Source organism: Salarias fasciatus, chromosome 15, assembly GCF_902148845.1.
Source record: "Salarias fasciatus chromosome 15, fSalaFa1.1, whole genome shotgun sequence".
Lineage (NCBI taxonomy): Eukaryota > Metazoa > Chordata > Actinopteri > Blenniiformes > Blenniidae > Salarias > Salarias fasciatus.
The window spans coordinates 18065539-18209007 of NC_043759.1; the positions used below are offsets into that span (position 1 = coordinate 18065539).

At 44.3% G+C, this 143469-nt stretch overlaps 4 protein-coding genes across 11 annotated transcripts in view; 2 read left to right on the forward strand and 2 right to left on the reverse strand.

Moving 5' to 3' along the window:
* Positions 1-16082: 16082 nt before the first annotated feature.
* On the reverse strand, positions 16083-37117 carry elp3 (elongator acetyltransferase complex subunit 3). Its single transcript, XM_030110746.1, has 15 exons — positions 36975-37117; positions 36016-36115; positions 34742-34880; positions 34207-34277; positions 33701-33764; positions 33519-33587; positions 32910-33064; positions 27026-27187; positions 26814-26940; positions 19118-19311; positions 18797-18887; positions 17469-17534; positions 17167-17394; positions 16980-17061; positions 16083-16624 (listed from the first exon to the last, which is right to left on the reverse strand). The coding sequence occupies exons 1-15, from the start codon at positions 36994-36996 to the stop codon at positions 16533-16535; spliced, it is 1662 nt and encodes a 553-aa protein (XP_029966606.1). The 5' UTR covers positions 36997-37117; the 3' UTR covers positions 16083-16532.
* A 1156-nt stretch (positions 37118-38273) lies between these two features.
* LOC115401460 (kinesin-like protein KIF13B) lies at positions 38274-71642 on the forward strand. Of its 4 annotated transcripts, XM_030109656.1 has the most exons (42): positions 38290-38390; positions 38501-38583; positions 40366-40453; positions 42542-42635; positions 48152-48164; positions 48244-48304; positions 48761-48853; positions 49696-49876; positions 49978-50065; positions 50218-50352; positions 50657-50769; positions 50990-51101; positions 51811-52023; positions 52113-52223; positions 53589-53723; positions 53807-53937; positions 54010-54096; positions 54185-54360; positions 55580-55763; positions 55836-55998; positions 56096-56242; positions 56541-56690; positions 57488-57613; positions 57740-57910; positions 57988-58145; positions 59065-59197; positions 59272-59403; positions 59489-59518; positions 59619-59718; positions 59925-60051; positions 60316-60371; positions 60459-60577; positions 60666-60842; positions 60947-61039; positions 61709-61861; positions 62485-62562; positions 62761-62817; positions 63115-63208; positions 63460-63578; positions 66794-66859; positions 67755-69249; positions 69327-71642. In XM_030109656.1, the coding sequence occupies exons 3-42, from the start codon at positions 40384-40386 to the stop codon at positions 69575-69577; spliced, it is 6192 nt and encodes a 2063-aa protein (XP_029965516.1). In that variant the 5' UTR covers positions 38290-38390; positions 38501-38583; positions 40366-40383; the 3' UTR covers positions 69578-71642. The 4 variants fall into 4 exon arrangements, with proteins under 4 accessions (XP_029965513.1, XP_029965514.1, XP_029965515.1 ...); XM_030109653.1 differs by having other exon boundaries at positions 38274-38583; positions 40364-40453; positions 63496-63578; XM_030109654.1 differs by lacking the exon at positions 62761-62817 and having other exon boundaries at positions 38274-38583; positions 40364-40453.
* A 1317-nt stretch (positions 71643-72959) lies between these two features.
* On the reverse strand, positions 72960-89905 carry hmbox1b (homeobox containing 1 b). Of its 3 annotated transcripts, none has more exons than XM_030109658.1 (10): positions 89730-89905; positions 87394-88068; positions 82098-82183; positions 80320-80430; positions 77812-77965; positions 77619-77701; positions 77406-77501; positions 76670-76764; positions 75904-75987; positions 72960-75825 (listed from the first exon to the last, which is right to left on the reverse strand). In XM_030109658.1, the coding sequence occupies exons 2-10, from the start codon at positions 88065-88067 to the stop codon at positions 75682-75684; spliced, it is 1527 nt and encodes a 508-aa protein (XP_029965518.1). In that variant the 5' UTR covers position 88068; positions 89730-89905; the 3' UTR covers positions 72960-75681. The 3 variants fall into 3 exon arrangements, with proteins under 3 accessions (XP_029965518.1, XP_029965519.1, XP_029965517.1); XM_030109659.1 differs by having other exon boundaries at positions 76670-76761; positions 87394-88071; XM_030109657.1 differs by having other exon boundaries at positions 87394-88071.
* An 8426-nt stretch (positions 89906-98331) lies between these two features.
* disp1 (dispatched homolog 1 (Drosophila)) overlaps positions 98332-143469 on the forward strand; it is a 63303-nt gene continuing 18165 nt past the window's right edge. Inside the window, exons 1-4 of one of the 3 annotated variants that reach the window (XM_030110054.1) lie at positions 98332-98465; positions 100394-100460; positions 117772-117842; positions 141393-142025. In XM_030110054.1, the coding sequence (XP_029965914.1) occupies positions 141421-142025 (605 nt within the window). In that variant the 5' untranslated portion in view covers positions 98332-98465; positions 100394-100460; positions 117772-117842; positions 141393-141420. Of the gene's footprint in view, positions 98466-100393; positions 100461-117771; positions 117843-119740; positions 119792-137781; positions 137931-141392; positions 142026-143469 lie in introns of those variants that run through there. The other 2 variants (XM_030110056.1, XM_030110055.1) reach the window with 2 other exon arrangements.

The following is a 143469-nucleotide window of genomic DNA, read 5'->3' on the forward strand; positions in this document are numbered from 1 at the left end:
TGTCTGCCACAGTCTGTAAAACCCGTCCACTGGAAATCATCACCATCTTCATCACTTTAGCAGAAATTAATGAGTAGTTTTCAAAAGTGATTTACAGAAGTCGATTTGTTAGCATTTGAAGACGTTTCATTAGAAATGTAAAATGTCAAAGGCATGTCAAAGGGCTGGGGTGTTGCCCTCTAGGAGCCAGGAACATGGAGACCAACTGTTGATCATTTCTGCAAATTTTTCACAAAAGGAGCAAAAGTTTGATGCACCAATGATTCCAGAAAAAGTTACAGTCAGTGTTGGGATGATTCATTCCTCAGAGAACATGATCGTATCAAATCCAGCAGATTCCTCAATATTTACCAGGAATTTCATTATTTCAGGTGTGACAAGAAAAAGCTATTTAACCTGATGGAACATGATCGTCTGGGTAAATGTATGAGACTTGTTCCTTCGATAAAATGAATATCTGTCTGAAATGTTTATGAAAAAAACTGTTTATAGAGTTCAATAATACAGAAATCAGAACCAATGTGGTACAAGAGGAAAAAGGTCTGATGGATCGTCTCCTGGGACCAACTTTGTGGAGAGATATCTCATAGTTTTTGTGATATTTCAGCAAATGAATAGATGTTATGAAGTGAAAGTGCCTTAAAATTAAAGGACCAAGAGGACTGAACACCTACAGAACACCTTTGAGGGGCAGGAATGCCTCAAACAACACTGTTCCACGATATTCCTTCAAATAAACAAGCATTTATCCTAAACTGTTGTTGAGGAAAAGCCTAAGTCAGTAGGACTCATACTTGAGAGAACATGATGTTTGTGTAAATTGATAAGAAATCGGGTATTCTCAAGATATTTCATGACAAATTGAGGACAAATTACACATATGAGGTTCATTAAAGTTTTAGAGATTTGTATTCAGAGGAATATGATCAGGTCTTGAGGGGAATCAATTCTTTAACTGTTGAGCTTTGTAACAACCGACTGGTCTTGAATTGTAAATGAAAGGCTGCGATAAAGGCCAAGTTTTTAAAGTAAGGCGGAAAACGGCTATCAGCACCCTAATTAACGTCTGTGGTAGGAACAAAAGGACGATTATATACCTACTTTTCAATTCTGGAGTGCAACACTTCCAGTTGCTCCCCCCCCCATCAGCAGCTGTTCGCTGCCGCCGCCGCTCCCTGTGGAAGTGTGAATGTCGGCCCCGGACCTGCGCGAGGTCTGATAGTGATGGATGAATTGGGAGCGTCGACGGAGCCCCTCGGTGAGGCTGAGATAAGGCGCCCAGAAGAACAAGCGGCCGTGGAGAAGGCCTGTCTGTCATTGATATCGCCGCCGTCCACCGCCTGTCCGGCGTACATAAACGCCTCCCCTGGTGGCCGAGAGGCAGCGATTACCTCGATGACGGAGAAGGTCACGCTTAACTCGGCGCCGCATCTCATTAAAACCATGTACGCTCAGCTTTGATGTTGATGCTGGTTTGTTTTGCCCAGAACATGAAGCCAATCGGTTATATGTAGGTACATTTCAACCGCTGGTTCCCTGTTAGAACACAGACATAAAGACATCATGGGTGAGTTCATCAGGTTTTCAAGAGGTCTTTAGGAACATTTATAGAATTTTGTTTTTCCCCTGATCTTCAAATCAAACCCAGTATCAAGAGGATCCATTATTTCCTAGAATAACGGCTGCAGATGAATATATACACACATCCTGTCTGCGTTGGAACAGAGCCAAGCCGGTTCCAGTTGTGAATAATTTCTGCCTTCAACAGTCAAGGACAAACAAGGATTAGAGACATAAATAACCCGCCTGGGAATTACATAGTTCCTTCAAAATAAAAAGAGCCATGACACAACATTAAAGCCAGAAATGGCTTTGATGTGAAGTCGAAGGAAAATTTCTTTCATTCTGATAAGAAACAGTATTGATCTTTATCAGTGGAAACAGGAAGGCAGGAAATAAGGAAAAACTTTTCCTCTGGTTGTTTTATCAGACCTGTTGTAAAAATTGGGGGTTAAAAAAATTTATGAGCGATATAAAGACAAAGCCATTGTTTGGATTATCTGTCCCAAAAGACTCCTGTATATAAAACCTTCCTGAGATGATAAGACATCATCGTTTGGTAACTCTCTCTCCCCACGCCTTAAAACGGATACATCTGCATATAAAGCACCTCACGTTTTGATGGATTGGCTGTGACACCCACTTATACTTTCACTTCATGCATTAATGCCTAGATTTAGCAGGTTTTTGTTGCAGCCTCGGGTGCAAAAACAGCGTCTGGCGGGGGGAGGCGGAGGGGGGAGACAAAAAAAGAGGAGTTTGTCCAATGCGAGCAGAACTGACCGCTTGCTTCACATTCTCGTCCCTTCTCGGTCTCACCCGGAGTGTTTTACCGTCCTCTTCTGATCCATGAAAGCCAACCATGTGTAACTGGGGTGGGGGGAGTTGGGGGGTGGGGGGTGGGGGGGGATCGGTCTCTGTGGTGGTTTATGGTGGCGCGCAGTTGTCACCTGTCAAGACAAAAGTGATTGTTATTAACGGCGGGGTTGCAGAATGAATTTTATTTCCCTCCCCAAAAAGCAGCCTTTAATTTTGCTCGGGGAGAAGAATTACGCCCCGGCCCGGGAAATCTGCAGCGTCAAACCGAACAGATCACTCAGGGGAACTTGTGTTCTGGAGTGTAAGATTTCACACAAGTGTGTTTGCTCAGGTAGACCTCACACACGCTTGTTTCGTAACAAAACCGGTGTTTTCAGATGCAACACTTGTTACAGTGCAGGCTACAGTCAGTCACATTCTGCAGTTGCGATGTTTCTGCTCTGATTGTATTCCCAGTGGTTTACACACACACTCACCTCGTCGCAAGAACGTCCTTGTTGTGCTGAGATTGCCTGCTCCCCCATGTGAGGGTTTTCTCTGGGAGATCCAGTTCTCTTCCAGTCTCAATAATTGTATTCAAGGTGAATTGGTGACACTGACTTGGCTGCAGCTGGGAATGTGTAGTCAAAGATACACAACGACACACGGCATCAAATCTTAAGTCCCAAGCAATTGCTCTGATTTTTTAAAAAATATATATCATTTTAACTTCCTCTTGTGTTATTTCCTGAAAGATTGCTGGTAGAAAGCTCCCTCTGCTTTCATCACCTGATGGGAAACAAAATACAAAATGATGAGTGATGTTTACTGATGTTTACTCTGTGTCTGTGTCTGTGTGTGTGTGTGTGTGTCTGTGTGTGAGGAAGCTCAGGATAGACCTCAGGAATAAATGCAAAGGTTCTGACCTCAATCAAGGAAATAATTACTGTTGCCCCTCCTGTTGGTGGATTCTTTAATTAGCAAGCAAAGCCCCCACCAACACCATTAGGCTGAAAAGAGAGGTGATTAAACTATGATTCCCGTTGGAGTGATTAACATATTTTTTGGTTGTTGGTGGAGCTTTATTGAATTTATCGGCGAATTCTGTCCTAATTTCTCTGTGGTTCCCATCCCAAAAAAAAATGTTGTTCATAAATTCTTCAACCAGAAGGGACTGTGTTTTGTGCATCCAGGAATCTGTCAAAGGAAGTGAGATATGATAATAGAATAAAAGGCATTTGCTTCAAGATAAAAACAAGTGAAGTGTGACTGACTCCATCTTCCCCCAGTAATGAAGAGTTCTCATGATTGGCATCGCTGATAAAAACTATGGATCACTCATACACACACACACAAACACACACGTCAGAGCTGCTCTTTCTTTCCCAGTATGCTACAGTGCAGTAGTGCAGTGATTCACCATGTTTCCTATTATATTCCTTGCGAAGAACAAACACACACACACACACACACACACACACACACACACACACACACACACACACACACACACACACACACGCACACAGGTATCCGTCATCACTTTGGTTACTGTTCCTACACCAAAAAGGCAGATGATACTAATGCAGCACCCACTCGTTGTGCGTGTTGTGTCTTTGTGTAAGTTTTATGCAGAATAAATGGAACTACATCAGAAAAGTAAAGTTTGATGCTTTTTCCACATTTCATTATTTTTTTAGAAGGGAGGGCAGATTAAATGACAGTCTTTAGCCTGTTTTTAAAGAAAATGTTTGCCAGAAGTAAAAAATAAGGTGGTTTGCTTGTGAAAAAAAAGAGTATCAAAACCATCATGTGACCACATGTGAATTCATATGATCAGATAATAAACCCTTTACATTGATCGTCCAGGCTGCTCCTGGGTGCGATAAACTAGGCAGCAAATGAACCTTTTGTCCTCAAAGTTGATTTTGAAGTTGAACAATCTGAGCAGATGTGAATCATAACGAAGCTTAAAGTTCAATCAGGAAAGTCTGGACATCTCGCGACGGCAGTCTTCCAGAGGTTTCATTGTCATTGCTCATCAATGCAGCGATCTTTCTGCCCATGTCCTTTAAGTTTCAACCTAACCTTTCACGATGCTCATTTTACACCCTCGACCTAATCGCTCCATTCATAGTTCCACTTCATGAATAAATCCAACGATTATTCTCAAACTTTCACCTCCACGCCACAGGAAAACGGTTCAACACCGTGAGCTCCAGATCTTGGGTTATTGAGAATGACAGGGTAGATCATGGGTAGGCAAACTGCACAAACAGTACAGCTGATCGCCACATGTCAGTGTTTGATTTAGATCAAGTGGCACTGAGCTTGTTATAAAACTCACAGTTCTAATTCAGTGTCACTGCAGCACTTGTTTGCTTTTGTCAACAGCAACGAATCAGAGACACGACACACACCATAGCAACGTTAAACACGAGAAAGTACTATATGCTCCAGACTACAGCCGAGGGTAAGTCATATTTATCCGAATGTCTTACAATCAAAAAGTTTCATGAAGAGGAAAATAACCACTTACTGTCTAAGACACATTGAGTTTTCAGTCCTTGTTTTGCCCATGGCAAATTAAATAAAACTAGAACAGAGAACCAAAACATTTGCTGCTTTGTTTACAATAAGAAATGTGCTTATTATGTATTGATCATAAGTCTTTGAGAGGAAGGAAAATAACACTTTTTTCTGCAACTTCTTCCTATTTTCACAAAACAAATAAAAATACTGATTTCGCATATTGAGTCAAAAAGACTCTGAAGGCAAAGATAAGGGGATATTAGACTTTTGAGAAGCTTCAAACAGATCTTACTAAAGAAGCAAACAGTTAAAGGAAGTGACTTTCTGAGAGTTAAAGTAATGGGCTCGGTGCTCTGGGCCGTCCTGCAGAGCGACGGGTTCGAACCGTCGCAGGCGGCGATAACCTGACGTTTCCTCCTCCCGCTGATGAGTTGCAGAGGTCGAGTGTGCGGTCAGGCAGACTGATGATGCATCGCGCTGAATCCAGTTTGACTCAATTAACTGGCACATATTAAAAATGTCACATACTATACATCATATATTCATCAGCCGTGAGAGCTACAATAATCATGGTTCTAAATGGCAAGGAGACGAATGATGATTTATGTAACGTACGTATCGATTTAAATTATGGTACATCCGATTCTCATAAATTAAAATGACAGTATGTGATTCAGCCTTCTACTCTCCAAAAGTATTTTTCTTTGTCTCAACGTCTTCACAACAATCCCTCCATTTTTGTGTCGTAGCAGTTTTACTTTCTCACCCATTCGGAGCTTCTGTTCAGAATAAAACAGTTTTTCAGGTAATTTTCCTTTATGTTTAATGTTTTCCTGAAGTGGACAGCCACACTGACTGCAGCATCCCCTGATTAACTCGGGAAGTCTTTTTTCCTCTCTTGATGATGGAAGTCTGTCCAGGCAGAGATGCAGCTCTGCAGTCCCATGATGCTGAGTGGGTGATAACTTCTACCATCTGATATGTTGTTCTCCACTGGAAACAATATGTGTTTATAAGACGTACTGTGCTGTGTTATATTTCACATTTGTATATTTAAATGTCTCCTGTTATACAGATGATGACGTAGTAAATGGAAACGTTCATAACATTTAAGTAAGCGGTGTTAAAGTCTGTGCTTTTCATTCAGTAATTTTTCTTAGAGTCATTTTTTTACTCTGGCCTTTTGACCACCAGCTGTGAAACTGATCATATTTTTCATCAGTCCATCACACTGTGGGAGGGAGGTAACTGGAGCACCTGAGCCTCATCAGGGATTAAAATGACCTCCCTCCTCTTGCTCATGGTAAGAACACGAGAAGGTGAGCATGCTGGAGAAGTTTTGGTGGATGGATTGAAAAGGCTGAAGCACAGAAAATGAGCTGTAAGAGGCAGCAGCAGCAGAGGTGTGACGCTGACTCCATGTCTCTGTGTCCAGAGAAAATAGGACAAGAAGGTTCACGGTTAAGCCTTGTACATATTAATATTTCATTTTTATCTTGTCTTATTTGATATTTATCTTCTTTCTATTTATTCGGTGTGGATGACTGCCAAAAGGAATTTCCCTCTGGGAATAATACAGTATTTAAAATGTCAAAATTTGCCTGATAAATGCTGAAAATGAAGGATGAAACTAATAAAATCAGCTAAAAAAAAAAAAAAAAAACAACAAAAAACTGGAAATATATTGTGTACTGTTACTTAAACGTCTTAAAAAATGAAATGTTTGTATTGTGTTTCCATACAAATGCGTATATTTGAAACTTTGGAAGCTTGAGTGGTTCTGCAGGTCCAGGTATATTTGATTTGGTATAAATGTCACATAAATAGATTCTGAGCAATTCTTTACATCATAATAATTGTTGTTGTTGTTGATGTTGTTGTTGTTGTTATTGTTAAACCAGCTATACTTTCCTTTCACTGTCCTAGTTACTTACATTCTTCAAGTAGTCTGGTCGGAAGAACGGTTCCGGTCCGGGGGGCAATATTTTCTGACGGAATTAAACGATTGACAGCAGAGATTTATTCATAATGTTTGACTATTTCAGGACAATGACCAATATTGCTGATTTTTAACAGAAATTAATTGCAATAATCGATCAGCAATGTTTTATTTACATTTCATTAAACGCTCCCACAAACGGAATTGTCCGTCACAAAATATTGTCCCCAGGAAACAAAGTCTTTTCTTCACTTTCGCTGTGGCTTTTTGTTGTATTGTGAATTTTGATGTTGTGTTGTGTGGTTGGCCCTTATGGGTTGCTAGAGTGACCCATGTTTGCGTAGAATACCACAAACAATGTTATTGATATTATGTGTAAATCGGAAGTTTTTGTTTATGAATAAGGAAACACCATCAACATCCCTGATGCGGTTGTTTCAGCCCCTTTTCAGGGGTGTAACACCCATGAGAAACAGAACATGTCCAAAACTCTTTCTAGAATGAGAAAAGTTCTCTAGTTTTTCTCTCTAGTGTCCTTTTTTTTTTTTTTTTTTTGTCTTGTCAGAGCCCATGTGGCTGCTGGACGATGACAAATGTCTTAATGTGTGGGAGCGCGGGGCCAGCAGAGCCCGGCTCCACTGTCACACTGTAATGAAATGCCTGTAATACAGACGTCTGATTTTATTCCCAAAGACTGAGGCCTGAGCTCCAGGATATGAACTATTATCCCCCGGTTATTCTCTGTTACTGATACTTCATTTGGCTGAATGAAAGTGGTCAGTGGTGCAGGGAGAGACAGAGAGGTGAAAAAAATAGAGGAATGGAATTTAGACGCCTCCACCAAAATCCTCTTTGTGGGTGAGAAAATGTGAGAGGCAGCTCGAGGATAAAACACTCCATTATTTCACTTCATCCTCTCTCAAGATGCAGTTATTTGACGGGGCAGCTGTGTGTGTGTGTTTGTGTGTGTGTGTTTGTGTGTGTGTGTAGGTGTGTGTGTGTAGATGATGTGATGAAAATCGAACCAGTCAAATATTTGTTGCATTTCCAGAACTTCCAGGAGTTTTTTTTTTTTCAACTGCATTTCTCCACCAAATTTTTCAAGATGAATCATGTCATGGAGATGTCAAATGATGACAAACGACCAATTCAAGCTACTGCAACCCAAAGTTCGATCTTTTAAGATTAGTTTTTTTTGGCTCTTGATCAGAACAACGAAGAACTTTTTTTAATCTACTTTTTGTGCTTAAAGAAGTAAATTGAGCTCAACTTTCTGAGGGCCGATCAGATAGAAACCAGTTGATTGTACATCATAAGTAAGATTAAAATGAGTTTTATTTGTCTAAAACCGTAAAGTTTGGTTGAGAAATTGTGTTGAACTTTTCTGAAATCAGAATTAGCATTTTCTTGGATTTTCAATATTAGAATTAACTGTTGATTCCCAAAGTGATGTTCCTGTACCACCAGTAGCAGGCAAGCTTCTGAATTATACATATAAAAATGTGAATATTTAAAATAAAGTTTTTTCTCTGAGTCCTCTGTTCTTGCTGATGATCTGCTCACATATTTTCTACACCATCATCTGTATATGTGCAGACATTTCTTCCATACAGACACTGAATGGTTCTGTTTGAAGAAGAAAGACATTTTCAGGAGAATTCATGTTTACGTTGTACTGCATCTGATTGCTCTAAGACAAAAACATCTGTCATTCTTCTACGATCATGTAATTAGTCATGTTTTCAATTTCAAATCAAACAAAATTAATTTCATCATGAAAGATGATCAGATTTGAATCGTAACATCTGTACATTACTGCAGCTGAGCAGCTCATTATTTCATATATTCATCCATTTCTGATAAAATAATTGAAAAACTTTCTTTCGTGGTCAACCCTCCTCAGAGATTTTGGTTCCTCGTGGAGCCCCCCTCACCATATCACACCTTTGCCCCCCAGTTGCTTCAGTACCTATGTGAGTAATGGCCGCTGGAGCTGGCTGACGCCGCTGGGTCAGGGCCTGTGGGTGAATACAGACTTGCAGCTGTGCTTCCCCATGAAGCTGAGGCGAAGGCCCCCCTGCTGTCATCTCCTCCCGGCCCGGCCATTTGCACGCCATTCTCAGAAGTGATGGCTTCAGACCCGAACGCCCGGCCCCTCGCAGAGAAGCAGGAGGCCGGAGCGTATATCCAGATCCAGGGGGAGACGGAGTATTTCCGGCTTCCAAACGCTCGACACAGAAAGTCAATTTGAGGCTGAAATAAGATGCAGAGCATCGAAGCTGCTGGTTGGTCAAATAGACCTTTTCCTTTGGGTTTGGTGACACATTACTGTAGCAGAGCTGATGTTTCGCGTCTGGAGGCCTGGATTACACCACAATACAAGTGAAAACAGAACACTCCTGCTTCAGTTTGCATTTCTTCACATTGCAGTAGTTTTTTTATTTTAATTTTTTTTTTTTTTTTTTTTGAGTCATGTGCTTATTAATAACTATGTTCTGTATCAGTTTTGCTCAAAGATATAAAGCAGCAAGTTTGCGCAACACTGAAATCTGGTGAGAAATGTCTTGAAATGATGAATCTTACAAGAAGCTCATTGCATTAAAAATGTCTCCCAGCAGTCTAAACCTACAGTATCTTCTTTAGAAAGTGCTCCAGGTTGGCTTGGACCAGCCCTAATGGGCAGTTTCGTCAAATTGAAACTTGTTAAGCCGTTAGTGTCCCTAAATGAACCTGAAGCTGGTTCCACGTGATGAAGGAAACTTGCCAGTTTTGCCCAACAACAAGAAGTGAAACCGAACCACGGTGATCTGCTCCACCAACTGAGCCACCCTGAGGTCATATATCACTTTTAATTGTAAATGTAAAAGTGGGGTTGTTCTTGAGAAGTCCAGTCAAACTGGACCTGAGCTATGTGCGATATGTGAAGTCTTGCACCGTGACTAATGATCACTAATATACCGGCGCCTCGTGGACAGGAAATTAAAGCCAGACATTAGTGCTGTTGCTGATCGTATCCTCGCTGCATCCACAGCGTTTATTATTGACCATCAGTCTTAGTCACACGCTTCGTACCCGGCTGTCTTTTCTCTGACATGTCTAAAAGAACTGGTCGGGTCATGAGACACCTTTCTTTCCTTATGTAATCTCAATGAATTAGGTAAAATATTAATAGAAACAGTGCACGTATGTGAAAACTTCAGATTTAACTGATTATAAAAAGTTATCGCATTTCAATCAAGTTACTGAAGGAATCTTAACCTCGAGCATGTGTGAGTATGCAAAGAGTATTTTGGAGAGGCAAAGCTCAAATGAAATATGATTATATAAGAAGGGAACATGCTTCCATCTTCTGTACCACTCATGTCCTGTTCAAGGTCGCAGGGCGCTGGAGCCATTTAGGAACATTTGAAACATTATTCTGTTGAAATGAAAGAACGTTGTCTTGATCAGAGCTGAATGAATATTTATCCAGAAAATATCCACTATCCACTAGCTGATGTTTTTTGGCAGTTTGAATCCTTCACTTTCTTTTCACGTTGAACTTCTTTTTCTCTCCTTATCTTGCTGCACTGAGGCAAAGTAGCACCGGAGGGATATTAGAAGGTACACACTTGATTCTGCCAGCTCCACTACGCCAGAGGCGCTTATCCTCCATTACTCCAAAATTGAAATGGCATTAGGGCGGGATCAATTTACAGAAAGCTGCGGACAGCATGAAGGATTACAGCCAGCGCACCGAGTTTCAACCTGTTCTTTAAACGCTTCTGATGGGGCCGCGACTTCCAGAGCTTCAGGACAAGTTTGGCACCTTTGGAAAGAAAAACATCAACATGATGAATTTCTCAAATATCACCGGCTTGAGTCGACATGGTGAAACGTCTGAGAAGCGGAAAGTCGATGGGCGACGGGAGCGAGGTAAAGTCTGCACGAAATATCTGCATTCAGTCCATTTAAGACAGAGAAATAGTTATTCTCCTTTAATTAGGTTTCAATACTGAAGAGCTCTGCTACAATTTGACATCCTGATCATTGTAAGAAACTCTTGAAACCATCTTTTGTTGATGGGGCTACATGACGCAGTGGTTAGCACTGTTCCTTCATAGTGAGAAAGTCCTTGGTCTGAGACGCTGCTCAACCTCCCTGTAAGGGTCATGTTGCTCCAGTTTTCTTCCCACAGTCCAAAATCAAGCATTTGAGCTTATTTGGTGCCTCTGCAAGTCCATTGAGATGTGAATGTGAAGCGACACCCTGTCCCCGTAACCTGGATGAACCTCGTCTTGAACCACTGGTCAATGCAAGTCGACAGAGCCGTAGACAGAAATTGCAAGATTGTTTTTAAATATCAAAGAAATTAATTTCCAGCTGGTTGCACCGTAAAAAACCCAATTACCAAAACATTGACTCAATTAGAAGATTGCTAAGGCAAGTTGAAATAGACCATTGGCTCAAGTGTCGTTATTGGGAAAGCCAGTTAATAAATGTTTGTACAATTATTCATAAAAAATATTGAGTCAGGTGATAAATTGTTGTTGGGTGAACGCCAACAATGGCTGATATTGACTCAACTAACATACAGTAATTGAGTGAATGGATTGGACAAGTTTTGCATTTGTTGACTGAACAAATGTGGGCGGCGTCATTTGCGGTAATGAACTTCGAGCAAAGGAATACGGCAAAGCCACAAAGTTTGTCGACACGGCCTCACGGAGGGACGAGGAGTGACAGGTAAGCAATACTGTGCGTTTGCTTATTAACATTGTCAATCTCTGAAACCAGAGTCAAAAGAAATTTGTTTTTCTGTGGAATCTGTTCTTGGGGGACTGTAACATTTTTTGCTTGCTAGCTAGCCAGTTAGCTTGGGTAGCCGGGCAGCTAACTTACATATTACCCCTCTAATTCATAAGGTCAATGTTTAGCCAGCTAACAGCATTAGCCGTCTAACAGCGCCCGAGGCCCCACGAGCAGCACGTCCGCACGTTAGCCAAACCCGCGGGGCAGGGTTTAGCTAAAGCTAGCTCCGGTCCCGCGAGCGGCACGTCCGCCCGTAAGCCCGCTAGCTGACGCTTGCTCCGGTCCCGCGAGCGGCACGTCCGCCTGCTAGCTGACGCCTAGCTCCTGTCCCGCGAGCGGCACGTCCGCCCGTTAGCTGGCTAGCTGACACTCGCCCCGGCGTGGGCATAGCAGCGCCTCTGTGCGACAGCTGTTGGCGGACGAACGCCGTCAGCTCGTTGGCCAGCTCGCTCTAGCATAGATTTATAATATGGTTTTGCCTGGTAAACAGCCTAGCAAGCTAACCATCAGTCGGGAAGCAAACGTCTCGGCGGGAAAGCTAGCTTTGAAGGCTTTAATAAGGTCAGCTTTTCTAGCATTTGTATTTATATCAATACTTGCTCTGGAAGTAGCTGTAATCCTGTCATTCTCAAACCACTGGGTTCCCTTAACTCTGACAAAGTACAAATTGAACTAAATGGACCCCAGTCCCATTAAAGTTGTTTGAATATATAACGGTATAATGGACGATGTTTTAGCCAATGAATGGCGTGATGCGAGCGTCAACTATTGGTCCTCTGACATGTCAATCACGCTGAAGAAATGCTTGCGTCACGCCGTCAAGCGTGCTCGTCGGAGCAGCAGAGCAGGTAGGACGGTCTGGCGCATGCGCGTTTTTCAATAAGCGAGTAACAGACGTTTGGCTTCGACTTTATCGAGAAAATCCTCCATTATACCTTTAAGGAAAACACTTTTTCCTAACTTGTAAGGGTCATTTCACAGTCTCCTAAAGCAGTGGCTCCCAAACCTTTTTGCCTGTGACCCAAAGGGGAATTATGACATTTGCCAGGACCCAAACTAGTGAAAACAACAGATCTACAAGCCCACTACACATCATGAAATAAACTGGCTGTGCCGTTCTTTGGCTTCCATCTTAACTTTTTATTTTGGCATCTCTCTACTCAGGGCAGTTTCTTCTGTTTGACACAGTTTCTTCTCATTGACTTGCACTACCCTGTAAATATCTGTCGCATATCTATAGTTATGTATCTTCTCCCTCAGACGAAAGGAGGTCGTTGCTGAAGATGTGCATGTCTCCACAATCAGCCAGAGATGGCCAGCCCTATTCTTGTTGGATCAGGTAAGTTTGTGTATGTTTTACTTTGTTCCTTCCACATAAAATGTCACACAACTGAGACAACCATATGCACTGGAGAGGGGTGGAACTAACTGTAGGTGGGAAGAGAAATCAGATGTAATGATTTTGTCAAGAGGAAGTTAGACTAATATTTCTAGAAACACAGAATAAACACAAAAACAACACCAGGGCCATGTTTCTTATACCCTAACAATAAATAAAGGGTCTGATGCCTCAAAGGTGGAATGGCCCTTTAAGCCTGGTATTGAAGATGGTCACTCTGATCTGTCCTGAGCAAGTGACGTGATGCTACATCTGTGGTTTTTGCTATGATCTGTCTACAGGTTGTGCATTCACAAGTTGTCTCTTCATTATCTAATTGTTTTGCAGGTACATGCAGAATTCAGAAGAGTAACAGGAAAAGAATTGATGGAAACGTTCTTCCCCTCCTTGGATGAGCACACCAGAGCACACCGCACCGTAGCTCACCACCCCACTCAAGTGACACTAAGGAGTCTGTTGGAGTACCGAGACGAGCAGGTAAGATGGAAAATAACGGACAAATGTGTCTTCATCACTTAAACCCTACTGGGTGTCCGGAGTCCCTCACGATTGAAAATAGTGTTTTCTGTTATTGTGGGTAAAGCTTCTGCTGAGAATAGCTGATCGACAAGCTCACAATGTCACATCGTGAGCTTGTCAGTCTGCTATTTTCAGTAGAAGCTGTTTTCAGTACACTGTACATACAGTAGATGTATGTATGCAGTTACAATGAATCAGCCTGTAGATTCTGGATGTGAAATGAGCTGCCTGCCCACTCCATTCCCACACTATGTCTGAAAGAGTCGACATTGTAAAAAAATGTACAGTGACAGCATTACATTGTTGTTTTTTGTTTTAATTTAGAACTGTTTACTTTGTTTTCATGTTTAAGCACTTTGAGTTTACACGTCTTGTATGAAATATGCTGTATAATGTACATGTATGAACAATATGCATGTGACTTGACTTGTCCTGTGTATCCAGACCACAGAGATCGTTAAACATCGGAGGGTGGTGACTGTCAAAGGGCTGCAGTATTACCTGGGGGAGAAAACCGAGCTTTTCTATAGCCAGATGGTGTGTACGAAGCCTCAAGCCCCATGCCAATGGGTATCCTGGAGATTGTGGGGCCTCCGGGAGGCCTGGAAGCTGCGCCATTGCTACCTCCTTACGAGCCTTGAACCCCAGACTTTCCTTTACAGCTTATACTGTCAGCTATTGGATTTGCTCTGTTTTGCACTCTTTTCAAATGTTGTGTAATTTTTTGAATTTGAATTTAAATGTTTTGTTTTGTACACAGAAAAATAAACATTTAAAGTAAATTTGTCTTTATTAGTCTTTATTTAATTAGGCTATATTTTATGTTGAGTATATATCATTTAAATATTAATTCATGCAGTCATTATTATGTTATTCATTCAATTTTTACTTTATAGTTGTAATGACTAATAAGTCCTAGTTGAGTGAGCACATGATGTGGAATATGACATGGTGTCAACTAATTTGTTTCAATTGGCTCAATTAATAAGCCAACAGTCTTTCGTTCTGTCAACGATTATTAAGCAATTGGCTGAATTAATAGCCAACGAAGAGTTTTTCGTTCAGTCAATGTTTTTAAATAGTAATTGTGTCAACTCAAAACATTTCGTGAAACGCTTCACCCTATGAATAATCAATTCAACCAATTTTTTTTTTAATACAGTGTGTAAAGAATCCTTCAATGAAACAAAATCCATCTAAGAAGCCGGAGTGCGTTCTCAATTTGCTGTGACTAACTTCTGAAGACAGGAGCAGCAACTTTCAGCTCATCCTGCTACACTTCTGCTCATGTTGCAGTAAAGATTAAAGCGAACTCCCCTACAGAAGCAGATCAGCGAAGACTCGGGAGGAGGAGAGGGAGGAGGGAAGGCGGGGGGAGTCCTTTCAGATTTCACAGCTGATAGTAGGAGTGAGCAGGCGTGGAGAGAAAACCCGAACGTGGCCCATTCATTCATTCCTCACTGCGTCAGGACTGCAACACCGACATACAGCACATCGCAGTCACGACACCAGTGGGAGTGAGGAGACGGGGGGGGGGGGGGGGGGGGGGGGGTAGCAGATTCCAGGAAATTAAGCAGAGGCCGTTCAGCTTCAGTCACCTTCGGTATGAGACTGCAGGTCAGCAAGGGAGTCCTTGATGACAAACCCTTTTCTTCTTCCAGTAACAGAATCACAGCTCGGCTTCCAGTCACTGCAGGACGGACGCGTCATTAGAAAAGACGGGGAGTGTGTCTCAGGGGTGTCCCCGTGAGGGACGGGACCCCCCCGACACGAGCTGACGTTGCTTCGGACGCATTTCTAAACATCGGAGGCCAAGACAGTAACTCAAAAATACTTTAATATTTTAGCAAAAAATCCTCAACATCCATCAGAATACATGAAAACAAAAGGATGCGTGAAAGAGAGACAAGAAACAGGATTAACTGGAGGAGCTTTAAAAAGCAATTTATGTAACACTAATATTCAATTTCCTGCCCTATAAATCAAAAACTGTGCAATTATCCGACAGCTGCCCGGCGAGGAAGCTTCCTGCTGTTCATTCATCCGCTGCCAGCCGTTAACCAACACTCCGCTCCTAATGGCTTCTCTCTTTAACCGCAGCATAAACATGATTAGCTCGAACCGTGATGCTAAGCCGGCCTTTCATCGCACACCAACACTCGACGCCTGTTAGCGTCCGACAGACGCTCTGGTTTCCACGCTTCACGCCGAGGTTCCACTTCAAAATGAGGAAAACTTTATTAATGAAGCATCAGAGCTTTAAGAACGACGTGGAGGTTGACAGTTCTGGGTGTGAAGATGATCGACATTACAGCTACATAAAAATGAAGTTGGAACTCTTATCAATCAGGAACCTTCCACAAAAAACTAATTTAACATCACTTTATAGATTTCACTTTATTTGTGCAGCAATGGAAAAGATTTGTTTATCACTAACAAGTAGCTATGAATGCACCCGGAATCAAATCTAACTTGTATTTCTGACCTTCATTAAATGTAGACACAGTGATGAGTGGTCAAAGGCAGAAACCCAGTTTGAGCCAATCAGAATTCAGTATTATTTATCAGGATGAGCAAAGTAAAAATCTTTCTGCAAGTAAAACATTTCATTTAAAATGTGAAAAAAAAAAATCCATGTTTTAGTAAAAAACATTAAAAAGACCTTGGTTTCTTTTTTCCTGCAACATTTCAGACATGTTATCACCGACTTTTAGTAAATATTCTTGAACAAAAGTGGATGTTTGTGATTAAAACTTTCGCATGAAAGAGCTTTGATCTGCAGTTCGTCTAATCTGAGTAAAACCGGACACAGCAGATTAAAAAACAAAAAACAAAAAGAAAAAAAAAACAGAAGAACCAAACTGATCACAAACAAACAAAAAAACTGTTTGACTGCAGACAGGCTCAGGTGACATGTCCCAGGAGGATTGTTTTGATAAATATTTTGTGCGTGACCGTGATGCTGGATTTAATGTCCACAGATAACAAAAAGTTTCAGTTCATGTCAGCACCGTACAGGTTCTTCACCATGTACGGCCCCTCCAGCTCGTAGCCCATCTTCCTGTAGTAGTTCCTGGTTCCTACACCTGCACAGGACATAGACGCAGGATGGGACACTTGAGCACACATGCCAGTCAGAAAGCAAAACAGAAGAAAGAACTGTCACATTTATTTGTTTGAAACTCCGCATAACAGCTTCGAATCTCTTTGGACACAGAGAGGCAACGGGTTCATGATAAAGTGCTCAACGAAGATCTAGAAAATCTGACCTTGGGCCAGACATAGGAAATGATGGACCATAATTACAGTCATCAAGTGTGAATACATTTAATTTGAATCACACAGTTTTCATACACTAGTTGTACTTGTGTATTTATTCATTTATATCTGAATACGACTGTTTGCTGATGACGCTCGGTTGTACTGGTTGGGTTTTCTCACCTGAGATAACAGCCAGTTTTCCAGAGCCGTGCTCGTCTCTGGCGATTCTCTCCGCCTCCTCCATCAGCATCATGCCGAATCCCTGAGACCACACACACACACACACACACACACACACACATTTACTCTCCCACATTGTTCCAGTTCTACTCTCAGCATTGAAGTCAGACTGAGAGGCTAACGCCACCTGGTGCTGGAACTTGCTGGGGTCCCGGCTGCTGACGGGCACCACGCTGCCGTACACGTGCAGCTCGCGCACGATGGACACGCCCCCTTTCAGCTCCGGGCGGAAGGACTGCGGAGAGCAGCGGCGCAGCCGCAGGAGGCCAATCAGGATGTCCTGCTCCGGATCCTCGTAAGACAGGAAGGTCTCCCAGCCGCCGTTGGCCACGTAGTCCCTCCTGATCAGCTCCACCTGAACAGACGAGCGACGGTCAACACCGATCAGCCGCTAACGAGGCCGCAGACACTGTGAGAGACGAAGATTACCTGGTACGGCCGAACTTTGTGGTGGATCTCCTGGATGCCGACTTCTCGAGTTCTCACGTCGCGACACTGCACAGACATTCAATCCAAATCAGGCAAAACCAGGTCACATCTCGAAATGTTGGGAGGGTTTTAGGTCTTTCTTCTGTAATTCACCAAGTCTGAAATAATCAGGGCTGCCAAACAATTTAAATCTTCAAGTTCACTGCAGGATTTTTCACACAATAAAATTAATTCTTTATATTTACTGATCATATTGACGTACACCGTGTGTGTTACTATCGCGATAACGATACATTTGTGAAATCTGGCTGATTGCTGATGATCCACATGAAGCACACGAGCGTATTATTGCATCATTTCATCATAGTGAGTCATGGCAAGAATTAAACTTGTGAAGGCGACGGTAAACTGTGAGTAGAAGTTGCCGATCTCGCCGAGTTGGTCACCACGGTTGTCCTGCTGTGGAGTGAGACTTATCTCACCGAGTGTGCTGCAGCATAAAATCACATCCAAGCATGTTGGGAAATGACTTGACGGTTTCCTAACGATTGAAACGGCAGTGTGTCCGGCTGGCCTGCAGATACACCGGCCGCCTCTCTATAAGCCGGAACCGTCCAAGCAGAGTTTTCTGGAAGCTATTAAGGAGCACTTGCTGTTACCACGGTAACCAAAAAGTCTGAAAATATTAAGGATAACAACTTTATGGGCTTTCAGTTTCAAGGATGCACAATTACTTCTTAACAAGTAAAGAAGTGGAAATGGGCAGTCGAGAGTTTTCATGAAGATGTGTTTACGGTGAACTGCATCACAGGGAAACTTTCAGGGAGAAAATCAGCGACCGTCAAGAGTCTGAACTTTGTATGACGGTAAGACATGGCGACTGTGGAAAACTCATTCATGTAAAACAATGTCAGGATATTTGGATGAATACTTTTGGTATTTTATAATTCAAAATCGGTCTTGTGTGTTTCAGTTTTTTCTGGTAGGAAACAATGGCCACGGGTGTTTTTCCGATTAATCTTCACCGATGCTGAGCTGCGTCGAGCCTTCAGCTGCATCTTCACTCACCCTCCATGTAATTCTACGCTCCGACAGTCCTCAACTACACCTGAGAGGTTTTCTAATCAGTCATTGTACCTTCTCGCAGCCATATAGGCAAATTATTCTTAGAGTCAGCGTTTGTCTGTTGGCAGCCGTCGCCGCCACCTGAGTTCTGCGGTTACCTTTCTTCTGGATCGCATCCCAGCTGGAAAAAGCCCATTAGCTCTCCAACTCTAAATAAGCTGACCGAGTCTTTTGGGCCGACACGAAAGGCCTCCGGGTCTCACCTCAGTGCCCATGTCCTTCATCCTGGCCAGGGCCAGCTCCCTCAGGTTCCCATGCTCCACTCCAGAGCTCACCAGGGGCATGGGGATGTCCCTGACGGGTGGTGGGAGACAGAATTACCTCAGACCATCATGGTTTTACCCCCTTTATGGAAAATGTTTTTGATTCAGGTGTGTAAAATCAAGCAGACAACATTTGGAACAACAGTATGCTTCTAAATGTGTTTCAATATGATCGATCTCCCATGTCCCGATACTTTTATATTAAAAAGTTTAATGACTGGATCACTGAATGAATGAATACGTCGACTGATGACTCCTCACCTCTGTACCCGGTACACTCGGGTCCACGGCGGCACCAGCGCCAGAATCCGGGCCACCAGATCCACCAGAGCGCTGGGGGAGTAGCTCTTGTAGCGACCCGTCTTCCACAGCTCGTACAGCCCCGTTCCTCGGATCACCAGCGTCGGGTACAGCTTCAAACCGTCGGGCCTGAACGCCGGGTTCTCAAAGAACTCCTGCAACCGGCAGAGAGATTCACGTCACGCGTTAAAGAGCTCATGGGGAATGTAAATGTCGAGGCTGAATGATGGCGAAGCATTTCACAAAGTCACAGCCACCATTGCGGTTTGTGTCCGATTCGTCTTGTGAAATTGAATTTCTGACAGAAAGTGAGGCGACATGGCGTTATCTCCTTTACCCCTAGTTGTTATACAATAACCCTTGTGAAAATAGGAAATGTGGATCTACACAAATACCAGCAGAGATCATTTCATCTGTATTACTTTTCTCCAGGGAGCAAATAAAAACATGTTTATTTGCAAAAGCATTAACTCCTTTACATAAAACACATATAACCATTGATCTTGTGCAAAGCAGAGGACCAGACAACGGAGTTCAGTTACTCAGCGGAAGGAAACAAATGATGCTGTCTGGCTTTGTGCAATGAGGGGAATCCGTGTGATTTCCAGTCATTCTCCTCCCCTCCGCACCGACTGCTGCGATCAGCACCGTGAAGATGTGAAATCCAGGAGCGTCGCGCAAATAGGCCACATTATCGCTATCTCATCATCTTTCCCTCTCGTCACAGCTCATAATCACACGAGGACATGTCTCGCATCGCCCTGCGGGGGGGGGGGGGGGGGGGGATCTGACACCAAGACTTTGATACGGAAAGAAAACGGAAGTGCAGAGGTGGTTTTTGGGGATTCGACACCTGCGACCATTTTGGATCACTGCTCTGTTGGCTGGTGAAGGGGAACCCTGTTAAGTATTGCCTCCTCTGGGAACAGCAGCGTCTGTACGCATGAGATAAGTGCAAGAGGTGATCTCAGGCCGGGGAGAAGTTGGAAATCGAATTTCATTATCAGGACAACAACGACGGACATGTGGGGGATGTTAAGTTCTCCCGCCGCCGCCGCCGCCCCCGATGGGTCTCGACCTGCTCTGCGGTCCAGGCAGACGGCGGGGACTCACTGCGATCACGACAAAGCGGAAAAGACACAGATAATCACTAACAAGGCAGCGCGTTTGATTATAAGGGATTAATGCAAAGAAAAAAGAAAATGCTTCCTTGAGCTGGCAAACATCACTGAGGAGCTCCGAGCTCAGGCCTGAAAGGGAATCCTTATTAGCCATTTTCATGGCTGGTGCTTCCTATTTAACAGCCCGCTCCTGAAATCACGGCAACTTTTTGCATCATTCTTCCAACAAATTGGATATTGTGCTCCTGGTTCATATCCATTATCTTTCCCTGTGTAATCCGTTTAAGGGTCACAGAGACGCTGCGACGAACAAATACTGAGACATGATCCAACATCTGACTTGGTATGAAGAGAATAAATGCCCACCAAGGATTTAATCCTAGGAAATATTTTTTAATCCACTTTTAAGAACAGATTAGTCTTGTTTTTAGATGTTTCGTCTGTTTTTCATTTTGTCATTTCATTCTGTTTTTATCATCCATCTACTCACGCATGTGCAGCAGAACTATTCGCTGCGGCGCACGTGCAGAACAGTCTCAACCTGCACTGATCTCCGCTCCATCTCCATTCCCGATTAGACTCCCTTTATTTTTCACTTACACTTCTTTTAAAACAGACTATTCCTGGATATTTCCTGCAGAAGAGTTATAGCTATAAATCTGACAAACTCTAGAAAAAAAAAAAGGACTCCTGGAGTGAAAATATTTAAGAAGCCGCATCTTCTCTCAACCCATTCCCCCACTTTCAAGAAATGTGTCATGGAAGATTAGATATGATGACGAGGAGCAAAGGGGAGCCTCTCAGTAGCTGAATAATCTAAGTGTCAGTGTGAGAAGAGAGGAGGGGAGCGAGGCGGAGGAGGAGGAGGAGGAGGAGGAGACGGCGTGACTGAAAGAGGACAGGGCGGGGAGATGAATGAAGTGCCGGGAGGAAAAGTTATGACTGGTCGGAGGAGTGAGAGATAAAGGAGAGCAGAGAAACGCAGCAGGAAGAGGAGGTGAGATGGAGAGATAGAGGGAGAAAATATTGGGACAGCACGCTGGTAGAAAAAGAGACAAGGAGAGAACATCTGTCTGGAGAGAGTACAAGCCACAGAGGAAATACTGCACTTATTTACAGAGAGGGGCTGAGAGGACCACACTGGCAATTCTTCTTCTGTGATTTACCCTCACGGCGGCGGCCTGCTGCTGCCCTATATATTGCCCTCGCAGTCAGAGGCGTGAGCGGCTCGGAAAACAGCAAGGCTGATCCGTGAGAGGACACAGATGCTTTTCTACAGCTGTGAACGCTCGGAGGAGCTGCGACCGACTGAGAAATCAACAAACCTTCTGGGGCCAATCTGACTCCAAAATCCAGACCGAGGTGAAATATGAGACTGGGATTAAACTCCCTGAAGCATTTTGGAAACAAATGATTCAATAAAAACATGGTTAAGTGGCAACAAAACGTGCCTAATTAAGCATCCAGATGAGCAAAATATTACTTAGCATATCTTTCAAATAAGACGAATAGCTAGTCTGTTGATGTGAATTTTTAAAAAAATCTGACAGCAAAAAATAAGAGATCAGAAGTCCAGAAATGTCCACAGTGTCTCATCTACATACTAAAGAAGCAAAAGGAAGAAACTCAGTGCAAACAGTGATTACAAAACATTTCTAATGGGATGTAATATCACAGCATAACCCCAGATAAAGAAAAAAAAAACTGTAAAATCTGTCAAGCTCCATGTCAATACATGTGATCAGAGAGTTTCATTTAAGGTCCCGTTTACACAACAACGTTTTCAAGTGAAAACAGAAACCTTTGTTGCCGTGTGGTTGTCAACAGTGCATCAAGCCACAAAAAAAACAGAATCCTTTGAAAATGCTCTGACTCCCTGTAAATGGGTGGAAAATGCCCCTTTCAGAAAACGCTGCAACTGCACACACACACACACACACACACACACCTCATGATTAGAAAAACAACTGACTGCATGTCAACTACATCACTCTCAGCATTTCTGCTGTTGCAGTGTGGACGCACGCCATTTTAAAAACGCTGTGTAAACACAGAAAGGATGCGTTCTCACTTCAGACGTTCGTGTGAACAGAGTTTTAGCTTTAATGTCTATGGTCCAGTGTTGGGTAGAAGTCTGCTTCTCCCTCATAGCATTTTAAAGGTGAAGGTCAGAGGGAGCCGCACTTTCCAATAGGAAACCAACTTCAAAACCAATCTGGGTGAATAAAGTTGGACAAATGAAGAACAAAATTGAATTTAATTACGTTCAATTTATGAAGCTGAAAATCACTCATTTGCAAAAGTTTTTATCAACCCTGTGACTCAAACTTTGGTCCAGTCCATCCTGCTTGCCTTAGTCACCTTCGACATGGGTGTCGGGAACCTCAAACTGTTGTCTACCTGCTCCACAAACCTGATTTAGGAAAATAATTCCTCATCAAGCTCTGCAGAGACCTCATCATGGCTTCATAGTTTCAATTAGGTGTGACGGAAGAAGGGCCAGAATATGCAGGGTGGAGCAGAATTTGATGAGTCCACTTGATGTTAAACTTAAGATACAAAAGATTCTTTGAATAAAGACAGTGGAACAAATGTGTTTGAAAATATCTATTCCACCAAGATTATGTTGACCAGGGGAGCAAACAGAAGTTGGGATACTGTGGAGATTTATTGTTTTAAATGAATGAACTGAGAATACAGTGATGTTTAAGCTACCTCCTATTCACTGTATTCACAGTGAAGCTTCTTTGAAAATCCATTTACACTGACCTTTGGGCTGAATTAAGGTGTGTTTGCATTACTTTACAAAGTTCATTTTCCTATGTTGTCTTTTTTAGTTCAATTTGTAGCTCATTACCAAAAAGAGAACGCTGAGGTTTCTAACCTTTCCACCTCCGACTGAGTCCCATTCTTTTGTGATGCAAAGCCCCGCGAGCCACCGTGCCGCATGTAATCAGACAGCGGAGAAAAGCCCAGGCAGATTCATTAACGGGGAAACGAGACAGAAAGTGATACTATTGTTTAGATTCTCACCTCCGCCAATTAGTAACATCCACCTACCCCCCCCCCCCCCCCCCCCCCACAAATCATTTGATTTTTATCAGTAAAAATAAACCAAATGAGCTGAAATTGCACCCTGCTTCAGACTGAGCGCTCATTTACATCCGACAGTCAGGCGGCGTGTCGGGAACAAGCGCCTTCCTTTTACGTCTGTCTCCAATCAGCGCTGCGGAGTGAGCCTGCTGTTGAGCGACATCTGACAGGAGCTTCTGTGGAGTCACATCACAGCTGGGACCGTGAGCGGCTGCCGCAGCCTTTCCGGAGCTATTTTGAGGGCGCAAACATGTGAGTCTTACTTGTCACTACTGTGAGAGAAGTAGTGGTGACGCACTCGGATGCTGAGCAAAAGAGAACAGTAATGATGATTACTAATGCACCAAATAATAGACTACTATCCATCCACTCAGGTTTTACCGGTTGGGTTTTCCAGGTGAAACTTGTAACCGTCTTATAAATACACATGAAATATCTTGAAATGTTGATTTTTTTTTTTTTGAGTGCACGGCGAGCAAGAGCATGTATAGCTCATTGCTTCGAGCTCTTCTCAGTGGGGGGGGGCAGCCATAAAGAAGCAAGTCAAAAGTTGGTTTTCAAAGTGTCAGTAAAAGAAAAGCAGCAAATGTATGTGTTTGAGCAACTTTGTGAAGGTTTAAAGGGTCAACTCGTCATCGTGTGGAGCTGGAACCTGAAACGTGAAATTTCACACATTTTCATTTGAGACGTTGAGTAAACAGGGTTCCATCTGTGTTATTCATTATGAAGCAGCAACAGAGGGTATTTTGGGAAGATGATACACTGAACAATGTTGGGCTGAGAACCTACTGATGTTGTACTGTACCAAAAATGTCTTCTCAATTCCGAAATCGTGAGGAATATTTTGAAGATCAGAACAAAGTTAAACATGTCAATTTCCCAAAAAGTCCCACAGAGGTGATGACTGAAAGTCCTTTCTGAGGCCAGCAAGTCGTCGTCATTCTTGCCTTTGAAACTTTATAGTTACAATCACCTTGTCTTTTTTGATCACAAGATTCCTTGTTTCTAATCAGGAATTGCCACTCTTGCACTACATCAACCCATGTCTCAATTACAGGCTTTATCACTAGCTGCTATTTGTCACTATGATCTGATCATGTTCGCCCCTTGCGTGGTTTCTGTGGGTACTCAGAGTCTGAATCGTCCAGAGTTCTCAATGTGTGTATGTGATCGTCCGTTTGTCTTTGTCAGCCTCGTCACAGACAGGCATCCAAGCAATCGGCTGCATTTCACCGAGTGTCAGCTGGGAGGCGTAGTCTCCAGGCTCCTGACTCTAAGATAAGATGGTGACTGTTGGATTGGAAAGACGGATGAATACATGGACGGATGGATGATTTAATGGATGAATGTATGGCTGCATGACTGAATGAATGATTCATAGATGTAGACAGAGGTGCAGCAAAAAGGTGGGCAAGGGGAGAAGATGTTTGAATGTCTTTAGACATGGAAGACACAGCAGTGACCCAAAGTGTCTACAACCAGTAGATCGTGGTTGAACAGACAGACGACTGGACGATTTCATGGATGAATGGGAGCACGATTGGCTAGAATCAATGAATGGTTAAGATCAATAATTTATTGGATGGATGGCCAGATTGACTGATAATTCAATAGAGTGACAGCTCTGTGGACAGACTGGACGGCTGGATGGATGGTTGGATGACTGAATGGATAATATCAGGCTGAGTTTAATGGACTGATGGATCAACAGCTGGTTGGATGGATGGCCAGTATTGCAGAGATGGGAAACTTCAATCATGTAGGTTTGAAAAGAGTTGCTAGTACTGTGGATATTTTGACTGTGAAATGAACTAATGAACCAATAACAGTGTTGCTTTCGTTAACGATGACGACAACGAAAATGTTTCGTCAACGCCCCTTTTTTCCGTGACTAAAACGAGACGCGGCGAGCTGAAAATATCTCTTTAAAGACGGAAATGTGACGAGACGTATCTGTTGTTTTCGTTAACGAGACGAGACAAAAATGTCAGTATTTTGACTTTCAAGATAAATTAAAACAAATGCGATTCTCCCAGCTTGTTCACGCAGATCGGCTGCTTTACTCTGAAAATATCAGCAATTCACGAGCTGCTTCCTGTTTGAGCACGCCTGCACCGGCAGAAAATAACACAGAACGCCTCGTGGTGGGAGACGGAGGATCTAATCCAACTGTTTGACTGTTTGTTCTTACTGTGAGACTGCAATAGGAGCCCACCATTGATTAGTGAAGTTTTATTTCCCCCACAAGTACCTAATAAATCTTTACTTTTTCTTTTCTTTTTTTAAAAATAACTCAGGTGTTGTCTTATTTTGAAGAAATGTATTTTCACTTTTGTTTAAAATTTGTATAGAGAAAATTCAGGCAAGGAATACTTACAAAGTTTATCAAACTCAAGTTGTGTTTGTCATTTCAGTTTTGAAGACTTCCCAGTGTTTCATACGGCTGTGGATCAGTGGGGAGAGCAGTCAGCTGACAATCGGGAGGTTGTAAGTTCAATTCCCGTCTCCCCCCTGTCTGCATGTCCAAGTGTCCTTGGGCCAGACACTGAACCCCTGAATTGCCCCCGGTGGGCGGACTTGAGCTGCCTTGCATGTGTGAATGGGTGAATGCGATAATGCAGTGTAAAGCGCTTTGGTCTCTGCTAATGCAGATGAAAAAGCGCTATATAAGTGTAGTCCATTTACCATCAAGTGTACCGAAGGAATTAATTTTGTTTATTTCAGTGTTTTAATGTTCATATTTTCCTAATAACCCTCTTAAAATTGGTTTTATTGCTCCTCCAAAAGTAATAACAGGCAGTTACTCTTATCAGTTCAAATCAGTAACAGAAACATAACAGACCAGTTTTAATAACAGATCTCAGCCTTTATATCAGTATGGACATTATAAAAATAGCTTGAAAGTATCAACAAAACTCCTATTATTCCTCTCATTCTGTCTGGCAGAGCTCATATAAGCACTGCATTGAGTTTGCAAATCAAACTAGTCCAGTTTATTATTTGGTATTCAAAGGCATCAATGTGTTCTGTTGGTTTTGTGCCATTGAAGTATACTTTATTATGTTTGTTTGGTTTGCAATTTCCTTTGTCTTTTTCCTCATGCACTGTTTAAGCCTTTTTTCAATGACTAAAACTGGACTAAAACCCGTTTGGTTTTCGTCGACTAAAACTATCAAGTGTAGAAATGACTAAAATGTGACTAAAACTAATAAGCATTTCGTCCAAAAGACTAAGACTAAAACTAAATCAAAACAGGCTGCCAAAAACAACACTGACCAATAAATAACCTTATAAATTGGCTCGAGGAATTTGAATTATAGGAATTTGTCTGATGTATGTTTGGATGACTGAAGAGCGACAGGTGGACTGATTTGCCAGAGGTTTGGCTGGAAAACAGAAAAAAAAAAAAAAAAAAGGTTAAAAAGAAACGATATAATGCTTACAATAAACTGCTCCACATCCCTCTCCATGCCCACGTTGGGCAGGTCCGGCATCATGTGGGCGACCACTTTGAAGCCGGCATCCTTCGCCAGGTGGAACGATTCACACACAGCTCGCACCGTGTGACCTCTGGGAGACAAAAAAAAAAAAAAACCAGGTAAGGTCAAGCCGGCCGCCGCACCGGCCGAGCCGCGTCGCCGTCCTCACGGAGGACCTGTTGGTGTCGCGGGCCACGTCCTCGTAGACGCTCTGCACGCCGATCTCCAGCCGCGTGCAGCCGTAGCCCAGCATGTCGCTGAGGTGGCGCTTCAGGCAGTAGTCGGGCCGCGTCTCGATGGTGATGCCGACGCATTTGGTGTTGCTGCGCTCCGAGTACCTGCAGGAGGAAGCCATCGCCGTCACGTTCTGCTCATTAGACGTTTCTGCCATACAGGAAGAGAGTGTTTCTGATCTCACATGCTAATGTCTTTTTAATTTTACTATTTAGTCTCATATAGACTAAATGTTTGAAGGGTCTGTGTGAATGAGGCATATTACTGGGATCATTTAGCAACATCAATTTACATGCTGCGAGTGTCTATGCTTCATTATCCACACAGAGATAACACTAACCTCACATTAAGGACACACTAATGCAATTCCTCAAAAAAAATAAAAGATGATGATCGCATAGAAACGCAAAAAAGTGTTAAATGAGACATTAACAAGTGTTTGTTTTACGTCAAAACAAGATGAACACAAAATTACCCGTTTAATCAAGTCCTGAATGTGACAAGGCAGTTGGCACCATGTTCAAAGGTTATTTTAACACACACACACACACACACACACAGCAGATCAGATGTCTGTATGTAATGCGAATGTCTCCTGCAGCCATCCTGCTTGATGCATAGAGATGTGTGTTCAGTCTATACTTGACAATTAGCGCTGTTAAAATAAAGAAAACAATGTAATTGATATGTTCTCTCTGATCCAGAAGATTACAACCACCCAGTGTAAAGTGTTTTGTGTTTAAAGCCACTGTTGTAAATCTGTAGAAAAACCAAACCGAAGACAGGAGAAGGAAACAGACGAGCCTCAAATAACAGCATCAAGAGAACAAGAGCTCCACGTTCAAGAACGGCTGGTAGTAAAACAAACAAACAAACAAAAAAAAACTACTGAACAGATGTTCATGTGCACTGAAACATTTAGAGAAGGTCACAATAAGGTCATCAGGTTCATCCTGACGTTAAAAACCGAACGTGAGCGGTGTATTCCCATTCTAGTGCAGGAGTAACGGAATCAGCTGGACTTGGTCGTACGTCTTGAGATGTTTCTGAAGACAACTTCTCTGACGACACGTCCAATTTCTTTTGCCTCCTCGGACTCATGTGCTTCATTTCTGCTTCCAATTCATTTTCAGTCGCTGATCGACATCAGAAAGCAAACAGATTTGATCTCGGCACGGCGGCCAGTCGTCATTTTCCCCTCTCCAGCTGCCGTCAGCTCCTCTCATGCCTGCTCATCCTCCTCATGACTCTATATCTGCTGGCGACAAACATCCATCTTTTACAGTCTGATGCCTGATTTGCACCAATTACAGCAGTTGATGCTCCAGAGAGGATGATCAGATTGTGTGAGATGAATCAATGAAAAGTCTATTATCTCGGGCGATTATCTTGCAGGTATCGAATCAGGAGCGAGGGAGCGCGGCGGCGAGACATCGAGACGTGAGGCTCATACCCACGTGCTTTTGGGAGCACACACACACACACACACACACTCGGGGTGAGATTGGGGCTGTCCCCGGCCAAACCGAGTTCCTCGTCTCTCCCGCGCTGAGCGGCAGCAGCTGTAATTACCGTAATCACAGCGTCTTAACAAACACTCTGATAGCAGAGCGCACACAGACACACACACACACACACACACACATTCATGCCCACACAGGGGTAAACAAATGCATAGAATGACACAGACACACACACACGCTCGCGCACACACAAACGGGCCTCTTGGGCCTTATCAGACTTTGAGAAAGGAAATAGCTCCTGCTGACAAACAAGCCGGCGGGGGCCATTTCACACCGCTGAAAAGCCATTATTTGGTCCAATCATCTGCATGATGTCTTAAACTCTGCCGAAACAACAACAACAACAAAACAAAACAAAACAAAAAAAAAAAAAAAATACAAACTCCTCCTGGAGAAATGGTGTATTTATACTTTTGACTTTCAATCTTCTTGAAGTGGTCTCAGAAGTCGCCACTCATCCATACTGAGCAGATGTGTACTGGTCTCATTCAAAGCAGGCCCGACTCGCCGAGGAGCGAGGAATCGATGGGGCTTAGTGAGAAAGACTGAGGAGAGCAGCCTCACTTATTTTCCTCTTGAATTCTGAGGGAGTTCAATCAACAGCTCGATGTGTGGAGTTCACAGATCTGGCCTCAGCCTCCTCTGGACAGCTCGTGGAAATAAGGAGCAGGTTGACGACGTATTAGAGAGCAAAATTCCTCCCATTCAGCCATAAGTTAATCTGTTATACGTCCTGTTTCCATGTGAGAGGAAGACGGTCTCACATGGAGCAAGAGAGAAGCACAGCCACCTCTCCGTGGTCAGTTTTATTGAAAATCTGATTGAATCAGATCAGATTTTTCAGTTTTCATGAACACTGAATAAAGAGATCGGCATATCACTCCATCAGATTCCGTCAGTGGCGCAATCCCATAATGCTGTTGGGATCTCACAATGCACATGTGATCCCACACCCAGCTTTACCTGGAATGGCTGAAAATGGATTTCTTATCTTGACTAAGCTTGACTGGGCTCTTGTCTGATCCACCTGAATATTTCATTTTATTTTCATATCCAAACCAAAATGGCTTCTCGAGGCAAAACCTAAATAATCCAACTACGAAAGGAAGAAGTATCAGCCAATCCGCAGCAAAGTAGAAGAGCTCAGGATATCCAACTAGTAAATATGTCCCTGCTTCAGAGGACGTTAGCTACAAACAGGAGGGAGGCAAATCTCCTAACTCAGCTACTAGGAGAACTATCGACAATAAAATCCACCTGCAAACAAATATAACTTATTTTACCTTTTATGTTTGACATTTGAACTGACTAAAGTGCCAAATAACTAAAAAGCAAACTGGTTTGTTTATTTTTTATGCTGATATCAGTGAGTTTTCTTCTCTTTTGTTCCTAACTTTTGACTAAAAGGAATCAAACCAATTTTTCAAGGGACACAATTTTGAGTCAACATTTCTAGGAATGAACTGAAATTATGTTGAAGTTCTGTGAGTGGGCAGAAAAGTGATCCCAATCAAATAAGTAAATTAATATAAACAAATAGATGAAGCACTAAACCTCTGTAGACACATTTCTTTTTTTTTTTCTTCGTAATTTCTGACCAAATTTCACTGAATGTTTCAGGACGGTGGAAAACATGCACTGTGCTGAGTTCTACTACAAATTCCCAACAGACAATAATACAGGTCCTTCTCAAAAATTTAGCATATTGTGATAAAGTTCAGTATTTTCTGTAATGTACTGGTAAACATTAGACTTTCATATATGTTAGATTCATTACACACAACTGAAGTAATTCAAGCCTTTTATTGTTTTAATATTGATGATTTTGGCCAAAAAGTGAAGGAAAACCAACAATCCATATCTCAAAAAATAGCATATTATGAAAAGGTACTCTAAACGAGCTCTAAACTCTAACCTGCAAAAGATTCCTGAGGCCTTTAAAAACTCCCAGCCTGGTTCATTGCTCAAAACCGCAATCACATGGGTAAGACTGCCGACCTGACTGTAGCCCATTTCCTGCACAGGCGTGTGCAGGAAATGGGCTACAGGTGCCGCAGTCCCCAGGTCAAGCCACTTTTGAACCAGAAACAGCGGCAGAAGTGCCTGACCCGGGCTACAGAGAAGCAGCACTGGACTGTTGCTCATTGGTCCAAAGTACTTTTTTCAGATGCATGTCATTTGGAAATCAAGGTGCCAGAGTCTGGAGGAAGACTGGGCAGAAGGAAATGCCAATATGCCTGAAGTCCAGTGTCAAGTCCCCACAGTCGGTGATGGTCTGGGGGGCCATGTCAGCTGCTGGTGGTGGTCCACTGTGTTTTATCAAGGGCAGTGTCAATGCAGCTATCAGGAGATTTTGGAGCACTTCATGCTTGCATCTGCTGAAAAGCTTTATGGAGATGAAGATTTCATATTTCAGCACGACCTGGCACCTGCTAACAGTGCCAGAACCACTGGTAAATGCTTTACTGACCATGGTACTGCTGTGCTCGGCCTGCCAACTCTCCTGACCTGAAGCCCAGAGAGAATCTGTGGGATATTGTGAAGAGGAAGTTGAGAGTCACCAGACCCACCACTGTGGATGAGCTTAAGGCCGCTATCGAAGCATCCTGGGCCTCCATAACACCTCAGCAGTGCCACAGGCTGATTACCTCCGTGCCGCATTGAAGCAGTCATTTCTGCAAAAGGATTCCCGACAAAGTATTGAGTGCATAAGCGAACATAATTATTTTAAGGTTGACTTTTTTTGGATTAAAAACACTTTTCTTTTATTGGTCAGATGGAATATGCTAATTTTTTGAGATAGGGATTTTTGGTTTTTCTTCACTTTTTGGCCAAAATCATCAATATTGAAACAATAAAAGGCTTGAACTACTTCAGTTGTGTGTAAAGAATCTAACATATATGAAAATCTAATGTTTATCAGTACTTTACAGAAAATAATGCACTTTGTCACAATGTGCTAATTTTTTAAGAAGGACCTGTACTTTCCATGTTGGATAACAGCAACAGCAGCGAGGCGCCACACAGCTGGTGAACCAGGAGGATACTGTGTGGTAACATAGCTCCCTCTAGTGGCCACAGATGTTATATCATCTCAGAAATGTTTTAATACATAAACAAAACTGTACCCAAGATCCATTTAAAAATCCTAAAATCCTGTGGTATGAGGCCCAGAGGTTAGAGAAGGCTGGGGTCAGCAGTTCACAGGTTCCAATCCCACAACTGAAAGGTAATCAATACAGCTCCCTGAGCAAGACGCGGCCTCTGAACCCAGCAGTGATCAGTTAAAGGCACAGACGTTCTATTTCCAACATGTTGAAAAAAGACTTCAGAAACAATTCAGACATTTCTGACTGCTGCACAGAAAAAGTTAGCAACTGCATTTTAAAAATCAGCTAATGTTGGCTTGTTAAATATAAATGTCATAAAACACAAAGAAAGTCAAGCTGCTTTTATTTCATGTAGAATTTTCCATCAGAGTAGCTAATCTGTTACAGCTTTAAAAAAACAACTTCATTTTTTTTCAATTTTGATTTGCCTTCTATTGAAACATTTAATCTTTTATAATAACCTACTTTAATTATATCCATTTTTTTAGTTTATTTTAAGCTTGACTTTTAATTATGATTTATTATTGTGATTTTTTTTGCATATTATTAGCTCTTTTATAATTTCAAGTTTTTGTCTACTTTTAAAGTTTGCCATCTTTTAATATTGAAATGATTTTATTACATTTTAATTGTCTTCATTTTCAAGTACTTTGAGATAACCAGCAATAAAAAATCATCAAATCAATTCTGTAACAGTTTCACTGCGTGATGAAAATATAAAACTTATTCAAATTAGGAGGTAAAATAATTTGTGTGTGTGTGTGTGTGTGTGTGTGTGTGTGTGTGTGTGTGTGTGTGTGTGTGTGATCTGTTCAGGATGTGCCCAGCCTTCACTGGATGAAGGAAGTCTGCTGCTTTAACCTCACACAGATCTGAACAGATCCGGACCTGGCTTCTCTCCACCTGCTTGATTAAAAATTGATTTTCAGACTGAAATGATGCATTTTAAATCTTTCCTGGATGTTCGTGTGTGTGTGTGTGTGGCCTCCTTGTGTAAAAAAAAAAAGGATTTCCAGATTCAGCACATTCAATCAGATCTCCTTATGCAACCCATTTCGAGAGATCTTTTATCTTTTTTCCAGAGAACCGAAAATGCAAAAACACGCTTTGATCAGTCTTCCTTGCCAATACTGTCTTCTTCTTAAATTCAGTGCAGTCCCCAAGAAGGACGTCAAACTGGGAGGTGGGCCTACCTGACGGCCTCGGCCACGTTGTTGGAGGTGTGTCCGGAGAGGGCGTCGTGCAGGTTCCTGATGAAGTGGTCTCTGTACTCCTCGGCCAGCGCCATGAAGGTCCCGCCCATCACGATGAACTCCACCTTGTCCACGCTGTGGCCCAGCTGCTTCAGCTGCGACACGAGCACAATCTGTTCAAACCCGGCTGCTTCGGTGCCGATACTTCCGGATACAGATGGAAATAAATCAATTACGGCTGACATTTGGCTGAATAACAATTTCACACCCGTCTCCTGACCCATCAAAACAGGACAAAAAGAGCAGCAGTCGAAGATTAAAGGACGACATATTTCCACATTAAGTGTTTAAATGAATGACTTTGCCCTGCTGCATTAGGTTAATGTGACCAGAAATTTGAATAACAGCATAATGAGGGTCAGGCCTGATGAAAAGGACTGAAGAAGACTGTTTTAAAACACCATTTCACACCATTTCCAGCTGCTGTCTTGTCTCTCTCTCCCTTGATGTGTAATTCCTGCCTCAAGACTGCAGCGAGCGTTTGTTGCTCTCGCTTTTTACCCCCTAACCCTACATGATTACACAGACGTGAAAGGGTGGGCGGCTGACCTGCTCCACTCGGTGTCTGGTCTGGAGGTACGGGTCGTACCGCGCTCGGATCGCCCTCATGGACGTCGGCTGTGGTTGAGACGCAAAAAAATTAAGATTACAGATAAAACGAAGATTTTAATCAGTCAGAACATTTTCAAGCAGAGTCGAACACCAGCGGACAGAAAAAGGAGCAGTTTTACCTCGTAGCCGGTGTAAGACTGTGTGGAGTACTCGAAGTCGGAGTCGGGTCCTCCAGGACAGTAGCTGCCAGAATGAAAGACCATTAAAGTGAATTCAGGTTTAAAGCGAAACACGAAGAAGCAAAAAGACGAATCGAACAGGGCATGCATCAATATTCGCTGGTCTACAGCTACAAATGTCAAAAACTTAACCTTAAAATCACCAAAAAATTAAAACATTTTCCAAATAAACCTTCAGAGATCATGAACTTGTTAAACATGATTTTGTATTGGATGACATTTTATTCACAGTAACTAATTCATACGTACTTCTGAGGCTCGGCTTCTCAAAATGGCTCCTTTTTCCATTTAGGTTTATTGACTGACCTGTTTCTACGTAACCCAGACGGAACTCTTTTTTTTTTTAAACTGAGGTTTTATAATCTCAAAAAGCCATTGCCATCGTTGAATCTGAGTTCTGAGATGAAACAGTGACTGGGAGGACAGAAAAGTGAGCGAACACTCACACACAGATGTTTCCTGTGAAGCTGATGTGAGGACACCGGTGAGGTTTACACATCACAGCCACAACTGCAATCTGCCACAAAAAAAACCACAAATATACACATTTATAGACTTCAGGCTGCGTTCAGTGTTTGGGATCAGCTGTGAAGCCTGTGAATTGCCTTGTGTCTGAATGCTGCTATATAAATACAGAACAATATGCTACTTTAGTCACTGTTGTAAGAGTTTTAGGAGTATTTTCAGTTTTAGGTTAAAGATACACCATTTCTGTCATGTAATCTGTGTGAAGCGGCGACATTGCTGTGTCTTCAGTTTATCAGAGCACAGAAAACGGTTATTAACAATACAACAACATGGAAGGTGCACAAAAATTCCCTTTATCTTCTGGTCACAAAAGATTAAAAAACCTGATGTACTCTCTCTGGTTGTTTGCGGAGCAACAGTGCTGGAAGCCACTTAACAGAAATTCTGGAAACAGCTGAAATAAACCTCACAGCTCAGAACAGAGTGGCTGATGGGAGAAGTGGGTCTACGTACCCCGCTGGCGGTGCGGATGGGTTTGGCTTTGAGTTTGGGCACCAGAGCACGGCGGTACTGAGGTGGAACGGCGGCGATGATGTCCACCAGGCGAGGCTGAGCTTCCAGTCCGTACTTGGCTGACGTCTTCGTCTTCACTCTATCAAAACACAGAAGGCTGATGAGGTGTGGCAAAAAAAAAAAAAAAACTATCTGCAGGAGAAGGCAAGTGAAAAAGCTTTGTCATTTTGGATTTTTGTTCCTTGAATTGGTAACTCTACAGGTTTAATTTGGCTTGGGATCAAAGAAGTCTATATAAAAATATGGAATAACGATGAGGAAAAAGGTGAAAAAAAAAGTAAAAAAAAAGGTAACAACCACACACGGATGCAAATGAAAAAACATAAATTCATCACAACCGAGCCCAAACAACAGCATGGCAGAAAAAACAAAATGAAAAATCCACATAGAGACAATAAAGGCTCCACAAAACACTTGAGTGTGAAAGAGAAAACAGGCAAAGGTACAACAAAACAACAGCCCAAGAAAAATGAGAAGCATTATGGAAAAGTCAGAAGTATGTGTGAAACACAGCGAAAAAGAGGGAAACACCACAATAAAGTACAAAGTGATTACAGCACTGAGTAAGCTACTAAAGAAAAATGAACAAAAATCAAGCTGAAGGAAAACCACCAAAACACATAATATAGAACCACATAAGAGACGCAAAACAATCACAATTTGCTGTGTACCAACCACAAAAGAAAGCAAAAATATCTCTAAACCATGCAAATTACCACAACACGAAGCACAAAAACAAGAAGACAGATTGCAATAATGCAATTTCTGCAATGATTTAATCTTCTTTATTTTTCGGTTTCCCACTTTAGCAGATCAGCCAGCTCCACTCGCATTTAAACCATCTCCGTGTGCTCTTTCACTACCTCCATTCATTTTTTAAGGCTTTTTTCTTCTCTTACTGCCTGGCAGCTCCACTTCTAAATATATTTATTCAACATATCCCCTCATATCCTCAGCACAAGTCTAAATCATCTCAATCTCTCTTCACCTTAAGTGTAACATCTGTAAAAATGCAGCAGAGTTCAACTACATGGATCAGAGATGTGTTTTGAATAGTTTCACACTAAGATTCACTATGTCACAGATGATACATGTTAGTGAGATCAGTCAGAGGTAAGTAAGAAGGTTTATTGTCACTGCAAGGATACGGTGGAATTTTGTTTGGCAACCCCTCTTGTAACAGCTATAATTTAAAAATGCTGTGAGGGACTCACTTGTTCAGATTGATGTCTTTTCCTTCCTCATGAGCTTCAACCAGCTGCTTAATAACATCTGCGATGGTCATCATCATCAGCTCCGCTCGGCTGAGTTCACCTGAGACACACACACACACACACACATTCTTGATACTGTCCAGTGCCATTGTGTGTCAAGGGACTGTTAAGTATTACTTAAATTGAACTTATGACAGATCAATCTGAGTCTCACACACTCAGTTAAGTAGTAATTGTTCATAGGGAGAAGAAATTGTTCCTTTAACATTAATGAGACCTTATAGCACAGAGTACCCTTAAAAGAAATTATTTCCCCATTTGAGTATCCTGATAAACAATCTATTGTTTTGCACAGAATATTATGGTACTGTAATTAATTTTAACATTATCACGCTGAACAAAATGTGATATTGTGCTAAAACAGGAAAGTAATTCAGACCACGAGTCATTGTTTTAATTCATTTAGAAAACAAATGAACGAGAACTTTATTTCTCAGCTGTATTTTGATTTTATAAACAAAACAGGCACTTCTAGAAATCATAAACTCATTACCAAGACGTGGAATTTGTGAAAGGGCGATTGTTTGAGGGATAATGAAGAACGCTCGGTAGTTCATAAAGACATTTCGTTTGCTACTTGATAACCACACAGAGAAGGAATACACTGAATAACGTCCAATATCGTATCAAAACAGAATAACAGTCTGTGAGGCGAAGAATGGATTTAACACTCGTGTCTGATATACTTAATATATATACTGAACACTTACATTATCATATTAAAGATTAAACAACGGCGTAACAAAAGACAGAACGTCTAATCTTTGCAATAAATTGTAATAAAACGATTTGATGACGATTAGAACACCTTAGAACTGTCAACTAGCCATTAGCATTAGCAGTCAAGCTGCTAAAACAAAAGCCATTCTTACTCTTTTTAAACACTGTCAAACACTCACTCTTTTTCTTTGGCTTCCCCATGTCTCCCTCCAGGCATACGGCCGAGTTTTAATCCAACAGAAACTTGTTTGAGTGTCTGAATAAGACTTTTAAACACTCGGATGCTAACCGAGGAGGTAAACAACTCCACGTTGCGGTGAGCGTCTGCCGTACGGCAGCGTCAACTGACGTAAAATGACGTGATCTGCTGTCACCCTAGTTCTGTGACATTAAAAATGCTTTACTCTTGTTTGTGAGTTTAAAACGTGGTTCTGGGTGTGTTGTGTTCATGCAATGAACCTCTCATGTGTACACTGTTAGTGGACCGTTTATAATTGCTTTAAAGATTCCTGGTAGCCGCACAGCGGCGCTGCTGTCTCCTGGAAGTTGCCAGATATGTGATCGATTTTCAGCCTAAATACAAGAAACACAACCAGCGAAAAATGCAGCCTTGCAACTAATAGACCTTAAATCGACTCTCCCTATTAACTGAGAAATAATTTTAAAAAAGAACATCATAAATGATAAAAGTCTCCAAAATCGCTGTCTAAACTGAATGTTTTCATGCCACAATTAAAAATATCTCCAAAACATATAGAACACATTAGAAATATGATAAATAATGACAGTATTTTTCTGTTGATTTTCCTATTCTTCTTTTCATTGTCAGTTCTGTGTTATTGTGTGAGGATTACAAAATACCCTGAAAAACTTTGATTCTGACTTTAATCACTGAAATGTTTCTATTCTATTCTATTCTATTCTATTCTATTCTATTCTATTCTCCATTATCTCTATTATCTATCCCATTTATTTCAGAGTTATTTTGACTTTATCATTAAAATTAGATTTTTGTTTCTACTCACATTTCTCACTGTAATATCTGAATTTGGATTATTTTTCTCAGAATAATTCAGAGTTTTTCTCTCAGTATTGTGTTGAACACATTGTTTTCTTAGAATTTCAACTTTAATTTTGAATAATTGGCATTAAATTCAGTTATAACCTTTTAATTTAAAAAGTATTCATGATATGTTGCCTGGATTATTCTTGAATAAAGTTTGTTTTAAGGCAGGTACCTGGCTAACCTTTCAGCATTACCGTATTTGAATGTTTTACTTTTGTTTGACTATTTCATTCGTGTTTTATGGAGAACATTTTGAAAAACAATGTTGTAAGATCAACTCAAATCCAGCGTGAGAGACAAGCCCAACCTGGCAACACTAGTCCCAGTTGAAGTGACAGGCGCGTGCGTATGAACTTGAGTCGGTATGTGTGTGCGTGCGCGCGCGCAGCAGCAGGAAGCTCGCAGCAGTAAATCTGAGTAAATCCGCTGAGCTGCGGGTCGACATGTCTGCGTGACGGAGCTCTGCGGGAACTTTCAGGACACGCAACAGGTGGAGGAGCCGCACGATGGGGAGCGCGCGGCCGCGCGGGTACCTACACGTTGTGGACAGCGTCTTTTTCAGGCGCCCGCGGGGGGGGGGTCACATTTATCTGCGGTCACTGAACATATCTTAACCCTCGTGCGCGTGTGTGTTTCCAGCCGTCTGTAACTGCTGTTGCATATTGAAGGTGTCTTCGGGAATCGGACGTGGAAACATTCACGCACTTTTTCCTCCCCTCACGGTGAGTTCTCTGCTCTGATCAATGGACTCTGGCACGAACCCTCACCCCGGCTGTTGTTTCTTCCTGAAAGTTGGAGAAAGTTGAACAGAATCGTTTTTATTTGAGGATAATTTTAGACCACTGACTTCTGACGGGACGCTTCCAATGGTGCGTTCAGGGACCGCTGGGCGATAGCAGCGATACATTGGCGCCTCATCAATATCGTGACCTGTGATCGTTTATTTTCTGTAATATTTAACTTTTGGAACGTTGAGCTACATTATATCAACATGCATAGTTTACACAGCAATAAATTCCAGTTCCACGGACCATGGATTCCAAATAACAATTTAACTTTCAGTCAGAATTAGACCTCGTTTACTACAGTGTTTTCAAGTGAAAACGGAAAACTTTCGTTGTGTTTCGGGTGTCCATTTACTCGGAACAAGTGAAACGGCAAGTTTTTGAAAACTGCTCATAAGGTGGAACTTTTTGTCTTTGTGTGAACAGGGAAATGTAACTTTTTGAAAATGCTTCAACAAACAGAAAATGTAATTCTAAGAAACACTGCTACTGCCTGGCACCAGGCAATAGTACACAGCTTTCTGCACATGTAGCTGGACAACAATAACAACAATGGCAGCCATGACAGTGTCATGGCTTCCAGCCCATGTTCCCCCGGGACTTGGTATTTTTATAGTTGGAAGTCACCTATAATACCAATCCAACTTTCTCTGTCCATGCGAATGACCCTGTACTTGCCATGGTATATCAGTTGTGACATAATTATCATCCTCTTCAGGCATGTGTGAGGTTTCATTACAAAAAAAATAAACATCAGCACCTGTTGGTGGCTCAGCTTTAAAATGATTATTTTAAATGTGTCTTCGAAATTACTAAATAAACAGGAAATATTTCGCACATCTGATTTATTCACCACAAGATTAGAAATTTAACACAATTAAACGCACCTGACAGCAGTGGGATTCCAACCAGCAAACAACACACAGGATTTATAATATAAGTTTACAGAGGGATGTGCATGAGTCTGATATCACTGTTTTCCTGCTCACTGTTCAGAACTCGGCGTGTTTGAGTAAATGACAGAAACGTGATACCAGCATAGTCCTGAACACAAAGTTCAAACTCACTCTGACTGTTGAGAACACACACACACACACACACACACACACACACACACACACACACACACACACATACAGAGGGTGTAAAAATCACACATACATGCAAAGTGACACTGAAAGGAAGGTTTAAGTCCAGTGTTTTCAAAACACGCTTTTTCAACCGTGCACTGGATTTTTAAAATACAAACTAAACATGGATTCAGAAATTTGAATCGTGAAAGTATCATCATGACACAATCGGATCTTAAGCAAGATCCCTTCTGTAATTAGGTGTAATTATGAGGATAAAACTTAATGTCATGCATGTATGCAAAACTGCATATATATTGGACTAGCAAGTGATTCTTAATGCAAAAACTCACAATTCACTAATTAAAGAATCTCTTGAAACTGCAGATCTGCATGTGGTGGAGAAGCCATGTCTTTAGCCAACAATAATATAAAATATCAAATGATTTTTTTTTACGGCTACAATTGAAAGAGTATCTAGTTTATATCTTTGTATGAATATGACTACTATTCAATCCACTATTCCTATTTTGTTTGGCAGAAAATGTGCAATAAAAGGCTTTTATTTCAAAGAAATGTAGGTTTATTGTTGTATGATTTCTTTATTTTCTGCAAGTACCACATTCTGAATATCCTTTGGTTTATAGAGTGGAGGTCCGGCGGCGCCATGGACGACGCGAGCCTGAACGACTCCAACGTGAAGGTGGCCGTGCGCGTTCGGCCCATGAACAGGAGAGGTGAGCGGACCGGGACTGGGAGAACTGTTTCCCTCTGAGCATCTGCGCTAATCCACACGGCTTTATCGCTGCATTGTTGCTCTGACTTGTCTACTATCAAGCTTTTCCAGGCAGCGTGTCTCTGTTGACGTTGGCTCTCTTTGTTTGTTTCAGAGTTAGAAGCGTTGTTTTCCTTCGGTCATTTAAAGTTCAGGAGGTCACGGAGACCGGAGAGAAACGTGTGCAGCTTTGGAAGTCAGCTTCTCCGCGTCATTTGCATTTAACTGGACCTAGACGATGTTTAGGGAGAAACGAAAGCCATGAATCCGTCATTACAACAAACGCAAAGAAAAATTTAGTGCTACAAATCACATGGGAGCTTCCCAATGGTTTCCATGGTAAGACCCAATAAACTCTCATTAGCCTCCAGCCAGGGCCCCTCGCAGGCAAGCTGCCGTCCTGAAACACTCACAATACAGCAGCAAATGTGCTTTTGTTTGTTGCGATGTTGCTGTAAACGCCTATCTGTCTTGACTTGGACATGGAATTTGTGGAATTCCTTTGACAAAACATTAACTCCAAGCTCTGTGACTTTTAATATTCCAGGAGGTTTTCCACATCCGGACCTTTCCTTACTTAGTCAGGTCACTTTCTTTACTGATATACACAGTTTTGTCGGTGTATTGACTGACTAGATGTTTGGAAACGTTAGCTGGCTGAAAGTCGGGAGTTGAACAAATCATCACAACTTAATTAACAACACTTAATGACACTTTAGTGTCTTAAAATGAAATAGTATCTCTATATTAATCAATTCGTCAGCATGATTATTTCAGACCTGTTTTGTCAACTTCTTTATGCAACTTAGGTTCTGTTCACATGAGAGCAAATGGAAAACCTTTGTTGGGGTTTGGGTGTCTCTTTACACGACAACGGTGCTGCGAGCAACTAAAAAAGGCAACTTTTCTACTCTGTTTCCATGGAAACAGGCGAAAAATGCAGCATTTGTGATACATGCTGCTCATGAGCACCACAGCCATGGTAAACGGTTATACTGCAGATGGACAGCCAAAACGTTGGCGGCCTGCAGAGCGTCATGACTCCCGGTTCATATTCTCCTGGGATTTAGTACTTTTGAGTGTCAGCCTTACCAGCTGCCAAGACAACGAAATGCAAATAAAGATGTGATTTTAATTACAGCGTTGTTGTATAAACGCAGGTCGTTGGAGTCCATCAGAGCTGAGTGCAGATGAAACACCGAGCAGAGCCTCGTGCATGTTTTTTAGACTGTGAAAGAAGCATGTGTGCGGGCTCCACACAGTTGTGTTTTTCTTGAGTAGTTTATTTAAAATATTGAAAAAATACAAAGAATCACAGAGAGTTTTTTCAGCTTTTTATCAGAAGCAGGCGCTCAAAGTACCGCTGTTGTGTTTCTTTGCTGTTTTTTTTTTTCCTGTTTGGCATTCAGCATTTGCTATTTATCTTCCAATAAAGTAGCAAACTCTCAGCTCAAGTTATCTTCACTACTGATGGAAAAAGTGCAATTGGCATTGAGTAAATAGAGTCTGCATTACATTTGATTAAATTCTCCAGTATTTACACTAAGTCAGGCTGAGTCTGAGAGCAGCCCTAAGACGCGTTGGAGAGTGTTCCTGTATGTAGGACATTAACGTGGCCTCCTGACACACTAACATGTTTAATCTTCTGCCCGTGGCACCTTTGAACTCTGCAGCCATTAGACTTTGTGCATCACCTTCCACTCACTCTCCCTCGCTAAAGCCTCGCCCTGCGTGTCTTCCCCCCGGGGCAGATAGATTCCTGCTCCAGCACGGAGCGCTTCTCCGCCTGTCTCCGCCTCCGTAGCCTTCGCCGCAGGTAGGAATGAGGAAGGGAAGGTGTGACCCTGGTTCTCCCTGGCTGGCTGTAAACCGGTCGTAATGTTTGCTCAGGCAGGCCCTGAATGAATCACCGTCAATAAACCTTCATCCGGCCTGTTTGTGCCGCGATCCCGTCATCCGGGGGAAAGTTAAGGCCGGTCCGCGGGGCGTCGTAGCGTTTATACTGTGTACTTCACGTCTGTTGTCATCTAATCATCGCTCTTGTTTCCAGAAAAAGACCTAAAGACAAAATGTGTGGTGGAGATGGAGGGAAACCAGACGGTCCTGCACCCAGCCGTCGCCAACACAAACAAAGGAGACCCCCGGTAACGTGCACGCACACCTTCACACAGTTGGTCATTAACTTGTTTATCAGAGTCTAAAAAGAAACTAAAAGTAATCATCAACCATTCCACCCACATAGCACAAATGGAGCTCATGTAAACACTTATTATGCATTTTTGAATTTTCTTTTTGCATAATGCAAATGTGGTTTAATGAACTTAAACACATATATGGGAACTTTCCTGGAGGCTGTAATGAGCTCAGTCGTTGCAGGTTTAGAGAAACAGTAGAAGGTATAATCCAAGAGTTTTGAAAGACTTTAATCGATTAGAAAGCAATTCTTTTGATTGGAATTTGACTTTTTATGTAGTATATACAGACAGTTGCTTATCTACTGGTGATATCAGTTGGACATGCAGAAGATGTGCAAGTCCTGTACACGATGTTAATGTTCTTCTTTAATATCAGTACTAACTGGGCTTGTTTATGATTTTTTTCCACACACTTTGAGATGACGCACACTCTCATCTGACACAGCATGACTCGATCCGATTGGCCAAATATATCAAACTGTTGCTAATGCTTTATACTGCACAGCCCCATATCAAAACGTGGCAGAAATATTTGCACTGTCATGAATTACATACAGTCATTGGAAAATTTGGACTTGGATTATAAAGTGACCCCCTCTTTTTTTTTATACCCATTATCAAGGACAATAAAATGTAATACAGTGTCAATACAGTCGGTAACAGACTTGATAAATACTCTCTAGTAGCACTTCTTGTTAAGTCATCTATATTCCACATTCTCTTCTTATGTTCTCCTGTTTCCCTCCACAGTTGAACAACATTAACACTATTTTAAATGTCAGAATGTTATTTTAAACAAATAGAGACTTTTTCAATAGGGAATTACCTCCTGAGGTGAATCCATCTGTTTAGTGTTTTTACCTTTATTTATGTGTGCTGGCTCCAATCTGCGGGACTTTAAAGCATAAAGACTACTACTGGTGGGATTTTTAAATTTTGTTCTATATTTTGTTATGTTTTTGAGCGGGTTTGCAGCGTGCCAGGAGTGTGTACAGTATTTCCAGTATTTCCCAGCTTCCTCCCCTTGGGGCTCCTGACTGGAAGGTTTCTCCACTCCAACCACTTTTTTTTTGGGACAGGTTCAGATCGAAGCCTCGCCCCACCCGTCCTCCTCCCTCTCCCTCCTCGCTCTCTTTACAAAGGGCGTGTCTGTTCCAGCTCGCTCAGGTACTCACTCCGACGTTGATGCAATGCATCACGCTCCCGGGAGTTAGTCTTGTCGCCATCGGGAATCCAGTGAATTACTCTTAAAATGCTCACTTTAGGCGTAAAAAAAACATACGCTGGTTGTGGTAAATTGGCAATATTTCATACGTTTCTTCCTCTGTGCTGCTGACAGAGCTGGCATGAGGCTCCTCTCTCCTCCTCCAGCTGATCAGTGAGTCAAAGCAGAGCCGAGACGTTTCCCCGGAGGTCCGGGCCTCGGCTCAGGTTACCCCGCTCGCTAATAACACCGCCGGGGCAATCCCCCGGCAGACATGACAGAATGAATCCCCGTCTTTGTCCAAACACACCACGCTCATATTTCAGAGTTATTTGATGCATTTATGTGTGTGTGTGTGTGTGTGTGTGTGTGTGTGTGTGTGTGTGTGTGTATCCTCTGTCCTGACATGCTTCAGCGGTGTGTGTGTGTGCGTGTTCCACCTTTAGGGCTCAAACAGGTTTTACAGGCTCGGTGCAGCACAGACAAGATGAACCCTTTCCCTTCTCTTTTTCCTGTTTCTGTGCCGAGGCGCTCGCTTCCCCAGCACGCCGTATTGTTTTATGAGCAGAACGTGTTTGTTGTGCCGAGTCAGCGGGCTGCCCGACGGGTTTAGCAGGGTCGCCGCCTGTCCTCGGGGGGAGTTAATATGTTACTACACCCCCGGTAGCAGAGCTCTCAGGATGGCAGAAATTAATGAAGCCCCGTCACTACTTCCATAACTTCACAGGACAAACAGGCTCACATCTTGGTTTGAATGTGTGTTTTATGTAGCTAGTTAGCTGACAAGCTAACACAAGGAGTGTGCTTGTAGGCATGAAATGATTTATTGTAAATGCTGCACAGTGGTGCATTATATTCATCTTGACCTCGTGTGTGTGGGACCTGGGTGGCTCCACTGAGTTTATCCAGTGTAAGAAGTTGCCCAGTTCATGGGAAAAATGTTTAAAAAAATGAGCTGTGCAGCAGTCGCTTCTACTATATTCTCAATTTCACAGCTTCAAACAGTCAAAAGAAGCAGTGTAAAAAAAAAACCTTCACAAACTTCAGATTTAAAATATTTTTGTAAAAAAAATTGTTTCTGGTTTATTCACAGAATATTGTAAACTAGTGTCAGCCTTGCACTTGTTGCATTTCCACTTTTTACCACCAGATGGTGTCATGAGGCATGTTAACATCTCATCAAAATAAATACACCTAAATACTTCCATTGAAACACTGTAATGATTATCATTAATACCTAAATGAAATTGTTAAATTTTTCCATGGAGTTTAGAGCTTTCCGATTGAGTTAACTCTGTTTGAGACAATTACAGCTTGTCTCAAATTACTTATTTTACTTTATTTCTTATCGGTTTGTTTTGTTTGAGTCACAGTGTGCAAAGAAGTGAGGTGACGATCGTGACATTTCCCAAAACTGATCTCGGACTAGTGTGGCGACATCAGCCTCTCCCCCCGTGACTCCCTCCTCTGCCGACTCCTCGGAGGCTCTGCCACTTATCTAAGGAATGTCCTCTCCAGCCCAGGAGAGGACAGGACTTCTCTTACACTCTGTCACAGACTGGACAAGCCTCACATAGGGAGGCCTTGTTTCATTAGTGTGTGTGTGTGTGTGTGTGTGTGTGTGTGTGTGTGTGTGTGTGTGTCACTCAGGTTTTTGCACTCTCATCGGTGTCCACATGCATGCAGTCATTAGTTTTTAAAGACTTTTTACAAATGTTTGAAAATCTGGTGCCACATTTACCATATTTTCCCGACTGTACGTCACATCTGTCAAAAAGATGTGAAGAAAAAGGAAAAAGGCATGTTAGTCAGATGTATTGTCCAAATCTTAACTGCCGTGTCGATGATCCTGGTCCAGCAGCCACTAAAACTGGTGTCAGACGGAAAAAAAAATCACACATTTGTGCCACCGCTCCTTCACTGGTGTCACATGCCAGGCGATTTTTGTCGATCAAGAACCGTCCACATATAGAGATGCGAATAGAGATGTTGCTATAAAGTGACATAAATAATAAAATATCACTGGCTCTCATAGTCTCTGCTGAGAGAATGACTCATGCATTAAAGTTTGGCGTTCTGATCTGCATCAGAGTTACAAAGAAACATGAAATGTTTAAATTTAATTTTAAATTTTTATTTTCTGTGCTAAATTAAAAAAAAGGCAAAATACATAAATTTGTCTGTCAAAAAAATACAAAACAAGCAGTTTACATATTAACAATTGTAATAAAAAAACTTATTTACATATGATTAGAAGAAATTATAAATGCAGTATAAAGGTGGTGAGGACGGTTGCACTCTTGCATCACAGCAGGAAAGTCCTGGTTTGATTCTGGGCTTTAGGGCCTTTCTGAGCAGTTTGCATGTTTTCCAGGTGCATCTAGGAGTTTTCTTCTTCTTCACATGTTCCAGAAACACAGTTGGGATTATTTGCATCCGTCAAACTTGTCAAACATTTGACCAAAGGGTTAAAACTCAAAGGAAGAAAAAGCAGAGAAAAGATCAGTTCAACTGTCTCTCTTCTTCTGAGCTTAATGAAGCACGAAGTTAAGCCATTAGTTGCATTTTTAGTTGCAAGTAAATTAAAAAAAATAATGTTTTTTGGACATAGTACGTCTGCTTGACCTTCATCAAACTGCGGCTGGACTTAACTCAGGTAAAAAATACAGCATACCAAGCTGGACTGAGAGTGAAGCTGTAATTAAATTTGACGTCCGCTGGCTGGAATGCGGCGATGTGTTCGATGGCCGGTGCATGTGAGTGTGTTTTAAAAAGAATGCAGAGATGTGGGGCGGCTGGTCCAGCGCCTGGGGGAAACACCAGGAGGCTCTTAGTGCCACTCAGAGTCACATTCCCCACTCGATTCACACGGAGCCAAAGAGGATTAGTCACCTTGACAGTTTTGTAAGCTTTGCCCTAATTAAAACCCCTCTGACTCGGTATCCTTGAAGCCCCTCCTGACTTTGACCCGGAGCCCTGTCAGACTGCGCCGGCTCTGCGGACGGCTTGGTGTCTGAGTTCCTGCAGAACAATTACCGAACATTAAGTGTCTTGCGCAGCGACGGCAGGTCGCGGCTCCGACACGTCACTTTTTCTGCATTTTAATCAGCTGGTTCTCATCCAGGGAGATATGCGGCCTTGTAATACTACAGTCAGCCTTTCAGCTGAGCGTGGATAGATAATAGATGAGAAGTGGGAGAAGGCCGAACAGCAGCAGCCTTTATCAGGCTGTAAGGAGCTCAGTTTCTCAGAAAAAGGCACATGTAAACTACCTCATTTATTCCCAAACTGTGCTTTTTTTTTTTTTTTTTTTTTTTGATGAAACTTGGAATCAGGAGTATTTTCTGCACCCAAGAAGACATACTGTAATTTTTAGTTTCATTTCTGCTGTGTAGAACTCTTTTTGGCAACATTCAGCTTGCGTTAACAGTCCAATACATTTATTATTTATCGATTGATTTCCTATTATATTTTTAGTTTTAGCGGTACTGTAGCAGCGTTCAGTCGTCATACAGTGACACCTACTGGTCGCAGACTCACCAGCATGTTTTAAATATCAATTATGTGCATTAAATCTGTGACCACTAGATGTCACTGTAGGACAGTAGAAAAGTGCTACAGTACCACAGAAAAGCCTGCATTGTTACTGGATTTGACTGGCAAAGCATTAAAAATGTCTCCAAAAAGAAAAATCTGCAGAACAGCGGAAAGTAAAAATAAACAAATGTGCATCAGAAGCAACTAATCTCTGAAAATGTGAATCACTTAATCCCTCTGTGTCCCTGAGCGAGTGCTCAGGTTGTGTCAGAAAGGCAGAAAACTTCAACCAAATCATTAAAACACACACAGAAACACACACACACGTGCAGTGGATCTGAAGGCTAACAAGTCCTGTGACAGAAGGGTCAGCGGGTGGACGCTCGTCACGCTGACACGGAGGGAAAAAGCAAAAGTAATAACCATCACTTCCCGTCTGCAGCAGCTGGACAGGTTCCAGGTGGGAGTGTGTCCACCGCGCGGACATGAGGTGACAGCTCTGCTGACTCAGCGCTCCGCTGACGTCGTGTGAATAATAAAAAGGCGACACCGTGACCTTTTGTCTCTGCTGTCACTACAAAAAAAAAAAGTCTTGGCTTTGTTCTGAATTGTTGAAAAGTGCTTCTCTGCAAATGTCAGGAGAGTAAATATAATATATATAAATCACAGGAGGATGTTGATTTAAAGACTGATCTGATTTATCTCTTCTTTCTTCCATCCCCAGGAATCAGCCAAAGGTGAGCCTGACGTCATCCTGTTATGGATTTGTGGGTTTTGTGTGTGAACTCAGATTCACATCTCGTTTGTCCTCCTCAGGTTTTTGCCTATGACTACTGCTTCTGGTCCATGGACGAGTCCGAAAAGGAGAAGTTCGCAGGTCGGTCCGTCTCTTCTTTCTCTTTACTCCCGGGTGTTGTAGCTCTGTTTCCAGCTCCGTGTAACTTCATCAGCCGCTGAGTCATTCTGTTAAACTTATCCCCTGACACAGTGTTTCCTCACATTGGGAACTATTTATGGAGTCGAAGAAAGGGGCTGCACATTGTTTACCCCTAAAGTTGCTCTGCGGTCCACGTTATCACTAAAATAAAGAGCTAAACCGTTATATCCTATACAGTAAGGATGTATTAAATCACAACACGATGTGTTGTGAGTGGATGTTTGTGTCTGAACCTGATCCTCTGGGTTGGACTCTTTTCTCCTAACAAAGCAGAATCACATGTCATTTATGTACGGGGATATTTGCGTCCTTTCTGCTTTGTAGCGACGTGTTTGTCAGCCTCTCCCGGTGTGTGCTTTGGGATTTGAGCGTGTTTTTGTGGTTTTGCTGTCGCAGGTCAGGATGTGGTGTTCCAGTGCCTCGGAGAGAGCCTGCTGGATAACGCCTTCCTGGGCTACAACGCCTGCATCTTCGCATACGGACAGACAGGTAACGTGAAAGTAAAAGTAAATCCATGGATGTTCATGGTCATTCCGGTTTCTCTCTCATCTGTTCATATTGTCACCGGAAGGATGCAACAAAGGTGAAAATTCAAATGAAGCCGCTGTTTGATTATTGAGTCTTAAGTCCACAAATACCTGAGAATAAATGGAAATAATGAGTTAAAAAAAAGACCCTTATTTCACTATGATTAAAGGATTCAGATCAGTTTCATGATGATCTAATCTGACACATTGATCAATATTCCCGGAGTTTTCTTGATTGTATTGTAAATACCCAGAAAATGCTGAGATACTACTTTTCATCTAGAAAGTCTGCAGCGTTTGTTTTTGCTGTACCAGTACATCGTATAAACCTTAAACTGCCTGTCTGTTTAAACTGCCTGACCTGTGACAACAAAACCACAAAAACATGGCCGACAGTGTGAGTGTAAAGTTTCCTGTGTAAGAACTTCTCATCTGTGAGCCTCCTGTTGTGTATTCTGTCCTCATTTTACCCCGGGTCACCTCGAATCAGCACATCTTTAGACTTCTAACACGTGTCTCCGCGTTTAATTAACTTTTTTTTCATCTCGTGTGGCTAATTCACCAATCTCTCGTCTTTCTATCTCATTCTGTCGGATTAATTTAAACGTAATGAATGTGCCCAAAAGCTTTGCAGACAGATCTGTTTGTTTATTTTTTTTATTTTTTTTCTCATCCTAAATAATTAGCAGCGCTCTGCAGACCTGGATTGCTTCATGATTTGGGATTATTTCTGAGTTTATCCATTCCGATGAACCGTGTGTGAGCTGCTCGCTGAGACGCGCCGTGTGTGTTTTTGACGTGCAGGTTCTGGGAAGTCGTACACCATGATGGGCTCGGCGGAGCAGCCGGGCCTGATCCCCCGCCTCTGCAGCTCGCTCTTCAGCCGGGCGCAGCAGGAGGCCCGCGAGGGCGAGAGCTTCACCGTGGAGGTCTCCTACATGGAGATCTACAACGAGAAGGTCCGAGACCTGCTCGACCCCAAAGGGTGAGGAGCAGGAGCAGAACGCAGGGCCTCCGGGAGATGTGCTTGATTTGTTGAGGAAACGGGGAGGAAGCGTGGAAAAAAACCTGTTTGTTTTGCTGTAGGAGTCGGCAGGCGCTCAGAGTAAGGGAGCACAAAGTCTTCGGGCCGTACGTGGACGGCCTGTCCCGCCTGGCCGTGGCCTGCTACAAGGTAACACAAACACCGCGCTGTAAAGTGTGTCTCTTCCTCTTTATTGCCTTGCGCTGCCGAGCGGGGAGTGATAGAAAATGTAATAAAGACGGATACGAACTGTTTGTGTGTGTATTTGTGTGTGTGTGTGTGTGTGTGTGTGCTCACGACAGGACATCGAGTCTCTGATGTCGGAGGGAAATAAATCTCGGACGGTCGCAGCCACCAACATGAACGAGGAGAGCAGCCGGTCGCACGCAGTGTTCAACGTCATTCTCACACACACACTCATGGACCTGCAGTCTGGGGTAACGCCGCTTTTCCTCCGCTGCTTTTATGAAGTAATAAATCCAGATTCCAACAGCCGAGTATGGAAACCGCTTATGTCTTTACTTCAAGCAAAGTCGTTACATTTAAAGCCCTGAAATCTGCCTTAATTATCTTGATTATTGATTCACTTCATGTATTTTTACATAGAAAATATCAATCCTATGAGGCGTAGTCATGTGAAAAACTTCTCAGAAAATTATATATTAAAAAAAAAAAAAAAATGGCCAATTATGATAAAACGCTTGTGAGTGAAAGTTGTCTGATCCTGTGTGTGCACGGCAGACGAGCGGGGAGAAGGTGAGCAAACTGAGCCTGGTGGATCTCGCTGGAAGCGAACGGGCGGCGAAGACCGGAGCCGCCGGGGAGAGGCTGAAGGAAGGCAGCAACATCAACAAGTGAGTTAATGGAAGGAAAAAAAAAAGAAAAAGAAAAGCTCCCACACCATGCCAATAAAGTCCTGTGACACTGTGTGTTTGTTTCCTGCTCCTAAATGAAGCGAGTCAATAGTATTCCTCAAAGGAAATCTCATTCTCACTGCCTACTGAAGCCTGCACGCTTGTTTGCAGTTACTGGAAGCTTTTCAGCTGGACTTATTTTCTCCTTCCCTCCCCTCAGGTCACTCAGCACTCTGGGTTTAGTTATTTCAGCCTTGGCCGACCAGGGAGCGGGGAAGAACAAGAGCAAGTTTGTTCCCTACAGAGACTCTGTGCTCACCTGGCTGCTCAAGGTACCCGGAAAAAACACTCCCACAGTGTGGAAATGTGGCCTTTTCTGGATTATTTCTGGATTAATTCCTTAATACTTGTTGCAAATTCCCAGCAAAAGAGCTCATGTGGAGGATATATCCCACCGTTACACATACAGCCATCATATTAGAAGCACTTTTTCACCATCTAGTAATCATACCTTCATTTCTATACTGTGTTTGTAAAAATATTGTTTTGCATGTAAAGATGGATAAATTTATTCATTTAAAATGGTCCGATGTTAGAAAAAAAACATGCATTTGTGGGATTTGCAGCAGCAAACAGTTTGATCTATTCTGCTCATCCCACAAATGCACATGTGAAAACAGTTAAATGCATTAGAATCAGACTTGTTGTTGTTTGTTGGCGTTTCCTCTTTGTGCGTTTCTGCAGTGTGAACCCAGCGTAGCGGCGTCACCGCACCGAAATAAATTCCTTTCTGTCGCCGTGCTTTTCATTTTTAAAGCTCGACTGGTCATTTTCATTAGTTCTGCTCAGTTAGAAAAAGACTCTTTCCACCAGCTTTAGCTTTTTTTTAATTTGTGGTGTTTAAATGAGTATTTATTACAGCTGCAGATCGCTTTTTAATCATGCGGATGTTTTTTTTCCTCCCTCGCACTCATAACTCATCCTGTCAGGCGTCGAGTTTGCCTGTTTTTAAAGCGAACCGGTTCCCACGGCCTCTTGCAGGACAGCCTGGGAGGGAACAGCCGCACCGCCATGGTGGCCACCGTCAGCCCGGCCGCCGACAACTACGAGGAGACGCTGTCCACGCTGCGCTACGCCGACCGCGCCAAGAGCATCGTCAACCACGCCGTGGTGAACGAGGACCCCAACGCCAGGATCATCCGCGAGCTGCGGGAGGAGGTGGAGAAGCTGAGGGACCAGCTGACGGAGGCCGAGGTCAGGATCCGTGTGTGCGTGCGTGTGTGTGCGTGCGTGTGTTTATGAGTGTGTATGAGAGAGTGTAACACAGCTGCTGCTGATTCCAGTCGATGAAGGCCACCGAGCTGAAGGAGCGGCTGGAGGAGTCGGAGAAACTGATCCAGGAGATGACCGTCACCTGGGAGGAGAAGCTGAGGAAGACGGAGGCCGTCGCCCAGGTAACGCCGGAGCCGACGCCCGCCTCCCCGGAGGGTTCAGGGCCGGAGCGGCTTTGAAAGAAATACTAAATGCCATGACAGGGGTCACGACCTCTGTTGACCTTGGTGATGATAAACCAGCTTTTATTCAGGCTTCATCTTATATTGAGATTAGGTTCATATATGATAATAAAGTTATACATACCTTTTGTGACCACTAGATGTCACTGTATGACAACAGGAAGCTGCTACAATACCACAAAAAAACCAGCCACTGTGGTTGTGTTTGACCAATAGAGCAAGAAAAAAATGTCACCAAGCATGAGTAAATGTGCATCAGACAACAGAGAAGTAGAGAAACTGTTACTGTGGTGAGGAAAAGAAAGAATGCTAATCATGAGCTAAAGCACAAAGTTCAGAGCTGAGGAACAAATTCACTGAACGTTCTGGAACAAAAACTGCAGGACTGAGATTATCAGCAATATGGACATGGAATAATTAATGGACTGATGCACTTTAATGATTTTTTTTATACTTTCTTTTTCATATAGGGTGCATTTTTTTGACAGATAAAATTCATAGTCTGACAAATATAAAACAGCAACAAGTGTTAGGAAGATTTACCAAAACCCACACAGAGGAAGAAGATGTTTGAACCTGTAACCGCAGAACAGGTAATCTGACCTGCAAGAATATTCTCATCAATGAAATCTAAACCGTCGAACCATCAGGTTGAAAAAGTGAACCTTTTAATATGTTCACGTCGCGTAATTCAATGCCCTGGAAGGATTATTAAAGCCTGTAATTCAGAGATGAAATGGATATACATCCTGATTATAAACTATGGCCTGGTGTTTTTTCACAATTGAATGCAACAAGAGAGAAAATTTCGTCAATAATAACATTTGAAGCAGTGAAACATCTGAATAAAATCATTTTATCTGTCATCTCTTGATTTTAATGTTGGAACTTCAGACCCTCTTATTTTCTCTCCTACTAAACTAGAATTCCTTCTCTGGTCAAAAGTCACAAATTCTATCTCGTTTTTCCACAGCATAAGCGTCTTAACTTTTTTATCGGTGTGAAAATGTGAGAAAATCTTATGTCAGTGTAACTGAATTATTCAAAGTGTTTACAAAAAGTGAAATGTTGAACTCTCTGCTGATTACAAACTCTCTCTGATAACTATTTAAAATGAAAGATTAAAACATGAATTGAAAAGAAGGAATCTGAAAAATGAATGAGATATATTTGACTGTTGTGTCCAGAGTTAAAACGTCAGACATTTCACACTTTTCTCAGCTTCAGTATTTTTTTAGGTTTTCCAGAAAGCTGCAGAAAACAATGATCTGATTTGAGGTTCTTTTGTTGTTTTCTGTTTCTCAGGAGCGTCAGAGGCAGCTGGAGAGTTTGGGGATTTCCCTGCAGTCATCCGGCATCCGAGTGGTGGACGACAAGTGCTTCCTGGTCAACCTGAACGCCGACCCGGCGCTCAACGAGCTGCTGGTCTACTACCTGAAGGTAACCTCGTGCACGCCAGAGGGCCGTCGGCGTCACGGCGGACAGGGGCGCTCACGCACAGTTCCCTCCCCACACACACACAGGAGCACACACGCGTGGGCTCGGCCAAGTCTCAGGACATCCAGCTGTGCGGCATGGCCATCCAGGCCGAGCACTGCGTCATCGACGTCACGGAGAACAGCGGCGTGGTGCTCACGCCTCACCGCAACGCCCGGTACGAACCCAGACCATTCTTATGTGTGTCTTCATTACTCCTGCCCTCTCACGCTGTTTTTCGCCCTGGCAGGACGTGTGTGAACGGCTCCACGGTGACCAGCCCGGTGCAGCTGCACCACGGTGACAGGATCCTGTGGGGAAACAACCACTTCTTCAGGTTCGGTTCCTCCCCGCCACACTTCTCCCTGCCACTTCCTCTATTTTCCGCTCACTGGTTTTTTTGTGTGCCCCACCTTCCTCTCCAGGATCAGCCTGCCCAGGCACATGGCCCAGGAGGAGGGCGGGGCGGCCATGAAGACCTGCCTGAGCAGCGACCGGCTGGAGGTGGACCTGGACGCGTCCAGCGACGTGTCCAGCGAGCTGAGCTTCGGCTACGAGTTCGCCCAGGAGGAGGTGATGATGAAGGGCATGGGCACCAACGGTGAGTTCACTGAACCCCTCACACAGCAACGACTCCATCCTGCCGTCTGCACAAACTGTATCGAGCTTTAAATGGGCGTATCTCCTGACGTGATGTGCTTACTTCCTTTATTTATTACTGTAATGCAGAAATATTAAAGTGTCTCAATAAAATAATGGCTCAATGAATAATCTAGCCTGTTGAATAAAGTGATGGAACTGTAAAAGTAAAGTAAGAGGCTTGTGGCGGCCATAGCGACGTCGCTGTTTGATCCTTCGATGTTGGCTCTTCCTATCATTGTGAATTGCTCACCCACCATTAGGGAACGTGAGCTGAGTTTAGACATGAAACAGGTTCGTTTTACCCTACTGATGATGTGTTGCTGCAATAGTAATTCTGGTGTTAGAAACTGGATAATTAACTGAGTTTATTGTGCATGTAAACAGGCTCACGGGTAAATCTGGATTTATTAGCCTGTACTTCATTTTTCTACTTCATCTATTTCAAACCTTGTACTCCTGGGATCAGCTCCATTCTGGGTTCAGAGGACTGAAAGAGGCCGTTTTCAAACTCTCAGTAATCTTATCTTTTTTTTAAAAAAGATTCTATTAATGAAAAGCAAACAGATTTAGATCGGTCACAGCGAGATCGCCCAGCCGGCCTCATGTGAGCTTATCGTCAAATTAGTGTTTAGATTTCAGTCAGCATAATCTAAAAATACCGGGCAGAAGGGAGTGGAAAATCTGCAGACAGGGTGAATTATGGGAGAATCAGACCGGACATGAGCGTGAGGACAGAAAAGGTCCGGCAGCATTTTTATTAACGGTTTGAGGAGAAGTTGGTGGTATCAGTGAGGATGGGGACATTCGGGACACTTATTAAGTTTACATGCACATCTAAACTGGGGGAAAATCATTTCATGCACGTCCAGGAAAAACATGCAAACCGTGTCAGGTTAAGTAGCTCCCATTTTTTAAATTTAGATAGAATTTTATTGTTGAGATTGTAACTTCATCAAGAGCACATCGATCCGTCGTGTTCCTCTAAACAGATTGCACAAACATTTCAAGCCTGAGCGAGCCCGCTGTGCGTCCACACTTTCAATATTTACAGTATATGTGTGAGGATTAGCGCCCGGCGTGCTCGAGCTGCCAGAACGGAAACGCCGTGGTAAATATGTGGCTGCGAGGAAGGGAAGCTGTGTTGATCTGCTCTGATCGGCTGATCCGCACCCCGGCAGACCCCCTGCAGTCGGTGCTGCAGACCCTGGAGCGGCAGTACGAGGAGGAGAAGCGCTGCGCCCTGGAGCGCCAGCGTCTGATGTACGAGCAGGAGCTGCAGCAGCTCCGCCAGCGCCTCACCCCCGAGAAGCCCGCCTCCGCCGCCGTTTCCCACAAGCCCATGCGGCGCTGGAGCGAGGACAGGTGACCAACGTTCCCCGCCGCAGCCTCCGCTTCTGAGATGGAGGACGCCTCACTGATGTCTCTGTGCTGCAGAGAGGCCATGATCACCCGCAGCCTCCTGCGCCTCCGGGAGCAGATCCTGAAGGCCCAGCTCTGGGCCAGCGAGGCCAGCTTCATCGCCGAGTCGCTCAACAAGAGGACAGAGTACCGAGTCACCCTGCAGATTCCGGCCGCCAACCTGGACGCCAACAGGAAGGTAGAGTGTGGCCAAGACGTGCTGCTTTAAAAGACGAAAACACAATCCAAGCGGAGCGTTCCGAACGATCGCCTCACCCAGGCCCACGTTTCCACAGCGCGACGCGGTGCTGAGCGAGCCGGCCATCCAGGTGCGCCGGAAAGGAAAAGGGAAGCAGATCTGGGCTCTGGAGAAGATGGAGAACAGGCTGGTGGACATGAGGGAGCTCTACCAGGAGTGGGGCGACTACGACGACGATAATCCGGTGAGCGCAGCCCGAGTCCGCCCCTCAACACACCTGCTGGAGGATCCATCATGATTACCCCGTTTACACATCAGATGCATGAAATCACCCACAGCAGATACATTTCAGAGTGACCTGCTGTTTATGTATGAGGAATTAAATTCAGAAAAAGAGAATTTTATTACAAACAAAAGGGAAACATTCATAATCCAGCATTTTAATTACACTATTACAATACAAGGTGGATTAGGAAAGGAGCAGATACGGTGTCTTGTGTGATAGAAGTGTTCAACCTTGCCGTTTCCTCGCCCCGGTTCAGGTGATGCGGTCGTACTTCAAACGGGCCGACCCGTTCTTCGACGAGCAGGAGAACCACAGCCTGATCGGCGTGGCCAACGTCTTCCTGGCCTGCCTCTTCTACGACGTCAAGCTGCAGTACGCAGTGCCCATCATCAACCAGAAGGGGGAGGTAGGGGCGCTCATGCTATCAGAGGAACATCTGACAATATCAGGGAAAAATCTGCACCATACTAATGAAAATATGCAACATCTTAACCAAGTTTTGCGATAAACTTTTTTTTTTTTTTTTTTTTTTAATTCGGAAGCTGCATTTTGTTTTTGATCACGTTTTTCGTTTTTTCATTCTTTATGCGTTTGTCTTTTTGACTCCTGCCCTGCTGCTGTCAAGTCTAAAACCACACTGATATAATGAAGTGAAACACATTTATTCAGTCTTTCTCCATATGCAGATGATCAACATGGATTTCATGACGTATCATACAGCCTTATTAACAACCAGCCAGTGAACGCTTCAGACCACAGCGACCAGACGGACGGGCCAAACGTAGTCCTCAAGATATTTTACACAAATTGTATAGCAAGAAAAAAGGACAGTTCACTCTTGTCTTAATCTGAGTTGCCTAACCCTGATTTGGGTGGAGGCCATGATGGAGCAAGAAGGAGTCTTTGACGCGTCTGCAAGATGTAAACAGGCTGTGAGTTATCAGTGTTGATTTCACAGTTTCAGCTCAAGCTGGTCTGCATGACATTTTCTGAAAACATTAAAGGCATTGAAGGCTCAGAAAAGGTTTCTCCAGTTAGTTCCCGAGTTTAGTGTCTTAACAATGAGTTAAATTAAATAATGACATCAGCAGATCTGAGTCCAGGGATTCGAACAAAAGGCTTCAGTGTCTGGAGAACAAACAGAAAAACAAGGTGAAGAATGTGTTTTCACCGAGGTTGAGCCGGCTGCTGTGTGTGCGTCAGGTGGCCGGCCGGCTGCACGTGGAGGTGTGGCGGGGCACGGAGAGCTCCGAGGACGACGGCGGCGCCGGAGACAATCAGCTCGGCGGCGCAGACGCAGATCAGCAGGAGCGCAGGCTGCACTGTGTGGTGAGGAGGATTAAAACTCTACTCCAACACACCCTCTGGGAAGTCAGGTTCAAGGTTTCACCTAAAGCAGCTTTGGAGTGGATCGCTGTGACCTTGACGTTTTTAAGGCTCTCTTTCTTCTGACAGGTGAAGCTGCTCCAGGCCACCGGTCTCCCTCGCCACCTGTCCAACTTCGTCTTCTGTCAGTATCACTTCTGGGGGCAGGAGGAGCCGGTGTTCACCCCCCCGGAGGTGACGCCGGCCGGCTCGTCCTCCTCCAAAGACCCTCAGTGCACGGTGGTGTTCGACAGCGCCAAGGTGAGGCGTCCGTGGCGAGAGGACGGCAAACGAGACGTTAACCCGACCCTGACCCAACCCCCCCCCCCCGTCTCCAGGAGCTGTCCGTTCCGGTCTCCGAGGACTTCGTGGAGTTTCTGGCCGAGGGGGCGGTGGCCATCGAGGTGTACGGACACAAGCAGGCCAACCACCGCAGGAACCTGGCACTGTGGGACCTGGGAGTGATCCAGGCCAAGACCAGATCCCTCAGAGAGAGGTCCAGCAACACACACACACACACTCCAGACTCCAAGCTCGCTTTAAAAACAGCACGCATTCACACACAAGGAGATCAAAGAGTGGGCAGATGGTGACGGCAGCAGCCCAGATCTGTTCGAATTTTAACTGTCTGACAGACAGAAACATCTCATATCTAGTCTGTCTGCTGATACTGTCCACATTTAATCTCCAGAGTACATTTAGAAATACTTGTATGGGTGTGACAAACTACAGTGTTACAATATTTTTAAAATGAAAATGCAGCTTGATGTGAAAGCAAGGTCAAATACTGAAGAATATATTCAGCAATATTATAAAAGATGAAAATTTAGACGTTTTAGAGACGTTGTGATTTTGAAAAATATGATTCTACTAACAGAGATTTTCTGTGCAGCTGAAACCAAACCAGCTGAATCTGTCAAGAGTAAAAGAGCTTGTCTTCCTCAGCTGCAGTGGCAGTGTTATAATCTCTCCTACATCTTTTTAAGAGAAGTCAGTGAAACAGGAAGTCAAACCAGCTGATATAGAAAGTATCGACTGTGAAGATAAAACGTTAAATATTTGTTGTGATATACAGGTCAAACGTAGAAGTTTCCTTCTTTCATTTATCTCTCCTAAAATGATCAGATAAGCTCAGCTTTTTCTGCTCTTGGTTTTTCTTGTTTGTAGCATCTGAATCTGCTGCAGTTTCTATTTCAGAACAGAAGAAGAGTGACTCACTGCACCACCTGCTGGTGCAGTGTGGTATTACGAAGTCGTGGTTCACCTGTTAACTGCTAGATTTTTACTTAAAATATGAATACTTTGCAGTGGATTTTATGGTTATAGGTAAAACCTCTCACAACCACAGCTTTTTAATAACACCCTTACAACACTGCTGATTATTGGAATAAGTCATGGAGGAATCTCTCCTGCAGGTGGAGCGAGGTGACCCGGCAGCTGGAGATGTGGGTGCAGCTGATGGAGCTGAACGAGGCCGGGGACTTCACGCCCGTGGAGGTCCTTCCCGCCAAAGACGTCCGCACGGGGGGGATCTTCCAGCTCCGACAGGTGAGACCAGACATCCGCACGCCGCCATCACGTCCCGGCTCCGGGTCTCCTCTGACGGGGTTCCTCTCCTCCAGGGTCAGTCCCACCGGGTCCAGGTGGAGATCCGCCCCGTGCCGGATTCGGGCACCATGCCGCTCATCGCAGCTTCCATCCTGTCTGTGTCCATCGGAGACGTGAAGGTGCAGCAGATGCGTCCCTCGCAGAAGGTGAGGAGGAGGAAAAAAAAAAGCAGATTCATGTCTCTCTGAGATTTTAGCTTTGTAACCATTTCTTTTTAAAATGACATTTCAGAGTGGAGATGAAGAAATGGACAGCTATCAGGTGAGCAGATCACCGGTGAACGCAGCATGAAGGTTTGCTGGTAGCAGAAATGATATTTATTAGTTTTTTTCTGTGTGTGTGTGTGTGTGTGTGTGTGCAGGAGGTGGACCTGGAGAGGATGAGGGAGCAGTGGTTGGTCACTCTCACTCAGAGGCAGGAGTATCTGGACCAGCAGCTGCAGAAGATCGTCTCCAAAATAGGTACACAGGCCCACAAATAGAAAGAGAGATGTTTTCATCTCCCTGTAGAAGCTTCAAACGGAGACGATAAAGATGAAAATGAGCTGCGGCTTCACTTTGAAAGCTCCTCCGTGACCTGATTTACATTTCCGTCCTATAGAGTTATGTTAGTGTGAGTTTCAGGCCCTGATGTCAAAGGTGTGTGTGGTGTGTGTGTGTGTTTGTAGACAAGTCAGAGGACGACCTGGAGAGAGAGTCCCAGCTGCTGGAGTGTCGTCTCACCCTCACAGAGGAACGGAACGCTGTTCTGGTGCCGTCAGCGGGAAGCGGCATCCCAGGAGCTCCAGTGGAGAGGTGTGTGTGTGTGTGTGTGTGTGTGTGTGTGTGTGTGTTGGTTATGTAACACTGGACTCAGAGTCCGGATTCACCTGTTTACTTCAGATGGGATTTTCGCATGAGCGTTACATTCAGGATTAAATGTATTTCTGTTCCTGTCTGGTTAGAAATGTTTGTCCACAGCAGAAAATCCTCCTGAATCTGGTGAATCGTCGTCTCCGTCACTGTGCGGTTGCTCCGCTGCCGTTCGGCTCTCTGTGTTTAACCGGCGTCTCTCTGCAGGGTTCCCGTCCCCGGAATGGAGACACACATTCCCGTCCTCTTCCTGGATCTCAGCGGTATGTTGTTCACTTTTGTAGTCAAAAATTTGGCAAAGACTCCACATTCCTTTAACCCCCTCCCTCCTCTGTTTGTTCTCCCTCCAGCCGATGACTTCCAGTCCAGTCTCTCGGCCCCCCTGGCCGGGGGTCTGGACGCGCTGCTGGCCGGGGAGGACGAGGACGAATTCTTCGATCTGCACATCCTGAAGCACTACGACTCAGAGGTGAGGGGCCGCAACGCGGAGCCCATCCGGTTCTAGCGGATTAGGAAATAACCGGTTCAGCCGTGAGCGTCTGCTCCTTGCGGTCCAGGTGAAGGCCGAGGCGTCCTGGGACTCCACGGTCCACCAGTGTCCCCATCTGAGCCGGGCCGCCTCCGCGGACCAGAGGGTGTACCTGACGGTGCGCGCCGCCGTGCAGCTCAGCCACCCGGCGCACATGCAGCTGGTGGTCCGGAAACGCATCTGCGTCAACGTCACCGGGAGGCAGGTGGGTGGCCCCGAGGCATGATGGGTAACCGCTACACGCTTGTGCGGTTTTGGAATCTCCTTTTTCATTTCGGTTCGATCCGAACTGACATCTCGGGTCTGCAGGGTTTCGCCCAGAGCCTCCTGAAGAGGATGTCTCAGCGCAGCACCATCCCCGGCTGTGGCGTCACCTTCGAGGTGGTTTCCAACATCCCCGGGGTGAGTACCGCACGCTGAGCTCTGCACTGCGATAGCGCTTTAGTTTGTGATCAACATACGTAGGAATCTGAGAAAATCATTTGCTTTCAACTCGCCACAAACACTGTGTATTCAACAAACTGTGAGTTACAGGAAAACTTGATCATTCACACTGTAAACCTGTTAATTTATTATATTTTAGTGAATAAATGATTTTAAACAGAAGAATTTTTTTCAAAATTTTCATTAAAAAGCAGTGCATGACATGATAACATGGTTTCCAGTTAAATTCTTATATTTCTTTGCATATTTTCACTGATAAGTGAATTGCAGACATTTTTAAATCAGTAATAGCAGCTTTGATTCCAAAATAACCACAATCCGGCGTCTCCAGCGCCCCACACCCATTTTCTGGTTCTCCTCTGTAATGTAAGTGAATATGAGAGAAGCAGTCTGCTGGTCTGATTATCTGTGTGACTGCTATTTATTGTGCTATAATTACATTTCTGCTGCAGTGCAGCTCATAGATTTAATCTGCAGTCTTTCTGTGCCTGAACCGCAGGCTTCAACACCACTTCAGCTTTGTATTAACAGACCCGGTGAGCGGGGCGACACAGGGGAGGGCAGCGGCATCGAGGACGTGTGCGTGTTGAGGGGGGTCACTGTGTGAAACGTCTGCTCTGGTCTCAGGACATCCACGGTCCAGAGGACCGGGAGATGCTGGCCAGGCTGGCCGCCAGCGCGGAGGACGAGCAGTCGGCCGACAGCGAGGCGGCCATAGAGAAGTACCTGCGCAGCGTCCTGGCCGTGGAGAACATCCTCACTCTGGACCGGCTCAGACAGGTCGGCTCCCCGACCTCATTTCACCCCAGTCTGCACAATCTCACCATAAAACACAGAGTTTTCTAAAAAAAAAAAAACCTGTTCATCTTAGAATTTGACATTTCAATTGCCGTTTCTTAAACTGTTATTACTGCTATCATGCTACTTAAAAAAAAAAAAAAAAGGAACAATCACAAAAATCCCTCCAGGACCAGGATTAGACACCACAAGTGGAAAAGCGCCAAACGTCTTCAACTGTTATTTTCACACTTATAGTTACAGTTACCACAAATCCAGTCCTCAGTGGTGGGGAGGAGTTGGAAAAGCACAAAGAACACACGAGGCGTTTGTCATCTCGTCGAGCAGTCACACGTTTAACCGCGGCCCCTCTGAGTGATGTTTCCATTGAAGCGCGGGCATAATTAAATCCTCATCGCCTTCTTCTGCCTTTGTGTAATTTTGGAAGCTGTCATCCAGAACCTAAATGGGAACATGTCTCTCTCCATCCTGCCAGGAGAAGAAACGGATTGAGCTAATTAATCAGTAATCCACAGAGCATCAAAACAGAGACGCACAAATCACACTGTTTTTACTGTGCGTGTGTGCTTCTGTGTGTGTGTGTGTGTGTGTGTGTGTGTGTGTAGGAGGTTGCTGTGAGGGAACAGCTGGCAGTCAGAGGGAAAGCTAACAGACGCTGCCTGAGCTCTCCCAACGTCAACCTGGTAAGAAGGTCCAGCTCTTCTGTTCGGCTTTGGGACTGGGACTGGTTAGCTTTAGTGAACTGATACTTACATTTCTGCTAACCACAATAGAAACTAACTGATCTTCATGTCGTGTTTGTCGGGCATCCTGATGTGACCTCTTTTATTAACCCGTCTGACTAACACCTAACTACCCAACCCTCTAACTGTTTTAACCAGCTGTCAGCCAGCAGTCTGGATCTGTACTCCTCCACTCACAAACTCAATGACTTCAAGGTGAGACACTTCCAGCCGCTAATCTTCTTTTTCCATGTCAAACCTGCTGCTTCACAACAATGAGTAACTTAACTGTTCTTGTTTTGAGGTTAAAATCTGCAAAATTACAAGTTATTGTGTATCAGTTATCTGAGGCGAAACATGTACGACGCAGAATGGAAGATGTGGATTTTACTGTTCAGAGAACAAAAACAATAGTTTTTCGATAGTTTCAAGGAGAAAAAAGAGGAAGGAACTAATTGAGCATAGAAGAGAACTTCTCTCTTTGTGTGTGTGTGTGTGTGTGTGTCTGTCCAGGGCTGGGAGAGCCAGCAGGACCTCTCTGCAGCTCCTCCCCCGTCCAGACGCACCCTGCCCGGATCCTTCTCTCAGAACCTGGGCCCAGAAACAGGTGAAGAGCGACCTCCCTCTATCCCCTGATGCCTCCAGGAGTCTCCTCCTCCTTCACGTCCGTCACCTGCGGCCTCGACTCTCTCCGTCCCTTCAGTAGCCCTGAACCTCTCATCACTTGTTTCCTCTCTTTTCCAGTACACTTCTGAGTTTCCTTCTTAAAAGCCTTATCTGTTCCCCCCGCCTGCTCCTACTTGTTTTCTCCCTCTTCCTCCTCCTGCTCCTCCTCCTCCTCCTCCCCCCCTCCATCAGCGCATTCAGGCTTTGCGTGGTCTTATCTCCCCTCAGTGAAGGCCGTCCCGCGGCTGCTGAAGTCCCTGCTTCCCGGTGGGCGGGAGGACGTTCGGGAGCAGACAGCTGTCCATCAGCAGGTACGCTCCGCTTTAAGCTCCTGTTCTCCGCTCGGTGCCCGTCTTATCGCGGCTTTTTAAAGTTTCTGTGCATCACTGCGCCCTCAATCTAAATATCCCCCTCCGCTCATCAGCAGCCTGCGCCACTTCTCCCCTGTTACCATGGGAACAGGGCTTATGGAGATGGAAACACAAATAATAGAGAGATAAAGAGTATAAATGCCTCAGTGCCCTCAGATGGCTGCTTTCCACAAGTAAATAAACAAGGAAGAGGAAAAAAAAAAGGCACCTTTGTGTCATTCCTGCTGGTTTTAAGCTTCAACAGAAAGAAACAGCATGAAAAACTGAAAATGTGTGCAAAATAAAGTAGGATGTGGGCATCGAAAGCAGGAATTTACTTTATTCCTAATTTTTTTTAATCAAAATATGTTTATTAATTTTCAAATAATCAAAAACATTTAGAGCTGGCAGGTAACAGACTTAGATATGCCACAGTTCTTCAGAGCTGAACAAAACAATAATTGTAGTGAATCCCCGACCAGAATGGATTCACAGGCACAGTGGCTAGTGTAGAAAAACAAAAAGAAAACTCAAGTTTCTTTTTTAAAGATAGCAATTATTGAAACAGGGTATTAAACATATGGTCCAGGGGCCAAAATTTGGCCCCTGGACCATATGTCAGGTAGAAATCTGAGGTTTGAAAGTTATGTGTATGTGAAAAATTAACTCATGTGTTTGCGTACGTAATTATGTATGAATGAAATGGTTAGGAAACTTAATATTTTCTCATGAATTGGAGAATCACATTTTTTCAGAAATATAATTAAATGACTATAGAAAAAAATCCTTTAACCAATAGTAGCTGTACTTTCAGGCTGAAATAAAAATAAAATCTTCATAATGTTACAATCTAAACAGTCTTAATCACCAAAGTTATTGTTGAACAAGCAATCAGTATGCTAGTGCTAAATGCTAACACCACACGAACACATCCCGCCAAGGAAACGAGTGGATTATTTTTATGAATGAACTTTTCATTAAATGAGTCAGACTGGATTTATTTCAAGCTTCGGAGGAAATCAGTTGATTCACATAATACTGTAAAGGGCTAATTAGCTCCCAGTGCTGAACTGACTCACTGCTGCCACCCACAGTGTAAAGGTAGCACTACATTAATGTTACATGTTCCTTTGTGTAGACAGGTTTAGGTTTATTTTAACGTATGGACTTCAGAGAAACCTAATTTTGAAAAATCTCAACATTTTCCATTTCCCTCAACCTATGTCCATAGGCAGCCGGCACGTTTTCTCTGTTTTTGCTGTATTTCTGTGCCACGGCGCCACTTGCAGGCCGGTGTGAGAACCTCAGCGTTTCCAGTGTTCTGGTGTGAACCGACTCGTTCCTCCCCGCAGGAGAAACTTTCTGTTCTGGAGTTTGTCCCAGTGTGGACGAGGTGGGGTCTGCTGGCTGACAGACAGTGTTAATGTTTGCCGTCGCCCCGGCGCTAACGGCCCCCGCAGAGGCGGGAGCGCACTGCAGAGCAGGTGAAGCCCCCGCTCCTCCGCCTCCTCCACGTCCTCCCACTGATCTCCAATCACGCGTGGAGGCTCGTCTCTCTTCCCCCTGCGGCAGCTCGTGATCGGGCTGATTAGCGCTCCGAGCCGAGGGAAGCTAATCAGAGGACTCGCGCGTCGCCGGTGTTTTCGTTGGAGTGGAAACCCGGCGGGCCCCTCGGCGCATTGTTCCAGGCGATCGGCCTAATTATCGCTTTTTCCACCTCTGTGCTTACAAGGGTCAACACAAAAACAAAAGCCCGGAGGGCTGTAAACACGGCTAACCATCAGGGTCTAATTTGATAAGTGATCACAACACCTGTTAATAATGCAAATCTGCTAAATCGGACTCATGTTGTGTCTCCACGCCTCAAAGCAAATGTGTCCTAATCCGGCTCACTCTGCAGCCACGGGAGAACTGAAGAGGAATGCAGTCGTTTCAAACCATGTTTTCATCCGTGAGCCCTTCGCTTCTGGACGTGATGCTGCACCACCACTGGGGGGCGGCGCTGAGCTGATTGGTGAAGAGGCTTCATTAAAACGGAGGCCGATTTGTTCTGAAAACATCGGGTTTGGAGGGCAGAGCTAACGGTACTCGCTACGGGAATCGGACAGCGGAGTTGTGTGACTGTGTGCAGGACGAGTTGGTTTCTTCTTCGTGTCTCAGTCAGTTACTCTCAGCAGCCACATTGCCTTTACTGCCTCAACTCTGTCTCACAACATACAGTGCCTCTGAATGTTTAATAATTTGCTTTTATGAAAAGTAAGAAATGCCACCATGGAGATTCAGTGTTTTTTTTTTTTTTTAAATGTGTAGTTGACCCACCACGAGAGGGCGCCATAGAGCGGCCAGTCTCTTATTTTATTATGGAACATCATTGTGTTTCTACAGTTGCAGCTTATTTTTGAAGACTTACCTGCTTCTACGGATAAAACAAAGCATAAATCACCAAAAAACGCTCGGATCTACGTCATCGGTCGGAGTGAATCCAGATTTCTGAAATGAAGCCTTGTGTTGGCCTGCAGGTCGTCTGTACCGACCCGCAGCGCGGCAGGATCGACGTGTTCGACTTGCTTTCTCACCTTCCACCTGCCGCCCACGTAGGTTTCAAGAAGAAGAAGAAGGAAAAAAAGACTCAAATCAAACACGCTTGAGAAAAACAATCACCCTGATTAAAATCCCACGCCTGCATCTACGGAGCAATTGTCCCAGTTTATTAGACGTGGCTTGAACGTCTCGAGACGTTTCTTCACAGATCCTCTTCACGAGCAAAGAAACTGCCAAGAAGCAAATGAGCGAACAGTTAATCAGCTGATGCATCATATTGAGCTCTAAAGAGCCAACTTGAATACTGAATAGGGATAAATGATTTTGGGTGCAATTATAATTAAGGTGCAATTATCCTGATTGTTTTACCCGTTTATGGTGATTATCTGTCTGTGCGATCTGATGAACAAATATTTTTATTGCACTTTCTGCATCTCGTGTCAACATCTCCACTGCTGATTAGCTCAATGAATGAAATGTTTGATTCCCTTCTCGCCGCATTAATGTGCTTAAACTGATGATATTCCACTCTGAAGGAAGTCGTAATACACAGAAATAAATAAATTTCTAAGTATTTGAAAAAGGATGGTCGCCTAAAGACGGCTTTTCACCCAGCTTCATTGCGTCTTTCTCAGGATGTGCCGCGCATCGTGGTGCAGTCGGCCAGCGTGGAGGAGGGCATGAGCCGGCGCCAGCAGCTGGTGAGTCCCCCGAAGGCAACTCCAGGTCCGTTTATCAGGACATGAGTGAAAGACCTGAACCAGTCTGACGCGTCTTCGGTGATCCATCAAAGCTTTTTCGTCATCTTGGATCATTTTCTGAGTTAGAACTGCTTTTCAAATGATGGAAACCTTCCATTCCAGTATCTTCACTGTCACTCGCTCTCTTCTCTCTTGAGTTATTGTGGGGAGTGGAAACAAAAGCAGTTGGATGGCTTCACACTGAGATCAGACGTTAAAGATCGATACGGTTTAAACACCTTAAAATGTCTTAAGAACTCCTTAGAAATTAATTTAGATTTTTAAAGACAAGCAACAAAAAATGCTTTCAGATACATGAATCAAATGTACCCTGGACACTTGAGGGCTCATTTATCTGTGTTTCTCTGCAAACCTTTCACTTCTTTCAGCTTTGATCTGGACCATTCGGGTCTGGTTCACTTTTCAACATCAGACCAGAAGATTTAAATAAACCAATAAAATGTTTGACGGGGTCAAACTGCAGCAGGATTTCCATGGTTATCCACATCAAACACATCAAGCTGTGAGGATTCGGGCTGTGTTTGGCTTGTGGTGCTTTCACTCTTCAGTTGAGCTCACACAGTTGTTTTTAAACGCATCCCAAAACCTACACACACTTTTAGATGGATATAAGCAAATGTATGCAACTAAAAAGCCAAGTTTTCTTGGCCTTGTTTGCACGATTGCGGCTCACTGCTATGACTGATGTTTCCACAATCTACAACTTAATCTATGAAGCTGAAAGGTTTAATCACTGTTAATTGATTGTTAGAGGAAAAAAGAAGCTTGATTCTACAGTAGTGTAACTCCAGTCCTAGAAACTGCTAACTTTGTCATTGTCATGATTTTCCATCAGATTCCCATTGAGGAAATCATTCCGACTACCATCCAAACAGAAATACCCAAATCTGTTCCCGTCCCACCTCCCATCATCCCGGAGATGGAAGACCCCACCCCCAGCCCGATGAGCGAGGCCTCCAGCGGATACATGTCCACCAGCATCTCCACGGCGACGCTGTCCGACGTCTACACTCTGAGCTGGGACCTTCCTCCCTCGTGCAGCGGCAGAACCGATGCTTTCGAGGCTGTTCCAGATGAAGACGAGGAGAAACATGAGGCGACGCAGGAAACCCCGGCCCTCCCTGTCTCCATTCAGTCCAACAACGGTCCTAAAGGTCTTCTTCCTGCCACATCAGAGCCTCAGAACTCATCACCCGAAAAGGTTGACCCAATCCCGAACGATGCAAGTCAACAGGAACCAAATGAGTCTCCCTCGGTCCAGGTAGGAAAAGAAGAACCACAGAAAACTGTGGATGTAGAACTCTCAGGGACAGCCAAACCAAATGACTCCACGACTGAACAGACTGGATCAGAACAATTCAACAATCAGGGAGCAGTAGAAGAACGTCCAACAGAAGACAAAGACGTACCACAAACACACCAGTCCGAACCCGAGTGTCCTTCAACAGAAGGTCATGAGGTGATTGACACAGATGAGACAGAATCTAATCAGTCCACTCACCAGGAAACACAACCGTCCACCAAAGACGTCCAGAGTCACTCTGCTGTCCCGCAGCAGCTCGAAGCAGACTTGATAACTTCTGAAAGTACTCCAGAACCGGCAGGAAACCTTGTTGATGGCACTAAAGAACTTGAGCAAGCTTCAGCTGAACCATCTGAGGAGCCCGAAGGTCAATTGTCATCCAAGACACAGTCAACTCTCAATGGTACTGGAGAAGTTGAGACGAGCCTGATCCCACCTTCAGCAGAAGCGTCGACTGCTTCTTCAGGAGCAAGCGAGAACTCTGAAGGTCAAGTATCCAAGGACCAATCAACAGCTGATTCCAGACTGGTCCCAGCCTCCAGTCCCACTTCAGAACCACCTGGAGAGCCAGATAGTCAGGTTTCATCTGAGGACAGCACACCCACCCAGACCTCCACCTCAGGGTCCAGGGAGTCTCCTCCTGATGCCCCTGCTGAATCTGCCACAGATCCGGCCCCTCCTTCCCAACCTGCCTCCTCTGGGGCAAACCCCTTCAAGATCCAGAAAGTCAAATCTTCAGACCTCAGGTCCTTCCAGCAGATTGTGGATGAAGAGGAGGGGGCGCCTCCGGTGGAGCGGGCCCGCAGCCTCGGAGCTGGCCTGAATCTGTCCGTCCCCATGGAAACGTTAGAAATCATCTCGGATTCTGAGGAAGGAGAAGCAGCCGCTTGCGCCGTACTTCCTGATTGGTTGAAGGAGGGAGAGTTTGTCACTGTGGGCACCAATAAGAGCGGGACAGTGCGATACGTGGGACCCACAGACTTCGCAAAGGGGACGTGGGTCGGAGTGGAACTGGAGGTCCCGGCAGGTAGGTGGACCATCTAAACTTGAGAAACACGTTGTACTGCCAGGTAAGATGTTCAGCTACTTCTCTTCTCTCTTCAGGCAAGAATGACGGCTCAGTGGGCGGGAAGCACTACTTCCACTGTAACCCCGGTTACGGCGTGCTGGTGAGACCCGACCGGATAACTCGCGGCGGAACCAAACGCCGCCGCCATCAGCAGAAGCGCCGGAGTGCCAACCTGTCGGGGTCCAGCCCGAACCTGGCTGCCCTCACCGCTCTGGCCAAAGGCGAGGGCGGCGGACCGCCGGCCGGACGCAGCCGAGGAGAAAACCGCAAGTCCTGGAACACCTGAGGAATCCGGAGGACCGACGGCCGCGCTCCCGCCGCGAGGCGATCACAGGCTGAGGGCTCGGACAGCCGCTGGACAGCAGCAGATCTGAGACAGATTTCTACGTCTGAAACTCGACTGGACGTCGGAGGGGTCGCGGGAGGAATCTTATGAGACCTGTGGAAAGATGGAGTTCCTGAAACTGCAGGAAATGTGAATGTTTCAGGCAGGATTCTCTTTTTTTCTTCATATTTATTCCAGCCAATAGAAACACTGCCTCACAATCAGCACAGGCTCGTCTTTAACACCAGGAGTTCAAAATGGAACGACTTGACGACACTGGAAAAGCATTTTACTTCTACTGTATGAGAAACGCTGCATCAGGACACCCGACTCAGCTTCTATAGGGGGGAAAAAGCTGCTGTTTAATTCACGTGCCTTAACAGTGACGGTGCCTTTAATGGTAATTTAACCAAATTTAATTTTCTCTTTGGGCTGTAAACAATTCAGGAACTGTTAATCGGCCTCTTGACTATGCATTTCTACTGTCTGACTCACTTTGCACTCTTTTAAAGTAGTTTTCTGCTGCCAGGCTGGAAAAAAAAAAACAGCCTCATTTTTAAAAATGTGCCCAACAAATACAGTGCAACTTTTTATGTGCAACGAATATGGATTTTAAAAGGGGATGTGGTCTAAAACAAGTGTGGAGTCATTATTTTTAGCTGTATATGTGGTTTTTGTGTGTGGTTCCGTTGAAAGCTTAGAAAAATAAGTATTGGCACAATGTCTGTGAGCCAGAACCTCCTCACTGTGCAACTACAGAAGTTCCTTCAAAGGTTTTTGTGTCTCTGACTTGTGAACCACTCTCCTTTCCTCCACATTTTTAAAGCCTTTCTTTCGGATATTTAAAAAAAAAACTTTGTTTTTGATCCTCAAATTAAAGCTTTTGATTTGCAAACTCGTTTGTTTCCACTTTTTGGCGAGCCGATACAAACGTTCTGGAGTGGTCAACATGCAGAAGCACTGAAGATTGGTCTCAGGCTGAGCCACTTTTTTGTTTAACTTGATACGGATCATTTGCAAAGTTGATCTATATTTCAAAGAAATTAACGCAGTTTCACAAATAAATCGTGGGAATTACGTATGAATGAATTATTTTTTTAAAAATCTATCTGTAATCAAACTTATTGCACTCCAGCTCGTTTTCTTTTAACTGATGTCAACATACAAAAAAAGCTTGATCGTCACTTGAGAACATAAAATTGATTCAAACCTTCCCCAGCTTGTCGTTTTCAGTTGATCACAGTAGAATCGTCACTAAAGTGAGATCAGACTTTCTCACTCAGGTTTTTCCTTCAAGCTTCAAAACCAACATTAATATTTAATGTAGGGCAGAATTTCTACTGTTTGACTTTATTTTCTGTGTATTTTTATATTTAAATACACTGTGCACATAAAAACTGCTGTCCATTTTCAGATGTTCTTCACTGCAAAGAGTCATTTATGCCACTTTTTTAACCAATAGCACATTTTAAGTTCAATCATGGAAAAAGAAATGAACAGATCTTCATATTTGATTTTTTCATATATATTTAGTTACAATTTATTACTAGATTACATGAAAATGTGCTGCTTTCGTGGGATTCTTCTAGAATCGAAATACATTTCGGAAAATAAGCAAAACTTTTTTTAGAGCTATAACCCGTGAATTATATAATCTAGGTCATTTTTACACTTTGCAACATATTTTCATTGTATTATTTTAAGAAATAGTAAGCTGAACTCCATTTCTAAATATTTCAGTCAGTGCCATGTGAAAGTTTTCATAAGTGTACTTTGTATTTAATGTGTTTGTGAATCTCATTTTGCATTTATTGGGAAAAAAATTTCACATAATGAAGCCAATGAAAAATAATCCACTTTTTTTATTTTTAATTTCTGGTTGCTTGGTGATTTTTAAAGGGATTTTGTTGAATTCTAAATATGTAAAAAAAAAAAAAAAAAAAATGTTTTGGGTGTAAATGTGATGATTATTTATTGAACCGTGAAGAGTTCATATGGAGGATGTTTTAATAAAGGTTAAATATGACCCGAGGAGGAGTGTCATTGATATAGCTTTATTCTCTTGTACATTTTATATATATCATACTAAAATAAACACAAGTTAAAAAAATGAACAAAGAAACTGTACAAAAAAATGTATATATACTACATCTTAATTACAGAACAGTCTACTGTCCAAAAAAGGCACTAAATTCTGAAATGGGCAATACAGTAAATTTTGAAACAGAACTAGATTTGCGATTGATACGACAGCATTCAGTCCTCTTTATCTGAGATATACTGGGATGAGGTGAACGGGGTTTCACTGCGGGGAGGTCGGGGTGGTGGTGGGGTGGGGTGGGGGGGGTCTGCGTCAGGTTAGAGAAGAAGAAAAGAGCACCTGAGGGTTCGTTCTTCCACCTCATGGACGTTAAACACTGGAAGGCAGTTTCAAAGTGTGAGAGTGAGAGAGAAGTGAAATCTCTCAACGCACTCTTCTTTCCCCGAAACCGCCACAACGTCACGCCCGACTCCAGAGGGAAAAAAAAAAACCCGGCCCGACGGGAAAGGGTCGCCGATTTATAACAGGATTGAACTGTGCTTCAACAGGCTTGTTCAATCGGAGGAAAAACCCCACTTGTCACGTAAATTCGGGGCAAGAGAAAGAGCACTGTTGTCAGGAAAGAATCTCAAGGCACAAACACGAACATCTTCAGAATATGATCGAACGATCCGTTGTCATACTTTGGAAGGTTATGATATATTTGGGTGACGAGGGCGGAGGTTTTTTGGTTGGAGTTATCCGTAATGCACTCAAATTCAACGGCGATTTCCTCCTGTCAACTTCTGTAAAAACTCCAACAATTTACCAAAGATGACGACGTCTTTCACACCGTGATCGTCAAGTTTTGTTTGACCCGAACACCTTCCTCACGCGTCGAAAGGTTAAGTTTCACTCTGGAGTGCAGCGTGACGTTTCCTCCACTAAAAGACTTTCATTCATGTGAGTGTTAAACAGCTGTGCTTCACCCCACGACAACGACAAATATCCTCAAAATCAAGTGGAAATTGCCACAATTTCACTGGAAGCTTTTTCAGGGGGGGGAGGAGGGGAGATCATTTTTCAAGCTTCAAGCCAACAGATTCATAATTTTTTCATAAGGTGCATCATTATTTCTTTCTTAAATTAGCTCACACACATGGTGGAGATTTGCTGTTCAGCCAAATAAAGCACGATACTAAAGGGAAAGAAAAGAAAAAAAAATACAAGTGGAAATGATTAACAGAAGAAAATCAGGAGAAGAAAAAAAAGATTAATTTAACAATAAAGCATGTTTCATTTCAAAACATATGTCATTCTTCTTTTTTTTTTGTACATTACCATAAAAAAATGAGTATAAATACATATTGTGTTTATCTTTCAACCCTTCTTTTGGAAACAGGTCCCAGAGCGGATCGCTGGATCGCAGCTTCACACAGTTAAATTAGCTTCACTAGACTAAAACCCAGACTGGGAGGTGGCGACACGTCGACCGGCCGCCCGATGGAAACACTTTGAGTGTCGGGACGGGGTCGCGGGCCTCGGTTCGATTCCCGCCGTGTAGAATACTTTCCCAGCTCTCCAAAACCATCGCAGAGGCGGGAGTTCCTTTAGAAGGAACGCGCCGAGTTCGGGAAATGTGCTCTTTCACTTTGCCTGCTTGACGGTCGTTGGCGCTCTCAAGGCTGTACGCTAAATGTGACGCTAAAGGACGCTCTGCTGTCGAGGGGCAGTTCAACAATCTCAGAAAACCTCCAGTGACACACTCTCATGTTTAAAGCGTTCATTTACGTTTATATGAGTTATAATGCGCTGGTGCTAAGCTCAAGCTAGCGCCCATAAGCCATAAACTATTAACATGGTGCTAAAACTAACAGCTAAACTTTAAAGATTTTTTTTTTCTTATCCTTTTGAAAAAACTAACCCACTTCTGATTTAGACTTGGCGCTCAGCTGACGTCTAGCTTCACAGGTCACGAATAACTTCAGATACACTTCTAATATTGGGACTAAATATGCTAAGCTAATGCTAGCTTGAGATTTAACGTATCAAAGAGTTGCTTTAGGACGTATAAAATCTTAACTCAGTCTTGTGGGGACACCGTTAAAAACAAATACATAAATGTATCTTCTGAAGAAATCTGCACCTAGCCATTCCAGTGTTATTTGGTGAGAATGTTAGCTCTAGCGTCATATTTAGCGTACAGTCGTAAAAGATATCCCTCTAACTCTTGGCAAATAAAGTGGTTGTTTTCCCATAAAACGCACACATTTCTTTCAAATTTCTTTTCTCGCTCAGAGTTCAATTTCAAGCATTGCGATTTACTCAAGAAATGCAAATAATCGGTTTAAATTTTCCCGCCAAAATAGGTCCAGAAATGGTTTTGGAGACGATTTGTTCAGAGCACAAACACAAAGAAAAATAATATCTAATATCACCACTTCAAGTGTCGTTGCGTCCCAGATTCCCTTCCGGGTTGGTGAGTTTACCTTTGAGGCTAATATAGTTTATCATTTCTTAAAAAATGCCTCCAAAGCTCTTGATATTTTTTAACTATTTCCAGTGTGGATTTAGTCTGATTTCATATCTCTGATATTACAAAAGCACATTACTTAGGCTAATATAAAGAGGCAGCGTCACAGAAGTAGTAAATAGCTTCGGGGTATTACTTTATATGTCTGGCTTGCTAATACCTAGCTGTACTGACACAGGCCTGCTGTAGTATCGAGCCACCAACGGCTCGAGCTGCTTCACTGAACATGAAGAAAGACTTCCGAACGCCAAAGGAGTGAGTAGAAATCGCTTTGGATTACTCCGTTTTCAGATCAGTCTTAGCTTAGCATCTTTTCCTTTGGCATGGACGACATTTAAAACAAAGCACATTTCCCCTTATTGGATTAGCTTACAAAGTTAGCTAACAAAGTTAGCTAGCACATTGACCCTAAATTGATCCTCTTAGCCTCCAGTACTTAACAGTATCACTGGGGAGATAAATACAAAGGCCAGACGATGGCGTGAGGCTGAAACGAGGAGGAAGAGCAAAGTGGAGGAACTCAAACCGCTGCTGAAGTTGGATAGAAACCTTCAATCTGGCGGGATGGTGAGGTTTTCGTTGTGCACGGAGTAACTTCTCTGAGGTGCGTGTTGTCCGGAGAGCCTGCGTAAACTGCAATAAAGAAAAGAAACGGCTGAAATTAAGGCTACTTTCCTTTCAGCGGAGACTTTCGAGGGGTGTTCGGTTTTTATCCAAAGTAGCAGCTTGACGGTAAGAAGAAGAAGAAGAAGAAGAAGAAAAAAAAAAAAAAGGAACAGAAAGCCGTCCGATGAGGATCGAAGACCGTGGAGGAGACTGTGACAGTTCGGTCTGTCGGTGGAGGAGGGGACGAGGCTCTGTTCCCAAAGGAACGTAGCTCTATCTTGTCGAGGGGCCTGTTCCCCAAGAGAAGCGTTCCTCAAGGGGAAGCTGCTCTGTCTCCAAGAGAACCGTTCCCCGAGGGAACGCAGCTCTGTCTCGGAGATGACTGCTCCCCAGGGGGTCTGTCTCTAGAAGGACGTTGCTCTGTTCCAGAGGGGAGTGTTCCCGTCGGAGCGTCTCCCTCTCCTGATGAATTGCACAATGACGAGGCGACTTTGAGGAAGGTCAGGAGGTGGATGGACACCATGAGCTGAGTGTGACTGAGAACCATAAGAACCATATATATCCATTATATATATACAGTACACGTTACTTTTTCTGAGGTTGACGTTGAGGTGAGATAGACTGAGGAGCGGCTCGGACCACCGGGGGGTCAGGGGAGGAGAGGGAGGAGGTATCCTGTGAGTGTACAAAGGTCCAACTGTTCAGATCACAGCTGCTTGTTTCACCTGCTGCGAGGGGTGAGGTGGGTAACGGGGGTATTTACTGCTTACATGGACGACGCTGGAGGAGGGGCAACGAGGAGGGAACCGGCCCACTGCAGGCCGGTTTACTAAGTAGCTTCACGGCGGTCGTTCTTCTTTTTGCGGCCCCCCCCTCTCCGCTCTCGCACCCTCCCTGCGACACGCCTCATTCGTCCTCCAGGGACTCCGTCTTGATGTCGTTGGGGACGCCCCCGGTCCGGGACAGGGCCAGGATGGTGTGGTTGACGGCGGCCATCTCCACGGCCAGAGAGATGGGGTCCTGGTGCTCGCTGTGCGCCGCGCTGTCGTCCTGCGGGAAGAGGAAACGCCAAGAGTGACGCAGGACTCCGCCTACAGTGAACACCTTGAGTGTTTCTATTGAGCGTACCTGTGTGGGTGAGGTGGGCTCCAGTCTGTAAAGGCCAAACGGTCGGCTGAGGGGTCTCTTGTCAAAATAAGGCAGGTCACAGGCCTGGAGGCAGAACAGCAACAACAGAAACACTCGGTTGATTTGCTGCACCACATTTCAATCAGGTCTGAGCTAAAAACCCAGCCTGCAATAACTCTCAGTCATGCCATTTCCCTCCGTTTCCATTGGTAACGGGAGGCAAAAAAAAGAGACGGTTGTTAATTAAGCAACAATCCCTGACAAAATAAAGAACTGTATGTCCTTTCTATATTTAGGAAGGGATGTATTCGGGAGGAGAAACACTCTCCGGTTCAACTCCACACAAACGCAGCTTTATCCTCACCAACAAAAAAGTCAAACTAAGGGCTTGTTTGTTGGAACGGACAGTTTAGGATGCGTCAGTGCAGACTGCCGACAGCTGAGGAGGCGCTTGGCCGAGATCAGGGGCTGAAAATGGCTTCCAGTTTCCAACATTTTCAAGAAACAGACTGATCTTCATCAATGCAAGTCGCTCAGCAAGAATGAAGGATTCAAACTGTTTGTGACCAATATTCACTACACCATCATCTGCATATGTGGAGACTCTCTTAGTACACACTGCAGGTACTCAGTGGACCTCTACGATGAAGAGACACGGTTTTAAAGAGAATGGATGTTTACACAAAAACAAAACGACTAGTGGTCAGGTATGAAAACTACAGCGTCCATCAGGAAGGGTGGATTAGCCTGGTGCGGGGGTCCGTACCTGCTCTGAGAAATCGTTCCCGTCGATGTCGTCGCTGTTGGAGTGTCCGCCCGGGCTCTGCACGTCGATCCCGTGACTCTCCAGGATTGTGGCTTCTTGGAGGAAGAGCAGGTCGTTAGAGTTATCATAAATATTGACACATATCAGAGGTGATTGAAGGCCCGAATGGTTTTATAAAGATCAGTTTTCTTAACTGTGACTCTTTGCTGTTAGTTTGATGTAAATGGAGCCATTCAGAAAATTATTCATGAAACAGTAGCAAGATGACAGATAAATTGGAGAAGAAAAAAAAAAAAAGCTTCAAACTTAAGCTAAAGTATAATATTAGTGGAAAAACAACCGTTTTCCTTTTAAAGTTGATTGACAAAATAAAGGTAAAGTTTGGAGTCACCAAAACAAAGTTGCATGCTGTGATAAAAACGGTTGAAAAAAACTTAAAGCAAAGCAAATATTTGCTGCAAAACATTCAAGATAAATGGTATTTTGCCATTCTAGATTACAAAAACGTGTTTTTCTATCGGGTCCATTCCACCGTGAGATTGGCTTTGTGTTGGAAACAGAAGCCGAATATTCTCCCGCTTTAAGGCAGAAAAGAAGAAACCTTCACTTCTCTTCTCTACTGAGCTGTTTTGGCTTCCAGGTGTTTGAATTTCACTGTACTTCTGATTGATCTGCTCAAGGCCAATCAAAAACGTAATGATGATGATGAAGAACAGCAGCCGATCATCCACATTACCAATGTTGGCCCGCCTCTTGATCTCTTTGCGACGATTGGCGAACCAGTTATAAACTTTGAGGGAGGTGACTCTCTCCAAGTCCGACAGCTTCTTCCCTGCAGATGAAAACAATCACTTCTTCACAATGTGTCCTTTAACTTCTTTTCATTCTTACAGTACCCAAGAAAACACCGAGGGTTACACTTGTGTGTGTGTGTGTGAGTGTGTGTTACCTGGTTTCTGAATGACAGCATTGCAGGCGTTTGCGATCTCCTCCCGCTTGGCCTCGTCTGGATACTGGTTGTCGTTGAAGTAGCTATAAATAGCGGCCGTGATTAAATTCACTTCCCCGCACAAGGACAATGTCAACAAAGCGGCGCTGCCGTTGGCTCGGCGCGCGGCGGGGAAACATCGAGGCGTGCTCACCTCTCCATCACGGCCAGGCACTCTTTCCTCCAGGTGAAGCGGCTTCCCCGGCGCAGGCGGAAGGTGCCGGGGGCCGTGGTGAGCGGGGGCGGGGTCTGCCGCCACTCCATGTCCTCCAGGGGCAGCGGGGCGGGCCGCATGTTGAGCGTGGCACCTGGACGAGGGCGAGTTAGATTTCAGCTGGGGAGGCATTTAAAAACCGCAGACGGGCTGAACACGGTCGGCAGGTGCGTCTGCGGTCTGCAGGGACGGCGAGAACCGTGTGGAAACAGCATGTCGGCCCAGGCCGATCCCTCACACACCAGGCTCAGGTTTATCACACACTCCGCAACCTCACTCGTGGTCTTGCCGAGTACTGTGATTTTAAGAGAGAATAACGCCGACATGAGCGGCTGTTTCGTCTCACGATGGCAGCAGAAAATTAAAGCATGCAGAAGAAAAGCGGCGATCTGTGGAGAGAGGCGGGGGACCTGTGTGTGACCGGAGCAGATTCTACATGTGCTCTGCTGAAGAGGCTTCGGAGGGACGCCCTGCCACAGCCCAGGTTATCAGGACGGGCTGGACGGGCATCAGCTTTCTCTGCAGCAGTGATGGAAGTGTGTGAGGATGTGTGTGTGTGTGTGTGTGTGTGTGTGTGTGTGTGGCCGGGCTGGGTCCGGCCATAAATAGCATGGAGCAGTTTCTAGTGCTGACGGTGTTGGCAGGGTTCCACTGAGGAACATGCCGCAGAGGACGAGGCGTGGGATGTCTGCTGCCCGGCTATAGGTTGGAGCAGTGTGCACGTGCGCGTGCCCGGTCTGGAGCTGAAGGAGGCCTGTTGTTCCTGCTCGTTGACCGCTGACAGTGCAGTGAGGATTTTCCTCTGAATGGTTCAGAGTCTTTCTTCAGAACAGCCCAGAAAACTGCTAAATAACAACAAACGGAGTCCATTCTGATTCCAGGCTAAATATCAAAAGTGTAAATTTGCTTTCCTCCATTGATTTAAAAGCAGATTTCACCAGAATATCCTAATGAGAATGTATAGAAGTCAGCAGCCTCCTCTTGCTCGTTCTCAGGTGGTCCCCAGTCGTCATCATCAGACACGGCTCACTGGTCTCAAACTAAATACTTTTCATTGTTTTAACACGGTGCTGAGCTGAGATCAAACTGTATAAACAGGACGTTGTGCAACAAAAACTATAATTTTTCTCCATTTATTTCTGGTGTAAACTGCTAAACGAAAATGCATTCCTCTATCTTAATGTTCCTTTTTATCCAGCACATACACTCACAAAACTTTGTGTTAAGCAGTAAGCTTCCACCAGCTTCATTGTTGCATTTCATCAACTTGAAAATGACAGAACTAATCAGAAGCGTTAAACAGAATCAACTAAATCCTCAGAAACTAATAATTATGTGTTTCAGGTGGACCAACGCTTCCACTGAATTTTACAACTTCCCCACAACTTTCTCCAGATAGTTACAAAGAGACAAACGCTGAAGGTCGGGAAATGCAAATCATTTTCCTGGAAAACCTGCTTTTTTCAAGAACTGTCCTTGAGAGTATTACTGATTGCCAGAATGTCCTGCGTCTTGTGGAAATAAAGAGTCGACCACTCGAACGACTTAAACGTCACGCAGAAGAATGTTGCACAACATTTTATGCAACACAGTGAAGAAGGATGCGATGAAGAGAGCGGGTTCCTTCTCCTGTTCAACACCTGTTGACAATAACTTGCAGTGTCTCCTCCAGAGTGGAAATCAGAGCTAAAGATAGCTCAGTGTGACCTTATGGGCTCCTGATATCAATGCGTGGTTAGAGCGAGTCACGCCGACATAAAGAGTGGCACCAAAAACATCTGCTATGGTCTGTAAACTAAAACTGAATTCTGCCACGTGAGAAAGTGAAGATGCTGACGGCTTCAACTCGTCTCATTAAGAGTGTAAGGAGGAAGCAGCAGGTGGCACAGCGTTCTCCTACTGTGCCACCTTTTTCCGGAGCCTTCCTGTAGTGACGAGAGAGACAAACTCAAAGCTTCCCGTGCCTCAGAACCCGTCCGTGTGTCTCCACGTGAGCAGGTTTTCTCGGGACGTCTCCAAAATGAAACCCGAGGACAAAGATTCCGACCCCGGCTCTCACGATACGCGGTGATCTTTGGTGGAACGCCAGACTTCCGGCTGTTTTTCACATCATCGGATATCGTTAACAAATGATGTTTCCATGCTCCGCGGCTCAACACGTTCGGCCAATCAGACGAAGCCCTGCTGCCCCGCCCACAGCTTTCTGAAGCTTTCCGATGGCTTTTTCCCCGCTGAGCTGAAAACTTTGTAACGCAACGAATAAATGTGCAAAACGAAGCAAATTAGGAAGTTTGAAAGGATTTGGAGACAGTGAAACAAATTAGAGAACACAAGATTGGAACAATCATGCTGTGTTCATCCCATTTTTCGCGGTCGCAGCATGGCGCCCGGGGCCTCGGACTGAACTCCGCTAGATCAATATTGAAGGAAACGGAGAGGAGGCTGTACCTGGGGTGGTTTTCTCCAGCGTGTACCAGCGGTAGAAGGCTCTCTTCTTCTGCTCGCTCAGGTCGGAGCCGTGCTGCAGCAGCCAGTGGGAGATCCTGCTCTGGCTGATGCCTGGAAAGCAGCCACACATCCAATTACCATCCGCAGACAACCCCCCCTGGAAAGGATTCTACTTTTCCTTTTTTTACAGGCGCAGAGGAGAATAGCAGCTTTTTCTCTCCTTAGCTCTGAATTTATTCTACTTTATTAAACTCTGTTCTCCTTATCTGTTAATCTGCTCACTGTGAAAGTTGGTGTGAGCTTCGTCGGCCTAGATTTGACAGATTTTGACCTTGTAAAAAAAAAAAAAAAAAAAAAAAGATAAAAAAAAGATTCATTACTCTGAGTTTCTTTAGTGAGGAAAATGTTTTGGACAAGGGATTACAAACAAGCAGGATGTCCTGATGATCAATTGTGATTGCTTATGACAAGTTTATGCCTCAGACTTTAGTAACTTTTCTGTTCCGATCTGTTTGTTTCCATGTTTTCAAGCTGCACAGAAGTGTCAGATTCCCTCAGTGCTGCTCAATAAACTGACTGACTTGAGACTTTTTTTTTTAAATCAAATAACTAAAATTGAAAGGAAAAAATCTGTCATATGTTCTCAGAATTCATCACTTTCAAGCAATTTTCTGCTTCAGAAATAACTTCAAGGTGCAAAAATGTGAGGTTGGCGTGTGACCGTAAACTGCCCGTGGCTGTGAATGTCAGTGTGTGATTGTGTGTGTGTTTGCCCTCATTGTGAGCTTGGATCAGCTCCAGCGACCCGGAGTTGGGAAAAAGGGTATAAAGGAATTACAGGATGGATGGATGGATTCATATGGAGAGCAGTGAAGGAATTAGAAAACACTTCAATGTGTCGCTTCCTCTGTTCAGGCACCAAACGTTCTTGCTGCTGTTATCCAGTCAGACAGTCTGGAGGGGAACTCCAGTGTGGCATGGTTAAATATTAATATGAGGTCCAAAGAGCTGGTGTTGTGTGTCAAAACAAACCCATTAGACACATGGCAAGAACATGAGATGATCAACAGCCCGAGTGTCAAACTTTTGTGGACGGGAGTGTGAACGGGTCTTCAACTTACTGTACAGTCAGATCATCGTCACGCACAGCTTTAAGACGCACTGTTTAACTGAAGCCTCTAACGGGATATATAAAGTATTATTTTCGAACTGTATACTACAACGTGGATTAATTTTATATGACTGAATCCCTAATTCAATCAGCTGAAGAAGAATCAAAGTGATCAACAGGTTCAAATGAGAGAAACTTGCCACCAGGGGGCAACTGAGCCATTACCACAAGGTCTTTTAATACAGCTGCTGATTCAGGGACGAATTAAATCTCCCCGCCGTCGGTAAGGGAGCGAGCTGAGAGCCGACTCTCAACAGCAAACCCGCATTTTAAAATTAACATTCGCCACTTTCATAAAAGAGTTTTAGGATTATGATCATCTTCGTTGGTGGGAATTAAAGCCACAGCTACACAAAGCCCTCAGATTAGTCGGCACGGTCCGTCAGGGGATTCAGACATCAAACTGAAAACAGCATAACTTGATACGTACGCGGCACAATGCTCGGTCTCTGCTGTCACCACAGATCGACTCACATCACTGAGAGCTTCACTGTGATCAGGACCAGCATGTATGGAGCTGTTAAAATCAAGAAACACGATATGTGTGTGTGTGTGTGTGTGTGTGTGTGTGTGTGTGTGTGTGTGTGTGAGTCAGAGTGCTACTAACCGGTAACTTGTGCCACCACTGCCTGAGAGATCCTCCTGTTCCCCAGGAAGGCTTTGATCTCCTCTTTCACCAGACTGCTGTCCCTCCTGCATAGAGAACACACACACACACACACACACACACACACCTCTTAATACAGCATCAGCAGGAAGAAAACAGGAAGCAAATACACAAGACAGCAGCAGTTCAAGGACAGGCACGATTTTAAAGAATGTGTAAGACGAGCGGAATAAGCCGTTTAACAGCAGCTGGTGAGATTCAGCAGAACTGTCACGGCCACGGCGAGGGATGGCAATCAGTGTTTCAATTCTTTGGAATCATTTGCCAATTTCGCAAACGATTCCCTCTTCGATTCCCGTGAGCGCGAGAGACGTCGCCGTGCGTGGCGTCGCCATTCATCGAGCAGGAATCGAGGATATAAATGCCACCAACATGGCGTACGATGATTTGGAACGGTAGTGGCGTTTTTGATGTGCTCCGGAGTGAATCTCAACCCAGCGACAGAGGTGATATTATAGGACGAGCACGTCCTCTGCAGCTAACTAACTAACACTGCCTATCAGGTCAACGCATTTTGCCTCATCGTAAAACCAGCTATTACCGACTGTTTGCGTTGAATAAATACCTTCTCGTGCATTTTTCCAAATGAGAATCAAAGCACAGCAACATATAAAGCCCTGTTTTTCCAAGAGAAAATGAAAAACTGCTCCCAGGGTGAAACTTTACAAAAACGCTCCACCTCAGTGTAGGTGAAGGAAACAGCTCCTACTAGTGGCCTGACAGGAAAACTGCATCATTTTCATCATTTCAGCTGCTTCTGGGGAAACAGACTTCATCAAACTCAAAACGCAAAAATCTCACGTTGGCTGATTAATCCTGTTTTCAAACACATGGATTTATTTCACTGACGTTGGACTTTCACTTTAAAGGATTTTCCTGTTGAACAAAGGAAGAAACGGGAATTATATTTCTCCCGCTTCATGATCAAGCAGTTGATAGACCATGAGAAGGAGAGAAAACGGTAAACTCCAGTTATATTCTGGCTTGACACTTGAAAATGTCTCCCAGACTACAAAATGCTTAAGACACACCGGTCTGAACGTGAATCTTTTCTGAAGTGAAATTGCGAATACCACGGTGTTCCATACCAAGCATGAGACTGAGATTTAATCAGTGCCTTGTCGCTCGCCACTTTAGAATCTCAGAATAAAGATCAAATCTTGAAAGAACGCTAATTTAGACTTTTTTTTTTTTCCCTCAGGATTTCTTCATGAATCAATGCTGCAAACAGCAGCATGTGGACGATCAACAGGAAAATTCATGCTCCCGTTTCTTAAGTTTCTTGAGAAGACACTGTGTTCTGGTTAAACTGAAGTTTAAATTAATTTCACCGTGCTGAGCGGGTGAAATAAGCGGGTAGAAATAGTGCTGCAGAAAGGCTTTAAGCCTGATCAGGTGAACTTATGTGTGGTTTTGTCGCATTTATTCAGCGCCTTTGTGTTTCAGATGAACAAGTCTGCAGAGAAAAAAAAACCCCATAAAACCGCAGCTTCTTTAGAGTCTGGTCTGCATTCTGACTGCATTATCAGTGCATTGTACTTTTCCTTTTTTTTTTTTTATGATTGCTTTCACACAATCAGCGCTGCCTTTCAGACGAACACAAAAGGCGACGACTCCGCGAGCCGAGCCGCAATCAATGATCTATATTTTCGAAATGTATTTAATGCGCGCGTTTCCACTGTCTCGGTCCTCGGCGGGGAGAAGAAGGGGAAAGAAAGAAAGAAAAAAAAAACATGCACAGACTTGCAGGAACGGAGGATGTGCAGTCACACAATGTACCCACCCTGCTTTCTGGCGGCGAGCCCAATCCCCTCCCCTATATATACACATAACACACACACACACAAGCATGCCAACGAGCTTATGACAGTCTTGGCCCGATTCCTTCTTGCTGCAGCTTGTGAATATTTCTCAGATGTGTAAACTGCTTGGTGCATTTATACGTACTGAAAGTATATTTTCTGAACCCCCCCCCTTCCTCCCCCCCCCCCCTCCTTTAACTTTTAACGGCTGCGGCGCTCGGGCCGCCTTTGAATCGGTCGGCGCGGGAGAGATCCGCGCCCGTCAAACGGAGGAGGCATCAAAGGTCCTGAGTGCTCCGTTGGCATATTTCTGCAAATGAAAATGCGTCACGACTCTTTTGACATCCAGCATCAATATCCTCCACGCCAGCCTCTCTCGCGGCGCGGCTAAAATTAGAGTGCAAAAAAAAAAAAAAAAAAAAAAACTACTGCTTGTATCGACACCGGTGAATCAATGTAGCACGGGCTGCTGTACAAGACTGAGAGGAGGGTGAGGGCGAGGAGGGAGCGTTGGGTGCCAACTGGAAAGGGCCGAACCCCCGCGGAGACGGAAATGTGCACTTGAAAGTGAGTGAAGGGGGGGGAAAGAGAAATCGGAAAGGCACCCGTGGGATTGTTGACAAGCGGCAGGCTGGTGTCGCGCCCCCGCAGCCCCGCCGAGCGAGACACTGGAGAGTCCTTTACAGGCGGAGAGGACAAGGGGGCTTTTGAACGCTACTTAACTCTCGGGGGCTGTCGAAAGAGGACGTGTAATTTAGACGCAGAGGCAGCGCCGACGAGCGAGACGGGACGCCGAGCCCGAGCCCTAAACGCCTATTCTTCCCGCCGCCGCCGCGAAAGCAGCTGGGAGGCAGGGGGAGGAGACGGCGGAGGAGAAGATAGACGGCGGCGAACGCGGGGAGTGTGACAGATCCTCAAAGTGGCGGCGTTAATGAGCCCGAGCGCGTGATCCCAAACCTGTCCCTGGATGTTCTTTAATTCTCGTTTTATGTAATGTTTCCCGAGGCCTTCTTCACCCCTTCCCCTTTTCAAACATGCCATCTTTGACCCCCGGAGGCTTTTCAAACGCCTCCAACAGAACACTTCTGTATTGATGCAGCCGTCTTTGACTGTAATCTCAACAAGCACGCCTCTGTGCCCGTCGGTTTTTTTCTTTTCTTTTCTAAATTTATTTTTATTAACGCTCCCGTCGCATAATGTACATCTTTATTTGGCACATTGTGTACAAGACAAATGTACTCATCACAAGTGTCATGTGGTCTGATGCTATAAAAGAAAAGCCTCTGCCAGCAAGAAGCCTCTGCCAGCCGTCTCACTTTTCTCTTTATGCGCTCAGTCGTCCAAATCAAAATACGAGCCGGTTGATTGGTGCTTCACGGCTTCACGCACCAGGTGAACGACTCTCCTCCACACACCGAGTAGAGAACAATCGATGACCAACACTAGAACTAGGACTACTTGGACTGTTTGACCTTTTTGACTTTGGCCCCACAAACACCGGTGGAGCGGCTACATCCGTCATAACCGTGAGCTTCGAGTCGACGGACAGAAATACCAATGTAATGAACACAGAATATAGCTGAGACGTCTGCAGCTGAGCCTCCAGCGTCGCCTGGACTTCATATAATGTCTGTGAACACGGTGTCCCAGAGGAAAACTAAAAGCATCAATCATGTGTCCTGAACTACAGTTCCAGACATTTTTACAAACCAACAAGACAAAACAACTGTGTTTATAGCATTTGAGGAGATTCTTCAGGTTTTCCATGTTCACAGTTACTGTGTTGGGACAAATTCCACGATGGCAGGCTCACCCTTAAATAGAAATGACCAAACAATGCAAGTTGTGTTTTTCCACCACTGCGCCCTACATTGAGCTAAAATTAGCTCTATATGTTTTGCATCTCATCGTATCACTACAACACAGAGAGAACAACGAAAGAACCTAAGAGTCAATACACTTCAAACACACGGAAGACCCAAACACACCCAACAGAGAGGGGTCACAACTCAAACTTCTAAACTGAAAAAAATTGGGGGTTTTTTCATTTGTGGGGAAAAAAAAAAACTTTAACAGATCTGACAACATCTAGATGAGGCTTACTCTTTTTCTTTTTTTAAGTGTTTGCAGAGGAAACAGTAACACAAAAAACAAGAACTGAACTTTCACCTAAACAAGCTGAAGAAACCAACTTTTAACATTCCACTGTTTGGTCCGTCCTAGAAAAACATGACATCTCTTGCCTCCACCAACGTAAAAGAAATCAAAAGCTACACGCAACAATGTTGTAAAATCTGACTTTTTCAAAACGTTATCGGTCTTCAGTTTATTGCGCTACAAGGATGTCTGTAGCGAGCTTATAAAGTAGCCTTCATGCCACAAGATTCAAACTCAGTGTGACATCTGGTTCTGGTTCAATAGCGGCAGATCAAACCGGTACAGCAACATCTGAGCACAGAAAAAAAGAGGCATCGGTTAACATCTACATTCTTTACCTCGTAGTATAGAAACTAAGAAGCTCTACAACACGACCTCATATTCAAACAGCTATAAAGTGTGTCAACCATCTCCATTTCAAGGCTGCAATACACTTCAGATTTTTTTCCTATTCAAAAAGGCACCAAAGATTAGTTCAAATAATCATCTGCTTATGGAAAAAAGAAAAAAAAAAAAAAAAAGAAAGAAGTCACATGCTTCTACTTCGTCACTTTGAGATGGGACTGTTGATCTCTTAACCGTCTGTTTCCAAGGTCAGGAATGAACTCCGAGGCCTCGTTCCTAAAAACATGGCCGCGTTCCAATAGCAGCTGCACACAATGGAGCTTCAGTTGAGTTTGCAGTTGCTGCCATTTAATTACCCCTGATATAAAGCAAGTTTTTAGCTTTTTTTTCCCCCCGTTATGAGTTCTGCTGCTGATGAAGTCCATCCCCCGGCTCCCCAGACTCCGACCTGGTGGCCAAGAGACTAACCCACTCATCCAACTGGTAAAGCATCTAAAAGCCTTCATGGTGCTGTATGGTAATCAGACAATCGAGCCAGACAGCGAGAAAAACTGAAAACAGATTGGATTTCAATTCATTACTGCAACATTATTTCAAATCTGGTTCCCACAAAGCAGACACACAACACACACAAACATCTAGAATGTTTAACTGAAAACACAGTCTGAAGTCAAACATGCAGATGATTTTAATTAATTTGAATACTGACTTTTGTTATCTGAAATAACAGTACTCTTTCTCTTGGCCCTAAATGTTTCAGTTCCCCATTCAGCATTTCAGATTTTGTTGATTACTATTAGACATTATTATTCTGAATACAGTAAACTGAGAACCTTGATGTTAGCATCACGTTCAGTTCTCACGGTCGAAGGTTTAAAGACACCGATAAAGTTTCGCATGTAAACAGTTTCGTTATATTTCTCAGCACTGACCTCATCAGCTCCTCCACTTTGTCGTCGATGTCCAGATCTTCCTCCGTGGCCTCGAAGCCGAACGCCCGTGCCGCCGCCGCGCTGTTCACCGGGTACCGCGGAGGGGACAGCTTCCCGTTGGGGGTCGCAGCCAGGCTGTCGCGGCCGTTCTGCGACAGCGCCACCAGCGACACGGGCGACGGCAGGATGGCGGAGGGCGGCGGTGGCCCCGGCGGAGGGGAGGTATCGTAGCTGTTGCTGGGAGAGAGCCCGCCGCCGACCCCGCCGCTGCTACTGTTGAACTGCGTCTGCGTGGCTGTGGAGATTTTGGAGGTCATGGAAGAGGTGGCGGCGGCGGCTCCATCGCCGGCGCCGCCTTCGCCGTTGCAGGAAACGGTGGAAGAGGTGGTCGTTGCCGAGGCAGTGTTGTTATTGATGAATGACGTGGTGGTGGCGGCGGCGGCGTTGGAGGCAGAGTTGTTGGTGCAGCTGTTGACCCCGCCTACTCCGTAAGAGGAGGCGGAGGAGGAGGAAGAGGTGCGGCGGCCGAACTTGTCACCGTGCTCCCGGTCCAGCCGGTCCAGAGTTTCCAGCGCGTGCAGGATCTCCTGCTTGGTCATGCCGGTGCGGCGCAGCCGCTGCAGCAGATCTATCTGCTCGATGGTGAAGCGCGGCTCCTCGCTGAACTCAGACATCCTGCTGCCCGAGGAGAAGAAGACAAACAAGTTCAGGAAGCCTGAAGAAAGTGTGGAGGTTACAGAGACGGAGGGAAGCCGGGCATTAATAAGGCAGATGAGGGGACGGCGGTGGAAATGAGAGGATTAAGTAGCAAAGAGTAAAAAAAGGAACGTGGCTGCAAAGGGGGAGGGAAAAAAAGGGAATCGGAGGAGAGTTTAAGGGATAAAGTGGGGAGAAGGAGAGGAACAAAACAAAAAGACAGCAGATAAGAAAAAGGAAGACAAGCGCGAGAGACAGAAGTGTGAAAGAAAAAGAAGGCAGGGGAGGGGCTGGGCACAAGAAAATCTGCTATTTTTGGGAAGCAGCAGGCAACACGCGCACAGTGCCAGAGTCACCTTGACAGCTGATGCTATCTTAACGTTCTGACTGTCGTTCTTTAGGAGCTACAATACGTCCCCGCAGCTCTGCGCACCACCCACGCCGTATGTTTTTCATAAGCAATTTGCAGAGCTCAAAATCAATGCAACTGGAATCAGACTGCGGCAGATTGTTTTTCTTTTTTCTCTCTCTCTCCCCCCTCTCTTTTTTTTCTCTCCATTTTCCGTGCCGGCCGACCTCTGCTGATATGATAAATGGTTTAAAAGGGGTCACTGGCATTTCTCTACATCTGTGTTAAAGTATGCAGAGCACAAGAAGGAGGGAGGGGGGAGACTTCAGAGCACATGCAGGGTTTTCACATCGTCTCCATCAAAGAAACTAACATGACTGAGACGAGGGGCTTTCAGCAGGAGGTGTGTGTGGAGAGTCACTTTGGGTCAGCACTGAAATGCATTACTTCTGAGGCAGGACAGGCAGGGGCACACCGGTGAACATTAACCAGTCCTCTGAAAGTCATCCTTACGAATTCATGAGGCGAAACTGTAAATCATTACCAGGCACTGTTTAGGCTGCAGAATGTATCACATCCCAGAGAGATGAGTGGGGAAAAGGACAACTGTAACACAGGTTACTGTAGCAGGATTGTCATCTACAGTTCTGAGAAATCAGTGCTCAGGGATTGATCATGATCTGATTTGTTCACAGTGAAAACTCAAGCTTCATGCATTCATCTACATCCCCAGCAGACTGGATGTCAGTCACTTTTAAGAAAAAAAAAATATTTGAAGCCAGAATCCCTTTTTAGAATCCAGCCTGCGGGGATCTTGTCATGACTTTAACAGCACACTTTCTTAATGATCCAGGTGCTAAAAGTGCCCGGGGTTGTGTCCTCTCCAACCATGTGTTTTTGTTTTGCTGACTCTGGCCCGCAGTGAAGAGCTCAGATCTGCCCTGCTGCAGGCGAGCTGCCGCCTGATGCCAGCTTTCACGCCCTTTTTTTTACCCAAAAGCTAACGTTAGCGAGTGTTTTCCGTGGCAGGCGGACAATGCCCGTGACTTTAACATCTCGCAGCCCGCCGACGCCAAAAACCCTTTCAGTCATTTCTCCACCTTGTTCCGCGGTGTTAAACCGCACCGAAAACATCCGCCTCGGCATCGCGGCGGGCGGCTAGCAACTTCAAGAGAGCGGCTGAGAAGTGATTAGCATAACATGCTAGCCGTGCCAACGCTGATACTAGCTGACGGTAGCCGCCGTTTCATATTAATAACATCACTTTTCTGGGTTAAAGTACACCACTCACCTCGCTTCAGATCGTCCGCTTCACCATCTAACTTCGGAACCGGAGCAGAGAGCCGCTTGTGTGGTTTGGCTGCAGCCGCGACACAGCGGTGTGATAACAGTGCCCCGTCCGACCCTTTTCCAAGGATTTCTAATCAGAGGCGAATTATTTGCCTCTCCGCTTTGTCTGTCTGACAACAGCCATATTGACAACTAACACCTCTGAGGAGCACGTAGGGAGTTGTAGTCCTGACGCGGCGCGCGGCGCTGACCGCACGGCGGCGCGCTCCCCCGGAAGAACTACAAATCCCTAGAAGGAGCGCGAAGGCGGCCGCCGGCCCGCTGAGCTACAGTTGTCACTAAAAAGGCGATGCAGTTTTTAATGTGGCCACAGCGGCTCGGAGCCTGGAGCTGTGAACCTGCAGGGTCCCAGAGAGCCGAAGAGCTGCCAATCTCCATCAAAACCCCAGGCCAGAACTTCTTATCAGGTTATATTTATCACAATATTTGGCCAACACTGCTCTTAAAATCAGATTTACCAAAACACTTACCATCATTTTTTTTTCTACCAAAACAACAAGCTAATTCACCAAAACTGTAGCTCATGGTGAATTTCTTAAGAATAAATAATTGCTGATATTTCATTTTTTATATAGTTGGACCATTTCACAAGTTTAGCATTTTCCACTGCTTTTACCTTATTTAATCATTTTTAGAAATATTGTCCTTTGTTTTTAACAAATCGGGCTGTATATTTTTTTCTTTCTTGCAAATGTGATGTTTCTCTCTATTCAGTCACTTTTACAAATTTTGCAGTTTCCAACGATTTAGTGATTTTAGCTGTTATTCATTAGTAGTCCTTTTTTTTTAGCCCATATTCTTAATGTGCATTCATTGAAAGGGAGGACTACTCTACATTTAGTCTACGAATGTAGACTAATGACTTGTCTACACATATACAAAGTCTACATTTATCATCTAACATGCAACATGAGTGCATGGAAGGGTTTGTCCAGCTGAGGACTCTGTCATCCGAGGCGTCTTGCAGGATCCAGAGAGAACCTGTCACAGTTCAGAACTGCTGAGTGGACACTGATCAAACTGAGTAATATGCAATTCATATGTGTGTTAACTTTAACAGTAGCATTAGGAGATATAAATCAGGTGATAATTCTAGCAATTCTAACTTACTTTGAACACTTACTTATTTTCTCTGTTTTAGAAGTTTCGATAGGGCTGAATCTTTTAACTTTATCTGTTTTCCACAAATTAGCCTCTGATAACAGTTTGTGTTGTTTCGGGTATTTTAGCCACTTTAGCTGTTTTGCCTGATTAGCCTCTTTTATCAATGTGAGATGTTTTAACCATTTTTAAGCAGTTTTACAATTTTTAATGGTTTCAGCTCTTTTTTGCAGTTTTAGGCAATTTTAGTTGATTTTCCAAATTAAGTCAGTTTTAGTAACTTATTTCAGCTGTGTTCCAATATTTCATAAAATGTTTTAAACAGCACTGGGAACACACACGGTTGTGGCATACATCATGAGCAACACTCCCCACAGTGTCAGAAATAGGAGTCCCCTCATTTCCATCATTGCGTTGTTGATTTAAACGTAATTCCATCTTTAATTTCAAGCTAACATGTTCAAAGCCCAATTTACACAACACTTCAAATGAAAAAGAATGTTTTTTTGTATTTTTGTTTCAGAAAAGTTTCACATTTACACAACACTGTCTTGAAAACCATGTTGATTAACACAAACAAAGCATAAAAGCGGAAAATAATGCAGTTAGTGCTGTTGTTTCTTTTCGTAATGAAACCCAAAACATTTGCATAGAGAACAATACATTATAAACATGGCAGGTACACAGACATTTGTATGGCAAGACGGCCATGTTGGATTGCTCTTACAGTGGCTGTCAACTCTAAAAGTACCAAATCCTAGGAGATCATAGCTTCAGAGTCATGCCTCTCTGGAGGCCTCCATTGGTGTTATTGTCCATCTACTTGTGCATATCGTAGAAGAAATATTTACTACACCTGTATTGCACATTCACAGTGTTTTAAAGAAGATTTGATTTCCATGGATACAGAGCTGGACCCGTTTTGGAAAGTTTCACCTTATAGGAGTCGCTTCCTTCCAGTTGCGCTGAGTGTCTACAAGCACTGTTGTGATGTAAATGGAAACAAAGAAAGTTTCCCATTTTTACTTGAATACGTTACTATTTAAATTGCTTTCTGTCCTCCTGCCGGTGTCATGGGACCACCTACATGAAACACTTCATGGTTCCTGCTTATCTACAGCTCTGTGTGGGGCACAGAGCTATAGACATGACACATTCAGGATAATTGTTCATCAGGCTCACTAAAAAGTGCGATTCAAAGTGACATCTAGATACCATTCACCATAAAGCAACATCTATTAAACACACACACACATGCACAAAATCAATGGATCAATCGCTCACATAAAAATCAAATCTTTATGAACAAATTCTAGCAAATGTTGGACTTGTAATTTTTTACTGTGGATGTTTTGATCCACACGCTACATGTTTGAGTCCCTGAAAACCTTCACACCAAATGAGACCACCAGTCCTGGAATCAAACTGGAGGCAGTCTGACGGTGACGTGACAGAGCTAACCACTGTGTCAGTCGGAGGTTACATGACGTCGTTGAGTACAAAAACAGCATTTTAGAGACATTCAGATCTCAAATCTGTGAAAAACTGAACATTGAAATTTTCGGAACAATGTCAGACAAATGTTTCCCGAGGTAAACATCCAACCGTTCTTAGTTTATGAAAACCTCAAACAATGATGATGGAAGACTTGCATTTTGTTCCCGTTTACATTGGAAGCCGGGACTGTAAATTAAAAGGAGCTGGAAACATGCAGCATATTTTTATCCTTAAATGTTTGGAATGTGTGCAGCACCGCCTCCTTCACTCGGCTGGTTTTGGGAAGAAAAGGGTCAGCAATAGTAGGGAATGAAAAGAGAGGGAAATGGATGCAGGTGGCTAACTTGGCGTGCACATCAATGAGACATTTCAAGTTATTAAAAAAAACAGCCCATTTCAGTTGAATGTGATTTTTTTTTTTCTTTTTGGGAATGCACCTGCTCTGCCTCTGCAGTGTTGCCGCTGTCATACTCTACATATCATTCTGTTCACCCTCCAGAAAAAAAAAAAAAACATGAATCGTGACACTTTTACTGTATCATGTTGGCTTTGCTGGATAAGCCGGTGATGCAAGTTTTAATCAAAGGCTTAACTCGAGCGTCCGTGTAGGTAAAACTCAGAAAATGATGATCTCCTAGTGCAGGGTTCGACGCGGAGGATGTGTTGGGAAAGCCAATGACAAGTGCTGCGCTCCCTTTTTAACAAAGTGCTCTTCAAGCAGACAGTTAAAGCTAATCTGCCACAGTGGAGGTGTTAAGTAGTCTGATGCAATTTGAAGCGTTTGTGTTGCACAATAGAAGGTGATGAATATTAATGCGGTTAAAGCAGTTTGTCTGTGACTTAACGATCATGAATAATGCAGGACGGGCTGCGGGCGCTCACATAAGGTCCTTATGGCACCATATTTACAGCGAGCCGCATGTGATGCACTACAGACGCAGAGAGACTCACGTTTTGTAAATGAGGCGCTGCTCTGCAGGGTCTGTACAGTTTATACTCACACTGCCCCCAAGTGACGGCTATGATTCAGAAAATGTAGCAATGAACGAGCCAGTCGGGACTTTTCAAGCTGTACTGCATCGGTATGAAGAATAAAAGATGAAAACTCAGCTATATAATTATAGTTTTCCATACTGTCAGTTTCATTTATTGTTTGCATCGATTAAATACTGCTAAAATGAGGCCAGAGGGTAAAAATGATTTAATCTTGTTGCAAATTTTCAAATATGATCATCTGAGGCACAGCAGCCAAACGATCAATAAGGCTTATGAGCTGATGAGCTGATGGAAAATAATGGTGGGTTTGCACAGCTGGAATTTGCAGTTGGAGGTGTTTATTCCTGTGATTTACTCAACAAAGATCTCTTCAAGTAATGCAACAATCTAGAAAACAGTCAAGATTTTTTTCAGCTTTCTTTCCTCATCATAAACCTTCAGCATCTGCTGCATATAAGCAACATGTCTCCACATACGCAGATGATGGCGTGGTAAATTATAGTAACTGTTCACTTTATTAGAGAAGCACAAACACTTTCAATCCTCCATAGTTATTATTGTTGAGACACACAGTGCAGAAAAAATTTTGTTGAGTTTCACTGTAGTGGTTTTTCTGTAACCGTTTTTTTTTTTTAATATGCAGCTTTCAGTGAACGTCAACACCATTTCCATGTAAAGAAAAAGCAAAAAATAACCAAAAGCTTATAAAAGCAGGGCTCAAATTCATACTGAATTATGCAGAAAAAACAGTCTGCAGTTAATTTTTTCATTAGGTTTTTTTTTTTTTTATCAATTGAAATTTATATTTTTTAAGTGGAATTGTAGTCCATGACAAAATTACAAAGCAATTTAATATGCCAATAAAATAAAGCCTTTTTTTACATTTGATATTTAATCAATTCAATTTAATGATCTTACAAAATCTATCTTTTTCCTGTGGTTTGCGGATATTTAACAGAGAAAGATGTCTTTCCCTTTTGATGTAGGAAACCAGAACCTACACCAGGCAGCAGATTTTAAGTATATCTATGTTCTTCAGACACTGCACTGTTGCATAGAAGAAGGACCAGTAAGAAATTATCCATCTCTATCCCACCTTCACCTCTGGTTGTGAACTTCAGTTCTTGACTGAAAGAATGAGACTTAACAAGACGAGTTTTCTCCACAGGATGGTGCGTCTCATTCTTCATGATCGAGTGAAGAACTCGATCAACTGTTTGAAACACTGGAAGGCATCACTGCCTTCATATTCCCATGTGTCCCTGCTATTGGCATGTGTGTTGAGGAAAACATGTAGGGAAGGGTAGTTCAATAGTGTAAAATAGAAGATCAATGGTCCATTCAAATGTTTTTTTTTTATGGTATCTTTGTGCTGATGTCCAGGCAAGGCAATGTTGTAATTTGCTTTCATCCATACATTTGCACAGCAGAAATAAAAAAAAAAAAAAAAAAAAAAAAAAAAGGCGTTTCATGTGAGCAGTGAAGTGAGAGCTGTGTTTTCTACATGTTTTTTAATTAAACCGGTTTGCAGTCGCAGCTGTGAGAGTCATAAAACTAACTGAATATTGTCCAGTCCATCAGTCCTGTTCCCCTCCTCTCCACCATGTGTTCACAGTCATTGTTCTGTACTTTTATATATAGTCTTTAACAGAATCACAACTGTTCTGTGATTAAAACAATATGCTGCATTCCACATGTACAACAACATTTCCCCCGGCCTGTTTTTCCTGTGGGGGGAAAAATGGAACTTTTAAAAACAACAAAACAGTGTTTCCAAATTTCACTTCTAACACTAAAAAGTCCCAGATATGATTTTACCACAGCAATGTTGCAGCAACCAATACCTAATGTAATAATGGACAATATTATAAATCCTATACCAAAAAATTATCAAGTCTGGACATGTTCTCGTTAAAAATATTCTAAACAGGATGACTTTCAGGGACCTTGCAGTAATGATGCATTCAGAAATATTAAAATTAACATGAGGCTCTGTACCTGCTTATAGGGAGAGCTAACTTTCGTTATATGGAATGAAAATCCCTCTTTTCAATCAGACATATGCTCCTCTGTGTGCTCTGTCTGCCGCAGAGGCACTACGGACTTCTGTAATATCTGCCGCTCCATGTCCTATTTCATCATTTCAGTTAAACCTCCAGAGTCTGAGTCCAAGGGCCAATCCCAATTCTACCCCTTACCCCTACCCCTTAGCCCTTAGCCCTACCCCTATCACTCTCCTACCCCTTTTAGAATAGGGCTGAGGGCTAGGGCTATCTTTGCATCACTATGAATTGGGATACCCCTTGGCCCTTTAAGCCCCGCCGCACTCCTATAACAACAAAAAATTATGGATATTAGAAATGATAGAAATTACATTAGAAATCACTTTTATTTTTTTAATAATGGTATTATTATTTACCTTATATTTCTTTTTGAGGTTCTCCCACTTTTTTGAAGCTTGCTGGGCTGTAACTTCCCCTTCCAAGCCATTTTCTTTTATGAATTTCCTAAAGTAATACAGATATATTTATATAAACACGTTTTATTACTGACATATTATAGCTTAGACGAATAATATAATTTACTCCCAATGTGTTTTGGCGCTGTATTTTGATTTCAAAAACTTTTCTTCCTTTTTAACCTCTAAACCAGGGGTCCTGAAATACAAATCTTGAAGGTCCACATTTGCTTTTTATATACAAGCATGGGTCCGGACTTCAGCTCCCTGTGGGAGAGGGGGAGTAGGGAGAGGGGGAGTAGGGAGGGAGGGAGGGGGGCGGGGGGGCGATACCGAGGACTGCCGAGCAGTGCGGTGCGACGGAGTGCGCTGGACACGCACAGAGCGGCGCGGTGCAGAACGGTGCTCACACGGAACATGGAGCGTTTAAAGAAAGATTTCTTTTCTTTTTTTTTTCCATACATTTGCCCTGGGGCAGCAGCGAGGTGTGCCGCGGTCCGGTCGTGGACCGCGGTCCGCTAATTGAGGAACCCGGCTCTAAACTGAATCAGCAGTCGGTTTTCATCGGGGGTCCCTGTGTCTAACATATTACGTTAAAAACATGATAAAGGATGACGTTAATTCAGTGATTAGTGCTCTTCATAAGTTACAAATTCACGATTGGAAACGGTGCTGCGCAGCACTAAAACGTTAATCCATGACTGGGACACTGTCACGCTAGTTTATCTATAAATTCAGTGAAGCAAATACACTTTTTATAGCTTTTTAAATAGTATACAGAAAGCAATCTTACATTTGTGCGACTCCGTGGTGGGCGCCATGTTGTTTTTTTCTGGCCAATGTGAAACTCCGCCTACCCCTATAGAGAATAGGGAGCATCGATGCAGACTTCGCTGAAAGGGGTGAAATAGCCCTTCCCCTTACCCCTACCCCTATTCAAAAAGGAGAATTGGGATAGCCCTTAAGCCTCGTGAACGCGCAAATCATAGGGGTAGGGGTAAGGGGTAGGGGTAAGGGGTAGAATTGGGATTGGCCCCAAGTGTAACCGCGCACGACGACACTGTAATGAGTGAGATCCAGCTGAGAAACACGGTGGGAGAACAGAGCATCGGTAGCTGGAAAATGTTTAATTGTATAGGAGGTCAAAAGCATCAAGCGGGAAAGAGGAGTGAGAGAGTGAGCGGTGTTTATGAGCAGGCCCTGATGTGCTGTCATGTGACGCTCCCTGACAGACGGGGGAAGACACAGGCCTTTTAAAGGACCCTATTGTCTCTAAGCGCTCAGCTTTTCACAATTCCCTCCTCAATTAGGTTTTGTTCTCGGCTTTAAGCTGCATGTTACAGGAGGTTAAAGACTTCAGCTGTTGGTAAAAAAGGCTTGGCTGTTAATATAATATTAGTAAGATTTGCAGTTTAGCACCTTCAGCACTGAGATTCTAATAATGAGTAATATATTTTCTTAAAAATTCATACCAACCAGTAACCGTCACATGCAGATATGTAAACATCACAGATGCTGGTGCATATAAAGCGTTGGAATGTTCTTGCAGTAGCTGACAAGTCAGAGTTGCTTTTTTTGCACCTGCAGTTTCTCGCTAAGTAGAATTTATTTATTTTTTAATTATCTGCTGAAATAAACAGACGTTGTAATTTGGGCAGCATATGTTGTTCCCAAACCTGTAACTAAAAAAGTATTAATGAATCTATTAGGCATGTGGCTGTGCACGAACACCCCCACTGTACATCACAGCTGCCTCTTTCACTGCAGACTGGAGACAAGAACTCACAGCACACTTCATATACAATTAAAAAAGAGAGATTCAAACTGATTTATCTCATACTTTTAGGAATGAGCTTTATCTCAATGGAGACTGATATCTCAGCATGCCTCTGCATATACAGGGTGTGATTTGGCTTGTGTATTGGAGGAGGATCTATCCACTTTAATAGACACACCCTGTCTGTGTTAATACTGACTGTAATTGTTTTCATTACTCTCATAATGTTACATATTATATTCTTATTGCACACTTTTCTTTTCATCCTTATTTTTCCATATTGGTATTGTATGATAAATACTAAAAAATCTGATCTGTTGTATACAGTATGTTTATATATTCTTTGAACCATTCCTGCTGTCTGCTGCTGCAACACATCCATCCATGGGTGGTGTTAATGGGTTAATTTACACTACACTGAAGGGAATATGGGTACAATACACACACACTGTGTTTATAATAGTGTATGTGATTTCGTTTGAAATACAAAAGTTATGATGTATGAGTCTCAAATAAAAAGAAAACATTCTATCATGATTTTCTTTTCTTTCATTTTCTGATTAACAGAACAAAAAATAAATAAATATATTTAATATAATGGATGTTTGATCCATTTTTTCAACTTGTAGGCGTTTTTTTGGTTCAGACCTTGACTGGACCTTCCGCCGGGTCACTCTCGGCCCCCGGGCCGCATGTTGGACAACCCCTGACTTTCCCAAACAGAAGTGAGTGCGCAGCTGCCCAGCAGCATGCTTCCTGGAGCCTGGACGGTACCTGGGTGGTGGGCACATGAGCATCTGACCCCGGGAACCGCCGGCCGCTCGCCCCGCTCCCCGCGGGCCGCCTGGGTGAGTGCCGGGGCTGTGGCGCGGGGGGAACCCGGGGAGGGGCCGCCGCGGTCCGGCCAGCTGTGCGGCTCCGCGCCGCTAGCAGGCTAGCAGGCGGCTAGCGGAGCTAGCAACCCGAGAAGGGGGCGAACAGCAGCCAGCGGCCGGAGCCGCTTCATGCTCCCCGGGGCAGGGGAGCCGAACACCCCCCGACCCGGGGGGGATGGAGGGGGCTCCGCTGGAGGTGGAGGAGGGGAGGGGGGGCTCCGGCTCGCTTCCAGATCAGCTGGGATCTGATCTGAGGCCCGCTGATCACGACATGTTGGTCCAGGATCGAACTCCCTCTGTGGTGTAGTGGTCAGACTGCGAATCCAGACCGAGCGAGCATCGGATCAGCTGTTTTAACCTGCGTCTCACTCAGAAATCTGATGTATTCTTGTTTTTTGTTTAGTTTCCCATGCTTTGATCGCACAGTAACAAGAACTTTAAACAACTTTAAGTGTTATGTCTGGAAAACAGCTGGATTTTGAGGCTTATGGAGTAGATTTACGTCATTATTTCAAATTTAACATTTATTGAATGTTTCACCTGAAACAAGCATTTTTTCCTTTCTATTTTCTGTACATTTTTATTGAAACCCACTTTGCATTTTGTCTGCTTCAGGAAAGCCTTTTGTTCTAATATACTAACGTGTAGTGACTTCTTGGACTTGTAATTTGACATCAGCCTCAAGCCTCTTTACACAATAACATGCTTTTTTTTTTGTCAGTTTCTGAAAATATCTTTAAGATTTCAACATTTGCATTGAGTGCTTCTTATTCTTATTATTAAAATACAATATTATTACTGCAGTTAATAATTTTCCAGCCCATGAAATCAATCATCAGTGATAATGGAGGATTCCAGAGCGCCAACTACGGTGTTTTCACCTTTTTGTAAACAGGCTCTTATTGTGTTGCTTGGTTGCTGCTCCTGTGCCTGCAGATATAACTAAGACAGTGGAAACGGTTCAAAACTCAGTTGAATGACGCTGGCTTCTCTGCGTGGAGCTTGCATGTTCTCCCTGTGTGGTTTTCTTTGGGTCCTGTATCTCCAGGCTGCAGCCACCACCTTAACCACCTCAACGTATCACTCTCTCATCCCAGATGGTTTCGGAAATGACATTTTTTTTATATTTAAGTTGAATGAAAAGTAGCGGCTGAACAACGGAAAGAGATGTTTTGTACCATACAGACTGGTTTGCGAAGCTGTGTGTCATTAGTTTGTTGTGAAAGCGTTTCTCTCACGAGCATTAGCAGACTAATCCTCGTCTTATAGCCTCTCGCCATCATATGAACGTGACCGGCAGCGCCCGAGCCGAATGCCTGCGTGGAAGTGGAGAACGGAGGCAAAGAGCAGCGGGCCAGTGGGCTGAGCCGAGGAGGCTGCAGAAAGCTGTCGGAGCCGAAGCTACGACGCTTTTCGTAGTGGACGAAACCACTGCTTTCCAGAAGTTCCCTTTCTGCTGCTGTATTGACTTTACTGAGCAGCATGAGAAGCATGAAACTGCTTGGACTGTGCTTCAGTGAAGGAATGATATTTTGGAACTTTTATCGCTCATTGGAGACATTGGCACTGAGCTGCAGTCAGTCCTCCATCTTAGTGCTTTCCAACATCCACCAGATCACAAGTCCACAGAGATCTGATGAGTTCCTGTCAGTTTACTGGAAGCCCAGAGTTCAACCGTGTTTTATTGTGGTTTTCTTTCAGAAGTTTAATTATGACTTAAAGAGAGCAGGCAAAGCTCAATTGTGATTCATAAAGGCGTCTCGGAAAAGACAGAAAAAGGTTATACAAAATGTAAATATTTTCTATACAGTTGACATAGTACTGGTGTATATTCAATAATATATCAAATTTCTTTCCTGCTACTACTAAATGATCAGTTTCATCATTTCTTTTCTTTTCAGAGTTTTGGCAGCGATCATCTCATTAACGCGTGAAACGAGAAAAGAAAACCCACTCCAAGACTTCACAGTAAGTTAAAAACAGATCATTGCTCCTGGATTCTTCCTCCCCAGTCATTCTGTCGTATCGTGCGTTCTGCCCACATGTTCACCAGCAGTGTTGTAATGTGGAGTGATGAATAAACAAATCCGCTTCTTTCTGCCGCTTCTTCCACCCTCGGCGTTGCTTGTATGCTTCAGTAAAGGCCAGCAGGGGTCCCTCTAATGCTTGTTATTGTGTACATCAGGCCCTCGCTGTCCACAGCGCTCTGAAGGCTTCCTGTGGGACGCCCTGCTGTGATTTAATGTTTGGGAAAAGAAAAAAGCTCCCATCGGGATGTAAGCAAATTCATGAGTCCCGCCGTCCTTGCAATGGCTTTCAATGCCACAGGTTTTAACATGCAGAGGAGCATTATGGGTATTTGTTTGCCGATAATGTGATTTATACGGGTGCTTTTCATGCGGTAAAGGAGGAGGAACTGTATTGTCTGATGGGTTCTCTGTACTGTGGTGACTTGTCAGGATGGCTTGAGCACTTTTAGCCTCTTTCTTTCAGCGTTTTCCACTTTGCTCTCACCGTCTCCATCAGCTTGTCGTACCCAGACCCCCCCCCCCCCCCCCCCCCCCCCCCCCCCCCCTTCTGTATTGTCTCTGAATCCCACCATCCTGCAAGCCTGCACGAACAACTGGCATGGACAGCTGGCTTCAACAGCTGCTTGCCATCTCATTTCGGCCGCCGTCTACATCTGGGCACTTTTTTTTTTTTTTTTTCCATTATGTGGGTCTTTTTATGAGCCACTTTTCTTTTCTAAATCAGTCCTAATGCCATCTCTGTGTCGCCATCACTGCAGTTTCTTTAAACTTTGGAAACATCCACAATGCCTCTATCTGCTGCTGTGTTCTTGATTCCACCACAGAGACGTCCTCTGTTATCTGTGTCTCTCTGCTCTCACCATTCATCTCTCCGATCACTCGTCTCAGCTGCAGCGCTGCTTTTGTCCATCTTCTGATCACATGAAGAGACAGGTGGCTGGAAGCCGACTCCGTTAAAAGTTGTCGGGAGTCAGAGGTCAACCCTGCTCCATGCGTCGCTGCACAATTCCTCAGATTGGTGTTGAATTTGAGAGATTGAGCCGTCACAGCCTCTGTGGACGTGCCCAGACCTTCGTGCAGTTGTTGGTCTTGTAATTTATCGAGCGTTACGTCTGGTTTACCTCGCGGCGGCACGGGGGTTAATCGGGCCGGGAGCTGGGTGCCACCAGAGGCACGGCTGCACACTTGCTCTCTATAATTCAGCCTCCTGCGCTCGGCGGCTTTGATGGAGACGCCGGTGGATCCCTCGGCCCGGCGTGCCTAATCTGTGTCTGTCTTTGTAGCGGTTCGCTGTCTCCGCACAGTGTGGATTTGTGCCTTTCGGTGCTGACAGGCCGGAGCCGCTGGACGTTCCAGAGGGAGACGCCATCCCAGCTCGGGGCAGACAAAGCCTTCCGTTATAAAGCCTGTCAAGGACACGGATTTAGATTGATCTCAGATAAATATTTTTCTCTCACTGAGGATGAAATCCAAGCCAAGATTCAGATTTCAAAGTCGTGTTGTTGGAAGCAGACAGGAGTCTGAGACCCTCCGTCAGTCCGGTCTGTCACCAGCAGTTGTCTCAGTCGGCCACTGTGGGACACAGTCAGTTAAATGCTGGATTTTCTGATTGAATCACACATGCAGCTTTCACAGCACTGCATAAAGGACAGTGTCAGATGTGAAACACCCTCTTTTGAACCGAATTTAACTGTAATCTTACTGAACTTCAGTTCAGTTGAGTGATTTCAGCCTCTCTGCATTTCTCTGCAGAGAAATTAAATTAGTCAAGAAATGCTGTATCATTGGGTGAGTTTTATGGTTATTGCACTTTCAGTTCAGGGCAGCTGGTGTCATTTTGAATTCAGTCCTATAAATATAAAAGCAGTGATAAACAACCAAGGCAGTTTTATGGAATGTATCTTCACCTCAGGTGCCCCTATGTTTGTCTGTATTGCCAAGAATCTCAGAAGGATAAATAAGTCACACAAAAACCTGATTTCCTAGAGAGATTGAAGATTTACTGATAAATGAGAACTGATTTTTATGTCTCATGCACTCTGATGACTTCTATAAGATGCTAGTTTTTAACCAACATCTTCCACTGGACTGGCACGAATGTTGGTCAAACTATTGACGAGACGTGAGCATGCATGTAATATGACTTTTTATTTTCATTTGGGAAATTTGTTGCATTCAGAAAAGCTGAAATATGGATCCAGTCCTAAAATGTTAGTGTGTTTTGATATGTCGGTGAAGGCACTGTGTTGATCTCATAATGTCATACATGAAACTCTGTGGCTCGAAGCTTAACAATATCCACTTTAAATGAGTCTAAACGTACCAAAAAGACTTGTTTCTTATTTTCATTGATGGATAATGTGCTGTGCTCTCATCGTCCATCCGTCCGTCCATCCATCCATCCATCCATCATCCATCCATCCATCCGTTATCCGTAATTTCCAATCCCAATTCAAACACATTTGTAACTATTTATTGATTTACAACTGTCACGCACCAGCTGATTTATTTACAAATGCAACATAGACAACGTAGCAGAGTTTGAAAGTAGCCACTTTCAGTCATTTCCTTAAACTTTGTGGAAATTTGCTAACTCTGGCATATATTCGATGCTTGATGATCTTTTTTGACAAAAATAAAATCCTGTCACACAAGCCAGTTTTGCTGTATAAACCACTTTAACATGGATACTGATTTTTTTTTCTTTCCTACCATTATTAGTAAGCATTAACTTCACAAACTAGATAAGATGTTGGAAGAACTTAAGCAACTTTTCTATTCAGATCTTTTTTGCCAGTCATGGCCGTTTTCTCAGATATAACAGAAAACTCAAACTATAAATCCTTTTGGTTTCAATTAGCACTTAGATCGAAACATTAGTATTTTTTTTTCCCTTCTTCTTCTTGGATATGTTAACATAACCTAAAGCAAATGGAAGTCACCCCAGCCGGAGCCCGATCGCCGTTCCTCCTCCTCCAGTCCTCCCTCATGGTTGATCGCAGCCCGACTCGGGTCTTGGGCGTGGACGCATCACGGATCCCATCGTGGCATCCTGCAGGCCATCCATCACTTCGGCTCCCATCCGGGTGTCTTTATGGAGCTTGTAATTGAAAGCAGGCAGCCTGATAGGAGCCTTTTCCTTTTAGTTCCAGGGGCTCAAGATTAAAGTAATCGATAGCGTCTGCTGTTCCTCAAAAAGCACATGTGAAATATTACGCACTGTGGCCACTGCGCTGTAGCTTCTCGACCCTGTGTGGGAAGAGGAGCTCCCAGAAACAAGCCCCCTGATCTCCGTCCTCCCGCAGCATCGCCGGCCCGCGCCACAGCTGTCACTGTTTGTACATTTGATATACTGACGGGACGCCCAAAAGCAACAGGTGTTCCACGTTAGCGCCACTATTTTATTCTCCTCCCCTCTGGAAGAAAAAAAAAAAAAAAAGAGGTCAACTGCGCTCAATAGACTTGTCAGAGTGTATCATTGTAATATACGGGGATTTGACTTTTAAACCGAGCTTCGCTACGTTTGCCGAGGAAGAGGAAGGGAGGCGCGGAAAGGCCAGAGTGAATTCATGTGCTTCAGGTGGATGGAGCCTCGGGACACGCCACGAACACGGGAATGTCTTTGAACGTCACGGGCTTCCTCCGCCCGGCTGTTTCTACTTGGTCTGCATTGAATTTGTAGGAACATCAAGCGCAGATGGACTCCTCGCTGGATTCGATATTGACATCTTGTCAAAAAATGGTTTAAATTCCAAAGACCTTTGCTCAGTATGTAAGGATTCACTGTTGGAATAATATAATCAAGTTTTCTGTAGATATCATTTCCTTTCAGCGAGCAAACCGAGGTAATATTTTGACATGGAAATAGTTTCAATAGGTCTGATTTATAAGGAATTCTGGAATTTATGAAAATGATTCTTCTTCTCATAACAAACACTGCTGTTTCTTGGCTCTCTTCTGTTGACTAAAGCATCTCTTCCTGAATCGGAGGAGGACAGACGTTTTGACTTGAATACATCAACTGAATCATATTTAGAGGAGATTACCTTTGACAAATAACACACGTTGTTGGACTGTGTTTCTCAGTGGGTCAGAAATCTTCAACAGATTGCTCAGCTTTTATAAGAAAATGGGAAAACATTCAGTTTGCTGAGTTTTCATAGTGATTTTGATTAGTTTTATACTTTTCAACAGTTTTTTTCTTATAAATGTAAAGATGTATTGTAAGAATTGCTTTAAAAAAGTAATTGAAGTCTTGATATGTTTTCAACAACACTTGTGGATTCTGATTTAATCTCTCCACTAGTTGATATTGAGGTTTGTTAGTTGTACCTGTGATCCAAATAGTTCCGAAATGTTGATTCCTGGATGAGCAGTTCAAATCTGGCCTCTTTGTTCTGTCCGTGATCTAAATTGGAGAGTTGGATATTCTTCCGTTTTTACCTTCAAGGGGTTTAAAAACATCATTCCACAGTTGTGGTTGTGCTCTCCTTAGTTGCCGCCTGTCATTTTGGGTGGAAGAGTCTCCACAAAACAATCTGCACTCAGTAATTTCATCACAGTGACAGAAAACCTTCTAATTTCTCTGCTGTTGTGGAGAAAAAAAAAATCGAGTTAATCCTGGAGAATATTCTGTTATCGCTGCGCCTGCATCTCGAGAAGGGTCGGCTGCACTCTGGAAGACTACACAGCCGTGTTGTGCAATAATTTAAGAGTAACATTTCTCAACTTTGGATTGCAAAAACTTTCCGCATCCATGTTGCATAACATCAATGAAAGAAATCTTTGTAAGAGAACAACAAGGCGTTGGGCCTTCGGTTAGGATTCCTTCAACGACTAGTGAAGTCTAAAAGCCAGTCTGAATCTGAACCCGTGTCACTCCAGATGTCAAGAATCTGCATTTGTGGTGGATTAATTATGACATGAATAAGGAATGTAGGAACCTCATGAACCAGGCGGGGTTGAGGGAATCCAGAGTGTGAACACCTTGGCCTCGGTCGCTGTTGTTTTTGTGCCCACTGGAGGATTTCAGAGTGTTTTGCTTCGCCGCATCCCTCCCTGCTTGCGTACAGAGAGCAGCCTCATTAGGATTTGTTGCTCAGACCGGAGAATGTCGGCCGGCCGAGGCAGCAACAAGGCCTCCCCTCCCGGGTGGCGTGTGCTCCTCGCTGTGGCCTGACCCCGGAGCTCGGGGTCCTGTCCAATCGTATTTGACTCAGGCGGCGGCTCGGTTACCTCTGAACCAGCCTCGCTGAGGCCTGCAGGTACAGCCACGCTTCAGGTTTTAATAAAGCGTGTTGAGGAAACACTGAGGGCCCATGTTGCTATCACGAGGAAGAGTGTGGCGTATATCTGCTTGAACTTTTAATCCAGGCGAGCTAATTAAGTGAGAGAGAGAATGAGAGGCTGAATCCTCACTTCCACTCACTTCTGAGTTTAATTGTTTCTGATTGGAGTGGTGTAACTACGCTCATTTTTCATTTTCATTTTTTTGGGTTGAGAACTCCTAAACTCTGGTTGTTTGTAGTTTTAAGATATTGTTATTTCAACTTGAATGTTATCGGACTTCTAGATTTCCTCCTTTCTGAAATATGAGAGGTGAACATGTCGAGTGTTACAATCTTTTATTCTCCCAAATGCCAGTGCTCTTTCTCTGTCAGCCAATTACAGTTTTTGTGAATTTATTGCAGTTGATTGCACATTTCCTTAGTATTTGTAATTTTGAATAATGTCGACATTAAGAGCACTGAGCCTGCTGGTTTATGGTGCAAGTTGCAATGACTTGCTATGATGACCGCTATCGTCTGAAAAGACACTTCCCATGAGCACAGTTGTCCTCTGAATGCCTGTACTTGACGGTGATGTGTCAGTGTGAGACAGAACTGAAGCAATTCAATCACTCAGAGAAACACAGTGGTGCTTTCTTTGTCTCTTCCTGTCTCAGCCGATTCGGCTCTTTGTAGTAATCACATCTGATTGAAGTGGGTGGATACTCATCGACTCGACAGTCACCTTCACCTTGGTGTAGCTGAATTGCCACAAACAGAAATGAGTGAACTGCTGTGCGTTAGACAGAATGGGGGAACAAAAAGAACACACTGTCAGGATTTCTGATCCACCTCTCAACACTGTTCAATCACTTCCACGTGTGCTGGTTCTGTTCTTCTTCCTCCGCCTGTCGTAACGTTTCTATTCCTGCACGCTGAAGGTGCTGCCGTAGTGTATATTCCCTCACAGGAAGTGGTTTGATCCAGTCTGGCGTAATGCTCAACATATGGAATATCGCATTCGTCTCAGGAGCTTTCGACACCTACAGTCGGATCTCCAGGAGATTGTTTCAGCCACTTAATGTATTCAATCGATCTTCCAGGAGAGAACTGCATTTTAGACAGAAGTTCTTGTTTAACTTCGTTGATGAAAAATCCAATTTCCTGCTGGCATTTTATCGCTGCAGTCACTGAGGTGAACCAGGTATGTTTCACCCATCTTGAGGATTCTGATGGCCTTTTGGGAAACGCTCCTTTAGAAATACAGGTTTTTTTTGGATGGAAGTTTTAAAAAAATACCATCCATCAGAACTGTGATGTGTGTTTACTTGTAAAACAAATGGTTAATCGTGTGCTTTAAGTCTAAGCAAACATTGAAAATCAACAAAGGCGAATGTAATTATCTTGACTTGGAATATTTAGATTAAAACCTCTGATAGTGCAGAAATATCAGTGGATCATCAGGTTGGAAGTTCCTAAGAAACATAGCAGATCTTGAACTGCAACCACAGAGGAAATGAAGGACTGTTAAATGGTTTCTGTTGCCAGAAGCATGCTACTGGCAGCTGGACAGACTTTCAGGACTGTATTCTGGCTGTTCATTACCAATCAAACCATCACGATTCCTCCACCAAGTGCACTTCGTCTTTTCAGCCAGACTGCTGTTGTGTGTGTTTCCATTGCATATTTGAGAACAGCAGAAACTGTCATTGTAGTCCCAGCATGCTCCAGTGATGTTTTGCTCTAACACTGATTGCCGTTGCTAGAAGTAGTTAATAATAACGCTGGTTTCTGGAGCTGGCCCCAGGATGATTAATGAATTACCTTCAGTTCCTGACATCAATAAAGGACTATGTCTGATTCCCCATTCTTTTGGACAGCACGAGTCCAAATTCCTCTAATAATTCACACCAAACTGCACCGGTCTGATAAATCATTACTGACAAGCCCCTGGCTGTGCCAGCTCTCCGACTGAACAGATAGAGCACTCCTCCTCGCAAATCCCCAACATATTTAAGAGACAGGTGAAGGAAAAATGGACTAATCCGTGAATCAGCTCTTGTTACCACGGTGTTTCCTCATAATCAAAGAAAGAAATGTTTCAAAATCATGTATTTAATAAAGTCCTATGTGCTTTTTAAGTTGTTGAGTCGGTTCATTTGTCATTACTCAGTGTTGTTGCACAGTATCCACATTGTTCTTAGTGATGCTGTAGAGACCTGTAATACCTGAGAATAGACCCTCAGTAGAGCTGTGAGGATGGAAAAGTGGACCTTAATGGTCACAGATGGAGAAGTGGCCTGTTCAGAGTGAAGCTTCCTCCTCATCTGGTTTCTTAAATTGCCAGCAGAGCGCCGGGACGGTCAGAAAGGACCTGTGAAGGGAGCCGCTGTCGTCTTGATGGTCGTTCCAAGTCACCGCTTTCATGGAAAAACCCAAATGGCCTCCTTGACACATTTTAAAGAAGCTGGCACCTCAAGCCTCCTGCATTACCTCACCAAGTGAAGTGTAGTGCGAGTACATGTGCTTTCCAACTGAAGAAAGTCTTCATACTTATTCATATTTGCACATAGGGGATGATTATAGAGTTTTGTTAGAGTGAATAATGTGTTTTTTTTAAGGGGAGGGGCGCTGATATTAACCAGGATTTGCCTGGATGAATTTGACTGCCATTTCCTTTAAATGATTCACCTGAAGTTCTAATACTCAGCGGTGGTACTCGTTTCTACTTGTACCGATCTTTACACAGACCAGACACCCCACGCTGCTGGAAAACAATCTCTCTTCAGTTCAAACTTGTATCTTGTGGGAAATGAAGTCACAGGAAGCTAAAGACGGTCGTGAGGTATTCATCGTTAATGATTTGTGTGGTTTGAACCGAGGCAGTCCACTGCAGTTTGGGTTTCTAGGGCTCAATGTCGCCGCAGGTTTGCTGCTCTGAACTGAACGCGTTCCGCTCGGCGGTCTGATCCTTGTTGACTTCACGGCGCGCGACGCCGCGAACGCAAAGAAAACAAGGAGCGTGCTGCCGGCCTCCGTTCTGACATGCCTCGTCTGCTTCAGTTCTTCCTCGGTGCCGCTTCCCATGATGCACACGCACTTGTTTGATGTCTGGACTGTTTCTGTAGACGCAGTTCTTGTCATCCGTTAAGATACTCCACGTTAACTGAAGCGTCTTGACTCTGTTCACACAGGTCTCCGTGCATATGTTGTCAGGCATACAGATGCTTGTCATGCTTTGTGTGCGTGTCTCATTTATCTGATGCGGCGTGCTTTTATGTTAGGCTACCAGAAGTTTCAGTTGACCATAAACGGGCAATTCAGCCCGGTTTTAGCTTTGGGTTCGTAATATAAGACGGCAGACGCCAAAAACAAAGCATGTGCCGATAATACATGACAATCCTTATTGGAAAAAAAAGCACACTACTGGTTCCAGCAGATGACAGATTCTTGAAGTAGCAGTGCTGGAATCGTCAAAGGAAATGTTTATTTGTAGCATTATAATAATACAGCTGCGTCCCAGAGGTCAGAACTAACCTCTAAATGAAAATGGGAGCTTTTTGAGGAGCGTTCCCTCCTGGAAGCACAAAGCGCTCAATGTCCAGTCCGAGTGAAGCATTTCCCTTTGGCTGCAGTTCATCCACCTTGGCTTGTGCCTGCTTCATGAAGCATGAAGATTTAATAGGGTCACATTGTGATGCTGCGTACTCGGAGCAGGCCGAGCTCCCAGTGCCATCATCACGATTAAATATCGCCCGTCATACAGAGGCGTTTCACGGGGGACGGTGCAGATTTCGCCCTTCCTCTGATGCCTGTGCGCTCTGCTCTCGGCCTGTCATATCTCTGTCCTTCTCTTCCATTCTCCTGAAAGGCGTCCACCAGTCTGAAGTCTTAATTCAATAAGAGATAAATTGGAAAAATGTGCAAATGTAAAGCATATCTCAGGCTTGAGAGCATTTCCAGGGTGCACTCTGGTACTCCCCTCTGCTACTTTAACGGCCCGTCTTCCCTCCTCTGCTTTCTCTCCCCCGGCGTGCTGTAAATCGTCCCCGTGGTCGACCTGCTCTCTGGATACAGAGTTTCAGAGGCTTGTTCATTAGGCTGACACAAACCAGAGAGGTTTCTGGGAGAGAGAGGGAAGGGCGGAAAGAGAGCGACGTTGGCCTCAGCCCAAGCTGTGGATCCTGGAGGGTTTGTTGTTTTGGGCCATAGTGCCGTGATAAGAGGTGGGTAGATAGAACCAGATGGAGAAAGAGAGGAAAGACTTTCCTTTGAATGTCTATTGTTTCATTTTAAAAAGACCTTTGACCTTGATTACTGGGGATACACTTTATTAATCAGCTGAACCATATAGTTAGTTTTATTTATGGACAAAATGGCACTCAGGTGTCATGTACCTGTTCCTAGTTGCTGTAACAGAACCGTCAGTCAGGGGGGAAATATGTAGTCCATGTCTCAGTAAAGTAGCGCAATTCAGCAGAATGTGCAAATAAATAAGAACGACGTTGCGTGTAATCTGTGTCACTGGTGCGAGCTACGTTAACTACTGAAAACACAGTGGACAAGCTGAATGCTGATCTCCAGCGCACTTCAGCATCATGCAAAATCCCATCCATTTGTTGAAGATTTTCATAAAGACTTAAATAGCTTGAATACGCACAATATATTTCATGGTAAACATTTAAATTTAGATTGTTTTCCTGTATTTAGACGAGTCTTATTCTAAATTTCATTTTGTCAGCAGAGGAATTAGGTGCTGAGAGCACCTCTGGACAAAACTGGACAGACCAGAGTGGACAACTGGACTCATTTAATGTATTTTCTTTTCTTTCAGCCTTTATAGGGTTGGAGGAAAGTCTCCCCGTGTCCTGAATTTGACTTTTGTCTCTGATTTTCTTTCTCCGTCTTCTGGTTTGGAGAGCTGCTGCCGCTGCTTCTGCAGAGTCTCATTGTTTGAACCTCGATTTAATCGTGTTTATTTTCAGCATTAGGTTTTATGGCAATGTTTGTTTTATGCTTTGCTCTTTTTTAACGCCGCTGACGTTTTTCTCCCCCCCCCCCTCCCGGGAGTTCTGTTCCTTTCCTCTGGATCGAAGTTGACCAAACGCACGTTAATCGACACACCTGCGTGCAAACAGCCACACACACACACACACACACACAAACACATGAACTTGGATGCACGTACGCATTCATACATGTCAAAGTGAGTGAGCAACATTTGGTCTGCATTACCTTGGCAGCTTCTTGCGGAGGGGGGGAGCAGATTGAATATGGAGCCACGGGGGGAAACCAGGACTTCAAAGTTCTGTGCTTTAAGCACAATGTTTCACAAATGTTGGTTTTGTTTTGGATTCTTGTTGGATGTGGAGGCTTTGTGACCCCGGCTGCTTTCTGCCTGTGGGGGCCGAGGCTTCTGGCAGAGCTGCCCGCCTCGGTTTCTGTGCTGGCTGGTGTTTTTGCTCATGGCGCTCGCCATGGTGTTGGCGATCTTCGGTCACAGCTTCACGATCAAGAGTACATTCCCCTCGTGTCGTGTCATTCTGTCATTTCAGGCAGGTTTTTTTTTTTCCACACTGATCATATATTCAGTTCAGTTCAGTCCCTTCTAGGTACTTTTACAAAGAAAAACAGTTTCACATTACCAAGCACAAGCATCTTTCAAGTATTTGCCCCAAAATTCCACTTTAATTACTTTCCTGATCATTAGTGATCTGCTCTGAATGAGGTCGTCATTCATGCTGTGGTCCGCCGGGTGTAAGGACGGCCTCGAGGTCAAATCTCTGCTGCGTGCTCAGAAGTGGGCTAAAATAACCTGTATGAAGAAATTCCTGGATTGATTGGAGAAAAAAAAACTGATAAAAGTCTGAGACTTTTTTGGAAAGTTATTAATTTTCAAACAAGCGGATAGAGATACAAAATACACATAATTTATTAGAAAACGGTGTGTAGATACGTCTTGTTTCATTCCTGAGCCCTACATGACGTCCTGAGGTGTCAAGGTCACCCATGTCTTTTTTTATACTAGTGAAAGGACGCCTTGGCCATTCGTCATCAGTACGGATGCTCGAGGTGAAGGTTTGAGGCCGGCTGATGTGGTGCTCTTCTGTTTTTCGTCCTCTCTAATGGTGTCATGTTAAACTCTGTCTCTTGTCTCCGAACTGTGTGTCTGAACGGCTCGTACCTGACAAGAATCGGTTAGAAGCATGTACCGTGGTTGACATGGAAAATGTGCTCCAGAAAATGACAACTTTGATGACGTTGCCTCCAAAAGATTCTGAAATGAAAATGCAGATTACCATACTTTCTGGACAATAAGTTGCACTTCTTTAGTTGTTTGTGTGGCTGTGTGAGTCCGATAATAGTCCAGTTTGCCTAAAGGCTGCCAGTATCGGATTATATTTTTAATTCGAGGGGAAAACAGTGAGAGTTCAGTTTCATTACTGTTTATGATGAACATAAAAGTATGAAAGGCAACAGGCAAATATTTTTGAACTGAAGTTGATCATTAATCGCATTTTGTTGGTGATCTTTGAGCATAATCCCTCTGACTGATTGTAGACAGAGAAAGACAGAGCTCTCTCTCATGAGTCCCACTTGAAGTGCGCCTGTGGCCTGGTGTGTGTCAGCTGTCGGCGGTCCTCCTGTGTCCTACCATCCCTTCTGTTACCTTAACGGCAGCAGGTTTATAGACCTCTGGAGACGCGCCGCTGCAGCCCAGGCGCGCTGCTTCCTTTGGCAGACTTAATTGTGATTTGTGGAGTTAATGTCTTTGGGGTCAACTACATTCTCGTTCATTGACCGGCCGCGGTTGGGGTTAATGCTTTCATTACCTCTGCATCGGTACGATCGTCTGTGACGTCAGTTTGAGTCTGATTTACAACCTTGGAGTCTTTCCTATCTTCAGGAGAGGCTGCTCGGTAGGAGATACTCTGGATAGGACAACAAGCAACACAAACTTTACGTTTTTTACATCAACTGTGTAAAAACATTGGCGTTGCTCCTATGTTAACATCTGTCTTGTTTTACAGCCAGTCCTCAAATACCACAGCATAATGGACTCACTATTAGCCTAGGGTTGCTTAGTAGCTTTAATACACGGCGAGTTAATTCTCCTGATTCTCATGAATCCTTCAAATAAAGGCTTATTATTGCAAACCTGCTGTCAGGCTCACTTCTCTTTACCCTGCACCTCCATCACACCCTTCCTCCCTCCGTCCTCTTTTATTGGAGAAACAGAGCTAGCTTTGTCTTTGTAATAATCACTCGGGCCTAAATCACATTTCCAAAGCTTGAAGGGCACAGCGACTTCCCCTTTGGGGTTTGATTTAAGTGGCACTTAGGCTCGCTACAGTAGCTAATCACAAGGATTTATAGAGTGCATCACCAAGGGGCCGACGGACCAAGGAATGTTTGCTGGCACCCTGCTGCAGGTGTTGCAGACCTCTTTTCTTTCGTCCCGTCTTTCTTTTCCCTCTTCTATTATGAGCGCTGATGGAAGGCAGCTGGAAGACCTTGCTTGTTCTCCACTTGTTGGGTTAAAAAGGAGGAGGGTGGGTGGGGGGGGGGGGGGTTCTGTTGATGGAACATAATGCTGGCAGCACCCCTCCTCCGTCGCCGGTCACTCCCCAGTCTGGAAAGTTCCTCCATGTGAAGCTTTCATAATTACATTGATCTTAAAGGGGCCCTTTTCACAACCTGCTGACGCATTCAATCACGTTTTCAGCACGGGCCTTGTTAGAGGCTCCTGTGTTTTGCATATTCCAAGTTCATGTCCGCCCGTTGGCGCTTCTCACGTTTCAGGTAATTGGGAGTTTTCACATGGTCTGGAAGGACAGGGGTGAAGGAGGACAAGGGTGGAAGGGGCAGGGATGCACCACGAACGGGACCGTCGCTCAGTTGTGAAAAAGGTTGTCAAAATCTCTCCAGACATGCACTACAACATCCAAATGTTCTACCAGTTCTTCCCAGAGTACGTATACTCAACCCCATCGTCTCCAAATGGACTGTATGTGAGAATAAAGATAGATGATGTTGGATGATCACTGCATCAAACTAAGAAACGCGGGTTCTCATCATCGATAATGTTTCCTAAATACAGGAAGTCGTTATGAGACGCTACCTTATCCAAGAAAACATATATCTGGACCCTCAACCCCAGTCTGGCCCTCCTGCCCTCTTTGAATTTCCACCCGATCACGTCTCCGGTCTGGTCTGAGTGAAGGCAACAGCAGGTCACGGCTAATGAGCCCGCTGTGTTCTAAGAGCAATGCCATCTATAGGCATTCGCCCGGAGACGGCGCCAAATACCAAATGCTTGCAAGCCTGGAAGAGGGAGGAAAAGATGGAACGAAACTGTTTGTTAATGCGTTAAGGAAGCCTTTTATAGAGATTTTTCATCGGTTTGATTTCAACGACTCCAAGAAGATCCCGTTCCGAGATGAGGTTAACTGAAGGTGAGCGAGTTACACAGAATTGTTCTTGGTTTTAACTCTTCCCCACCTTCATCATTCTTCTGAAAGATCTGCTCCCCTGCTTCGCCCCATTGCTGCGTGACCTTTGCCACGAAGGGTCAGTGTTGTATTCCAGCAGAATGACCTCTGGTAATGAGGAGACAGGTTAGCGGGCGACCTGGAAGCGCTTTGTGCACCTCTCCTGGGAACACAAACAGTGATAGGCACTAAGGCACACAGGAACAGCTGCAGGGCTGCCGTCTTGTGTGCTCCGGACTGCCCATTTGTCACTTCGCTGGAAAAACAGAAATATGAACAAGAGGCAATGCTCCTTGATTCATGATCCCGAAACGTCAGGGCTCTCAGTTCAGATCTGTGTTATCTGAGAACATGCTGCTGAGGAGCTATTTCGTTTGTTTCCAATGTAAAACACATGAAGTACACAATTATCAGTGAGTTCAGAGTGTGCATGTAATTTTTCAAGGTTTAAAGTGTTGATCCAGATCTCTCAATCAATCATAGTCATGTGTTGAGCAGTGTAACTGCAAGCAAAGTCATCAGAGCATGACTTCCCCATTCCTTTAGGAGTTAGATGCAGTTTTATGTATTTTATGAGTTTACTATAATTGGTTCCAGCCCCCACACTCCAAGCGATATGAAAGATTGCACACAACATGGGTATATTTAAATAATTTAAACAACGTGAGGGCTGGAGGGAAATGACAACAAAATTCTGTAGTCAGCAGTCCAGTTTCCAAAGACTCTTTGGGCAAGTTTCGAGCAACCTGTACCACTGTTTGTGTGGATAAGATGTAAGAATGAATCACAAGAGTGAGCTGACAGGTGTGTGCGTGTGTGTGTGTGTGTGTGTACTTTCCCTGCACATGTGGGTATTCATCTACGATTTTAACACCCAGCACTTTCAGCAAAGTTTGTAAAGGCTGGTGCGGCCGAGCTGCCTCTACAGTTTGTAATGGGATTAAAACTGAAGGCTGACTTAATTCTGAAGTTCAATCATGCCTTTCAAAACCAACGGCCCCTCCTTCCATCCCTCCTTATCCTGCGATCGTTTCATTTGTTTAGTTACTGTAGGCTGTTTTGGTCTTGCCTGAGCCTTTCCATAACTCATTCTGCCGACGCTGCAGCTTTCATCAATAGAGATCTCCCATGTTGATAACCGAATGTCATTTGATATGAGCTTAATTTTTTTTTCTCCGGTGTTGTTTCCCTTTAAAATCCGAGTGGTCTCCTATGAACTCCAGCCTTGACTTTCAGAAGCAATTTACATATCTGGCACAGAATCGAACAGCTGAAAAAAGACACAAGAGAAGAGGGAAGCGGGTGGACGCGTCCTGGCCGGCATCCACCCAGTGCAGAGATGGCTAATCTGCTTGCACCACCGTGCTCTCTCTCTCTCTCTCTCTTGACTTTCAAGCACTTGTAAGAAAGAAAAAAAAAATTGAACAAAAGATATCCTTCAGTGCTCTTTTGCATTGTGCTGGCATGTCAGTTCAACACGTCATTGGCTTGCCAGTGGAAAACATCAGGAGAATAGGAAAATGAGAGAAAATGGCAAAGCGCCACAATCGTTCTTGGCATTGATCCCTCATTGAACAAGAAAAGTTTTCTCAAGGTTGCTTGATCCCACTGCACAGAGAGCACGCTCTTGCTTTTCACGCTTTTCATTCTGTACTTGAAAGCGACGCAGCTATGAGACCACTTTGATCCCTTACAATTGGGAGCGACTTGCATTTGTACAGCCTGAGAAGATAAGCCCTCAGGAATCCTATAGGCTGCGAGTCATTTCAATGCAGAAATCATCTTTAGAAGAAAAAAATAATAATCATAAAAGAGCAGAGATTAAGAGTGTGCTTAAAGATAGTTGGTGTCTTCCTTCCTCAACTAATTCCGATGAATTGGTCTCGATAATCATTGCTGTTTAGTCAGACGAAGCAGAGCGAGTGATGAGTGACGGGCATTCAACCTTTTGAAGTCAGTGGAAAAAAGTTGGTTCACGGCTTTTCTCGCCACTACCTGCTTGTTGCTACCCTGCAGCCTGGACTCAGCATTATGTCTGCAGGAACATCGGGAGACCTGCGACCAGAGCAGGAATAAGCCAGATTCCGCCGCTGTCTTGTCTGTCTGGAGATGGCTTTCTCTCAGAGGAAATGAGTCTACGATGCACAGGCATTGCTCAAATTCCTCCCCTTGTGTCATCGCCGCTAAAGCAAATAGCGGCTTAGGGGGGAAGGATTCTGCCACTGAATCAACAGATTGTTTTGGGTCTTCACCGTCTCAAAGGGTGCATTTTTAGAATTGTGGAAAGGTAGGAATTTGGGGAGTAGTTTAACTCTCGCTGGAAAACCAATGACTTCAAGCCCTGATTGAAAATATACTTTTGCAAAAGATCAGTCCTGCTACCTCTGGAGCTCTGGACAGTGTTTGCCACAGTTTTCCCCTCTCACACTTTGCCATAAGAACAGAATCTGTTCAGGTCTGAAGTTGACTAATTAATAGTAATAATCAAAAATGGTGACTTTTTTTGATCAAAACTGCAATCTTCAGGACATGGATTCTGGTTTGAGATACGGATCCATACATTGTTTTGCTTTATCTTACAATCAAGCCCATGGGACATTAACATTAACATAAGCTGGATCTGCAGTAAAAAAAAAAAAAAAAAAAAAAACAGGAAGCGTGTTGGTCATTAAAAAGTCACTGATGTGTGTGTGAACTTTGGATCTTTTGTTTGCTGAGAGGTCAAAACTGTGTGCTTCTGTGAAGGCTGCTCCACGTAGGATGTCGAGCAGACAAACACTTCTTACTTTTCTCTCGGAATAATTTGGCCGTCTGTACTGTTTTCCCGAGGAGGAACGTGGAGTCATTACGCTGGGTTAAATAGGTCCCTTTGACCTGAGGTAGCTGCTCCTCATCTGCCCATATTTAAACGCCCGGGCCTGCCACCCTCTTCATCTTCTCCTGATCCAAGCACACCTTAGTAATTGGTGATGTGGACCATATGTTGGCTTTGAATGGCCTTCTGTTCTGGAAAGCCGACGGTGCTCCAGGATGTATCGGAACCTTGTTGTGGGGCTACCTGTCCCTTCCTGGACTGGCGTCACAGGCGAGGGGGCGCACTATCGGACCGCCTGATCTCCTCCTCTTCCAGACCTGTCAAATCATCACCGATGGCTTCTGGGTGTTGATCTGTCAGTGTACGTACTCCTCACCATTAGACGACCTCCGCAGACCTATTAACAGGCTGAGAGGAGCCGGCAGTGGCGTGACCTCTGAGCCGGAGGGTCACGGGGGGGAAAGACTTTAAGATTTTGTGAAAATGTGTAAAAGAAGTCCCTTGGTGGTGTTTTTATATTGATTCTCGTCAATATTATATTTCTCTGTAATCTAATCCTGATCTCTCTAATCTGTTTTCTGTATTTAAATTTACAAAAATGCTCATAGAGGTTGTGCATCTTGTGATTCTCATGTGTCCTGAAAGAGAATCTTCTCTTTATGTGTCCACCTACAGATTAACCAGAGCAAGGGAGGATCTGTGGACGCATGAACAGACGCAGAGTATGGTCCGTTGTCATCCAGCAGGTAAGACAAACATCAGGACACAAACATCTGTTTGCTGACTGAAACCGATATTTTCCATACAAACTTTCAGTCATGCTCTGTTTCCTCAGCTGGTTCCTTTCTGGACCTTTTCATGCCAGCTTTTTCTCCATATTGGTGAGATTATCAGGGCCGCAGTTGCGGGGCGTTTGCTCATCCTGGATTATCATTTCCTGTTTCTGTTCCGGGTGCTCTCCATGTTCTGAATGCGGATGTCTTTCCGCTCGTTCTGCACGCGACTGACAATGGCGATGCGGCCGGTGGAAAAAGTCAGCGTCCTTTTAATCTCAAGCCGCTCCATAAACACAACACGCTAGCAGTTAGGGAGCGAGCGCTGTGTAAGGCGGTCGTCGCCGGCTCCCACCCCCACGCCTCCGTCTGGCGAGTCCTCACAAGCCTCCGGTAAAAGGTGAGGATGTTTGTTCTTCACCTGGATACAGCTGGGTCATTGAGTGAGGGAAAGGTGTTTACCCACGGCTTCTATCACCAAGACATTATGCCCCCCCCCCTTTTTTTTTTTTTCAGTGACTCAGTGTGTGAAGATTGTTGCTCAGAATTGACTATTCTCTGTAATCCATCACTTTGTAGGTTCTAAAAGGAAGTTAGGGAGCCACCAATGTTTTTTGTTATTTATTTATTTTTTTATATTTTGGAAATGGCTGGATTCACAATGGAGGGGCTTCCGGCATGGGCTCCTCTGTGCGGCTTAATGTGGTTTCCTTTACTAATATACCTTCAACATATTGTGCTTGGAGCCATTTACAGCGTCTGACACACACACACACACACACACACACACACACACACACACACACACGCACACGCTGCGTGTTTCTCATGAAACGGCCACAGAGGACTCTGAGCGCTGCCTGTTTTAAATTATGCTTCCACTGTGTATTTGCCACAACCTGTGGTTACGTCACCAAGGGAACAAAACAATGATTCAGTTATTCAACCGCCAATACATGATTCGATCATCAATCGGCACCAGCAGAGGAGGAGGGGACTCATTAGCATGTGAAATCCAAGGATAAACTCTCTCCATATACAAGATTACTTGAATTAAAAGCTGCTTTTTAACTCTATATTTGATCGAAGAAGCGCCATTCTTCAATTCCTGCTGATTTTGGTCTATAAATACATCATTAAATATTCTTCCACAGTTAATGTGCTCAGGGATTTGTCCCGTCTCTCAAATTCAATTTTGGCCTTTTGAACGTGCAAATTGAAGGTCATTTTCCCGTCAGGATGTGTCAGATGATTTGTGGCTGCAGCGGCGTGTGAGGGCCATTCACAAGTCGTCCCCACCAAGAAAAACAGAAGCAACGGTTCAGGGCGAACCCCAGACTTCACGTTGAAGCATCGACGCGAGCGCAGCTCTTCACTCGCCAGTGGTCACACCTCCGGGCTCCGTGCCCCCGACACGCTTCCCTCACACACACTCCGTCAGGTGTTTCAGCGGCGCCGTGTCCCGTGACCTGCCGACAGCTCCGTGCTCAGAGTCTCAATGCTTGTGCTTAAGGATTATTCGAGAGTTCAGGTGTTCTAAAGTCTGGACATTGCGTGTGTGGATTCATTCATCTCTGACGGTGTGTATCCAGCGGGAACAGCTGCGGCCGCTCTCAGACATGGACAGCGTCTGTTGTTGATTCTGCTGGACGAGTATGATCCAGCAGTGCCTTTGTAATCGTCTCCGCCGTCATAAAACTGTGCAAATAATAACAGTCATTCAGCTGTGGCGATGAGCAGTTTTCGGCTGCGTTCACGCCCAAATCCCGAGATGTTCCCCCCCCCGCATGTGTTCTCTCTTATCAGTGTCCTCGTGTCCCACAGGAAATGGTTGATAAAGTAAAGTAGACCTAAATTACAGTGCAGGACAGGATTTACATGGGGAAACCATTCGGAGGCTGTTTGCAAGAGAGCCGATTCAGGTAATCTCTTCAATTCTTATATTAGTGGTTTTGAACAAAATAGTTAGCTTTGCTCAAGTAGTTATCTTGTGTTGTGTTAAATCGGTTCAAGCCATGGAATTTTTGTTTTTAAACTAAGCCCAGTTTGTGTTTGCTACCGAGTGTCGACTATAAAACCTTTGACTTCAGTGCTGTTGTGGCTGCAAATAGAGCTTTATAAAATAGTCGGTTACTTGACTTATACATGACAGAGTAAGGAAAGTAATCTTTATCCTCCTTCAGCTCAGTTTGAACTGTAAAACTTGTGTTATGCGCCTACGAAGGAGCGTATCGAAAAAGCAGGGTAAGGTGCCTGGAGGGGTAATTACTAAGTACTTACACAGGGTTTCGTGATTTCTGCCAATGTGTCTCGGATTCCCCGCTGGACTGAGCGTGCCGGTAACCAGCGGCCGCCCCGCCCTCCCCGCCCCCCGCCGCCAGCTGTGTTGACTGTCTCGTGCCTGTGAACCGCTGATTACTGGTCTGACTGTACACTCTGGGCCGGGTCTGGCAGCCGCCCTCGCCGGCGCACATCCGAGCCCTCTCCCGCTTTGATCGCGCGGAGCCGTAAACGACCGCCGCTCCGTCATCCCAGGCCCCGGGTCGTCCACCGGGATTTATTAGCCTAATGAGCGGTTTGGGGATGTTTATCTACGCTACAGTACATCTGCCTGGAGACGCCTCTGGCGGCCCGTTGGTGCCCAATAACCTCACGCTGGCAGACGATAACACGCCGCGCGCTTCGTTAGAAACCTCAGCTGCGATCGCTCGGAATGATGTCTTTGTTCAGCTTTATGATTTGTTGATTCAATAACCTGTTGTGCGTCTCGATGTGATTGTTAAAGCGGCGTTTTTAAATAAAAACACTGCCGCTCGCGATAACGAGACGCAGGTGTAGCGCAGTGACATCAGTGCTCGAGCTCAGCTGGAGGCGACTCTGCAGCCAGGATATGATTGATGGAACTTTTGCCCACGGAGTGATTTAAAGCTTCGCCCCGTTCTGTGTAATAACAGCGCAGATTCATACCAGGGGACGATCGATGTGATGAAAACCCGATCATTATGAAGCAATTTGGACAATTTGGATCAAGTGTCGGTTTCAAGATCAACAGCAGATGCTTTGAAAGGTTCTAAATCTTGGTTCTTCAAATGTTTGGAGCTCGTTGGGATCGGGGTTTTGCCTCAGAGAGGAAGTTGAATAAATTCTCTCTCGACTGTCATGAGTTGTCCAGAGGATAAATGCACAGTCTACTTACTGATTGGGGCTTTAATGAAGCAGGTGGAATCATCGGTGGAAATGTTGTTTGTAGCTGTGACTCTGGTATGAGTGAAGTTTCATATTTTGTAATGCAGTGTTCTTTTTCTTGTTTTTGCTCCCTATACCTGTTTTTTCCCCTATCTATAATTATACCTATCTATTTGAGATCTTCAACCTTCTTCGGTGCTATTTTCTTAGATTCACACTGCACCCTTAATGACGCCGTGAGAAATCTTTTCCTGAGCCTCCGTGCCTTAAACCTCCTCCGCCACAGGATGCACTTTCACTCATGTTTAATGCAACCCGCAGTCTGAGAAACTCTAAACTCCTCATTTCCAAGCCTTTCTCAGACGGGAAGCAGATCTCAGAGCCGGGGAGCGGCGGAGGAAGCAATAAATGAAGGACAGGCGCAGGCTCAGCGCTGGGTGCAGATCTGAGCTGTGTTTATTGTTCCAGGCGTTAAGGAGGTTGTAGCTTTGATCGGGCGGGTTAGAAGCTCCACCGGTGTGACACCTGGCTGACCTGCTACATGCACCAGGAGACGGTTTCTGCAAAAAGAGACATCCAGACAGAAAGGTCGGGCGTCTCAGAGGACTCCTCTTTAGTTTCTTCCTCCTTCTGATTTCTTTAACTTAGTTCTGCCTTGGAAAAACGAGAGTTGGTCTTCCTTTGTGGTGGAGTGGAGCGATGAAGCCCGGAGAGACGTGTGTATTCATAACAGCAGCGCCTCTCTTCTTTGTGCCGCCATTGTCTGCTGTTGTGGACCCTCTTCTTCTCTATTGTCCCCCCAGTTCCGCTGGTGGTCTCTCGTGTAAACAGCCCTCAAAGGGTGGGGGAGCTTTCTCCTCCACTCTCCTTTTTCCTCCTTTCCTCCGGGTCTGTGTCTCTTTCTGCGGTCACCTTCTCCACCCACAAACACACCCGGGCTCAGACTGTAGCCCGTCCTGCTGATACCGTATTCAAGGATGCATTGGTTGGAGGTGTGTGTGTGTGTGTGGGGGGGGGGGTGCTAAGGTGCCAGTGGGGTAGGAAGGACCCCGCTGGCTTGCCGGCGTCTCTGACCCCCTCCGTCACAATGGCTCCCTCTCCCCGCCCACTCATTTCCCTGCCAAGCTGGGAAGAGTAAATATTTAGCAGCTCCTCACAACAATGGGCGGCCCGGCGGAGACAGAGACCCCGAGGAGGAGGCTGATGTCCGTCACAGCTTAAAGATGGGAGATTAAGATGGAGCCTCTGCATGTCTGGGGGGGGATCGCATTCCATGAGCCGTCGCGTCGTCACAAAACCGCCAGCCTGCATGCATATCGAACGCACCTCAGGAATCTGCAACCAGTGGCCACTCTCTCCATGTTCTGCAGTCAACAGGCCAATTTCCAAAGATCAATAAATTACTGGTTAAAGGAAGGAAGTGAGGCGGAAGAATTAACGTTTTACCATCATTATTCATCTTTTTGACGTCTGTTTTGCAGGTGTTACAGCTGGTGTAAATGGCATTAACCGATCAACCATCAGTCAAAGACTAAAGTTCAGATGTAGGTTTAGCAGGAAGCAGTTTAACTCGCAGGTACTCCTGTACTTGGTTGGACTGTTTACTTCACACACACGTGGGTATTAACATGTCACCTGAGGGGTGACATTATTATACACCGACTCATCCTTAGCTCTGTTACACACACATTAATTGGTTAAATTTTGCTTAAATAAATTGAAGTAGAGTTAAAAATTCTTTCACCGTTTCTGTCCGGTTCGCCTTTGACAGGTCATTTTAAACACATTTTAACCCAATATTCAAACCTCAAAAATAACACATTGACAAGTAGTGCTGATTTAGACTTCAGTTGTTTTAATAAATAATGATTATATTCTGCAGTTTTAGCACCATCTTGATATCAATATGAGCAATTTAAATACGGCACAAGTTTGACTGAATTGAGATAAATTACTTCCGTGCACTTCTGAGTTCATTCTCTGCAAATTTAAGATGACAAATGTGCACAATTAATTCCCAAAACACGTGTGCTTCTCTAAATCATAGATACACATGGTTAATTTGTTATAGTGTCTAAATAAATACTTCAGATTAATGTATTTAATAATAGTACATTTATACAATGTAATTAATTATCCATTTTAATATAAAATAAGATACACATCATTGTTTTTAACCAAGGAGAGGGCGAACCATTCGCTTTATTTAATAGGAGGAGCAAATTCTGAACATTTAATGAATCTCGTATCATCTATGTAACAAAAATCTCTTACTTTCAAAACATCAACCTCGGAACAGGTGGAATAATGAGAACTGATTTACAGGTTTTAGCTAAAAGCTAAATTTTTTATTACATTTCACTCGAGCAGTTTTTGTTTCAAAGTCAAACAGGCCCATCATTGTTATATTGTGTAAAATCTGTCAACTTTGTGACGGATCGGCTCATTTATATTCTTTTTTCCTTACTTTTGGAACTCTTCCTTGTCTTTCCAGCCAGAAAAGCAAATTAGTAATGACACGCTAAATCCAAAGCCAGAATAGAGAGCATCTTTTTTTTCTTTTCACTTCACAAATGTTCAAGTGACTAAACTGGAAAGCAAGGCGGCCTTTTTATTAACTTGGAAATGAAACTGGGCGTCAGAAGAAACATACATGTCAAGAAACTCAGAGGACGTCCATTATGTTGTTGTTCTTTTTGTGCATTTCCACCAGCAGCTGTACAGCCACAAATCTGAAATATTCAGCACATCGCACGTGACGAAGGAAGCACCTGCCTCAGTGACTAACGCCGTGCCCTGCCAGCAGGTGCCTCCACACATGTTCAGTCTGGAGGGTAATTAGGCACTTAAACATCGCTTTATGGTCTGGTATACAGCGCGTCGATCAGCGCTGTAGCTCATTCGGGGCTTTTGTCTAAAAGCTGTGCTGGTTTTCACCGGTCCGTGACGCACACATTTCCCTGGCGAACGCCCACTGTGAATCCGCGTGTTTTACAAACCATTACCAGCATCCTCGCCGATGTGCTGCGCCTCCCTTTATGCGAATTAACCGGCCCAATAAGGTTTGTTTTGGCTTGGATCCGTAATGAGACGCTCCCCCCTGTTTAGATGCGGTGTGAAGTGGTGCAGGGTGAAGCGCTGGCAGGGACGAAGGAGGCGCGCGCCAGAAAACCGCTGCTTTATGAGACACTTGACGCGCGCGCTGCGCTTTTATGGCTTTTATTTGGTGGGAACCTTGTTTTTTGTACGTTACGTGTTTCAGACTCCTTCCAGTTAATGAAAAGTTTAATGAAAGTATATTCTACAAACAACAAACGTATGAAGGGTTCATAATCACCTGTTAGTGTTTGACGCAGGTATGGCAAGTAGATTATTTTGCATTACCTGTAATTTAGCAGGAATGGAAAGCTGTGATGAAGAGCTGCCTGGGTGCGGCGTTGTTGGCACATCATGAATTACGAGTGGATGAGGACAATGTGGGAAACATCAACAAACGCTTCACACAGACCAGACTCAGAGGACGCTTTGCTCTCCAAGGCTCCTGCAGCTGATGCATAATTGGTCTGTCTGTCTGTCTCTCCAGTGTGTGGAAATAATTTTGCCAGCATCTTTGTGCGCAATAAGAAGCACACATCGCACCTGCAGCCTGTTATTTATTTATTTTTTTTTTTTTTGGAGAGTTTTGTGTGTCTACACTGCAGTTTTTCCCTCCCGCGTTATACATCTTATAATTTCCTAATAATTTAAATGAAAGTGCATAATATGAAATAATGATATTTACATTAATGAATAACAATAAAATAGGATACAATTATAAAAAAAAAACTCACAATGTTACTTTAAAACTGATACATTGTTTCCAACTCCTCAATGGGGAAAGTATCTAAAGGATGTCATCGTCTCATTTGCATAGCTGCTCATTTGCATATCTAGGTCAAATTAGATGATGACATCATTTAAAAACTGATACATTGTTGCCAACTCCTCAGTCAGCAACGTTCTAAATTACATCATCACACAGAAGGAACCGTATTGGTGCGAATTTGTCATGTGACCCGACAGAGCTACAGCCATGGAGAGCCCTGGACATCTATTGTTTTTTATTATTCTTTTATAAATGTAGAAATGCTGTATGATTTTTTTGATATATTTAAACACATTTTTTAAAATAATGCAGTAGTTACTTTTCCCAGTAATTCAAAATATTTTCGCTTTTTACTGACTCAGTTACTTGTTGAAAAAGTAACTAGTAACTATAGCTAATTACTTTTTCAAAGTAACAGGCCCAACACTGGTCCTGATCCTACTTTTGTGAGACCGATAGACTCATTAACATGGGATTTGATTATTAAATTACATCTGTTCAGATATGACAACAATCTGAACCTTCACCGGTTTGCAGAGGCACAACTGCAAACCGGTCTTCCCAAAACTGTCGGGAAAACATGCTCACTCCTGTTTTTCTCCGTTTCTTTCACCCTCCACCCAGCAGAGAGTTCACAGAGGTGGACCGCAGGTCCCGCAGCTCCTCACGTCAGTGTGCGCCTCTGGTCCTGCGTTGCCAGGCCTTCCAGCAGAGGCCCGTTGACCCAAAGCATGATGTAATTCCATAAGCCTGTCACTAATAATTTCCCCCAAATTTTAATGACTGCAAGATTAATGCCAGACCCGGACCGGGGCCCCAGTCATTTTCAGGGTGTGGAGGGGCTCTTTTTTTTTTTTTTTTTTTTTTCCCCTCCTCGTCTGCTTTTACAGCAATTTTACACTGTTTATAAATATTTATGGACATATACAGACAGCTAATAAAGCCGGCGCTGGAGAAAAAGGAAACCGGACAACTTTCCACCTATTTTCATTTTTCGAGCATTACTTTTACGCCCCGCTTCCCGCTGCCAAAAAAACGCCGTGCCCGCCATTTGAGTCATAATAACAGCTTGTTTTCTCACATGGGAAAAGAAAAGGTGCAGTCTGGGGTGGTGGAAGGGCGAGAAAAAAAAAAAAAATTACAAACAGGACCTCGGACCGAGGCGTTTGAGTCTACATGCCTGGCGGTGGTGAACATACCCTCATGGGTCCGCATTGCGAGTGACTGCATGGGGCTGTTCGATGTCATGCACACACACACACACACACACACGCACACACACGCACGCACACACACCTGTAGGCTCTTTCTTCCCCTTGTGGTACTGTATCAGTTTTCCTTTTGATGTGGAGTTTGTTTTTGCTTTTCGCGGCTCAGTGGCTGCAGAGGAGTCAGATGTTGTGTGAAGCAGATGGGCTGTCCGGGGGAGAAAGGGGGCGCCGTTATTGTTTCAGTGCAGTTTTGTGTGTGTGTGTGTGTGAGAGTGTGCGTGTTTTTTAAGGTGGCAGCTTTGATGATCGCAAGGATTTCATTCAGGAAAGTTTGGGATGGAAGGAAACTCGCAGCGCTCTCGTTTTCGTGCACGCTATCGTCTGCTCTCTTCACGCACATTTGCAGAACTCCATCTGCTGTGCGCGCACGCGCGCGTGTGTGTGTGTGTGTGTGTGTGTACCGGTATATAGGATTATTTCTTGACTCCATTTGTCAAAGCGCACATTTATCACAGGGCCCAGTGGTGTCAGACCTGCTGCTTTCCCACCACGTCTCCATTACGCTCTGCTGGTACTCAGTGAGACACTCTACACCTGACCTGACACACACACACACACACACACACACACACACACACACACACACACACACACACATACACACACACACACACGCTTGCATACTGTATCCTCACATTTTTACTGTATGTGGGACCCAGATCAATTAAAGCATTTTTTCCTTAGTGTCCCTCTCGATTGTGGACCTCCACGGTAACCTCTCGGTTCATGAAAGATTAAATTGAAGCCACACTTTACTCTCTAATACATAAAAGCAAGACCCTGCAAAGAGTGTAAAACAGACAAGGTAGATTTGTAATGCCTGTCTGTTTTACACTAACTACTACAATTGTGTGCTGTATTTAAACCCTCATACATGTATGATCATGGTATTTTAACCTTTCAAAGCATTAAAGCTTGTGAAAAATGTGCTGCTTGCTACGAATAATCCTCAAAAATAAGACTTCAACCTCAAGAACATGTAGTTTCTGATTATTTGATTGTTACTCAGATGTGCCACGTTTAGTAGTGCTTGTTGTTACGAGAGTTTATTCACAATGTGAACACTTGTTATCACAAACCAGGACCATGTACTCAGACAGCATCCATCAGCTGCCCCTGAAGCAGAGGAGAATGCAGTAGTATAGTAAATAATATAGAATCGGGATGCACAAGGATGTCCACATCTGCTGATCAACACAGAAAAATCAAACATCTGGATTGGCATAAAATACCAATGGGCATATGGAGATTTCTCTTTGTTTCTTTTAATTTTTTAATTTTTTTTTCTTCTTGTGCTCATAAAAAGGGAAACAAATCAAACATGTCTGCTGTGTATAGATTTCTGAAAATTTGAAGCCTGCTGCTTTTGGGAATCCAACCGGCGTCGCTTCCTGGTTCTCCTCCATGGAGCACACAGATACCTCGGTGTTGACAGTCAGCGCTGTCTCCCACGTCACAGACGACAAGAGGAATAATTTAGATCAGGGGTGTGAAACATAAGGCCCGTTTGAATAACCACAGGAGTGCCAGTTTTTGGAAAAAAAAAAAAAAAAAGCTTTTGCTAACGTCTGTGAATCACTTGCAGTGATTTATGTTCTAAAACCTGAGAGGTGTGGATGCGTTTTAAGACATGAATTCAGTTTGCAGCTACTTCTTTCTTTATCAGCCAGCATACCGTAGCTCCGTTACCCCGAGAGCCCCTTCATCCGGCCTGCACCCTCAAACCTCCAGAGGCCTTCTCGTCCTTCGGCGAGACGACACAGGATGAAGTCACTCCGTTCTCCTTGGCACCGCCGTTCCTCTTTCAGGCACCGTGGTGACGTGCCAAGGGCAGCGCTCCCTCCGCGGAGCTCTCTGGCCACCGCTCGAAGACAGGACGAGGCCATAAAACCCGGAGTGTGCGCTGTGGGACGGATTGTGCCGGAGTGCGGCAGTAAACTTTATTTTTGTTGTTGTTTGTCATTAAAGCAGGTTGGTCATTGCTCAACACAGCTGCGTTCTGTTTGTTCACATTGCATCTATTCTCTCTTTCACTCTCTTTCAATTTCACCAAACCCAGCCTCCTCTATTATATGTTTCCATGATCTGTTTATTCCAGAATCTGGTTTCACAACATAAAATGTGTTTCAAGATAGCAGGCGTTCATTGTTGCAGCATCAATAATAAAGATGTGACATAAATCTCTGCTAAACTAAACATTGAAGTGGCCTCCATGTGAAGGAGAACTTGCCAGCCTGGCCTTGTCTGCGTTCCGCCGGCCGGCTGGTGACACTTCGGTGACACTTCTGTCTGCTGCGTCCGGACTGGGTGTTTGTAGAGAGGGCAGAAAGAAAGAAAGAAAGCTGCTGCTCCCTTCTTCTCATCCTGAAGCCCGTTCCCTTTAAACCCCGCTTCCCCCGCGTCTCGGTGCTTCTGACTGCCAGAAGGTTTATGGCAGCGGGATGTGATCTCCCACCTCCTCAAACATCTTCAACCACACAGAAAAATGTCTTTTTATTATGCTCCCACCACCCCCTCCCTCGACAGGGCCGTCCAGTTCTGCACCCTCAGAGGCCCCCGGAGAAATTTGACACACGGATGTGATCTTTCAAGTTTTATCACAGTTTTTCTTCAGAGCTGTTTGGCCATTCAGGACATGATGTGCTCCTCCAGTATTTTGGCCTCACTTTGCTGCCTCCACTGTAAATATTATCTCTATTTAAACTCATAATGTTCTATCTGATACTCTTATTGTGGAGAAGTTGGACTACCTGTGTAGAGCATGTGTCTCCACAAATCATGTCTGATTCGGATTGGCCCTCCACACACACACACACATACACATATTCGTTGCATTTTGAAGCTTTGAAGGAGAGCGGAGTGTAAAATCCGGCTGTGTGTGTGTGTGTGTGTGTGTTTGGGCAGTCCCTTAAAGAGTGTGTGCTCCCTCCTGATGAGCAAACGCTAACTGCTGTCCCCTCAAAGAGGAACTCTCTTCCATTAATTCTCGCACACAAACATCTTCCCACCAAATTCCTCTGCCGCAGCCCTTTGTGTGAATTGTCTCTGGGCCTCCGTTTCTGAGAGTCTTGCCTACCTGCCTCTCGTCTCTGACTTTCTCTTTTTCCGCACCGTGTTAATTCCCCGCTGCCCTGTTTGTGTCCCAGATCAAACAAATTAAAGCCCCTTCTCTCCCTCCTCTGCTGCTTCTGCCCGTCCACTTCAGAAGAACTTTGCGTTTGCATTCCACCACTTTTCTCCCCGCGCTTTAAGCTCTGAAAGACAACAGAAAGAGGAGTTTTTGATTGAACTGTGTCCTTTCCCAGAGGTGAATGTGGAGAGAGGTACGGGGAAATAAAAGACGAGTGTGATCCATGGTAAGAACGGATAATGGCTGCTTTAAACACCCTGAGAAATCCACTGGAGAAACGGCCCTAATTAGAAGGCTGTGCCAAAACCATGCCGCACTTGTTGCTTCTCAGCATTCAGTGTCTTTTGTGCTTTTTATTACCTCACCAGATCTGATTTGGTAGGAAGTGCAAAACATTTCCTGGTATTGATGAATAATTTGACAAAATTCTATCTGTCTCGTCTGTGGTTGACTGTTTGTGCTCTGAGCATCCAGTCATCAACATCCTGTCTTCTGTGCAGGCAGGAACACATCGCTGCTCACCTTTATATTAGAAATCCTATCTGAGGTGTTTTAAGCCTCAGAGTGCCCAAAATATTCCCTAAGGACATGAGTATTTCCTGTCATTCCTCCATCATAGTGAAGTAACTGACAATTTGTCTTTTGAGCACCTATTCTAGTAGTTGGCTGTTTTTTTTTGTTTTTTTTTTTCTGTTTTAGCAATTTTTTGGTTCTGTGTAGAGCAGCCAAGCAGCTCCGTCTGTTCTGAGCGATCCGTGACTGAGGCCAGCCTTTTGTCTCTGCTTTAGGTTATTTCTATAAATTGCTCTGGAATCGCAGCACATTAAAGCTATTTCAGCTTTTCTCAAACCAGCAAGTTTTCTCGCCATTTGGATCCTGCACCTGCCGACCGATGCGAGTCAGACATGTGCATTTGATGTCATTCCCACCTCGGAGCTGCCAGTCGACACCTCCAAGAAGAAATTGGACGAGCGCAGCTGAGCCGCTCCGCCAATCTCTTATAGCTGGAGCCAACTGGTATGGCTTTTTGTTTTTTGTTTTTTTCGCACTCCTGTGTCTTTTCGTTTTCTTTTATCTCTGTGGTCACTTTCTATTAAAGGAAATTATGTGAAACAGACAGATGGGTCATCTGGTTACAGCATGTTTTTGCACAACACAATCCCCCCTGCGTCTAGTTCAGCTCCCACCTTCCAAATCATTTAGGAAAGGATCATCGGTCATATTTTTGTAATTTCAGTGCATAGTAAAATATAACCCAAATGACGCCATTAGACATGATGATGATAAGCTTGTATCTCTTCTGTTTTCCTACACTTGGTTTTACTGTAACTCCAACATTTGAACAAATAAATATTGGTGAAAAGTCCCCTTGCAGTCTGTGCAGTAAATCATTAGATGACAATGTTTTTAAAATCAGGGAATGTCTCTGTAAAATAATATATACACTAACAGTGCATTTCATTAAAATGCTCTTTTAATGAAAAAGATTAATCTCCTCCTTATGTAGCTTTAGTCTATTTGTCAGTTTTGCAGTTTTTACCCTCCGCTGATTTAGTCTTTTTCAGCTAAGCATGGCTTTGTTTGAGCAAATGGTCATCACAAAACCCAACAAACCTATGTTATTCCTTACCTTGCTTTAGAAATACAGAAAATTGATTTTTAGTGGTGACTAATATTGTTCTCAAGGTAAGCCTGCGTGAAGCATAGCACATTTAATTAGACTTGTGTTGAGGTTTTAAAGACTTTTTGAGAACTCAATGCAAGTCGACTTTGTAGCGCTGCAATGTTTTCTCTGTTCAGAAACACTGTAATGTGAATACACCTGAACTTGGAGGTTTTATGCATTGGTCATAACTTGTACAACCTCTAGAGGCCACCTTTTACTCTCCATTGAATAGCAGGTAGTAATGGCCAGCAAATATTGAGCTATAAAGTTTTTTTGTTTTTTTTTTGAACAGATGTGCCTATTGCTTTTGGGATATTATGTTATAAAAATATTTTACCACAATAATGGCGGCCCTGGCTTTAAATGCTCTTGGCCAGGGGTAATGAATGCTGGAGTATGAGACCTGTCATGCCAAGTTCTAATATTTGCTTGAATGTTGGACAGCCTAATTTTTTTTCAAGTCAAAAAACTTGATTGCTAATGAGAAAAACAAACCTCCTGTTGCAATAACTGTTGAACTGCGCTTTTTCTCCAAGTTTTCATATGTCTCCGTTCTACTTGCAAGAAATTAAATTCTAAAAATACATTTTAAGAAAACAGCAAATTGTTTTGTTCTCTGCTTATTTCTTTTCATCATGATTACTTTTCGGAAATAAAACAAAGAACTGAAGCTTACTGAAACCCCTGACGGAGGTCCACCTCACACTTTGAACCACCGCTCTGCCCTCGGCACCTTGACGCATAAATCAACAGTAATTTTGAGTTCTGTTAAAACCTCTTTACAATGTATTGCGACCACATTTCTTCTGAATACTGAGTTCCAAACTTAATCCACGCCGCCCAGTGCAGCTCGACAGTCGGTCTTTTCCTGCGACGCCATACGTTACCCAGTGTACTAACATACGCTGACTCGTGGTCGCTTTATTTGGAAACTCCATTCAAAAAATGTTCACCGGGTTGCCAAAGACCTCACAATAAAGTGGAGCTTGTGCACATGTGCGAGGCATATGGTTCTCCATGGGCTCTTAACAAAGCCTTCCCCATGTATTTTTCTTATGATAAATTATTTGGATTTGCAGAAGCACACGGAGAGGCAGAAATGAGCCGGAATCACGCCGGAAGCCTCTTGTTCCTGACATCGGGCACGTCGGCTTTAACCAGTGCTGAGAACTGTAAATTGGCTCTCAGATCTTGTTTGGGTTTCGGTGATTTCTCGACTCCTTTGGGGTCAGTGTGGAAGCTAATCAGGTGGGAGATGTCTGTCCTCGCTGCCAAGGTGTTGAAGGGATTGGGTTTCCCGCCTCACTTCCACAGCTCCGACCAGCAAGTGTCTGTTCTTCCCTGTCTCCGCTCGCTCTGTTGTCCGCCGGTCTCTCTTGCTCGTCCGCCAGGCTCTATCGAGCTCAGACATGGCTGCAATGCTCCGGGGGGCTATAGTGTTACCTGTCGCCTTTCTGTGTATGTGTTGGAGCACACTGCGCCCAGACGTCTGAGCGCTCCGCTATTAGCTCGCCGTTAATGTGCTTTCGGATCGTGTTCAAACTTACAGGACAAAGCCATGTGGATCCAGTCCCTCCCCCAGGTCTCTGTTTTCTTCTTTTTTTTTTTGCAGCTGTTTGAGGTTTCGTGCCCTACTCTGTGTTGGTTCGTAAAAAGAAAACAACAATTTGCTGTTTAGGCTGCGTGTCTGCTCTCGGTGTGCCGCATATGCTCTAGTTAACAAAGGAAAAATGACTATCCCTCAAAGAAATTACTTCATGGAGGAAAGAAAAACTATTTTAAAGACATTATTTTTGACTTGGCAAGCCAAAGCCTTAAAAGGTTTCGAAACATCCTCTCCTTCCCTTCTCTCCCTCCCTCCTCTCCTCTTCTTGTTGTTCGCCAAACCTGTCAGTTTGATGAGTTGTGTGCAATCTTCCCGGGGGCCGTTATGCTTTCACCGGGGGCCTCCGGCCTTCCTGGTACAGTGCCGTCTTTGATGTAGTTTCCTTCTTTAGCTCCATGCGGGCAGGACTCGGCCCCTGCCGGCCGGGGCCAGGCGCAGCTTCTCTGAAGTCATTATACGACCGCATATCGGCAAAATGTGGATCCTGGTGGAGGTGAGAGGCCGGACAGTGGCGTCGGTGCTGAAAGACCTTTGTGTTATTTTAAAGCAAGGCAGCGTTGTCCCGAGTTGACCGACTGGCATCGGTGGGCTGACATGGCCGCTCACAAACAGCTCATTCACCACTGCACCCACAGGGGATACGGTCCTGAGGCCCAGCGGTGGTGTAGTGTGCTTTGGACGTGGAAACAACCGGACAGAGACATTTCTTATGAATTGCCGATAAGAGTGGAGCGTTGGTTGTTTCAGAACATCAAAATATTCTAGTCATTCAGCTAACACCATCTGCCCAATGAAAGATTTGTGGGAAAATCAAGACTGACACCTCCATAGTACAGACTAATAGATTAAATCAAATGCAGAAAACTTGAAAATATTAGTGGAAACAAAAGCATTGCTCACACACTCCCAAATAGTCTCCATTCGTTTTCAGGGAATGTGAGTCACTGTGTGTCATCAATGACTGTTCAACACAAACAGGAAACCTCATAGCAGCCATCAAATAATTGCTGATGCAGCAGTTCCCCTGAGACTCCCCCACAGTGGGAAATAAGGTCAAAACTGTGTCGTGAGTTTGCTTCGTCCTGTGGTGAAGGGGATCCAGGATGCTAAAGGATCTATACTCCTAATGTTCTGAGGGGAAGACATTGAAGAAGGGTCTAGCTGAGAATACAAAGCAAACAGTAAACAGTTTTTCATAATGTTCCAAGCAATGCATCACATCTCTGTTTTGAGCAACACCCACACCCCCATTGCAAACTAATCTCAGAACTTCTTAGTCAATATCTGGTTTGCTTTGCATTGTGATTAGAGGGTCGTTGTCCATCTGAATGCAACACACACATCAGTTCCTCTTAGTACACTGAGCAGTTCTCCATAGTTCCAAACATCCCACAGTGTTGTTTTGAGAATGCTCATACCGTTAAATGAGGATAAACTTTTAGCTTTATTTATGTTGGTTCAACAGACACAGCAGACCTCAGAGAAGCTCCCAGATAAATGGATGTTGCCGTTTCTCTGAAAAACACTCCTGAAGTGCACTAAACCCAAAACTAAACAATCACACACACATTAGTTTATGTATCTGCTTGGTGTGTCGTGAGGAAAAGCTGCAGAAATGTTCAACAGAAACCACGAAAAATAATATTTCCTCACAGTATACCAAGCTGACCCCCATAGTCTCAAAAATCCACAGTCATTTCAGAATGTTAATACTTTCAGATAAGAACGGAATCTTAATTTAGCCTGGATACATCCCAGAAGCCTTTGAGCAGCTTTTGAATATATTCCTGGTACCACAGTTGCTCTGGCAGACAATCCCCTACAGTGAAAACTTAAATCACTTTTCCAGCACTTTTTTCAGTGTCATATGCTTTGCCCCATAGCAAGGTCACAATGAATCACCACATCTTGCAGAACGATGCCTTCAGAATTTAGCAGAAAGCAACAATCACAACAGTCCCTTCATGACACACCGAGCAGTCCTTAGTATAGTGCCCATAGTGCCCTTAGCCCATAGTGTAAAGCAGTACACTTCTATCCTTAGTTTGTGTGCTTGCTTAACGCCTTGGGAAAAGAAGTTGCAGTAGAGTCTAGTAGACACACACTGGCACATGAGAAGCAATCCTCCATAGTCTGAAAAAAGTCCTTGTATGTTTCAGAGAGGCTTTGAACCAAAGTGTAACACATAAACATGTTTTTAGGAGCAAAACATGATGCATTAAAATGAACTCTGCTAAGCCCATTAGTACCAGGTTATTAGTATTAGAGACAACTACAAAGCAGGGAACGGTTCAGGCCCTGCCTGGCCTGGGGGCCAGCTGTGAACAAGCGCCTCACTCCCGCAGATGATTACAGCTTGCTATATGAACTGTGTCCTAATCCTGGTAGACAGCTGAAATTAAAGCCAGGTACGGCCCTCTGCCTTCCCAGCATTCCCTGTGATAACCCCCCCTCCTCCCCTGCTGAGAAGAATCAGTTGTTTGTGAGCAAAAAAGAAACGAAAAAGCTATTTCTGGAAAGTTCCTCCACTCACTACAGTCTCCCTTCAGATGAAATGAAGAGATTAAGACGATTACCGATGATTCCGTTTATTCATTGTGTCAAACCAGCGTACAACAAACATGCCTTTAAACAAAATGGGCCATCGCATCGAGTGAGTCTCCTGGCTCTGCAGACTTTGTGCTGGATGTGGACGCTCTGCTGCACCAAGATCTCTTTACGTAAAAAGTCACTCAAACATGCACTTGAAGAATTTTTCTTTCAGCAAATCAAGTAAGAACATATTTCGTTGTCACAATCACTTTTTTCTTTGTTTAAAATCATTAAAAATACTTAAGAAAGATGTTAAGAAACTTCATTTAACCTTTTATCAAGCAAGTGGCCATATTTAATATATTTTTGACTAACAGTGCTCTTTCTCTTGATCCCAGTTTATGTCAGAAGTAACTTTCTTGTTCCTGTTGTTGTCAGCAGTTTCCACCATCAGGGATTCAGAAATGGCACTTTTTGTTTAAATTAGTTCTTATTGGTAATTTTTAATATTTTTTTATGTTTCTGATTTCTTCTCTGTGGTAATCAGTTATATAGTTAAAAATTCTACTGTATCCTCCTGTGTGATGTGGATATTGTTATGTTATGATTGATGGTACAGTTTCTGTGAATTTATGTCGTCAGCCATCTGAATATTGTTTTGTGAAATGTGTCTTGTAAGCCCATGAGGGCTGGGCACTTATGTGCAAGACACTATAATAAAATCAAATCAAATCATTCAATCAATCAATCTAACTACCATGACTATTAATGATCCTTTAATACTTATGTTGTCTTTTTAAACCTGAATTCATTGTAATTCGGTTTGTCACAATTCAGTCTTTTATGACATACTGTGTATGATAACAAGCCTATTCTTTTTTTTATTAAAAACAAAAGCAAAACGCTTTTAAAAAGTTATTGATCACTTAAACAAAAAAAAAAAAAACAAAAAACAAGTCATACATTTGTTTTACAACTAATTCATTGAATTGTTCATGATTGTACAGCTTTCATAGAAATCCGGAATTTTCATCGTCTTGCTACAAATTCTGAAGTAGGTGTGATTTTTCCCTATTTTAAACAGTAAAACTATTTAAATATATATTCAAAAAGTCACAAAAGTGAAAATTATCCTTCAGTAAAACCTGCAGGTGTTTAATAAGAACCCTATGAATACCGACTTTTTGTTAAATAGTTGAATTGAAAATGCCGCTCTGCTTCATCAGACGTCTCGGTGCGACAGGTGCTGCGTGAACCTGAATCTTGACTTTTAAATTGAGTTGTAGAATGTGCTGATGCCGACAGCTCGGCTCTGTTTCATGTGACTGCAGTTCCCCGGCGCGGCTGTAGCCTTGGGTGTGGAAGAAGAGAATATAAAAGTAGTTATTACAGTGAACCGAGCAGAGCAGCCAACACATCTGAACAGTGTTCTATAATTTGAGCTGACTGATGCATCGAGGAAGGGTGCGGCCTTATTAAAGAATTATGCGATTTGAAAAAAGCCAATGAATTATGTGGTCGAGTTGCAGATAATTAAAGAGTGTTAACTGTCTGTGTGAGATGGAAGAAAGCCTTCTTTGGTCATTTGATTTGATTTAGTGAAGTATTTTTTTGTTTTTTACATTGAATTCTTTATCTTGATTTTTAGATCTTGAAGATGTGGGTCAGTTTGAGGAGCAGGATGTTTCCTAATATCAGGGTTTGGTTTGATCACTCATCTTGTGTGTACAAATACAGAGGTATTCTTGAAAACAATACTGAAGTTTCCATTGTAAGGCATCCTTCACAGTTGTTCATTTGAGTTTTTATCGCCGTTTTGTTTTCTTGCATCATTTTAAAGACATTTTAATTACAGCAGTACATAGAAAGATGAAGAAATAAAGTGAAAAATGAAAACCTTTAATTCCAGAGACAGCTATGATCCAAAGTATATGCCTCTCCGGAGATACAATGCAAGTGCAAGTCTGTCACCTCAACGCCATCGTGGACCTTTCAAAGCTCTGCATCAAGGTTGTATGTGCCGCAAGCACATGCAACCAAAATTACATGCAATACCCGTTTATTGTTCTTATTTTCTGGTCATAGATTTGTGGTCTTAGTGAACAATTTGGCACAAAAACTAGCAGAGATGCGCAGAACATATTGGATGAGCAGCCTTTTTTTTTTTTTTTTTTTTTTTTTTGCGGCAGTATGTGCCATTCACTCTGGAATGGAGCAGTGTTTTTTTCCACATTTACTACACAATCATCTGGATCAGTTATGATCATTTCTTTATTAATTTTTAGGTGCCCTCTTCACGTGTCAGTTTTGCCCCCCTTTGTGCCCCTGGGACAACAGATCCCGTAGATCCACCCCTGTGTGTTTAACGCGGTTTTAATGTCCGTCTGACTCTGACGCCCCCTTCCAGCCGTCTTTCCTCTGCTTGCGGGGCTTCCTGGAGGCGGTGGACCCGGCTGGAAGCGGGTACCGGCCCGGGCCGCGGCAGCGAGCGGGTTAAAGCAGACAGCGTGACCGTCCTATCAGTGCTCCGCGGCGGAGTCCCGGCCCCCCGCCTCCCCGCCCCCCGCCTCCCGCCCTCCCTCTCCGGGGAGGGAGCCAGAGAGGAGCCGGGGCTCCAGTGTGTTTGTGTGGCTGTTTGTCATTCTGCCAGCACACGCTCCCGGGAGCAGCAGCCCCGCTCCGCTCCGCTCCTCCGTTACCGTCTTCCCCTCCGTGTTGTCGGATATTCTCCCTCCGTGTCTCCGCGGCGAGGCGGCGGCGGATCGTCCGGCTCTCCGCACCGGGCCCGGCCCGCACCGAACCACGGTAGGAGGGGAGAGAGAGAGAGAGGGAGAGAGAGCACGGCTCCTGGCCGCTCGGCTTGTTTGCACAGTTTCCTTTATGTATCCGGAGAGTTTGAGTTTACCGAGTCGGGAGAAAGTCTGGATTCCGGGTCGCAGTTTGCGTGGACGGATGACTTTTAACCTCTGTGTGCACGTGAAGGAGAGAAATCCCAGCAGCCATCGGTCTGGACTGGATCTGGACTCAGCCAGAATCCGTCCTGCTGTTTACATGCTGGATGACTGGAAACGGAGCCGGAGCCACAGGATCAGTGAGATGTGTGTGTTTCTCCCTCTGCCTCCTGAAATCACTGCAGCTCCTTTACATCACACACAAGAAAACCTGATTTAAATCTTTACAGCTGGCAGACTGTTTTGGACGACTGCAACATCCATTTATCACTTTGGGATGGAGTCACTGGCAATCCAGAAAGTTACATAGGATGGCTACAAATTTAACTTTTAGCTTTTAAAATGCAAATTATGTTAGGTCTGATCCTACAGTCCTCAAGCGACTTAGATAATTGAAATGTGGGGATTTATATGGTACGCTCAAGAAGAAAACTAATTAAAGGAAAATTATGCTTACAGGGCAAGAACAGACACAAAAATTATTCACATAAGATCATTAGAAACTGAGCTGTTGCCTTCAAAACTCCTAATCTTATAAATGTTTCATACAAGAAATGCCAATCACAATACATGAATATTTGACACTAGTTTCCACTCCCGAGATCACATAGTTCTGTGTAGAATCAAGACAGATCGTCTCGTCATCTTCAGTCTGAGACGAATTCACTGACCAGGTGAAGTTCTGCAGCAGTGGAAAGACGCTGTGTAAGAGAAACTATCTTCTCCATTTTGAAATCAAGACTTCTTCTAAACAACAAAAAACCCTCGCTTAATCCAAATGATCATCACAGTGTGTTTATTTTGTTGCAGAACTGGAAAACAGAGAATAATAAGGACAAACCGGTTTATGACCAGTACATCTGATTCTTCCTCAAACTTTCCAAAAGTGTTTGCAATTTCTAGTTATTTGCTGAAATGAAAATTGTCATGTAGCATTTTAGATGCAAGAACTCTACATTGTCATGTCAGAGTTACTTTTTTTGATACGTTTCCTTCACTTGTACGCTTGTATTCACCAAAAATGTAAAAAAAAAAAAAAAAAAAAAAGTTTGTGCCCAGTTTCTCATCTAAGTAGCTTACAGTGTCACAATAATCCAGCTTGTTTTTGGAGTCTTCCTCTCTTCAAATTGAATTAATATTCAGTGTTTTTCATAATTCGGTCCAGAATCTCTCCTGATCACCAGAAACACGCCAAACAAAACGGCGCTGTGGTGCTGGCGAGCGTCTAGCGGGGCAGACTGCCTGCTGCTGACGGTATTATTATTAGGAGCAGTGTTGTTATTAACCGTCTCTTGACTGATTCCTGGTAATTGCCGCCTATTAGCTTTAATTAAAGGGATGCAGGATGCCTCTGCCTTTGCGCTGCGCAGCCGCCTGTCGCCCAAGGTCTCCGCGTCTCTCTCACACCCCATAATCATCAACTTCACATGAAAGACGGCAGGAGAATCGCTTCGTCATCACCTGCGTCGCTCCAGACCGCTCGCGCTGGGAATCATTATCCGTGTTGGTTTTCGCTCCTCCGGCTCGCTTTCAGGTGAAGGAAGATGAATGGATTTGGGTGAGAGGGTGACTGAGCGTGGCTGTGTCCACGTCCCTGTAAAAAGTTACAGGGTTTTTAGCGAAGTCGAAGGAGGGGGAAACGTGTCGCTCCGTCCAGTCCGACGTGTTGGATTAGGTGGAAGTGATGGCTGGGGGTGAAAGGTCACTTCTCCACGTCCGCTTTAGTATATGCTTGATTCAGTTTGACACGGCGGCCGAGGAGAAATGTCTTTGTTTACCGCTCTCACGCATCAAGTGAAACATTTCAGACAAACAGCAGTTTGAGAAAATCTTCCTCTCACTGCTTAATCCTGGTTTTGTTGGCTTGTTTACTTTCAAGCTTAATGAAAACCAGGCGGCAGTGTTTACAAGCTTTATTTCGGTTGCTTTGCTTGGAAAAAAAAAAAAAAAAAAAGCCAAACTTTGAGTGGCTGGTGGAGTTTTTGGAGCTTTTTTCCTCCAGTTGTTCACTGGACCCAGCTGTCAGTTTGTATTTTGAATCAGACACAAGACCCTGCTTGTGTCCGCTCGGCGGGCCCTGGATGTCTCACCTGTCTGTCAGCGCCGCTCCGCTGCCCCGAATTCCTTCAGACAGACAGCGCACCGCACTCAGTCGCATGTTTACCGTCGGCACAGCGTCCCACTGAGCGATCTGCTGCCCGAGAAGAGTTTTTTTTCTTCTTTTTCTTCTTCTCCCCCCGTCCTCCAGATCTAATCTCTGTTAAATTCTCCCGCCTCCACGCAGCGTCTTCGACTCGTTACAGACTTTCTGACAGCTGTGGGAGCCAGACTAATGACTTCATCTGGGCTTCCCTCGCTGCTCTGCTATTCTGAGCTCCCCGGTTTTTCTTACCCCCTCCAGCAGCCCCCCAACCCCCCACCCCCCCCACCCCCCCCACCCCCCAGCCACACCTCCGCTCCCACCCGGTCCGGCGGGGCTCGTGTTTCCCCGCTCATTCATGTCGGCGTGTCTCAGATCGATGGCATACGCCGCGTGTCTCGCCCATCGGTGTGATCTATCGACTCCACTCCAGTGCCAGAACTCCCTTTTTTTTTTTTTTTTTTTTTTCCCCTGAATATTGGAAGGGGTCAGATTGTGTGAAATGAAATTGCGTCGTTTTTAAAAGGTAAATACTTTAATCTGCTGCAGCGGATCAGCAAATTGGGAAAAACTCCACTGTTATTTATGTGATTCTGAGAAAGATAAAGCTGCTTTTGGTCCGTTAGGAAGCTGTGGTGGTGAAGAGGAAACGTTGAGACTGAACCGGTGCTAAAAGTCGAAGCGGTTGTTTGAGGGAGTCTCTCTCACCTTCGACCCTGCGTCACCTGTGAAACAGCTTCTGAAGTGTCTCAAGCATATCGCTGCACACAGCTACGCCCACGCCTTCTTTTCTCCTCACTGTTCCCCCCAACTATGAAAAATCACCACAGAATCACATTTTCACATCGGGGCCCTCCCCAGAGGTAACTCAAGCTGAGAGGACAGGATAACCTGAACCTTCTGTTTTTCTGTTTTCTCTCGTTCTGCTGGAACCGTTTCTTATTTCCAGCCTCCTATTAAAGACGGGCTCGTCCACACTGCCCGTACCTGTAAATCTTATTGATCCGGTGAGAGGAGACTGGCTCAGCTGCGACAGGATCTCACTGGAGATTCATTAAATCATGAAAATAAAACTGTTTTCTCAGTTGAACTTGAGCGATGGAGATCTGGAGGCTGCTTCCACGAGAAAACTGAAATAAAGAGGGAATTTCATGTTTTGTTGTCGTTGTTCCTCAGAGGAGTGACGGCGCACCGGTAGAGGACCATGGCCCTGAGCGACGCCAGCGGAGACCCTCTGCCTATCAGCAACGGCGGCCATCATCATCACTATCATCATCCTCCTGTCAGTGCCAGCGGAAACGCTCCTCCACACGCCAGCGATATCCCGGACCCCCTCTCAGCCGCCTCTCGCGGTGACTGCCCCACGTCGGACGGAGACGAGGACGCCACGGCCACGGACTCGAAATCGCAGCAGAGATCAAAGGTCGCCCAGAGAGCAGGCAGGCCGAGCCAACACGGCGGGGCGGTCAAGCAGAACGGCTCCCTGAAGACCCTCCCCTCCGCCTCGGCGGACTCCCAGAGGCCGGCGCGAGGCCCCCTCCCGTCCCCCCCTCCCCCGCTGCGCCCGCCGCCGCTCTGCTGCCAGCACTGCCACTTCCACCCCGCCCTGTGCCCCTGCGGCCAGCAGGACTGCCCCCTCTTCCAGCCGGGCGCCGCCGCCGCCGCCGTCAGCTCGCCCTGCGCCTGCTGCCTCTCCGCCTGCCCATACTCTCACCCCCACCCGCCTCACCCGTCCTCCCCGCTCCACCACCACCATCACCCCCGCTGGCAGGAGCACCTGCAGAGCCAGATGCACCCGCCCAGGATCAGGTACGTCTCCGAAACCTTCCTCCTGATCCTGAGCGGTGGTTCCACACCCGTTTGTACGAGGCTTCATTTGACGAAGTACAAAGCTTTCCAAAGATGTCCATGCACAATGTGGGTAATTTACCCCTCAACAACTGTTTGTATTTAGTTTTATTCCACAAGTAACTTCTGACAGAAACCCACCCACACACACACGGTGGCCTTGCCATAGTTTAGCACTGATCCATATTTAGTGAGTCGTTCCTTTTCCCTCTCACTCCCAAACCACAAGGCCTTCCACCGCATGCCGAACTGGAACCGTTTTAATGCCTCACACAATCATTTACATAATCCTATATTTACCGTTTCCGCAGAGATTTTTTTTTTTTTTTCCACAGGAGTAATTATTTACTCATGTTAGCTCCTTTTTTTTTATGACCTTGCAATCCGATCTGCAGGAGACTTTTATTCCTTCTTGCCGCTTGAGGTGGAATTTTCCCTTCGCCGAGAAAGTCGTCCCCTTCCTTCATAAGGTCATCAGAAGTGGTGGCGTTGTGGGTGGTGGACGGCGAGGTGTGTGTGTGTGTGTGTGTAGCTGCGGTTGCTCCATACACACTTGGAGCCCTTGACTGGGCAGAGGGAAGCATGCTGGCATTGTGCTGCGGATATTTAGACGCATCCATCGGCGTGCTTTTCCCCCTCCACACGGCGATCCTTCGTCAGTTTTTCCCCTCCTCTCCCGCTCTATTAACACTCTCATTCCGTCTTCATTACCTCCCCTCCCTCCCTCCCTCCTTCCGTCCCCTCCTTCTGCACGGGAATGAGGAGCAGATGTGGCGGGGACGCCCCTCGCGTCGGACCGCTCTCCTATTTACCAAACAGGTCGCTCTTGTTCGGCGGCGACGGGTTTGAATTACAGCGGGTCGGTTCGCTCCGGCTCGCCTCCCCATCCGCCGCTGCTGAGTGGGCGCGCGATAGATGCTGAGATAAAACTCGGGGAAATCGTATACCTGTATCGGCTGCGTGGGGTTTTCTAACTGGAACCCTTCAGACGTGGCCCCCTGCTGGCTCCGGCCCTTCTGACCCCTCCGCCACATGTTGGCCAGGTTTGGCGGTTGTTAAACACAACGCCCGCGTCCCCAGGCGAACATCAACGTGCAACTCAATTCCCAGTGCCCCCCGATAATTTGAGGGGACGGTGTCAGACACGATGGTGTCGGATATCGGTTTGATCTGCCTCGCGGCTGCGATCTGCCAGATTAGCCGAGGGATTACGCTTGTGATCGCGGCACACACACACACACACTCTCTGACTCGCAGCGGTTACATTAGCTCTTCGGGGAAAACTTTTTTATGTGCGTTTCACAACGGGGGGATTTTTATGCCCCTGTTCTCAGCTTCACAAAGCTTTAATCCATTTAGCAAGATTAGCCCACGCTTTGTTTCCTAATGTTTCTATTTTGAGATC

Bases quoted from the DNA above. Each gene is read 5' to 3' on its own strand.
- elp3 (XM_030110746.1), bottom strand. From the start codon at position 36,996: ATGGGGAAGCCAAAGAAAAAGA. The intron at 33,588-33,700 runs GTAAAACTGCTC...TCTCAACCACAG, and splicing joins AGTCTTACACCGGCTACGAG to CCGACGTCCATGAGGGCGAT. The intron at 18,888-19,117 runs GTGAGGAGTCAT...ACCACCCGTCAG, and splicing joins CGAGTGTACCGGGTACAGAG to GGACATCCCCATGCCCCTGG.
- LOC115401460 (XM_030109656.1), top strand. From the start codon at position 40,384: ATGGACGACGCGAGCCTGAACGACTCCAACGTGAAGGTGGCCGTGCGC. The intron at 57,614-57,739 runs GTGAGGAGGATT...TTCTTCTGACAG, and splicing joins AGCGCAGGCTGCACTGTGTG to GTGAAGCTGCTCCAGGCCAC. The intron at 60,578-60,665 runs GTGAGGGGCCGC...CTTGCGGTCCAG, and splicing joins TGAAGCACTACGACTCAGAG to GTGAAGGCCGAGGCGTCCTG.
- hmbox1b (XM_030109658.1), bottom strand. From the start codon at position 88,067: ATGTCTGAGTTCAGCGAGGAGCCGCGCTTCACCATCGAGCAGATAGAT. The intron at 77,502-77,618 runs GTAACACACACT...TTTCATCTGCAG, and splicing joins TGCTGTCATTCAGAAACCAG to GGAAGAAGCTGTCGGACTTG. The intron at 75,988-76,669 runs GTACGGACCCCC...TTCTGCCTCCAG, and splicing joins GGAACGATTTCTCAGAGCAG to GCCTGTGACCTGCCTTATTT.